At 38.8% G+C, this 121896-nt stretch overlaps 2 protein-coding genes and 1 long non-coding RNA gene across 8 annotated transcripts; 1 reads left to right on the top strand and 2 right to left on the bottom strand.

The window, feature by feature from the left end:
- Window positions 1-14933: 14933 nt before the first annotated feature.
- Window positions 14934-17046, bottom strand: LOC116959186. The gene is made up of 2 exons (XR_004405724.2): window positions 16222-17046; window positions 14934-15150 (listed from the first exon to the last, which is right to left on the bottom strand). It is a non-coding gene; the product is annotated as an uncharacterized LOC116959186 (long non-coding RNA).
- A 1120-nt stretch (window positions 17047-18166) lies between these two features.
- Window positions 18167-103744, bottom strand: AKAP7 (A-kinase anchoring protein 7). 6 transcript variants are annotated; one of them, XR_006165608.1, is made up of 9 exons: window positions 103434-103736; window positions 100473-100622; window positions 99277-99422; window positions 96538-96674; window positions 91315-91475; window positions 79348-79460; window positions 67805-67949; window positions 19795-20427; window positions 19352-19461 (listed from the first exon to the last, which is right to left on the bottom strand). XR_006165608.1 is itself a non-coding variant. In XM_042795984.1 (8 exons), exons 1-8 carry the CDS (start codon window positions 103594-103596, stop codon window positions 19298-19300), a joined length of 1179 nt encoding a protein of 392 aa, XP_042651918.1. In that variant the 5' UTR covers window positions 103597-103735; the 3' UTR covers window positions 18167-19297. The 6 variants fall into 6 exon arrangements, 4 of the variants coding, with proteins under 4 accessions (XP_042651918.1, XP_042651917.1, XP_042651919.1 ...); XR_006165607.1 differs by having other exon boundaries at window positions 19376-19461; window positions 19705-20427; XM_042795984.1 differs by lacking the exon at window positions 19795-20427 and having other exon boundaries at window positions 18167-19461; window positions 103434-103735.
- MSH5 (mutS homolog 5) lies at window positions 72497-74932 on the top strand. The gene has a single exon (XM_009974460.3). The coding sequence runs from the start codon at window positions 72497-72499 to the stop codon at window positions 74930-74932; it is 2436 nt and encodes an 811-aa protein (XP_009972762.3).
- Window positions 103745-121896: the final 18152 nt, after the last annotated feature.

A 121896-nucleotide genomic window follows, 5' to 3' on the forward strand; every position in this document is an offset into this window, starting at 1 on the left:
GGACAGCAACGTAAGCCTCATCTCCCAGAGGAATGTGGCTGTAAATGAGTTTTTCTCTTCCCTGAGCACACAGTGCTGACAGCCCTTAGGATCTCTCAGCTGCAGTAGCATCACTTCTGCTTGGTCTCCCATGTGCTCCATGATGCTCAAAGTATCACAAATCCCACTGATGGTGTTAATAAAATTAGAGATTTTAAGCTCTCTGTCTGCTTTTGAAATTTCCACCTAATACCAAAAAGTAGAGGAACTTATTAAGAAAAGTGGTTGCACTTGCCTGTGAATCCCATTGACAATTAATCAAACATTTTACTTCTATGACTAATTTAAAAATCCTGCATGTTGGATAAAGGTTTTGTTCTGTATTTGGAAATAGGTTAAGCTACCTGCAGCCTGTTAGGATGCCACTAGAAATTCCTAATGAGGTTAAGCAAATTCAGGCAGTAAGTTTGATACAGTAGATGTAACCAACCTATTCCCAACTCCTAAAAGATTTTGCTGAGAAGGCTTTTCCCTATTAACAGCACAGAAGTTCCAGATGATGTGGAAGAGTGATAATCTAGCGCAAATACTTTTTAAAAGAGTAAACAGTGAAATATACAGATATAGCAGCCTGACACAAACCCTAGGAAAAATAATGATGGAAAATAAAAATGGAGGATCACAACTGATAAAATTTGTTCAGTCCATTTCAGTTATCCGGTCATGAAAAATGGTCCCATCGCAGCATGTATGTATCTTTCTAGGTGGAGAATAAAAGATACAAAGAGTTTCTTTAGTCTATCAGATAAATATGAAGGTAAATCCAGAGGAATTCAATTAGCAATTAGGATCACTTTTTTACCAGTAAGAGCACTTAGTGGGACAAGTTGCTTACAGAAATGAAGGATTTGCTATCTCTTGATGTTTTCCAGAGAAAGCTGGATGCATTTGCAGGGAACAGATCTGGGACCCATGGTAGGTGCTGACCACATAAAATGAGCAAGGCTGCACGGGGCAGAGAGGCAATCTTGAATCCAGCAGCCCTGTCGCACCACACCGCCGGGCATGGGCAAGGTGCCCCTCTGCTCTTCACAGAATGTTTTAAAATCTGATCAGTTGCCTTTCACCTCAGATGTTTTAGTCCAGGCAGTGGCTGAAATGTTAATGCTTTTAGAGATCTGAAGGTGGGTATTTTGGTGAGCTGCACCTTACTTCAGGTAAACAGTTTCCCCTTTTTCAGGGGCTATGCACCCAGAGGCAGGACATGGACATTCTGGTACCCCTGGCAGTAGCAAATGCCCGTGCAGGATCACACTGGTTTATGTTTGTGTTTTGATCCTCGCTGTGTGCCAGTGTGCCAGGACTCTATGCACTGACTGTTCTGGGCTTGGTTCTCATTTTTCTCTTTGATATGTTCCATTTTCTGTGATTGTCCAAGAGTTTCATTTAATGTATTCCCTGCAGAAGTGAACCTGAAACATGGGCAATGCTTACAATCTCCTGCTCTCCCCTCCAGCACATTACACTGGCTGGGTTTGACCTTTTGCAGCAGATTTTAAATTTACTTCAAGGTATTGGAAGTGGCTTCAGTAAATGCCCTTTCTAGCCATACATTACCTATGCACAAGCTGATACCTTTCTGTTCAGTGTCCCTACAAAGCCAGTGCTTGAGCACAGGATCATGTTGTCACTGTTGTTTCAGCCTGTTAGAAAACAGTTTCCAAGCTGCCTTTCAGTGCTGCCTCCCAAAAGGCAATGATTTGGGTTCTTTGTTTGGTTTAGTTCTGGTTTTGTCATCTCACTTCCAACAGACAGTCCTGTGGACCAAACAGAAGTGGGAAAACATAACCTGCACCATATGTGGTCCCTGAGGGTCTAGTGACACCTCACCTCAGCGCTCAGGTGTTCACCCTGCACCAAATGAGCACTGGCAATTTCTTCTGTTCAGTTAGCTGCTTCCCAAACTAACTGTGCAACACTAAATGTTCACTGTGCTTAGCACCTGGTATCTGGCAGGCCACAAGCCCCGCTGCCTCAGCTAACCTTCGTCCGTGGGGGCTCTAAGCCCTTGTTTTGTGAAGTGAGAATGACAGAAACTAGAGGAGCCCCGAGCAGCCCTGCGATGTGGTGCATGCAGCCTGGCTCTGGACTGGGGGGCTGGGGGAAAGCGTCTGTGCTGCAAAAAAATGAGCTCTCACAGAGATAAAGGGCATGCCATCTTTTCTCTGGATGGCATTAAAACTTCCTAATTTGTGCAAGCTGCAGTAGAGAGAACTGTACTTATTTTAAGGATTGGAAATGCTGAGGACTGTGTGGCTGTAACCCATCCTGCTTGCAGCCGTCACCTGAAAACATGCATGTAAGTATGCCCAGGAGTATCCCCCCAAGGCCCCAGAGACCATCCAGCACTTGGTTTCTTGGGGATTACTGGCAACATCATTTTGAATGCACGGGATGGTGCTGAGGGGCTCAGCAGGGATGTTCAGCGATGGAGGTGATGGTTCTGCAACACGAAGCAGGGCTGGAGGGCCCTCAGCCAGCCCAGGAATGGCCATGGCTCACACAGGTCGCTCAGCTTCCCTGAAAGAAGATGAAGAATTTGTCCCAAGACAAGCTCAGTGACTTTATTTCTATGGGAAAGGGCTTTGCACCGAATGAGGCCATTTCTGGCAAAGCCCGGAGCTGAAATGGGGTGTCCTGGACAGGTGGGTGGCCTCCTGCCTCCGTGCAGCTCGCCGTCCCCCCGGCCTGGCAGCCACTGCCCTCCATGGCGGCTGCGAGACACCGTGTGCCGGCAGGGACAGGAGATGTCTGGTGGCACTGGGTCCAGGGCGAGGAGGTGCCCCGAGCACACCGGGCTGCTCCCTTGTGTCGCCGGGGCAAGGCTGAGCCCGAAGAGCCAGGCACCAAGGGCCCTTCCCTGAGGCTCCCGCTGTTTCTCACCCTCCTCTTTCCCTCACTAAGCACGCAGGCCTCGTTGCTGCCAGCGATGACCATTGCAAAACCAAGATGGAGCGGGGCTCTCTCCAGGCGTCTTCCGCCTGACTTGCACCAAGCAATGGTTTCGTCAGTAACGGCAGCAGGAAGAGCTGTTGTTTGTGTCGCGACAGGCGCTGTCGGGGGGTGGTGCTCAGTGCCCCAGCACACGATGGCGGGTTGGCAAAGCACAGCTCTGCCCGCCTGCCTCGTCCTGAACCGTGACTGGTTGGGGGGAGCAGAGGAAAGAGGAGAAATCTGTGGGGAGCAAACCTCGTGGACAAATGTGAGGTGCTGGGTAACGTGGGCAAGAGCCAGCAATAAAAAACAGATCAACAGGCTCCATATTGATGTTAAGTTCTCAGCGATATACCCACATGACACTTGGGATTTCCATGCTGGAATACGGGGCACTGGCAGGAGGATTTCTCTGCTGGACTGGTGTGGGAACTTGGCTGACATTTTCCACTAGCATCAGGAAAGGCCCTTGCAATGGAGAACTTCACCACCAGAGTTTTGCCACATCTGCCTTATTACTTTTCTGATAAAAAAGGTTTGTAACAACAACGTAAATTCCAGAATCTGATCTTTCATATCATAAATCATTGACAGTGCTTATTCATATTTTTTATTAAATAACTTCAGGCTGAAGTTGAGTCATTCTGGCAGAACAATTCAGTGCTGATGAAGTGGCATGTTGCCACTTCCAATGACTTTCAGTCCTGTTCTGTGCAGGCCCGGGGACATGAGAAAACACAGACGTGGCAGTTTAGCACAGTTTTTCTTTACTAGCAAGATCAACTGTCCTTTGTCCCTAAATCTTAGTATACCTTTCAAATTGTATGTTGTGAGTCCCAGTATTCCTTCTCACCTGAGAGAAATTTAAGGTCACTATGAGAATTATGGGCCTCAGTAACTCATTAAAACCAGTAAATTAATACATCTGTAAAACAACCCAAAGACCATGGCGATGTCAAACAACGGCAGCCCTTTTATTTGCTGGAAGTTACCATACAGTGACATTTTACAGCTGCCTGTTGTCTTGTGATGTATCTGTCATATTATACCGGGGCAACCACCATTGACCACTGGCCCCACAGTGGTGTCCCTGCAAACATGTGTCCATCTTGCAGTGGAGGCTGGCTGTGTCTGGCAGCAGCAGCAGCAGCTGCAGGACACATTGGCAACGTCCTGTTGGTACCAGCTCATTGCCATCTGCACTGCTTGGTGGTGAGCCACCAAACGGGGCATACTGTGCGTACCAAAACACATGGATGTATCTTTAGCTCTTTTAAGGTTGTTTGGTAGAACAAGTTGCCCTCTTTCCCCACTGTTCTTATTCTTTCAACACAGGGTCCAGCCTGTCTGGTCCTGGTGGGGCCCTTCCTGGGTCCCTTATCCAGAAGTGGAGTGGCCACAGGCACTGCCTCTTCCCGTGGAGCAAATCAGATCCCTCAGGGACATCTGAGAGAGGCCTCTGAGGCCACACTACCCCCAGAGCCCTCTGTCCCTTGCCACTAACACCAGAGAAAGTATGGGGAGAGAGGGGGACATGCATCTGAAATGTCCAGACTTTGGGGGACCAGCTGCTCTAAGGGAGCAAGTTGGTTCCTCAGTAGCTGGCTGGACTTTGGGACCATGTTCAGCTCCTGACTTACAGCTGGTCACTGCTCTAGTAACTCACCTAAAGACTCTTAAATCCAAGTATGAAAAATTTAAAACTAAAGCGTTTAAAAGACATAATATGAATTTGATGGGGTTTACTGTAAAAAAAGATGTGAAAGAGGCTCTTAATTTTTCACCTGTGCTAGTGAGTACCTGAACATGTTCTCCTAGACCTTTAGCTGTTTCAAAAGCTCAAAACCCAACTAAAACAAACCAAACGAAAACAAAATCAATTTCAGAAAAACTGTTGAAGTGAATGAGATGTTTAACCTGAAAACTGAAAACATCAACTCCTACTTTCAGAAGACGACAGAACTGGAGTGAAACACAAAACACGAAGCAGAGACATCCCACCATGAGTATGGGGAGCGGGGACCCTGGTGCAGCCCCAGCTGCAATGAGCATATGGTCTCCAAAGGTGCGGACTTTCTTCACTGAGCTGGAGGAGCCCTTTTCCCAGGGATCAGCAATTGTCCTAGAAATAGAGAGAAAGCACCAGCTGGACAAATGGACATACCTGGATGGGATTGATGTGGCTTTATGTGATGAAAGAAAGCAAGCTTAGGTCTGTATAAAAGACTATTTTAAATTAATGTATCATAGTGATCTTGTGTAATGCTGCCTGGCTGGAACAAGGCAGGACAGGGTTTTCCCACGGCTGCTCTCTCACCCAGCTCCGATGAGGACACAAGGCAAACGCAGACACTTCTCTCAGATCTGAGAGGCCCTGTCCCAGCTAATGACAGCCACAGTGTGCCAGGGTGCTGTACTTCCCAGCACATGCTGGAGAGTAGCCTTAGGGGGCACGCTACGATATTATTAGTTCATGAATGCCTTCAGCTATGTGAGGAAAGCCTCCCACTTCCCAGCCCAGTATTTAGTTTAATAGATGCTGGGAGGGAGGAAGGGAGGAGAAGTGATTTGCCACAGGTTCAGAGTAAAGAACTTGCAGGAACACGCAAAATTACTTAAAAGGTTGCTTTAAATAAAATGTTAAATAAAAAAGTTGCTTTAAGTACCACTAGGCAAGATTAGCATCAAATACCATCAAAATGCCAAAGAAAGGGTGAGGAGGTTTTATTAAATAACAAATAGCAAAAGGAAATGTAACTTTCTCTGCACAGCAGGGAGGAAAAGGAACAGATCAATAGCAGACTAATGAAAGTATTGGACAATTAAATTGCCTCTGGCATTGCAAAGGAGAGCTGTAGACAAGTGTACATATAAAACTCGATTTCCAGGGTCAGAAGAGGACTCATGCAGCATGCAAAGAAGTGGCATCAGATCATGCTTAAGAGATTAGGAATATTTTAACTGAACAAAGACCACCCAGCTGGAAAAACCTATGGAGAACCCATGCTTGTTTTCTGGTGTTTTCAGCATTTCTCTGTGGGAAGAGAGATTTTTCCAAGAAAAGATTTGATCAGCTTTTCCTCAAAGGAAGGTTTCCACTTCAGATTTTAATTTTAAAATGATAATTGATGCCAAACAAACTTTATGGGATTTTTAAGACTTCTGCTAATTTTTGCTTTTTAATGTTTTGTTCTCTGTTTCACAGACATTGCTAGGACTGGAACTGCTGCATAGTCATGTTAAACTGTTCCCAAAGTATTTTCAGCCCAAGCAGAAACAGGAAACCCCAGGAATCATAAGGAAAACTTCATTCTAATCCAGTCACAAGGTTTAGGTGTTCTTTTAGTTGCTTATCTAAACACCTGCTGTTAACTCTAAGTGGATTTTCCCAGATTACCTCTCCATGGCAGTTGTGATATCTGGAGGCAGGAGACTGTTGCATTTGTTTGAAATTTATTTAAAATATTAAGACAAAATGTCTTGTGAACCAAAGTTCAAATGTTTGTACCCTTGTAAATAAGGAGTTATACAGTGTGGACTGTGTCTAAATATGCAAGAAAATTTTTGTCTATATAGATCTGTTTCTCTGTCATTGTGTAAAACATAGTTCAAAAGGTACATTTTCAGGTAGGTTTGTCCTGACATAGGATAAACTCAAGTCAGTAAAACTACATTTACATATGCCAAAGATCTTCTCCAGTGCTGTGTTTTACATTTCTAAATGAAGACTTAAATTGGATTCTTGCATATGTTATTCTTGCCTCATCCCTCAGAAGGCTGATGGGACCTTGAGTCTTTCAAGTCTGTTTTCTGCAGTGCTAAAGTATCAGGCAGCATTGCCACTATACCTAGGAGGTTCAGGATCAAGCCATGGGGTGAACTCTGATCCTGTTTCTAGCACTAGCAGAAGGGAAAGAAAATGCTGTAACAGGCTCCTTTCAAGGATGTAACAACTTGCACATCAAAGAAATTGAATCTCTGAAGAGAAAATCAATCTAGGATTTGATGTTCAATATTTAGTCTAACATGCAATATTATTATTGTAACTGAGTTTTAGAGATCACTGCAACTAAGATACAAAGCTTACACAGGAAAGAAAATATTTCCTGCCTGAAACTGGAACAGAAGTCCAGATGGTGCAAAATGGCTTTAGTATGACAGAAAATTGGGAGCAGCTTTCTTTCTGAAGGCCAAAAATAAATTTTCTTGTGTGAAATATTAACTTCAGCATGCGGGGTTTTTCTTTTTGTTAAATTCTCTCTCTCTCTCTCTCTCAGATCCTTATTTCATGCCCCTCAAATTGCCTAAATCTAAATACAGTCAAGGGGAAATGAGTCTAGACCAATGCTGTTGTAAATACTTGGAACATCTCCCATCTTTCCTACAATGAACTGCTGTCTGAGTTTGTGCCCTAGCTTCACCTGCATGAGCCTTGGCAGAAGGATGAAAGGGGAGGACCATGAAATTTGACCTCCACCAGTACCTCCATTTTCTCTCCTGAGGTGAGCACGGGCTCACCTCGCTTGGGAGCTTTCCCTAGCCAAACTGTTCATCTGAAAGAGAAGAAGTACTCTTTTTCTTTTGGTTGCGAGGCCACATATGGTCCTAGGTTCTTCTGGTTATTGCTGAATTGAGAAGTAAGTAGTTGCACATGAGCTCAACTATTACAGTTTCTCATGCGGCAAAATTAAGTATTCAAGATAGCTTTATTAAATTTGTTTTTATAACGGATCTAACCCTGTTTTCACAGCATATTTTGACACAAGTACCACTAAAACTTTTCTGTTGGAAGTGCACTGTACACTCAATTAAGGCCACTGGAAACAGGTGCCTGTTCTTACTACTTGCCGTCGAGCCTTTATAAGCAGTCTAACAAATCCAAAAAGTCTTGGAGTTGAAAGCAACTGATACAGACGAATGATGTGCTCATCTGAAGGTGAATGAGGTGCTAAGCCTGCACTGTGGTGCTGCTTTTCCTCTGAAATTTCCCACAGCAATGCAACAAAACAGACATGGTAAAGTCTGGCAACCGGACCACACGTAATTTCTGCTTGGCTCAGTCTAGAATGGTTTGAAATTACCAAATTGTACCCCATTGCTTAAAATTACATCAGAGCTGAAAGATTGGAAAATGGTAAATGTGGCATCAATATTTAGTAAGATCCCTTGGGAAGTCTGGAGAATTACAGGGACATAAATCTGCTTTATACAGTCAGCAGATTAATGGAAAAAATATGAAAAGATAGATAAATTTGTTTTACAGGGAGTGAATCAACATGGCTTTTAGAGTAAACCCCCTGGAATTCTTTGAAGATATCAACAAACATACAATAAAGGATAAGATAATCACCAAATCATTTTAACAATGCTTCTCAAACTGCATTAAAGAAACTAAACAAGTGTGAGTATAAAATTAGTAGAGTAATAGGAAATTTAGAATTCCATAAATGTTTGTAAGTGATCGTGAAAATAATGTGAAGAATTAGGAGAGACATTTTGCTGATGATATTGAATTTTTCACAGTAGTCAAAGTTAAGTCTGTCAAGAGCTGTAAAAAGATTTTGTGAGAATATCAGTAAATAATGCAATGGCTGAAGAAATCCAATACTGATAAATACGAAGTAATGCAAAACCTACCCTAATTACACAATCACAATAATGGTCTCTACATTAGCTATTATTACCTAGGAAAATGATCTTGCAACCACTGTGAATATTTGTTTGAAAATTTCAGCTTAGTTCAGGGAAATGATCAAAAAGCTAAACTGAATGTTAGGAATTATTAGGGAAGAAATAGGGAATACAAAAGAAAACATCATCATGCCAGATTATATATGCCTCTAGAATGACAATGGTGTCTTTAGTTCTAGTCACATCAGCCCGGAGGGCCTGTCCTAGAGCTAGAGAGGTGTAACAATGGCCAACAAGGATAAAAATATAGAAAAAACGAATGGTTCCCAGATGAGAAGAACACACATTCACAAATAAAAGAGAAATAACAAGTAGGTTATTTGTGTTAGTAAGGAGCTCTAAATTGAACTAAGGGGCAAGGGATGAAGGAGGATAATTTTCTGTGCCAGCGGTGGGAAAGATACTGTTGAAGCATGAAAATCCCCTCATTCTATAAAAGAGTGATCTGCACATCATATAACCTCTAATAGGCTGTCCTGAATTTACCAAGACTACGTTTATATTTTTATCTATAATCTGATAGCAGCTTGGTAACAATATTTTTCCTGTATATGATCAAATGTATAGTACAGAAACTTTCCAAAGCCCAAGGAGTAAGGGTAACAAAGCTCACAGCTATTACAGACTAGCTGAATTTAAAAAATAAATAATTTAATATTTAAAAAGACAGAAATAGTTTTACAGTTGGGGTTTTCCTGAAGTGGATACGATTTCCATATCAATCCACAGTGGATTTCCCCTCCAAGTACTTATACATTTGTCCCCCTAAGCCATTTAAAGATTTTCCACTAATAAGATCCTTCTGCAATAGGCTCCACAGGTTATTTGCTGCATCTGTTTGTGTCCTGCCAGCTTCCTTTGATGCCCCTTACTGCAACACAGTATATTGAAAGAATCCAGGCTGTCAAAGCACCAAATAATAATATTATGCACCCAGCTTGCTACCATGTATTTGAGAAGGACCATAATTTAAAAGAACATAAATAGGAAAGGAGCACAATAGAAAAGAAATACGAATAATACTTTCTCTCCATTTAGCAGGCTTGGTGCATTAAGAAGAACCAGACTCTTCTGCTAACTGTGGCAATGCTATTTCATCCCCAAACCACGTGGAAAAACAAAAGTGTAATTTAAATTGTAATTATTACCCAGGCAACATTTCTCCTGACCTACTAGCACAGTAAGAACATTTTCTTTCAAAATATGTCTTTATTTTCTGCAGCCACAAATCTATCATACATTAGCTATTTTGGCTGATGTATTGCATTTGACCCTCTGGTCTAGCTGAAATACGTTTTCCCTGGGAGGGTGTAAATTACCGACATTGCTTACCTGTGAGAAGGAGATCTGGCTACCGGCACTACACCCGTGCCAGGCAGAACCCCATGAATGCTCCTGGGCTGCGGGCCATGGCCTCTGCGCCTCCGGGGCGGTGAGGGCCTCCAGTGTCCCTGCCCACCGACTTGTTGCTGGGAATATCCTCCTTATCACAACAGCCAAGTGTTTCTGATTCAGCATGGCAATAAAAGGACAGCTGTCAAGCTCAGTATTTAAGTGCTTTGGGCAAGGCTTGCTACAGGATGCTAAGAATTGGGGCGCTGTGTGTGCTTTGCCGTTCCCTGTGCACGCCATGGGTACAGAGTCACAGCCAGTAGCAGTGGGGCATATGAGCAACCCAAGCCACTCAGCGTTTTGCAGCCTACCTCTACAAGAGCTGGGACTATACCAAATAATACTCAATTCATTATTGTTAAATAGAACTGAGTTTCTCTTTAGCTCATTAATTCACTTGTGACTTCAACTGTCTTTTATTAATGTCTTCCTATGTCTCTTCTCTGCTCTTTGGAAATCATTTTCATTTTTGGTAATCAGGCTGGTAGTCAAAGCCTCCAGTTCCAGACACAAGCTCCCACTCACAAAATCCCTGAAGAGTTGATGGCTGGAAGCTGGGAGGATCTGCCAGGGAAAGAAACACTGAACTGCCCCTGTTCAAGCAGTCACTGCTGGCTGCTCTTACGAGCCGGCAACACGGATCTTTACTCTAACTCAGTTCTTACGTTCACAAGTAAAGTAGATGGGGAAAATTTATGGTTTGAAATAATACATTTAATCATGTAAACTATAGTTTGAGATGTGTAATATGTTTTAAGACAAGGGATAGATTTCCTATTCTTATTTGGCTCTGAAATGCTATAGGAAGGGAAACAGTCAAGAACAGACAAAAAAAGTTGAGTGTCTCTAATGTTTTGCTTGTTGAAAAATCTGGGCTCATTATTCTTGCATAATGTTATGCATAATGATTTTTTGAGCCCATAAAAAGCAATAATGTGGCTTGTGGAATGAATCTGTAAGTATATTCACAGGTTTACTCTGCCATTATTTAACCGTGTTTATCTCAGAGACTCAGAACAAGAGTTTCAAAAATATTCACTGTTGGCCTAAGGCTAGTTTAATTTCTGTTAATGTAAATGTCCCACCCTGTGTAAGTTCTTTCTGTAGGCTGTTGGATGAATTTACCTCAGTGGTGTAGCAATGGCATTTTCAGTTTTAAAAACACTCTAAAGTAGTCTGATTAAAAGTAGGACTACTTTACACATCATGCCAACAGCCTAATCTGTAAACAACTGCCTAATAAATATTTACTGGTTCAGATTTGGGATTCTACTTCTACATCTGTCCTCTCAAAACAGAAATGTGGGTGATGAAAGACCCTCCTGAAGGTTACCTTGGTTTGAAATCAGTTTGTCTAACTTTGGTGTCTCCCAGCCCAGGTTTGCTTAGCTGCTGGGTGTGCTGCCACTCTGAGCTTCCTTTTTCTCTCCAGCAAAGCACCTTATGGTCCTCACATGTACGGGCAAAACCCATCTTGTCATACAGGTAACTTATGTGCCAGGGGCTTCTGCAGCTGCAAGAGAAAGCGGAAGGAATACAAGTGATTATGTGAGCCTAGGCCCACGCATGACCATGCAGGAGCCTCAACTGTAGCCACCGGCTGAGACTCTTTGGCCTGTGCTTTGTGCATAACCTAGCGTGTCCATTTGTACAATTAATAAAATGACTGGATAGCAGCTAACCCATGGTAAGCTTCTCTCTCTCTGATTGGGTTTTTTTGAAGGCTTCTTAATTTATTTGTATGATTTTCAGTATAAGTGTTGGTAGGATACAAAGTTTCTTTAACATTGGGGAAGTGTAGCAGCTGCTGCAACATGTTCACACCAGACTGTGCTAGGTCTCTTGGGCTTGTGTTTATTTTTAAACTGGTTGTATACAAACATACAAATCTAGGTGACATGGATAGTGAAGGTTGAATTACACAAAACAGCCATACATGAGCATTTCCATGTGGCATAGCCCCAACCAGAGAAGCACTGCAAGAAGACTTCCATGCAAACCAGAGAAAGGAAAAGACTATGTGCAATATGGGGACTTTATCTGTGTGTTCAGTGTCCATCTCCCTAGGTTTCTTTTTGATTTTGGCCATATGCCTCCTGTGCCTGTGTGACTAACCCCCTGGGGCCAGCCATGGCTAAAGCAATCTTTGCTTTGGATTTCTCTGAAGTGAGAAAAGCAGACAGGGTAAGAAAATGCCAAGCATTTTGGCGGAGCTAAGTGCTATGGGATTTCTTTCAAAACTAATGATTAACAAATGTTAGCTAACACTTTTTGGAAACTTCTTTTCTCTAATTCTTGCAAGGATCAGTTTGAGTCTGGAATATTAATAGGAACATTAATCCACTCATGCATAAGCTAATGTAGTACCTGGATGGAAATGTCTGCTGGTATGGGGAACAACTCCCCTGGCGACTGTGGACATGGCCAGCCCTGCCCTTCCTCAGCGCTACCGCTCGCCCCGGCATCTCCAGGGAGGAGCGACACAGCTGTCCAGCCAGGACTTGGCTCTCCTGCCTGGTACAGGCCACCTCCAGCCACCTCTTCGCTCCCCTTCCCTTTCTGTCACTTCGCCTCTGCAAAGTGCGGAGGCCAGCCCCCCCCTGCGCAACTCCGATTCAGGCTGCTGAGAAAGATGTGAGACACTGTGGCGGGAGGTCAGCGATGCAAAACTACTGTGGGGGGCATGGCTGGGCCCCATGGTCGGCACACCAGCGTTGGGGGGGGGGTGGCAGGAGGCAGCTCAGCGCCTGGGAGGCTCTGGTCCAGGGGACTGTGGAGACCGACCCTTCTCCCCCTGTCTGCTGCCCACCTGGGCAGCAGAGGGACTCGGGGGGTGGGCAACGTGCTAATGCTTAGCTTAGTAGTTTGCCAGATCCCATTTTTAAATGTGTGTTATGTAATAAATGATCACTCTATGCTTTTGAGTCGTGCGGGTCCTGTTTGCAGAGTCTCTTTGTGCCTGGTTAAAGATGCCCAAACCAACTGACCCAAAGGAAAGGCCATAGCACATTTGAAACTAGGGCCTACTTGTGTTCACCTTCCCAGCCCAGGTTTTCTTGTGCTGGTGGGGCAGGTTGTTCACCCAGCTTGGTAAAGCACATTGCTCTTCTCCACAGACATGAGACTCCCCACAGCTGGTCTTTTAGTATCTCTGCATGACCCTGGTAACTTCACTGACTACAAAAGAAGATCCTTCTTCCCTTTGATCTCATACCTCCAGCCTCTGTTACTTCATCAGACTCTTTAGTGTAAATTATTAATGTATATAAATTATTAATTTGCATCGATGGTCCAGAAATGCTACACTAGTAAAAAACCCAGAAGCTTAATAAGTAATTATGAAGGAACAACTCTACAGTTATCCCAGACGAAAGTGGTCTTCCAATAGTCTGAAGTTATAGGATAGCAACAAGACAAAATGATGCAAATTGATCTGTGGCTTCTTTGTGCGTATCTTTTGTGTGACTCACTAAATCCAGTGATGTCCAGTAACATGTTTAGTCTGTGTTATTCTGAAAGTAATAAAACCTCATATACTGAAAATGCAAAAAATGTCTAGTATATAACTAATTCAGTTAATTTCCAGTCTCTCCAAAAAGTGCAGAACTTAATTTCCTTTTTTATTATCTTCTTTTAAGGTACAAATTAAGTGGGTGTCCTCTGTATTTCAGTGCCTTTCCTGTAGTTCTAGAAAAATTATTACTATATCTACACAGACAATTATAGAATACATACCTAATAAAAATGCCAGGTAATTTACAATAAATGTTAGCTTGATGAGCAATTAATCTATTTCTATACGTCTGATACATCTACCACTAAAAGCAGTTTCATGTGTTTCCTTGATTAACACATTTTCAGTGGTTTAAGTGTAATGGAGCTATACATATTAGAGACCTGTCCTGCACTTGAAGTTTTGCCAGGAAGGGTGAAGTTAATATCTGGATTTACTAAAAAATTCATCCATTTTTTCCTTGTTGCATCTTCACTTCTGAAACATCTTCCTTACCTTTGCAGTATTATTCACTTAGGCTGTTGGTTTAGCCATTCTCCACATATTCCCTTTGTTAGCAATCATTCTACAAATAAGGTTATCCACCCTGGTGCAGTGGTACATCTCATTTTAGATCATAATGGTAAATCTGCTTTTAATTTATGTAGTTACCATATTTACTTGATGATTCTGCCTGGTTTTGCATTGGATTTTTTTTATATAATTAACCTAAGTAAGTTTGCTGATGTTACCCATACAAAGAATAGACATTTCATTTCCTCTTACCCATGATTTGTATTCCAATTTCCTGTACTTTACAAGCATAAAGTAAGGCAGCCAGCAGCTCGGTGCTGCAGCCATCACATTCAGCCATTTGCAACATTCAGTCATCCATTCATTTCTGGAGGAGGGAGGTTTGTTTCCCACTCCGCTCCGCTGGCTGGCAGCATTCATACCCCAGAATTTAAGATTATTTAATTATTTATTTTCTGTAGTGCTCTGTGCACATTTAAGGATTTGACTATTTAGTCCACTTTGATTTCTAGACACAGAAGTTCAGCTGACCTACACAATGATAAAATGTATTAGTGACAGGAGCTTCAAATGCACACTTTGTTTCTTTGCTTCTTCCTGCTCCTCTACAGATCATCTCCCTGAGCTTTGCCTTGACATAAGCCTCTATCCTGCAATATTTCTTGTTGCCCTTTACTTCACTGCTGTGCCAGAGCAGTATTTCACAGCCACATGCACGTTCAGCCTTCCCTCTCAGATGTATTTGATTGGAAAACGTGACAGGGAAATGGGACGTTTGCATGTACAGTACGTCTGAGTGACCAACATGGGTGTGCAGCATTTGACTGACCAGATGCAGAGAACTCTATCATTTTGCTTAATTTAATCCTTTATTATTCTAAACATTTGGACTTATTACATCTTTTTTTTTACCCTGGCAACTACACTTGAATTTTATCAGTAGCTGTCGGCATTTCTTCTTGGTTTTGTTTTTCTGTTACGTTGTGGTTGTCTGAGTTATGACTGAAGTTAAATCATATCATGTTTTCTTCTTCTGACTGTTTCAGTGCCTAAAGTTTTCTGTATAGCTGGGGAAAAGAAGAATTAAAAAAAGGATTCTGAAAGTGCAATGCTTTTCCTTTTAATTCAAATTGTAATTTTGCTAAAAAAACCCACCAGAATCTCTAGAGTCATTCCTGACCTCAAAACATCTCTGCCTTTCTTATTTGAAAGAAAAACTCATTTTATTTCAAATAACCTTCTACTGAAATCCTCATGTGTCGTTTCTTAATCAACCCCTTTTAAATACCCTAATTCTGTACTTTTGATTGGTTTAATCCTTAATCACCAAGAGCAAAGGGGGAGTCTTTATTTTTCAGCAATGAGCAGAGTCCCTTGCAAGAAACAGTTCCATGTCCCAGTCTCTGCTAATGCATTCTGCGTACAAGAGTCACTAAACAAAGCACGTAAACAGCACTGGCAGCAGGGACCAGAACTCAGCAGTCAAACTCCAGCCTCTTGCTGAAGAAGTATTTGCTTATCAATGCCAGAGTGCCCTTTTTGCTATGCCAGGAATGGCAGGCATATCACTTTTTGTTTTCCTATGTGCTGTCCTAATTATTACTCCACTATGAGTGTGTTTTATTTCTCAGCCCAGCCATCTCTCAGGACTGATTTTCATTCAGTACAAATGTTCTCATTGTAAAGACTTAACATGAGGAGAATACAAATGAGAAAATGAGTGCACACTAAGAACTTGCTTATACAGAAACTGTACGATCAAAGGAACAGCAGAGTAAAACACATGTCAGCATTAATGTGCTCCTATTTCCAGGGTTCAGTTTCCTTTCCTGTAAGAATGGTGTGAGTCCTTGCCTCTGAAACCAGGCCAACATAGTCATTTTGTTTAACTGAAATAAAAAGTGCAAAGCATTTCTATAGAACATTTTAGTATGGCACTAATGAGCTCTTTGAAAGCAAATGCACCTTCATCAGTTTCAGAGATTACCCCTTATTACCATGTTAAAATTTATGAATCAAAACTCCAAAAGGTTTTCAGAAATTAAATTACATGACTATGACTTAGAACAATTTTCATAAAGCTAAAACAACACTTACTTTATCCAACTGCCTACTAATCATGCAGCTGACCCACTCACCGTCTCAGTCCTGGGAGAGTGCATCCCTCGGGAACTGCTTTTGTCTGGTGGCTTGGGCCATCTCCGCTGCCTCAGGATCAGAGAGTAGTCATTTCTAGATGAAGACTTCAGCAAACAGCCATGCAGGCCATCTCTGGCAATTCAAGACCAAGACCAGAAGTGTCTCTGCAAAGACATCAACCTCTTTGGGACTTCAGTGACAACTTCCCCCTTCCTCCAAAGGGATGGAAACAGCTGAAAGCTACAGCACTGATTCAGTCCCTCATTTTCTCAGGCCAAGACAATATGCCATTAACAGCTGAACAGAGGCAGAGGGCATTCACAGATAAAAGACTGGTTTGAAAAAAGATTATGCAAAACAAAGTCCCAGGCTAGAAGTAGAGTGAAGCAACCCTCAGGTGTCCAGCTGCCAGGCTCCACCTGAGGCAACCGGATTCCCTCCTGGCTTCCACGGGGCTGCAGCTGCTTCTGCAGGTAGTATTTCATCTGCAGTGAGAAAGTTTCAGTTTACACTTCATTTCACGAGCATGTTCTTGGATACAACTGAATTTAAAAAATAAATGTGTGTTTTTACAAAACTTCAAATTACAGGCTCTACTGAGAGCAGTGGCTTTGCTCTTCTATTTTTCCTGCTTGCTGACTACGTAAATGTGTAGAATATCTCTTAAGACTTCTATAAAATCAGAATTCTAACAAGAATATATGAGTCATGTCTAGACTGACATGAAAATGAAACAGCATCATTCTTGTCACCAGAATGAAGCATGACTGACACTCTTTGATCCATGACACACTCACATGGCCTTCAGGCTAAAATAGCACACACAAAAGCATGCAGTTATAATCAGAAACTTCTATAAATATAGAACATGAAGCCTCTTGAATACTAGCTTCCAGGTTATATAGCCTTGCCATGAAGTAGTATTTTACCACTCAAAGCATCATGCTTACCTCAGTAGGGCCATTAGTAGATACAGGGCACTATATAGTGTGGGTCCCAGTATCTGTATATCTGGATAGGGTGTCTGAATCTGACCTTCAGCTACCAATCCTTTTTAGATTTATATCACCTTCAGTCAACACAGAAACACTAGTTTCCTTTGCACAAAGATCTTGATGCACATTAATCTGCTGCATTACCATCTAGCTACCAGTCTGAGCATCCTTATGCCATCTTCCTGTATCGGAGAACTGGTGTCTGTTGGTCAGGACTTACATGGATTTACTGATCTCTCCGGTTACTCTGCCAACTCTTAGACACCTCCGATGCCCAGCTCAACAGTGCAGACAATTTATGGCAAGTGCAGCTCAGGTATCAAATGTACAGCTTCTGCGACCTTTGTGCTCTACTCCTAGACCAAGCGTAGTTGTCAGGAGCAGTTTCTCATTGGGTCAGGGGCAGTCCAAAGACTTTTCGCCAGACTAGTCCCGGAAGCTGAGCTACTGATTTTTTTTTTAAACCTGTTACAGACATCTCTACAATCAGCAGTGTAGAAATACTCTTGAGCGTGAGCAAGCTAGAAGGTAGAACTGAAAGAAAGCACGGTCAAACTCGCACCATCTGTTTGGAAATGCCAACACTTTCCCAGAATAACTTGCGCCTCACTACCTCACGACTCATTAAACTCAGTTTTTGATGTTGAAGAGTGGATATAGAGCTCTAGGAGGTTGTACCAGTACTTCCTTCTAAACCCATGCTGCCCAGAATATAAATTAATCCCTAGAGTTTCATATTTTTGCCAATTAAAACAGTGATGACTTGGGACTAGTTTATCACATGAATTTCTTCAGGTCATTTCAGCACCCAAGCTCTAGATCTTGGCACAGCACCCATAGTCAACTTAATGGTGTGATTCATATAAGCACTGTTTCTGCCAATCCTGTTACTTTCAAGTACTTAATTTTATTAAAGTTCATTTGGAGACGGGTGAAAATGTACATAGAGTGCAAAGGAAAAAAATACTTTATTGTGAACATGGCATGTATGAGACACCCTTCAGAATATACTGTTATATATCATATGAGGAAAAAAAAAGAAAGCACTGACGCATGAGATAAATGACCAGTGCTTGAGATCAATGAAAAATACACACACAGCTGTTCTGACAGCACAATTCTGGTATCAATCACAACATATATTACATAGCTTTTATGATCAGAGGCAATTTTAAACAATGTTCATAAAAAATGCAAATATTGGACCTACTCCTGCATTGTTGTACATCCAAAGCTTCTGTGAATCTTGCAGGTATGTGGAAGGAAAATAAGAGCAAACTGACACCCCACCTCAGGCAGCAGAAGGTAGAAATGGAGGAAACATCAAAAAGAAAATACAAAAACACCGTTCTAAAAAAGTAAAAATGCAAATATTATCTAAAGGAATATTATTATTTTCACAAGAAACCTTAATTGCAGCATCCTGACTCCATTAAAGCCAATGAGAGTCTGCCATTGAGACCAGTGGAGCCTGCATTTAATTCTGAAATTTAAAACATTCTTGAGTTAGTGTAAACATCAGCAGAAACAACATGTCAGCATCTATACAAGTATTCAAGTGCTGTTTTTAAAAAAAATAAAAACCAGACAGTGCTAACCCAAAATGCCAGTACATATACAAAAGGCAGATAATTAAAAGAGGGGTTTATTTCAAATACACATTTAAAAGTACTGAAAAGCATCCTTTTTTAATATTTGTATATCATTGCTAGGGAAGGGATCTATGAGAAAAATCTCAATTATTTGCAATGATAAAGGAAGGGCACAGTGTTTTCTCAGATTTACTTGAAACCAGTATTTTTCCACTTTGGAGTCATGACATATACCTGCACATTCAAGCATGTTTCGAAGCAGTGCTGAGGAGTGGCTGTACCTCATCATTATGAAACATAATCCCTCTGTGCAAGTATTTCTGCATGATTCCTCATAAGCCATTTACATCCATTCATATTTTCAGTAAAAAGAAACAGAAAGTAAAATTCCTGGAGGGAATTATTTTGTCTTTAAACAACTCGATGATATTTTACATCACGGCAATTTACAATCATGCATTCGGAGATCCAGAGTCAATACAACTTTTTCATTTACTGTTAGAGTTGTGCCTGTCTTCAAACAGTTCTTTGCTAATTTTAGTGCGGATCTCAGGACTGGATAAAAGCTCCTTTATCTGATTCAGTCTGGATAACAGGGCCTGTGTTTCTCTGTGCAAAGCCTCCTTTACAAAGTCTGCTTCATGGCTCTTTCCTAGAGGAAAAGAACAATATAATACATTTTATAACAACTACTGTCATTTAGAATCATTAACGTATGGAGGTAAAGAGATTGTATCTGGTTTGGACAGTATTAAGCACCCAGCCTTTTGCCCATATTGATATTTTATAAAAAGGTACTTTGTCAGAAAAATATAGTTTACATCAACAAATGCTACCAAAAAGTAAAGAACAGTACAGCGTCACATTTAAGAGAAACTCCTGCCATATTACATACTGTGTAACAGTATCTGCAATGAATATCTGTAGTGGTAATTTTTAGCTTGGGATTGACTGCTGTTGACTAGGAAACAGCATGTGCTCTCACATGGAGTAAGCAGCCCTGCGGCAGTGCCAAACCCTCAGGCAGAGGACATCGCTTCCACTTATGGCAAGGCCTCTTCCACGGCCACGTATGACAATCCAAAAGGCAAACGCAAAGGGTTCAGTTTCTCTTCAAAAAGCCAGGAAGGGACTCTTGGTCTCAAGAGCCAGTGAAGACTGGCACTGCCTGCTTCACCATTCTTGTCTTTTTTCCAACGTCTGTCCCTCCCAGCATTCAACAGATTTTCAGCAGTGCAAGCACTTTTTAATCCGGCAGACAGCGTCCTTCGATTCAGAACAAACTTTTGATAAGCGACTCACAAAGCAGAGTGCCTGTCACCCAGCATCACTTAGCAAATTTCAGCGGGGAGCTGGGACATGTTTTTGTGGTTATTCTTGGTGGGATATTTGCTCCCAGGCTTTTTGCACAGTGCTCACTTGCTGTTATCATTGTCACCCTCATTCTTACTGCCGCTCGCTGCTTCTTCAGTTTTCACAGGGCTTCCATCAGTCTGTCTGGTTTTGTTTTGAGTTTCTTCTAAATATTGCTGTACGGCCTTCAGCACTGCGTTCTCCACCAGCCTTTTGCTGAGGCTCACCAGCTCTGCATCATCTGGCTCTGCTGCATGTTTTTCACCTATGCGTCACAACAGACAAGAGAAGGAATTCATTGCCACAGAAAGATAGTAGCCGTAAATGTATCAGGAGCCTCTGTCTGAGCTGGATTTTAAGTTATTAGCTGTCTCTTCCTGATTGTAAAAAGTAATTTCCCTCTCCTCACACTCTGAATCAAAAGTGCTTCATGAAGATATATACACTATAAATATTTCACTGCTCATTTTTATTGTAACACTCCAGTAAAAGCCACTGGCTAACACTATGAGCACCCACTCAGCTTTGAAGAGTAAGCATGCAAATTTAATTTCTTCTGGCCAACAATCACCTGTGCCATCTGGGCAAAGACAAAGAACAAGGCACACAGTGAATTTACGTTTTAGCAGCATTCTTAAATTTAGCTGCCCCTGTTTTGTGATTTTGCTTAACAAATCTAAAATCTTCTACCTATTTATTCGTTGCTTGTAATTCAAGAGTTTCTCATGGGAAAAATGACTAAAATACTCTAAGTGCAGGTTAGAAACTTTTTTCTAAACAAGGAGTAAAACGTGGAAAAAAAACATATACACCCTCCCTGTCTCTCTTCTAACTTAAAACTCTGACACTGAAGAAATGCAAGTTCCAGCAGTCTATTCTTAGATATTTGCTGATAAAAGCAAGCTGCCGGCATTTCCCCAGTTTGTTAAGAGTTCACATGAATAAACATATACAACAAAACAGCCGTACACATAGTAAGGATTCTCATACATCGTCATATGTATTTTCAAACTGTACTTTTCCATCAATCATTTTCCTAATAAATTATATAGCATACTACAGCATCCTGCTTTTATGAAGGATGCAATCCAGGCAAAGCAGATTTTATTGTCCGATTTCTACTGGCCGAGTAATTTGCCACTTTACAATTTCTTGCACTAGGTAAATAACTGTTTCCCTCCATCTGTATTTAGAGGCCATACTTTTAATGTCCTTTTCTGCAATTAGCATTCTGCAACCAGTAATAAAAGGCTGCTTAGTCACACACATCTGGTGAAAGAGATACTATTGTATGCTCTCAGCACAAAGCTCTGTACCGTTCAATTATCTAAATTTGCTCTTTTTCATGTATGTAAATTTATTCAAGTTTGCTAGCACATATAGATTATATTTCTGAAATACTTTTATTAGTCTTTCTAGTGGATTGCACAACCTGGGAGTGATTTCACTAATATAATTCATATGGGAATTTGAGGTGGGAGAGGGAGAGGTAAACAAAACTCTGAATTTTCAGAGGCAGTGACTTTATTAGCTGTTAATATGAGCATCTTGCTCTAGAACAGCAAGACAGACCAAACTTTTCCAGTTCCGGGCCTCCACAGCACTGTTACTGTGGGGAAGGAAGAACTGTGCTCTCCAGCTGAAGAGCCATCGGACTAGATCTGGGTAAAACGTTTCATTACAGTTTGGAAAGAGTTTTGAAAAATACTCTAAAAACTATTTTAAAAGGTAGCTATGGGAATAGTTTTGGTTAAAACAAAATTTAAAAAATAAAAAAAAAAAAACATTGAAAATGGGTTTAGCATTTCCCAGAAGAAACATTTAATGTTAATATGCAAGTCTGAGGGAGGCACAGACACTACTCTCAACACCACTCAACCAGTTACATATGCCACGTTCCCTGGCCCACCACTCACCATGCTCCTTCGCTATGTCCAAAACCTGGGCTCATGCCTATTCTTTAGCTTACTTAGAGGAAGGACTTAATTCAGGCTCTTATCCCTCAGAAGACCTATGATATATATGAGCAGCATCTCCTACCAGCTTTTACTAATTGATCCCTGATGCTCCTTTAAATGTAGACCTTTGATTCCAAATTTCCTTTGCTTTTATAAATTATAAAGATGCTCGACAAAATGTTTTGGTTGTCCCAGTCTATTTATTCACTAGAAAAAAAAAAAAAAACAAAAAACAAACCACTGTGGTTTCCAGTTGGAGACTTTCTTATTTTTCAGAATTGCTAGTGAATCACATAAATTGTTACTCACACAGGTCTAATGACCTGTCCATGCAACTCTGAACAAAATCAATGGGAAACATGGTACTCGCCCACTCTGACACTTGACCCTCTACTACTTAATATGCAGAATATGACTAATCAGTCACAAAGACCTCCAGATACCATAGAACAGTAGTGATTATATTTATTCAGAATGTAATTTTACTTGTAGTACATTATGCATTACTCTTACAGCCTAAAAAAGGACAGAATTCTTCTCTCAAATACTTTCTGCAAAATAGTTCTCATGTATAAAATCCATATATCTACTACTGCATTTAAAACTTCAAATTATGTAGATAGCTCAATGTGTAAGTAATTTCTCAAGCATGAAAAAGGTCAGACTACTTAAAATGAGCCTTTTAAAAGTACAGTTTATATAACTACAGAAGAATTTGGGGGGGATTTGAGTTTTTTTTGTTATTGTTTGTTTTATTGTTATTGTTGCCATGGCTCACCAACAGTCTGGAGTTGAGTCTATAATACCTCCTAAATATGCTCTGCATTCCCACTGGGAAGACATACTCTGGATGTGACTGATGTGTGAATGCAACTGCATGCACACCCCTGTATGAAGAGCACCCTTGGATTTATCTGTCTGGCCACCTTGGTGGATTGGTACATGGGGCTATATGATTCACTTGTGCTCTGTTTATATTCTCAGACTCCCTAAATAGCAGTTGTGTGAATGTCTGTGCAATGCAGAGGTTCACTGGCAAGGTAGTTGCATACTATTGTCTCATTCCTATTCGTGACTGTTGACAAAAAGAAATAGGTCACGTAATAATAACAGGTATTGAACATCCATATCTACTTGAATATTTAACATGCATATATGTCCTGTTTATATCTCTCCCTCCATGCTGCATCTGGTGCTTGCTTGCTTCTTAGATGTATATGATTCCCTCGCAGCTGACAAATGTTTCTTTGTGTAGAATGTCTTACATTATAGGAATTATCAGAATATCAAAGAAAAGTCATTGTAGATATGGATGTTCCAGATTTAAAAGGGAGGCTTACAAATTCAGAACTGCTTTGTTCATAAACTCTGTTCTGAAAAGGGAACAGATATACCATGTGCACTGCATTTGCATCTATACTGTGCCTCTCAGTATTAATTGTGCCACTACTTATTTCTGTGCCTGTGAATAAAAAACTTCTACTGCCTTCTCCTGCATGTGGCTCAGCATAAAAATGACAAAAACCCTTTCAGTTTGTTTATCCCAGAATTCTCTTCTATAATTTTCTAAAGATGAAAACAAATTCATACTCTGTAAATGTATCTCAATGCATCCATGCTAAGCAGTGTTTTTTATTACTGAAACTGAAGCATACCTATTGACCTGAAATGACCACCATTTTTTACAAAAGGGAACTATCAACTGCACAGAATTAATCAAAAGGGACTTAATGATCCTACAGCATGCTCCTAGAAGTTATGGACATGAACCAGATTCCTGAAACCAAATCCAAGTTTGGATTCAAATTCACTGTTGTATCTCCCTACTGGACTAGGCTTACTCTCCCAAGCCTACACCCCCTTAACACTTTATAAGACTGTGATCTGGATTTTTAAACACTGCATTGGAACAAATCAGATTTCATGATCCTCGTACAGTATTTTCATGGTCCTGACACAGTCTGTCTTAGAGTCCATTTGGGTATCTCAGATTCGGAGAGAGGCAGGACAGTTACTTGGATCCCTCTTCTGTTTATTCTTCTAGTCCATTTTTGTGAGAGATTTAATTGAAAAAAACAACAGTGAATCCCTTTTACAGAAAAAGCCAGTTTTTACAAACTTTTACCAGCTACACTCCAAAACATAACATTCTGCAATCATTGCCTCATGGCCTCAACACACTTCTTTTTTTTTCCTTACAACAACCTTTGATCACAACAAAATAATGCCAATATAGAGCAAAGTATAAACGAGACCCTTAATAATTTGAATAGGTGACTGAGACCAGCAGGGAAGTCTGTACTCTGGCAGTAGTGGTTACAGTTTGCATGCTGGGGAGGGCTGTGGTAGATGGAGCCATGTCTGTTACTTTTTGGTTCATCAGTACTCTAATACAGTTTTTACAAACTCTAGAAACAAAAAAACAGCACCACAAGGGACTCAGGCAATAATGTTAAGAAATTTCTTCTGAATGCTGCAAAACTTAGTTTTTCTACTTACCCTGTGCCCCTTACTGACACCAGGAGGGTGAGCCAAGTTGCTGTTGCATACATGCAAAGATGTTACCACAAGACTCACTTTCTGTGGCGATTCCTCAGTGGCTCCAACTCATAATAATCCCTCACCATAAAGTAATTGATTATTAACCCCTCCACACAGGGTTAGAAGCTTTGCTGCTGTGCAGCATAGTGGAACTAGAAGGAAAGAGACAACTACTCTAACTACTGATGGACTAAGAAACCTTCAGCAGATGACTGTCAAGTATTTCTGCAGATGGTGGGGTTGGGGAAAACAAGGAAGGCCAATAAAACCAATGTCAGACAGATTTCAGTAAGTGAATTCATACAGTTTGCAATGGCAGTGGTTGTGTCTTTATCATGGTTCACTATCTATACGTTAGCAGGAAAAGACCTAAGAGTGAAGACATCATATATACTCACAACGCCCAGGCAGATGCAGACTATTGCAAGGCCGCTGTGCCAGGCTGAAGCCTGTGGAAACATCTAGTTTTTGCTACACTAGCCTTTTGTGTCTACAGAATATGATTCAAAATTAAATTAAATCTCTGATTTACGTGGCAAACAGATGAGGTTCCCACATCTACTTACTGAACTGCAATGTCCTATTCATCAGACCAATGTGCTGAACATTTTCTTTACTGAGGACTTTCAGATAAATTTGGTAGGCCATATATATTAACAGAACTATACCATTAGAGAAACACCATGCCCTTTCGTCCTGCAAAGACAGTGAGTCCACAGCCCCTAATAAATTAAATAACAAGCTATAACCAGGCACCAGACCATATGCTTCCCAGCCTTACAACAGACTGTGAATGAGCCAGCTTGTTCAAGATCATGGTTTTGAAGTAATGAACACAAACATGAGCATGTGCCCCTATGTAATCAACACAATAAGCATAGACAGGAAAGTCCCAACTCTGAACATTTCCTAGTTAATTAGGAAGGACTTCCATGAAATGTCTCCTGAGTGGTCACTTAAGGATTTGGCACAAATAAGTCACTGAGAGGAAGGGTGAAATTATCATGTCATTATGATGTGATGGTGATGACATTTATGCTGCTGGATGTTTCCATTTGATGTTTAGCAGCATATATCGTTTAGCTCTCCTCTTGGAAATTTAACAAACTTCTTTAGTTTTACATATATTGCTCTGTAAATACAGGATTGTCAAACAAGGCAATACAGGCAACACAAATCTGTCCTTCAGGCTGAATACATGGGTTTCTAGTTTGCTGGAAAGTTTTTTTTTTAAATTTGATTTGGCCCATCATGGAATAAACCCAACAAAATTAGGAATTTCTAGTAAAGAGGAAATTAAGGGTGTTGCAGCTATTCGGGGAAAATGGAGGCTTGGCAAAGGTGGCAAAAGTTTGCTTTGTTTCAGACAAAACTTTTTGAAGCTCGGTGATCTAAAATTTCTGACCATCTCTAACTGTAAGTGGAGAAACAGGATGTGCTCTGTTAAACCTACTCTTCCCTCTGTGAGCACTGAAGGATGCAATGCCACAGGCATGAGCCTTCAAAACAAACAAAAGGTAACTAAGACTCTGCTAATGGCATACTGGAAGTTCTGTTAAATATCTTGGCTTTATTTTCCTATTAAAAGAGATCTGCTGACAGAGAAATTTCCTGACTCCCTTAATGTAGTTTAATGCTAAACCCCATGAATTTATAAGAACCTAGTGTAACAGGAAACAAAGATAACATAATGGCTGAAGGAAAGAAGAGGGCTTAAAAGGCTGTGGGTTTTACTCTGTTTTCTCACTGATACTCAGGTAGAAAAAACAGCCCAAGTTACAAAAGTAGTTTTACATAACCACAGAACATCCACTGTGCACGCTGATAATGTGAGAATCAAAACATGCACGCAGATTGCAACAGCAAATATCCAGGCAGAATTACTCACCCCTTTTCATGATCCACAGCGCTGCCCGTTGCTAGCAGCTCCAGGGTGAAGAGGAGCCGCCTGGGCGGCAGGGCTAGGGGGGAGAGCAGGAGAGTGCCTCCTCCCTCCGGGATGCAGCTAAGGGGCAGCCTCCTGCTGTTTTCAGAGCTGGAGACCAGGCTTCCCAACCTCCCAGTGAAAAGCTGAATTCTGGAACAGGACAGACCTGGCAGCCCCTCATCTTCAGTGGCTCTCCAGAAATAATACTGAGAATGTCACGCACTATGGGAGACAACATAGGTTGTTTCCCCATCAGTCTTGGTCACCAGTGACCACAGACAGAGCTGGATGGTTTTGAGGGCAGAAAATCACCCTGCTAGGTCACTAAGCTGAGGGAAGTATAGGCCCAAGAAATGCAGCAGCTAACCAAAATAGGATATACACAGACTTTAATCACCAAAGTCCAAATGTGATGCCAAATCCTAAGTCCCTGCTTATGGACCCCCTCAACCACAAAAATCAAATGTTCACTCCCAAGTGTGATGAGGGAAGTCATTTAACAGACAATTCACCTCTTGTTACTGTTTCCTATCCTTATATTCTCTGTGAACTTCAATTTAATTTCTTTAGGATTCATCTATTATACAGCTTCCAATGGGACATTATTTTGGCTGAGACTTCTTCATGCTACTGTCATGTAGACTAAAAAAATCAACTTTTTTTGGACTAAGACAGATGTTAAACAAGTGTTAATATGTGAATCTTAACAAGCTGATCCTGTGTTGTTCCTCCCGGGCTCAGGAAGAGACTCCATACAAACTCATGCTATCAAATAGCCTCTCACGTAGTACATGTTTTTCATCAGGGAAAGAAATTTTGAATATATTTATAAATTATGGAAAGAAAAGTAAAATTTTAATCAACATGCATTTTCATTTACTTATTTCAATTGCAGTAACATGAGTTGTGAAACAGCTGCATACAGCTTGAACTGCAAAAGGAAGATGAAATCTTGTCCAAAAAAGATTAAGATGTTAAGTATGATCACAATCCAAGAGGTGTCCAACAGTGACCATAAAATACTGTAATAAGGTCCAATTTTATGGAAGAATGTCATTTACAAGGTGTTTTTCACATCTGTGTAATCACACTTAATTAGACCCTAAATCTAATGTTTGAAGGGTAGTGCCACCTCTTTTGGTAGGAGCATCCTACACAGGTTTGAACTGGTAATGCAACTACATCCTAAGGTTGTCAAAATAGATGGGTCTAATCCTTTTCCCCTAGGATCTTGAATGAAGGAACCTAATCCACTTCATCAGCTTCCTGGGCAAACCATGAAGTCATATACTTTTGAACATAAGAACATTGTTGCTGTCTCTCATTTCATGGATCAAGCCTACAGAATCTGACCAAATCCATTAATAGGTATGGGAAAACTAACATAACAACCTTAAGTCAATTTGATTGTAATTAAAAAAAAAAAAAAAAAGAGTACTTATGGCATTTCCTATCTTAATCCTCTTTATTATATATTTTGTCTTAAGTATTTAGCTTTATTCTTTCTTCCCTCCTTTTTGTTTGCCACATAACCTCCACTGTAAATGTTTGCCACATAACCTCCACTTTTTTTTTAAGGCTAAAATTTGATGCAAGTTTTGACTCTGATTTTGTGAGGTGTAGATCTGCTGTACCACATATAGGTTTATGAAAGATCTGTAAGTTTATTTTTGGCACTTGGAAAGATTAGTTCATAGAAGTTTAGACCTCCCTTTAAATGCTCTGGCTCTGAACCCATAAAACTACTGCTTAGGACCTTCTTCAGGACACGTTCTTACTCAACTTCAATTTCTCTCTAAAAACCCAAATATACTCACTTGCAAGAACAATGAATCTTGATGTCCAAAGAAAGTATTCAGGTAAGATAAGCATCAAATTCACACGTTTAGTCATAATTAATTACTCTGTGCCATGGGATTTTTGGTCACCTCAGCCATATGAAATCAGAATAGTTTAAGAATTAAGAATGCTGAAGGTATGACTACAGTTCACTTAATCTAACTCACAGTAATCTAAAAATTGTTGCTGGAGTATAGCATAAAGAGAGATCACTTAATGAAATCTGTGGATGAAAAAAAACGAAACATTGCCATGTCATAAAACTAAATCTAATGCAATCAATCCTTCACATAAAATAAGCAGACTTTATAGTCTATGACAAGAAAAAAATTAAAGAATAACAATATTAGAGGAAAAAACTAATTTTTTTTCCATACTGTTTTCTTTACAAATAGTGCATGTATCCTAAATTGATGAACAAGCACCTAGAAATCAAAATTAACGTTATTCTTGAGTCTGCTTCACTATTAGAAGTTAAGAATAATTGAGTCCTGATTATTTGTTTAAACCAGTGGGCCTTACTTTCACATCCTTCCTATCAAATAGTTGTAAAAGCATTTCCTTTGTGAAACAACATAAAACTCCTTAAGAACATAAGCAACATGTCCCTAGCTAACAGCAACACTTCTTTCATGAGAGTAATTTCCTACAGCTCTTACACTGCACTCTATCAAAAGAAAAACTAACTCTCTCTCTTCCCCCATATTTCTACTTCCTCAAACCCAGTGAGTCAAAGACGATTCTAGCAGCACTTCAATGAAATCAATCCAGAAAAATACATCTGCTATTCCAAAAAATGAACTAATCCTCATGACTTCTACCAACTTACACTCTGTACCATAATGAATTGCTCATTATCATACCTTAAAATTGATGGTTCTCTTCTCTTTCCACTCCTTTTACCATTTGCAAATTGTATGCCCATCTACACAACTCCATCCTTTCCTCTTCAGCATCCCAATAATTCCAATTCTGTCCTCTTATCATCAATGGACAACTGCTTATTTATGCCAGCTGGTCTTCTGGTCCTTTATTTCTATCAGGCTAAACAGTTTTAATTTGGAGTTTCATCTTTGCTTCTTCATCCTCTCTTATTTTAAAGTAAATTTTTTCTCAGTCTTTCTCCAACTCATAGTAAAAGAATAAAGGTTGGATATTCATGCCAAAACCAGTTTTTGCATTTCTCTTCACTACATACAGAACCAACCGTGTAATCAAAAGCAGGTATTTTTTCTTCACTCCAGCTAAACAGCAATGCATTTGATTCCATACTGCCCTTTGCCTTTATGTTATCCACATAGAAAATTCTCCCACTTCTACGTTTGGCCACAGGGGCCAAGAAAAGTTTATTAAGGATGAGGAGAAGGAAAGAGATGAGAAATGGTTCCCCTCAAGAGCAAATTGTATCATTCATGATTTTAAGATTTCCTGAGATAGATAAACACATAAAATAGCTGCACGGCACAATGCAATGTGGTTTTAACTCAAAAAATGCAGGTACAGCAATACTTCAGAGGGTTATGCACTGTTACCATGCTGGGCACCAGAAGCAGCAACCTAGAGCATTTGAGAATCAGCCTGTCCTCACAGCCTGGGTGCAGCACCATGTCGATCCAGATATTCTGCTGCTGATGTAGGAGTTTGTACTTGGACACATCTTACCACATAACGTGTTTTTATCCAAAGTCTAAGCCTGTCATCTCTTCTTATTGCGTGTCTTCTATAGAGATTACGGCTAAAAAGGATCAGGGGAATGAAATTAATCTTTCAAAGCAAAACAATGCACAATAATAACTGGAGTTATTATTATTATTCAGTTGCACTGAAGCAGGCATTACAGGCAATGCTTCCAAGATCTGGGCTGTTACTCCAAGCCCTCTGTCCTTATTACACCTGGCCCTTCTTCCAAATGTTTCAGTCTAATTATAACAGAGAACACACATCCCGTGTAGATAGGTCACACAGGTGAGATCAACAGAAAATATCATTTATTTCATTAAATTGGAGGATCAACAGTGTTTCAAAACATGCAAACACTACACCAGATTTAATTTTAACAAGAGAAAGGTAATTCCAGACTTTATGAGGATGTTCAATCACTAGAACTCACCTCTGTCACAGGTTGTATTTTGCAGAACTACAAGAACAAACTTTTCATTTAGTGCTGGAAAAACTTCTCACATTCTACTAACAAAGTGTATGTGAAAAATAAAAGAGAGTACGAGAGAAGAGAGGAAGAAAGGAAAACCGTTTTGATTGCATTAGGCTACACTGGATGGTAATGGATTTTTAAGACAGCAAAAAGTGTTACTCATTTGCTGATTCTCCTCAGCCACAGTAAGTGCTGCAGAAAACATGCCTGATACTTAATATGGTTTTGTTCAATTCTCGTACTTTGTACTAATGTGGAAAATTGAATAAAATGCCATTTAAAAAATTATTGCTATGATGTGAAACCAAATGAGTAACACAATAACAGACCATGGCATTAGACATTTCTCCTCTTAGCAAAAGGATACAAGTTCTCTAGTGAGAGAAAACGTAGTGAGAGTAAAATCCATGCCTGAGGATTTTAACTTGCAGGAAACTCAGCAAGTGCCTAGATGAAGTTCACCTGAGACAGGCAGATATTCAAAGGGATTAAGTCATCAGCAGAAAAGATAAAGTTAATAGTTAATTCTGAGATTTGGGGGATTGGGATCTAGAGGAGATATCTAATAAAGATTGAATTTTCTCTATATCAATTTAGGACAGCAATTCCTAAGGTTCATAAGAGTTACAGGCAGGGTCAAGAGCCTGATGAAAGTGCAGGTGTGTATGCTAATATCAGAATTGCAAGTCTAAAAGCACCAACTATTGTAAAAATTTGGCAGTGCCAAATCTATCACTAGTACAGTATACTTTTAGCTACTTAAGGTCCAAGTATTTAGTCTGTAGACAAATGCTTAAAAATTGAAGGTATCTCATGAGACCCCACCTGGAGTACGGTGTCCAGCTCTGAGGCTCTCACCGTAAGAAGGACACGGACCTGCTTGAGTGAGTCCAGAGGAGGCCAGGAAGATGATCAGGGGGCTGAAGCATCTCCCTTATGAGGACAGGCTGAGAGTGTTGGGGTTGTTCAGCCTGGAGAAGAGAAGGCTCCGGGGAGACCTTGTAGTGGCCTGCCAGTACTTAAATGGGGGTACAGGAAAGGTGGGGAGGGACTCTTTGTCAGGGAGTGCAGGGATAGGACAAGGAGTAACAGTTATAAACTGAAAGAGAGTAGATTTAGATTAGATATAAGGAAGAAATTCTCTACTGTGAGGGTGGTGAGGCACTGGCACAGGGTGTCCAGAGAAGCTGTGGCTGCCCCCTCCCTGGAAGGGTTCAAGGCCAGGTTGGACGGGGCTTTGAGCAACCTGATCTAGCGGAAGGTGTCCCTGCCCATGGCAAGGGGGTTGGAACTAGATGATCTTTTAAGGTCTCTTCCCACCCAAACCATTCTATGATTCTATTATTTAAATTTTAAACAATGCTTGTGGCATCCAGTCCATTTTCCTTTGTTAAGGCAGAATAATTTCCTAGCCCTTTCTCCACGCTAACTTCTATAGCATGTACAACCCTATACCCCAAATTCCTTTAAATCCCAGTCTCTTCTGTCAATTCTACACTTCAAGCTTATCAAAATAGGGTCACTCAAATTTTACAAATCATAAGAATGATTAGGCATGAAACATTACTAAAGGGGGAATAATTGGTTGCTGAACAAGGTGCCAGTATGCCTTACTAAGATACTTTTCAAGATACCTTATTCTCCACTTTAATAACTCCACAAACAGTAACAGACCAGCGTCATCTAAAGGAAAACCGCTCACTGGACTAAGGACCTTTATTTGCTTTGTTTTCTTTGTTTGTCTGCATTAATCTGAAAATCTTGGTCACAACACTGCAAACTGTAGAGACTTTCTGCAGTCCAGCATCTGTCACTGACAGGAAGCTTTTCCTGAAATATATACAGAATGTTCTCTCTTCTTTTTTTGCATGATGCAATAGAAGTAATCCCGTGCTATCTTAACAGTTGCTTAATCTTGTTAACCAGTTCCTCCTCCTGCCTTCTGGCTTTTCAGCTTTTTTCCCTAACACTAGCTAGCTCCTACTCTCAGAGCACACGGGCTGTCACCAAGATGGAACATTATCTTCTTTTGAAAATGCAACCCTTCTTCTAAACTTCTTCCTCCTCTGCTCCACAACTGTGCCTCTTGAGCTTCTGGGACAACAGTTACACTGATCTTCCCAGTGCAGATTTAGCTTGCACTGCACACATTCCATTTCTGCTAAAAGGTTGTAGGTGTGGTGGCACATGATCTTGCTGGAGGGGAGAAAGAGAAAGGGCTTGTTTTTTTTTTTTTTCCTTCCCAGAGGTGAATCTTTTCTATAGATGAAACCTATTTTCCCCCCTTTTTCAAAGAGGACTGAGTAGAGCCTCCTGATAATTCCAGGTTGGTATAGAAAAGTCAAATTTGAGAGTCTGACTACTTGTCCAGATTTTGGTTTCTAGATACCTTTAATGAAACAAAGTAAAAAAAGCCTTATTTTCTCTTTCTTAATTTTATAGTGTATTTAAGAGAGGCTGTGCAGATCAATGTTATAATTTTTAAAAATTTTAATATTTTAATGGTTTCTGGAATAAAGGTTAAAACATGGCTGCCTGCTTCCAGGAATATCACTCTCCATTAGAAAACAAAGCACTCAATCAGCTATCATTAAGCATCACAAATAACAGTGTAAGAGGAAAAAAAAGCACATTTAAAACATCAGGCTAAGAAAAAGTAGACAACTACATGTCAGTTGTATAACACTTTCCCACACCCGAGTGTGGCTATTCTATTTCTGTAATAGATGGGTTTTTTCCATATGTTACAATTTTTACACTGTGAGTGGCTCCACTCTAAACTCACAGGGATGAGGTTACAGTAGGACTTCTCATACAGCAATACAATACGTCAAAGCAAATGAGTATCTGAAGTGGGGTAGCTGTTCGTATATAGTAACAGAGAACGGTATTTCATGTTTAGCATGTCACACTTCTTATTTGGCTGTAATACCACACATCACGTTTGAGCAGAGGAGGAAAATTCAACTTAGGTTCTAGATTAGAAAATACCTGTCCTCACAGTGACACAAAAAGCATCTCTGAAACCCAGTGTTTCATTCAGATGTACTTGGCTATGTTTACACAGGTGAGTTCCCACAATGCCAGTACTTGTTACTTGGCTATGAGGCCAATTGCACAGAGCAGCTCAGGACCATCCCATCCAGCTCCGCTAGCCTCTGAACTGCTTGCTGGGAACGGACTTGGGATGGTGCTAACTCCTAACCAATGCCCAGGAATTGCTGCAGAAGGTGCCCTTTTGCCAGGGTCATAGCATGGGCAAGGCAGCCCCAGTGCCCAGGTGCACCCCCAGACATCTCATGATGCAGTACACATGAGTCCAAGACACGTAGAGTGATCTGCAGAGCTGGGGTGTGCCTGTAGGTAGCAAAGCTCAGAAGGACATCGAGCCAAATTCTGCATTCATGAAACAGTTACTTCTGTGGATTCCTACTGGCAGAGGTATTGATTCATAACTGCAAAGCAGCCCAGCACCAATGAACACAGAAATATTAACTAAGAACAGTTTCAGAGAGTAATGCAGTAGTAGTTAGAGTAACACAGGATTTGGCTCATAACTCCCATAAAGCAGTGAGAACACCACAATTTCCATTTCCTCTTCCACTACAATGAAAACCTCCTGCTGTAGTGCTGATTTAATCTCCAGGAGTAAAGCAAGGGAAAGGCAAAATTCATAACTCTAAATATTTAGACTTTCTGATGCTTTCTACTTTTCAGGCCGGGTCTTAAAGCACTTCAGAAAACCATGCTGCTCCTTCTACTGTTTGGTGAGTAACAAGTGGCGCAATTTGTATAGTGAGTTGGGAGGCACTGTGCCAGAGTATATGTAAAACTCAGTAAACTGAGAAAGGACTATATAGTAATGAATATGAGAAACAGTACTAAGAGGATATCCATTATATAGAATAAGGTATTTGGATGCTGTTCAATGGGAATATAGGGCAGCTTTTAATATTATCTGATAGCAACAAACTGTAATTTAGCCTTTGGAAATCAATAAAATAATGTTGCAGCCTTTGCCCTTATTCAATAGTATGCCAGGGTAAAGCAAGCAGAGTTCCTCCGAGAACACAGTCTTCCTTTTGCTGTGGCAATGGTGTTACTAAAATAATCTTTAAATCATTTTAACAGCTTAAAAGACAGAATGTCTCATATTTAAGTGTATATGGGGTGAATACAAAACATTTTCCACCAATAAGCAATAATGTTTAGCCTGTATACATCTAATACAACACTTCCTCTTCTTAAGTGGAACATCTGCATAGAGAACAATCAGTGAAGTTACTCTCTCTTCAGTTCATCAAAGACATGTTTATGTATGTTTGTCTTTTGCCCTTTATTCTCCCTTTCAAACCCAAAAGGACATGGGATAGCAGCAGATACACTGCTTAAGCAAACTAGTGTAAATACAGAAAATTTAAAAGTGATCTTATTTTCCCTTCAGGCTCACTCTCATTTTAAGAAAACACGTTGGAAGTCTCCTGTGAGAGCCATGGGAGCAGACTACCCAGCTGATTTTTAATGCCCAGGGCTGCAAGAACAGTATTTTACCTGGGCTCCTTCCCTTGCTTTGTACATACTTACAAAGAGGATTCCAGATGGAATTGGCAATTTGCTGGCTTGCCATCTGAACCAATCTCCCCGATATTATTTATAGAAGGTCTGCTTTCAAATGGGCTAGCTGGTATTCTCATCCATCTCGCTGCAGCCCTTGACTCTGGGGACTGCCAGCGGACTGTCACAGCCATGACACTTGGCAGGCTGGGTCCTCGGTTGGTATAAATCAGAACTATTCTTGTTCACTGCTGCTAAGGGTTTCACTTGACATTTTCACTACCACTTGATGCATGCCCCGGATAATCTGTCTCACTTTCGTGGTTTTACTTGTACATTTAGCAAAAATCCTAAAAACTATTAGCTTGAATATTCCAACTGAAGTGTCCATTTAGACAGTTTCCAAGCGCGGCAATACTACATGGTAAATTATTATTGAAATTATTATTTTTAATGCATATAACCATTATTAGAATTCCCAGTTCAGTTACTATGCAATGGAAACTTTTCTAAGATTTTATCACTACCAGAAAAGTATAATTTTTATTATCCAGAAATAAATTTGTGGACAAAAGCAACATGTATTCTTGTTTTTGTTATGTTACAAATTGATAAACAATAGTTAACTGTCAATTATTTCCCCGTTACACTAGATGAAAAGCTATTACCCACTATAGTATATTTAAAAACAGTTACTGACATCTATTTAAGTTTTTGTTCTAACTTTATGCTGGAGATTTACAAAACAAACTAATTGCATCTGAAAGATTTGGCCTCATGAGAAATGGTATTCACCATTCTTTGGTCTATACAACTGTTTGGTTTTCTGAACCCAGAAGCAGCACAATTTGGAATATTAAACACAATTTTCAGCTGTAATCTGCCACAGCAGCTAGTGGGCCACAGAAATGCCCAGAGCTATCTGAATGATATTGCAGCAGAACTCACTCATATTCCAAATCATTGTAAAGCCTCCTTTTTCCTGGGCTGCTACATGGAGTGTTTCAGATATATTCTTAGTCCTTTTTTGCCCCATAACAGGGCAAGGAAATGACCTATGGTAGACAATAAACTGGTATTTATGTATCTATATAGATATGGTTAAACTGATATCTATATAACTTCAGAAGTACAGGGCTCAATTCTGTATCTACTGAAACTTCCTGTCTCCCCAAACATTTGCTGATCAATTTAACTGAAGAATCATTTCTGTGCTTAGTAAGGAGATCAGGAAAATACTGCTTTTCCTTTGGAATCTGTTTTTTTTTATCCATGAGGTTCTTTGAATGAAATACCATCCAGAAACAACGAATAAAATGTCTGGCTAATGTCACAGTTAGAAACTTCTCCACATAAGCAAGTTTTCAGTGCATTACTTCTCCATGTGGGCTGCCTCACCTTGTAGCAAAACATACTAAAAAGTTACTTGGCCATACATTTTAAAATAAAGAGCTAAAGCAAGAAAACAAATGATGGAAATAATTCATTGTACCAGCATGCAGTAAACCAAATATTTTAAGGAAGGTTCCTCTCCTTGACAGAGGATTATTTTTTTTCTTTCTTTTACAGTGCTATACATAGAATAACAGCAATACTGCATGGTACTAATCATCATCCCTTACTGTGTTTTATTTTTACCCAGAAAGAATTGCATAACCATAGTATAACTTAATAGTGTATGTTCACAACTGCCTCAACCAGCAGTCTCTGTTAGTCTGACAAGCGTGCTGACTAGTTCCAGCAGTGGTGACTTTTGTACGGGCTCACTGAGATCACAGGCTCAGTTCCCATAATCTGCAAAAAAGCCTTCAGCTGTAAACAAAACAATTTTAATGTTGTCTCTCATCTTCGCTCAATGAAAAATCCCATAATGGAATTATCCACCGCAGTACTTACATGACTAAACATGAAGAATCTGTTCTGGTATAATTAAATAGATTATTTTACCTAAAAATCCACAAATAGCTCATATAATGCCCTTCATAGCAAAAATGAGGTATAAACTTGCATCAGTTGTTTCATTTTCTTCCGTGGCTCTTAACATACCCAGACTGGCATTAAATAACTACCACTTATTTGTCATAGAATCATAGAATGGTTTGGGTTGGAAGGGACCTTAAAGATCATCTAATTCCATCCCCACTGTTATGGGCAATAAACTCATTTCTGGAATTCTCAGAGAATTATGGTTTTGCAGAGCAGAAGAGGATGGGGAAGCATACAAGTATGCAATTATGAAAGTATTTCACTTCTTGTGAAATATAAGCATGATAAATGCTACAGCACCTTGGAAGTTAGCCAACCAATGAGAAGTACAGCACTTTATCCTGTGGGACAGCAGCCATATGATGCAATACAACCGGGAGGGATGGCAAAAGGGAGATACATAGTCCATACACCTCTCAGAGATTTGGCCTTCCAACTATTGTTGATGCAGTTCCCGAAAAGCATTAGGCTACACCCAGGCAGGTGCTCCTTGTTTTCTCCATCTGAGTCCAGGGTAGGTACAGAAACACCATTTCACTGTCCTGAGAACAATGAACTTAGTGGGAAGGCTGACCCATCTGATATCTACATGATTTGATGTTTGATCCACAAGTATCAGTGGATCAATCCGGAGAGAAACAGAGCTTATTACATACATCAGATGCAATAAAATTCCTTTCATTGCACCAAGGGAGTAGTACAGTTTTACTTTATCTCAATATAAATGGTATTAACAGAGTCTGTTGAGAAAGACACTGTAATCAACCTGTTCTGGTCACTGCTTCCTCCCTGCACACTGCTAATCCTTCCCACATGCAAGGAAAGGTTCAGCTCCTTGCCAGTCCAGCATCCTCTGCTGGCACCACAAAGGAATATGTTCACAAGGTATCGAGGCTGCTGAGCACTTTGCAAGACTGAACCTGTGTATTTCTGAAGCAACAGATATTCTTTACCAGATCTAGTCTACAGTGGAAGAAATTACTGTGGCTAGGTGATGCTTACCATCATCTACCCCAGGGTTTTTGAGGATTACTTAACTCACTTCAAGCAAAATTAGCCAGGTTAGCCAGCCAATGATGGAGGTGTTTAACCTCACTGGGGTGATTTTGCCTTAAAGGAGTGCTCACATAACCTGCTTTGCTACAGATCAGTGTACACAGCGTACATTACCAGTGCACGGTGTACATGACTGGGGCTGGTGGCAGCAATGACTACATGGGATCCGCAACCTCTTCTGTCAGCACTTCTGCATCTAGAAGAGGATGGGGTTTTATGGCCGTAGAGCAATTGTTTTGCTTATATAACAACTGCCAGCACAGTAACTTTGTTTCTACCAATATTTATCTGTTACAAGTGAGGTTAATTAGTACTGTGTATGATCACTTTTACCCTGCTAGAACTCACTATGAAAGATGGCAGCTTGTAGCAAACTATCACAAAGTACAGACAGGGTTATCAAAAGTTGTGTGCCAAAGATCACACAACTCCCACATAGGGGATAAAGAGGACTGTGATCATAGTGAAGGTGAAAGCAAAAGACAAGAGTTATCCTATGCCCCCTTTCACAGTCATTTAAATGGATATTATATATATATATATATATATATAAAATATTCTCTCTCTCCCAATGTGTTTGGGACTTAATGCAGTTGCAGAGGTACTGACAGTAAAGTAATAGTAGCATGCAAATAGAGGATGGCACATTTGGCCTCTATGGAAAATAAACGCAATTTCAACAATATAGAAGGAATCTATGCAAATACTTCTGCAAAATATTATGTGTCATCTGATAGCCGAAAAGGTCCTTATTTTTTCCACCTATGCAAAGTGATGGTTTGGCAATTATGCTGACCATAATATGGACATCAAGCTATTTACCCTTGAATACTTCAGCTAATTGACAGTCTAGATACAACAGACAGGAACAAACTGCCCACAAAAATATCCAGGAGGGAAGTTTTAAGAGCGTCTTAACCATCAGTGCAGACATTTTCTGCAACCAGCTCCCTGTGGCATCAGTGGAAGACAGAAAACAAGCAACACGTTGCAGTAACATCAGGCTGTGCTCGGGGACCTGGGCAATTCTCACCTTGCTACACTATCACAAATCACTGGAAGCTGGTTCTCTGCCAACATACTTTTGAGTAGTGATCATTAAGTTCATTAAAGTTTTAACTCCATCAACATGGAGTCAATTTTAGTAACCTTATCTCCATTTCAAAGTTTCTCACCAGGGTCTTCTGAACTTTTTTATTACTCTTCTTTCTTACTGCAATCTAGAAGTGGTCCCATCATGAAACTAGTCACCTATATCAATTAGCTAGCCCTGGTCTGCTTGCTACAGCTGAAATGAAATGAAGTGTCTTCCTAACTCCCATGGGTAATTCTTCAAGTCCTTTAATATAAGCAGGTTTGGTTAATAGCTTTGCTCAGGTTTATCAGTGTACAGTAGTTACAGATCGATGTGGTCCAAAGTACTCCCAAAAAGGCCTTCAGCCCCACATATGTCTTCATTTCATACATAAGTGTATGTTACAATGATTGAACGTTTCACCAAATTTACAGTTTTTACTGTTTTAGAACAGTTACAAATTAACCTGGACATTTTTTGATTATGAACTCATGTTTCCTTTCAGGAAAAAAGCAGTTCTGCCATGCCTCTAAATAAATTATATAATAAACACTGCTGCTTTCCCCCCACTATGAGTAACATAACTTAACAGCAAGGCAATCACTTGATTCATCTTGAGAACATCTAGTTGCAGTTCATTTTACACAAAACATCCTGCCAGGAAGGTGGAAGGGAACCTAATATCTGCAATCTAATGGATTATAGAGAAAGACAGTCAGCTGCATACTCGCGAAATAGTAAAATGTAACCTAGTTTGAAAAGTCGTATAATTCTGGGCTTTAGAATTCATTATACCCAAATAAAAACTGGTCCAAAAATTAAATTCAATAAGCTAATTTAATTTGTTTCCACAGGCCATATATGCTGATATATTTTAAATTTGAACTTACTTATGTTTGTATTAAAGGGAGAAAGAATATTGCATTTTACTATTCAGTTAAAAGTCAAATACCACCTGAAATGATTATAAATCAGACACTGGAGGAAATTCAGCAATGTGTATTCATACCATGTAGGACTATTTTCTAAAAGCAGTTATTAATACAAAACCAAACAAACAAAAAAAAAACACTCCAAAAATGTAGAGACATTTTCATTTCAAGGAGGATTGCCTAAGGCATGTGGATACATCTAACATAATTTTAAAAACTTCCCAATTTCATAGTCACCATTATTTTTATGTTCTTTACTTCAAGATGACTCTATTCTCCATTTTTTGAGGCCACAAATAGGCATCCTTTGCTGAAGGCTATTCAAAAATCTCCTTCCTATTTAAAAGCCTGCTTCTGTCATCACCCCTGGATACCTTGCAATGAAGTTGAACTTAACAGTTCATCTAAACCCCCTATTTTCTCTCCCACATTTTCCATAAGTCTCTTTGTCTTCACTGGTGTGTACAAATCTTCTAGCAATCTAGCTTCATTACTGAGGGATTATTTTTGACAGCCAATGTCAGTCTCAAGAATGGATATACAAGTAGAGATACTCATGATTCACAAACACTAAGGACAGTATTGGCTGTCATCAGGCCTTGGTTAGGCTTATTATCTTGGTCATCAAACCTAACGTTGTTGGTTGCAGAAGACAGACTTGTGTAACTTTCAATTTTGACATGGTAAGTACTGAAGATTTAGTTTTGGTTGGGACCACTAAATTTTCTTTCTTTTCTTCCAATATAGAATGGAAGCAATCTTAGCAACCTAATCAGGGGCACTCTGAAGTTCTATGAAGGAAAAGGACAAATAACACCTAGTTGTTATTCAAAATGTCATTTTGAGGAATGCAGCTTTCCTTCAAACTATTTGTCTTTTCATCCTCTTTGCCTGTGCATAGCATGTATGAGTGAATGGAAGCGTAGGAGTGAAGAAACAACACTACACAGGGAGATTGGCAAGACAGAAATGAATATAAACACTGGAGAATGAAGTGTATATAGGACTCACCAAGCTCAGTTGACAAGCGTGTTTCCACATTTAGGGAAGAAGGGAAAAGGATAGTGTCTTTATAGTACCAGAGAAGCTATCACTTTGAGCAATTAAGAGTTAAAACCTCCCAAAACAGAAGTGAAAAGGACACAGAACCTACAGGACAGAGAGGTAGCACTATTGGAAACTAGTTAGACAGCCTGGCAAATGTACGAGGGCTGTTTAACAACAGGGATTGACTTACTATCTATGGAAAGCAAACCTGTCCTGTCTCTCATGACAGAAAGCCAGACAATGCATCTTTTGTGCTTTAGCCACATAAACGCAAAATAATTCGTAACTTACAGCAAATCACAGATTTGACCAAGTCATTGATTTACAAATGTAACTTTCAAGATTTTCAAAATCAGCTTAAGAACTAAATAAAATAGTTGAATTTCATTCACTGAACTTTCCTTTACCCTCAAAAACCAATCCCTAGTTTGATACAGTTGGGCAATTTTTGGTCAGGCCCAAAAGAGCAAGATCTGGGCTGAATGCTGATGGTCTGGCTGTGTTTTGGAGCTTGCCTGGCACAGGATATGTAGACCCTGGCCCTGTGTTCATTTACGTATTTCCACAACTATCTGCATGTTACATTCCATATGCACCGTAAGTAAAAGTGTATAATAGCTATCACACAACAAATTAAGTGCTTAATCTCATTAAATCAAAACATGTAAAAGCGCTCACATTGCTACGCTCTGCCCTCTGAAGTTGTGAATTGCATCTTTTAGAATGCAAATAAGTTTCATGTTCTATTCTGATGTGACCAGCCTTATTTTACATCAGTAATTGTCTGACACGGGAATTTTGTATGCATTCAATATTTAACACCCTTTTTAAATAATATCTGGCTAGACTCTAATCCTTGGTATCATTTGCTATCAGGTAGAAAATGGGCTATCACATATACAGCTAGAACGAAGTGTAACAATGCTTATTTTGTACAACGCTTTCTTTTATGCCACAGTAAAAAATGTCACACTATGAAGTTAAATAAACAAACAAAATAACTTTAGATCAGAAATAAGCTTCCAATGAGATTAGTTCAAAAAGCAGTTAATTTGAGATAATTTCCAAAATGAAAAAGCACTTATTTAGCTTATTGACATAAGCAAATCAATACAAGGTCTAATGCCAGGGTTATCATACAGGGAATTCCTTCATGCTCTGAGAAACATGAAGAATTGTTAGACCATACACTAGTCTTTTTTTGGAATATACACTCTTTCAAAAGCCACTCCTTAAACATAGCAAGCCAAATTTTGCAACCCTTTCCAACTTCACTAGAACTTAATATTATTGAATGAGAAAAGAAATAAAGTTAGTTTTCTTGTTTGTTTTGTGCTTGCGTGTTTGTGGGTTTTGGTTTGGTTTTTTTTTGTTGTTTGTTTTCTTTTTTGTTGTTGTGGGGTTTTTTTTTTAACAGATTTCCCCTCTGACTTTTAATTTTAAAAAGGTCTTCATAATTTATCAAAATTTATGTAACCTCTAAAAGTATTATTTCCATCCACATGCATAACTTCCTTCAAATTTATAGGAACATGAGGGATCTCTTGCACAAGAACTGGATAATACTATCAATATGGTTTCATTTTATGTGCCTACAAACAAAGAAAAAAATGGTTAAGTCTCGTAAAGGATTTAACATAGGATGCATAGATGAACATACATAAAGGCAGCACTGGGAGATGCTGAATCAGGTGTCTGCAATCCCGTAGAAAGCTCCTCAGCCTTGGAGTGGTTACATGACTGTTCGCTGAGACAACTGAAAGAATAGCTTAAGAAGGTCCTAAATGCCTAAGTTATAGCAGCTTCTACTAACACTTTACTTGTATCTCTGTGCCACAACCAGTGGTAAGGACAGATATTTCTTTCCTTCTCTTCTCTGCAGAATACCCAAGCTCCCCAGAGTACATTCTGGGAATTGATTTCTATCAAGTGTGGCCAAAAAACTGTTTATGTAGATAGTACTTAGTAAAGCAAATTGTATTTGTCGGCATGGCTAATAAGGTTCTTCACAAAATAGGTATTTAAGCTGTAAAACTCCTTGCCAAGAGACAGTGCAGATACTAAAAGTTTATGTGGATTCAAGGGGTGACTGGAAAAATAATTGGAAGAAAAATTTATTAAAGACTTTTCATTATCAAGGATGCCATGCCACTTCATGAAGTCCACAAGCCTTGAACTGCTGCAGCATTGGAGCTGTATTTTTGAGCAAACACCTTCTTACGCCTGTCCTTTTCTAATGATTTTATTAGGCACCCTGTGTCTACGATGCTGAGGAGAGCGATCTTAAATTTGGTTCAGAACAACTACTCTTATGATCTTACCGTTACCATATAACTTGGCTAAAGGCTATACCTGTATTTGAAGAGACTAGAGAGTGATGTGAAATGCATACTGTGTGTGGATACAAGGTGTAAGCAAGTGGTTATTCAAGCTTAATAACATGATTCAGCTTTCACTTGTCAGTACTCTGGTGCATTTCACTCACAGGCATCTCTTAATTTTGGAGGTTAAATTTAATATCTTTTTTTTTTTTTTTTTTTTAAACAATGCAGATTAGGCAATGAGTTGAAGCTAAATTCTATTCAGACTTGATGTGAAATAGACCTAAACTCAAATTTTAAAAAGCAGGCCATGAAAGCAGTGAGCTTTCACCTCTCTCAACACAAATACATACCATGTAACAGCAGGACCAGATAATACAGTCTACAGCACCTTTTGAAGCGACTCTATACATGAAATGGAAACATTTCCTTACTGTCTAAGTAAAGGACTCCCAGCAATTCATTAATTGGCATTTGTCAGCTATGTTTAACTTGAGGCACCTCAGCTGAAACAAAACTTATAAGAAGACCATAATGAAGTTTGGACATTTTCATCATCACTGTGACTGAAGCAAGTCACACAGCACGGTGAGCTGCTATTTACTACAAATGCTTGCCTTGATTTAACGTACTTTTTTTTTTTCTCATATACAACAATCGTATGATTGTGATTTGCACCTGCATGTTTGCTAACCAGGATAATTTAGTGGCAATAAAAAGCCCAGGTTAATTTCCCAACACAATTAGTTTAAAGGCCATCATGATAATAGGATAGGAAGATGAAAAATGGATGTGAAAGTCATTCCCTTCTGCCCGTCCCGTGTGCCCAGCTTCAGGCTGCCCGTCCAGCTGCGGCACGGCTCCCTCCCACCGCCCAGAGGAGGCCCAGGCAGGGAGGGAGCCCCAGGGACCAGCTGAAAGGCAAGCCCTTGCTCTTCTCTCTCTTTTCTCAGGCTGTCCTGGACTGTGGGAAAAGCCAATCATATCCACCGTGCTCGTGGTATATTTCCTCTGTCTTTCCCTTTTTAAGATGTCTCAGTCTGACTCCCCCACAAACACTGGTAAAACAGTGCCACTTCTATTTTTTCCTCCTTGCTTCAGACACCGCCCTCTTACCTCATCCATAGCCAGACCTTCTTCCTTCAGATTCTCGTCATACTGTAACTACCCTTTTTGTCCCTTCTTCATTCTCGGGGGTTTGTGCCACACCTTTCAGTTGCTACATGCTAAAAGCTCACCTCTTTCAAAAGCCTTTGTGAATTTGCACACAATGGCATCTCCTGAATGTTTTTTTTTTCAACTACAAGCAGTTTGAGGTCATGCTACACTAAATGTTATATTCCATGTATGTTCCATTCACTCACAGGAGCACATACAAAGAAAGCTGGTGTGTGACAGGTAATGCCAGAAGAAAAGTCAAAAAGCAGTGACGTGAGGGGACCAAGGGAAGCAGGACACAGAAGAATCTATCGCTTTTTTGTATCTTTTGATCTGTCTCAAAAGAACAATCTTAAAACCAATTTGTACCTGCTGTCTGTCTTCATCTATTCTGCATATTAGAAGTGATACACACTAGTGACATGATTTTCACATAAAGACATTCTATATTGGCTATATGATAAAGTTTTGAAATATAAAATATTCCTAGCCATTTTTCATCATGCAAAATTTACAACATTTACCCTCTTACCATGACCCGTGAAGGAAAAACATTTTAAGACAGCCAACTCATTTCCTTGAGGCTGTCTTCTAGATTTCTTGCACTAATAGTGGACACTTTTTTTTTTTTTTTTAATTAATGGTATAAACTCTCATTTTATTTATGCCTGGACAGCTTCCTGAGTAACAACAATAAAATATAAACCAGATCAGATAACTGGATTTTCTAGCCTACAGCTAATGAATTATGTGAACATAGTCAAAACTGATTTCAGACACAATGTGACAGAAATTTGGCTGCCTCTTCTAGAAGAAGGTTGAAAATATTTCACTGAGCAAAAAGTCAAGAGTAAATATTTTATTGTGTAACCAAACTTAGGACAAACATTATTTTCAGCACATAATTTAACAGAAACAACATTCCAATCAAATTAGCTAGCTTGATTCAGTGCACCAAAGGATAAGGCAATCAGAACTGCTTCCTCTAATTCAACTTGTATTTACTCAACTAAAAGCAAAACCAGAGATATACACTTGATAGTCACTCCAGACACTACCAGATGAATACATAAAGTGCAACTATTCCCTCACTCAGTCAGCTTAAAACTACATGTCCAACCAACACCCAAGTGAAAAATGAACTGATGATTTCCTTCATCGTCTGTCAACATTGCCATCAACATTACCATCAACAAAATCTCCATTCTTTCTATCTGTTGCTAATGAGCATTACCATCAACATGTGTATGCTATCAACATCAAAACCTTGTCATCTCTTACTCTAAATTGCCCTTGTTAAAATCGCACTTGCTTCTCATCCTTTTTCATCTCTTACTCTAAATCACACCTGCTAAAAAGGAAATTTAAAATACTTTAGCTACGTTTGCATATACAAATGGACTGCTAGAATGCTCATAAACAAAATCAGACATAACTACTTACCTCTATTACAAAGAAATCTTGATCTATTCAGTGGAAATATTGCTGAATTTGTCTCCACCTACCCCCATCCTTTCTCTAAAAAGCAATCAGTTAATTTTCTAAAAGGAAAAATAAAAAAAAAACCCCAAGGAATGCCCGTCAGCTTCCCCCCCGCCCCGCCCCGAGGCGGCAGCAGGCAGCCCTGCACACCACTGCCCACTTACTGATTTTTTCCTCCCCTCTGGAGAAAGGAAAGCAGCAGAGCTGGCCCATGGCATCTACGGCTTTATTCTCTTCCTCGTCCCCTCTGCGTGCACCTCAAGCGAAAACCGCAGACCAGGCTGTAGTCCCTGAAGAAATTGCTTATTCTGCTCTGGGAGCGAGCGGGAGACCGGGAGTGAGCGGCAGGGCAGGACCCGCCTCCGCCCCGCCCCGCCCCGCCCGGGCTCCGGCCCACGGGGGACGCGGAACCACGCGGAACCACTCGCACCCTGCGCTTGCCTCCCTGCCGTGCGCGCTGCCTTGAAGACAGCTGCCCGCGCTTCCCTTTCTCGTCCTTATCTTAAAGAAGGGATGAGCACTTAAAAAAAAAAAAAAAAAAAAACAAAAAAACCAAAAAACCCCAAAACAAACAAACAAACAAAAAAAAAACCCACCCCGAGGCACCTTTTGGCCACCTTAAATAAGGCGCCCGGACGTTTATAAAGTGCCAGTGTGGCTGTGTGCCCTCTGCCACCTCCCCCTCCACTTCACCAAAGTGCACTCACAAAGGGGAGAATATAGGGTTAAATATATAATTATATTAAGTATATATTAAATATATGTTTATATTCAGTATATATCTCTATCAAGTAGATAGTTAATAAACGGTCTCTCCTTCTTTCCTCCAGAAGTGAAAATGAGGTTATAAGCCTCAGCAAGGAAAAAGCTGGTCGACCTGCTGGGGGAGTGGCAGCCCCAGCAAGAAGTCGTGAGGAACAAACTGGGGTTACTGCCCTCAATTCAGTGGGGGTTCACTACTGACTTCAGTCGGAATGGAGCCGGTCACCTTCACTCGGGTTACTGGCCTTCCTTCTCAAGGGGTTAGGCACTACAAGTGTGGGTGATGGAGGTCATCTGGTGGATGTAATAAAAGTAGACTTTTCTAAGATAATAAACTAATGAGATGCAACATCAGTAAAGGGCAAATTAGTGATTAAAGATGCACAATAATCAAAAGGCAGTCCTACCGGGATTAGTACTAGTCCCAACATTACTCCACACAGTCATTAATTACCTGAAAGTAAATAAGTAATAAAACACCTGAGAATGGAAGTTTGGCACACACAGTGAGACAGGACAGTAAATGAGCACAGCCTGTACGGTGCTGGCAAACTGCGCCTATTAATTCAAAGTACATAAATAAAACCAAATGGAAAGGCATATAGTTTGTTTAAGAATTCTTGTGTTCACCAGAACCAAAAACGCCCACCTTCCTACCTATTTTTTCCTGTGGTTCACTGAATTTTTAAAGGAGTTAGACAAACACGACAGGGGTGCTCGCACGCTGTTAGCTATCAAAGCATCTTTGCAGACTAAGTATATTGTGAATATCCCAGCGTTTGCTACAAATAGGTGTCATCACAAACTGTTCTGCTAGCCAACAAAGAATGTACGTGAGATATGTGGCTGAGAAGTAAGTAGCTCTTTGGTGGCCAATGAACTCATATTGAAGGCCAACCCTTTGTAAGCCATTCATAATGACAACAGTCCCTGGATGCCCCGTGGCTCTTCAAAGTTGAGCTCATACTGCAATTTTTCCTTCACTGTGGGAATTAATAAAATCTCTCTCTTCTATCCGGATGTGTGTTTCTGCTAATATGGAGATATTTAGTATTTTGAGACTTCTACATCTGTTTAATTTACCAGAAATTTGCCAAAAGCTTTTAAAGTTATTGTTGTAATGGACAGATAACACATGCACATATACACACACAGAGCCTGATCCCAAGAGCCTTCTATCATTAGGCTAATAATGAAGGAACGCAGATATACTTAGAAATTGTGGAGTTACAGTCTAGAAAGTCTGCACACAATTTCCTGTCTAGTATATCCAGAAAAACCACAGTGTTTCACTGAAAGACCATCTGTGTGCACTGGAAAATGGTGCACCGTTCATGGTTGCAGTCACTTTTCTTTTGAAAGTAATTTTTTTGCATTTAGAATGTAAAAAAAAAAAAATCAAAAGAAACCAAATCCACAAATATGTCCATTAAAAGACCTAATCTTGCACGCCATCTCTGGTAATACCTGTAGTCACTGATACATTTTAAGCACCCACTGAATAAACCAGAAAGCCTGTGATAGCAATGCCTCTTAACATTTAATAGTAATATGAAGGATGGATAAAACATGCACTTGTTTTCCTTATCACAGCAGTAAAATAAATGATAAGGCTTATATTCTTGTTTATATTCTAAAGACTAGTATTTACAGTTGAAAATATAATCAATTTTCCACAAAATGAGTGTATGAATTCTGTTGCTATTAACCTGCATTTTTTAAGTGTTCTAGTTCATATGACATGCTTTCCAGAAAACCAATAATTCAATCAGTGGCAGAAATTCTCCACAAAAATGTCTAGTGCTTCATATTCAAACTACTATTTGATTCAAGAAATTATGTTTGTTTTCGGAGATGTAAGAATCTAAGACTAGAAGATCCTATAAATATTTCATATTTCTTACAGAGATAAGTCATATTATCTGAGAAGAACAGGTGTAATATATTTAACATATTTGTAAGGCATGGTTCCTTATGAAAACAGAATTGTCCTTAAGCTAAGTACTATTCCAAAACTAAAATGCATTAAAATAAGGTTGCCAGGTTGTATTTTTTTTTTATTATTTTCCACCACTACTCTGTTGTTAACAATAACTAAAGCATCTACTGTTTTAAGAATTATTACCTTGCAGTAGCAGAAACAAAAAATCAGGATGGTATACAAGTTTTTAAAATAACTGTAACAGTTATTAACTTCTATATTCATAGAAATTCATTTCAACTGTGCAGTTGCCTCACTTGAGGAGATGCTCTCAGCCTAACCAAGAGCAAAAAGAAAAGAACATGACCCATATTCTACAACGTAAGTGAATTAAAGATGAATACAAGGCATAAGTGAAGCCAGTCATCAAAGCACAGATATACTATTTCTAAGAGTGAGCAGCATCTTCCACTCTGCTCAGGATTGAAACAAGACCACAGGCAACATTTTAGGCAAGAAAACAAATATTCTCCACCAGAAAAAGTTAAAAAAAAAATCAGAAATGTTCAAGTAGTCCACCAAACAATAACATATATTTTTCAGTTTTATGTAGGCATAAGCTCCTTCTATACAGACAGATCACATCTATGTAGTACCTAAATGAATAAAAAACTCCCAGTGCTGTTGCTGTCATCTTTTGACACGAATGTTTAACAAAGCAGCATATGAAGCACAAAGTCCTCTTCTACTTAAAACCAAGCATCCTTCTGTTAAAACATGCAATAACCATAGCTCTTACTGATCGCTTTCTAAGCAGTCCTGGCAATCCATGGGTGTCAGGCTGACAATACTCTATCAGGCAATTCTGGAATAATCACAACCAGTGACAGACCTCTTTCATCTATCTACCAGCCACCTTTTAGCCAAACCTAACAGAGCACATAAGCACAAATGTGGATACAGAGAAGAAACAGAGGATTCAAGAAGGGCCCTGGCCTTTGAGCATTGGCCAGATCAGTGTACGTGCTCTAACTTGCAAGATGAGGGGAGGGACCATAAAGTCAATTGAAACCTCCAGAGCTGGATGTGTTCCATCTTAAGTATTTGGGCATGTATACAGTAAAAAAAGTGGGCCTGATCACATTTTCAGTGCTTTGCTAGCCCAAGGTCTGTAGTTCGTTCTGTTTTGACATCTCTTGAAATTTTGGTGAGATATACAAAGTATATCTTGACAGAAGTTACAGCACAGCAGCAAAGCTTTCAACTGTTTCAGGCACATAAGTGTGACTGGATATAAGATTATACTAACTCTAGCCATATGAGGCCTAAACAGTCAAAGTACCATTAAAAACGAACTAGTGCTAAGAGACTGGTACGTGTTCTGTTGGGAGGTGGAGAAGCTGGAGATTCATTGGGATTGAAACTGAAGGGTAGAGTTTTTCCAGGTAAGGAATGGCAAGGTGCCATCCTTTACCAAGGATGGTTCCCTAGACTAGCCAAGACAAACTGTGCAAAACCAGCAAACAGAACTACTGGCTTTCACCAAGCAGAAATTACAATTTTGAATGTTGGAAAGTGTCTCTCTTCAGAGCAGATAAAGACTAAGAGAAACAAAAAGGTATTAATTCTAAGCAGAGGCAATTTCAGCCTTCTTAATGCTCCTGAATACTGTTCAGCTGATCCAGAAGGAAGCCAGCAAAGCTTTTTTTAGATGACGCTTGTGGTGCAAATTATGTAAAAAGTGGGTGAGGAAGAAAAACTGATCTGCATTTCAACTTAAAAGCATTTCTGCACTCAGATCCTAAGCTGTTCCCAAGCCTATGTATATAAACACATACACACACACACACAAAGTGCAGAAGACAGTATACCACTGTAAGTGTTGTTCTGGGAGCACCTACCAAATCAGAATTACAATCCCCATCTAGAAGAAGAACAACCAGGGATAAACAAATCATCTGTTGGACTTCCTAAAATGCAAACATTTTCCTACTCTTGTTTCACAGTGCAGACTATGCTCTCATTTCTTTTTGGTACTTGGTTTGTAATGCAATGTAATCCTATCGAATTTTTAACTGTGTCCTTCTGAAACCACTTGCAATTAATTTTTTCTGAAGAAAAACCTTAAATGACTAAATTAATTTTAAAGTATTTGATTTTATTATTCTTCAATGGCTTAAGAATATTTCTAGAAACATGTACTATAAAGAAAAAAAATTATACTGAGTTGGCATTTGCATTCTAAACCAGAAGTGCCTATTTTAGCTATGCTTTTTAAAATCACATTAGAATAGTTCCAGGGAAATCTCACCACTAATATGTGTTTTACAACACTGCCTTCTAGAGAGAGAATCTTGCTCCTACTCACTGCAAATCACTATTTCAGTGAGTTACATTTGCTGAATTCACTGTACCTTTTCAGCAAAGGCTGAGACGCCAGCCACTGATACGTCTGCCTTCTATTTTAAGTGCAACCTCAGGGCGAGGCTCAAGAATAAATCTGCCAACTGTCCAGATTGTTTACCCTCAGGAATGCATTCAGAGCCATGTTTAGAATAAGCCACACAGCACCTCTGGGTGAAAACTCCAAATGTACTGAAGCTTTGCAGAGTATTCATGGCACCCTTCTTTGCAGAGTGGACGTGTCCAGCTGTGGTGTGTACATCCTCAGGTATCCCACCTATTCCTGCAGTTTACCTGAGTGAGAGCAGGTGTACAAGATGGACTTCATAGTGGATACCAGTGTACAAGAATATGGCCCCCTTGACATGTGAGACTTGTAGATAAGCCCCAAGACAATGACAATGTGAAAAGCTGGAGCAAGGTATAGCTCACGCTTCAAGCCTAAGCCTCTGAGACCTATCAAGTATTCGTTTAATTCAATATTCAGCTAATTCCTGCTGCTGTGGAAAAGAAAGATTAAGGAATATATAGAAGCAGGGGGACCAGAAACTGAAAGATACGTTAGTTATTGTGGGGGAACCCCCCTCCAAAATCACAAAAGGAAACTGAATCTCTTAGCTTAATAGAAATTATTAAATGCCATGTGTGAAAAAATAGTGCAATTTAAGTCAAGGAAAAAAATTTGGTACTTTATATACTTTTTACTTCTACAATTTCAAAGGCCAGCTGAAATAATGAGGTTTGAAAAGTTATGTTCATAGTCTGGCAGTCTCTCAATGATTCTGCCAAGCAGTAAGTACCTAGAGACAGCTGTCATTGTCCAGTGATGGTCTGCTGAAAGTTAACCTGTCTGTGAAGACACCATAGAAGTTTTAAGGAGAATATAAAAATAGTCCCCTACTTTCAATGTATTTACTATAGTAAAATAATGACATTTTTTTCTTATGTGTATAAAAATTAAATGAGAAAAATGTGGCAATGGCAAGGCTCTAATGACTTTGTTCTGTTATTTAAATTGGTAAACCTTAATTTCCAACAAATTATGACTACAGTGTTTGCCTTTTTTTAAAAGGACTTCTACTTTTTGACCAAATGCTGTTTTGAATATTCTCTTTATTTTCCTGATTACATTTAGCATTTTTAAATGCTTATTTTGAACAACAAGAAAACCTGGCTACTAAGAAAAAGAAGAGGTCTGTTCTTGTACTTCCTTCCCTTGTTCTCCATTTAAACATGACAAATTTTTACATTTAAAATAAAATGCAATATGAACACAGCACAGTGAGATTTTTTTTTTTTGCCATGTACTTGTATTATTGATCACATTACGTTAAAACTTGCTTTCTGGAACACTGAGTGTTGTACATAGCCTAGAAGAAAACTCTTGTTAAAAAAAATCAAAATGAATTTTCCACTAGAACAAGTAAATTGCATAAACTTTTAAAAAGGCAAAAAAAGAAAAATGGTGACTACTAATATTCTTTCCCTTCTAAGTTTGTCAAGACAGTCAGTGAAATGCAGTGGCACTGTACCACAGTTTTGTGTGTCAGATCTGCTAATGCCACTGACCCCAGTCAGTACTTTATGGCTGACCTATTGCTCTTCATTATCATTCTATACCAGAGTTCTTCAGGGACTTGGAACACTTATGTAAATAGGCTCAGTGAACGTGCCCAAAAGTTAGCTGGCATAAGGTTGCACAGGGAGCCCCTGATTACAGCCCCCTTTCCATTCCTGTTGCAACACTCCTCAGTATTGCAACTTTTCCCTGATCTCCTACATTTGGAGCTCCAGAGCCCAGAATTTTTTAACTTTCTGAGAATATTACAAAGTTCCTTTTCTCCTTCTTGTTAAAGCTGCTGGTAAGAACGCAAGTCAGGACAGAGATGAGATTTAAGGTAGTCCTTTCTGTAAAATTTTAATTTATTTAAGAGGTGCTTGACAGAACAACAGCAGAAGGCTCCTTAAATATGTATTTTTACAGTTTGAAGAAAATATATTCTTATTCTGGTATGCCAGTGGAAATGTGGTATTTGGTGCTGTGCAAATAAATACTTAGCATTAAAGAACCAAAATTAAGGGATCAGTGCTAGTTACTGTGCATTACAGCTATGTTTTTAAGACTGTATCAAAGGTTTTTAATGAGTCATGGGAGAAAAAAAGGAAAGTAGCATGAAGTCAGCAAAGGAATCCATGTAAAACTTACATTTAAAACCCCACAATTAATAAGGTTTTGATGTTGCCAGCTGGTAACACTTGCTAGATATCTGCACCTTAATATGGTTCACTGAAATCTGCCTGTGTGCTGTCATTTGCTTTAATAAACTGTACAGCTAACCAAGGAACACATCCTAACCGATCTGTTTGTTCAGATTATAAAGAAAAAAAATATATTCTGAAAGAAAAGGATTTACCCTTGACTCCCTTTCCTTTGAAATAACACATTTCACCTCAAAGCCTTCCAGAAAAGGAATCTCTAGATTTGAATATATCCTTAAATATGTCCTTTTCTTTCACAGCCAACAGTCCTTTGAAAAGACCAGCCACAGTAGGAAGAAGGGCTGTAAAGGGAGCAGGAGAGAAGAACTATACTCTGACCAGTGACCATGTTCCGTACAAAGAATCCTGAATCTGAAGTGCTTGACTGGCGCGCACATATGAAACGTGCAGGAAGCCAGACCGATGGCCAAGATTGATGCCCAGAGGAATTCTGACTTCCTCCACACCAATGAGATGAGAAATCAGCTTCGTCTTCCAAGCAGTTAATTCTCTACCATTGCCAGGTCTTTGACCACTGGCAGTGGGCAAAACGATCTTGTTCCACGGCTGTACCACACACCTGCAAGACTCCACAGGAGCATCATCTCTTCAGCCTACCTAAAGCCATTCAGCTCAGCGAAGGGCCAGGCGGGCTGGCAGCCCACGCTATAGCAGAGGTCAGGCTGGATTATGGAACCATCTTTGGCTTTGTGCCTCATGCAGCTTCAGCAGGTGGTTTTTAGAAATTCAGCAGCTTCTACTTTGAGTTTCAAACCGAAGTCAAGTATGGACGCTTCAGGCTGCCCTCCTGTTTGAAATGTTTTATCTGATTTACGTGCAGCACTATGGCTTTCATCTGAGATGCACGATATAATTTGAAGCTGTATGTACAAGATTAAGCCCGTATCTACGCCAGGTAAAACTGATATATGGTGTACAATCTTTTGCAGACAGCAAATGCACTAAACTGTTAAGCTCTGCTTTGAGTATACCAGTTAAAACAAGCTTATTTCAGGAACAACTTTCCTCTCAGTCTTTCCTAAAAAGACAGAAAAAAAGACAGAAATGGGGAAATGGAAAATATTTCAGGATCTAGCCCACACAGTCTGGAATACTGTAAACATTTAGTCTAGCAATCACTTATTGACTGTAATTTTAAAGAGCTGCTTCTTTCCTTTTACAATGTTTTTCTTGCTGTTTTAATTTACACTGTAAAAAAGAAGGGGAAAACAGCATGGAATTTGAAATGTTCATTCTCACAAACAGGCACAAAAAATGCATTCCTTATCAATGTATCTTTCCAGCAAGTGGACTAAATAGTCTGCATTTATCACTTGCAGGTACCCCTTAGCACATGGTTTATCAAAATACCACAAACACACTACCAAAGGATTCAAAGTTGGATAACTGTTGGTGCAATTTTAACTAATAGGTATTACACAGCCACGGCTGCCTGTGTGTGAATCTATTGGAATCATCCCCGTGAAGAGAAGTGTGAGATGGTCTCTGCTAAAAGATTAGGGCAGGCAGTAACACTGACTCATTTCTTATGATAATCTGCTCCAAGGATTTCTTGAGACCAAAGCAGAAAACTCATTCTAAATGGAAAGTAGAGGAGAACTGGGAATGCCAGCCAGCTTTTGTTTTCTCAGATGACTGTGAACTAAACTCCTTTTGGTTAGTCATGCACAGTTTCTTGTTATTCCCCTTCATATATTCTTCTCAGGAAAACTTAAGTAACGCAAAAATCACATCCTGCCCCAAAGTTAACAGAAACTTCTGATGGAACCTAGCCATTCTTTTGCTACAGATCAACAGTCCCCTAATTTTAATACTGATTTAAGCAAATATTTCTGCCAGTTTTCCATTGGTGTCCAGTTGCAGATGAGACAAAATATCAGAGTTCCTTAAAATAATGTAAACCTAATTATACTACTTACCCAAGAGACTCAAACATTAACAGAACATAATTACAGATTTAAAATATAAATAAACACATTTTCAAATAAACTCAATAAGTTATTCTGTAGGGCATTATGTGTAAGAATATTGACAACAGTTAATCTGAATGTTATGTATACCAGGAAGAAATAAAAAGTATAGCAAGAACAAGTAAAGAAAAGTTTGTGTGTTATAATTTTCTATCAGATCTCTATAAAAAGATGTAGAATTGATATCTACTTAATCTGAAAGTTCTCCTACAAATACGTGGAGTCAAAAGCAAGCCTAACAGCTAGGAGTGCTTTACTGGAAGGTTCTTAAAAAAAAACAGCCAGCACTACACCTAGAAGTATTCCTTGAATCTTCATCTAGAAACACGATTATTATTTTTCAATCTCAGTTTTTAAGTTTTCTAACTACAAGGGATGTATATGCTGGAGTTTATTCTATTTGTACAAAAAATATATCATTTTGAAAAAAATATTATCATTCTTAAAAAGGAATTCAAGAATTGGGAGCTTTGACTGAGATACCTATATTAAGCAAGTACAACATAAGTAACTGAGTGGGCATTCCTACATATTTCTTTACTCCAAGGACACAGTGATATTTATAAAGGTCAAAAAAAAAAAAAAGAGGAATGTGATTCTGCATTTGCTGTCAGAACAAGGAAAGGATACAATATCTACTAAGTGAAATAACAAACTCTTTCTACCTCCCTCAATGTATTGAAAAATATTTCTTAACAAAATATACTCACATATAAACAGGCTTTCAAAGAAGTAAAATGGTTTCCTTTGTTTGCTCTGGATTCTGTTTATTTCCATAAAATTCCTGTGTACTGTATAAACTACAACTGTGTTTCCCTCACAGAGAAGGGAAAAAGACATTTGTTTTTATCCTTAGCAATGATAATTATGTTTTGGAGATAGGAGAAATCACTGGTTACACCTCCAGCATCTGCTCTTGCTGTTTTATACTAATTGATAAAATAGGATTTATCTATTTTAATTACACTGCTAAACATGAACTTTTTGAGTGTTAATGAAGCTTTTATATAAGAATGCAAAAGATAGAGTAGCTTGAAAAATAAGCCCACATACAAAAGATAACAACATGTAACAATCAAAAAAGATGCTCCTTTAAATGGACATTCATGAACATGTCAGTGTATCAGACTCTCCGAACTGTTTCCAAAGAAAAGGAACATTTCAATGAATCATGTACTAACAATACATGAGAAAACGAACATCTGGGCTGTCCTCAGTCCAGAGCCTATCATGGGGAATCTACTGTGCAATTACAGATTTAGGTTTACCTTGAAATATATGTTTGTTATAGAAAGAATTGTACTGTATTATTTTAAACTCCCTTTGGAGAAACAGTATGCCTTCAAGTATTTTGTGTTCTTCAAAATTAAGAAAAGATGTCCACAAGAATATAAATAACCAATAAGTACATTCAAACCAATCCAGGTAATGAATTATGAAGAAAGATGAACCAGATGTTCTATATATTTCTGAAAAGAAAAAATATATATGAGAAGCTCTGATAACTGCAAGACAACTGAAAGATGTAAATGACTGAGGTAACAACTAATCTGGATTATGGATAGTAGGTGAGATATTTAGAGATTAGCATCTCTGCATCTTGGGTAATGTCAGGAAATGAAACTACAATGTAGAGAAAACAGAATTCACCAATAATAAAGATCACAAAGAATTCAACATATGTTTCTAAAAGAGTACATCCATAAGTAGATATATTTGCCATGTAAAATAATGATTGCTTTTACTTGCTTCCCTGTGAAAATAACATTTCTAACATTAAAGATACACTAGCAAGTCTCCTCTTCTGCCAAAGGCTGCATAACTTCCTAATGAAGAAATGCAAATTTTTAATATCCAATGTGTTTTGTGTTTTCAATATAATATATAGGAATGGGGAGGCAAACTATAGGGTTTGCCTCCATTTGAAAGAAAGATTAACAGTGGGAATTTTGAAGTAAGAGCTGTTTCTGAATAATTACATATATGAATGCTCTTATTTTGCAGTAAGAGTGCTTTGTTCCTGTTCAGCTTGACCCACTTTCCAAGTGTATTTAATTAGGAACAGTTTTATGTGTAAGAAAGCCTTCTGTTTGTTCTCTTGATTAAAGCAATAAAGTTCAGTATCCTGAGTTTCTGATTCAGAACACCTTAAACATTTAAAAAAAATAAACAAGCTATGGAAACAGTGCTTAGATATTAAAATGCAACTGTGGCATTTTCACTGTTTTCCTAAATAAGTTATTTCAAAGGTAAAAGGTTTTTTAAACAGTCTGCAGTCAGCAATTACTTTCTGCTGTAATCCGTAGGCTGTGGATGGTTACTTAGAATTCTTTAAGACAAATCTGCTCTTTGCAAAACAACAAGTTACAGCAGATGTTTTTAAAAGTATATGCCAAAGAGTCAACTGTAGTTCAGCACTTCAGAAATCAAGCTATTTACCTGAAGTAAAACCATGCAGTCTAGAGAGGACAACAGGAGCTCACTCTTCCCATATTCATAGCTGACCCAAATCCAGGTGAACAGAATTTGTGGTGCCAGCTCAAGCTATTGAGCTCAGCACTGTGCCAACCACACGCACCCAGATACCTGCTCAGAATGCAAGTGATGTGAATCCACACTGACTCAGAAAATACATTGTAGACATGTTCAGAAACTTAAAAAAATTGGAAGCCTAACTTCAGGTGTCTGTAAGTATGTCTAATAAGTATGAGTATGTATATATGTTTGACCTGGGCCTGGTACCATAGCTTTGGCCATGCAGAAATTAGTACATGGCTAAGCACTATAGCATCAGCCTAGCACTTGAGAAGCAGGAAGGACAGCTCCATGAAGCACTGTCATCTTCCCCTGATCCCGAGTGCTCCTTGTCAGTTCCACAGCACAAGCGAGTGGGGTACCTTAACCACTAAAGTAGTATCAGACAGTTTATGTCATGAGTGGTTAACACATTTAATCTTGCAGTGGAACAGATGAGGCATGTTCACACAGCATGAAAGGCAGTGTAAAACAGTAATTTCTTACACATTGCTCAGCCATTTATCACTGGCTGTGAATGGCAAGGATTGGCACTGTTCTGCCTACAGTGGTTCTATTCTAACCCACGTCCCCTGGTAAATTTTCAGGCTGTGGGGCAGGGGGATCAAGCCCAATGTTGGACTATCCACAGATGGATGGCTGACAAATAAGGGCCCACATGCAGACTTAGACACACTTCACTAAGAAGAAATGAAAACTCTTCACCTGTGTAATAATGCAATATGGTTATGAACTATATGTTGCACCCTCCCAGAAAGTTCTCTATCCTGCATGAGTGATACCCTCCAACCGCTCATACCCAACAGATCTGTGTAACTGTCCTATAAACAGAAAGGTGGTTCAGATTTCCCTCCTGTCATTAAATCTTAATTCAGATCTTAAATGTTTGATTTTCATCTGAAAAACAGAAGATCACATACTATGCATTCAGCAGGTACTGCGATGGCTCTTTTTGTTGTGTTCAAGAACAGATTAAAACTTCAAATAATTTGGCAGGCTACAGTTAAAACAATAATGTAATGTTTTAGCTTGTGGTTGATGTAGTTTTACTCTTACATTCTACTGCCTCCACGAAAAACTGCATGTTGCTGCTTTCTAGGAAACAAGAAATGACACTATATGCCACATTAATAATGCTCCTTTAAAATCTGTCACATTTTACCTTGAAATTATTTCCACTGGAAAAGTACTTTTACAAATACTACGGGCTTCAAAATTATTTTATGGGCAGTCTAGAATAAGAAAACTACTAGAAGTTAAACTATCACCTGTTTCTATTCATTGCTGAGAACTGATCTGAAAGAGAAATGTAAACTGTGGTTTTAAGGAGAACAAGCCCTGTCCTCAACAACTACATTTTTATTTCAGTGTTTGTATTACCCCTGAAGTGCAGATCTCTATTTACATGCAACCATATCTTATTTTAGAATACCTCACAGGGATTAGGTAGGAAGCATAGTAGACTCTGTGTAACCATGCAGCACACTGGATAAGCTCTTCAGATCTTCTCTAACCATCAACAATTGAAAAATGGTGACATCTGAAGAATGGAAAACTGGTTATTCTTTCACTCCACATCCTTTGAACTACTGAAAAACACTTCTCACAGGAACTGCAGAAGAGTTTAATTCAATTATGGTAAATCAAACATATCTGCTGTTTGATGTTAAGACTATACAGTAAATACGTATCAACAAAAGCAACATCCTAGCTAGGAATATTTTAAGAATAAAAAGTAATTATCTTTTACTGATCTATTCAATTAAAGAATAGTACATATTTAATTTATTCCTCACCTCCTAGGTGGTCTGTTTACTTTTTGTAATTAACTTATCTTGAAATTAATGTTTTACATATTTTCAATGTATTTTTAATATATTAAATCTAGGACTAAATTAGGTGTTTGGACAGCAAAGTCTGCCTGAGGAAAACTGTCTTTAAAGCATAAATACTTAAGATACAAAAAAACCTGCTGGACATTATTATATTGTATTTTATAGCATACTATGTTATGTTGTGAAAAATCAATTCTGTCTTTTTTATATACTCAAATTTTTATATACTCAAATGATTCAGATTCTTATTGATGTCAAATATGCTTTTGTGCTTTCCTGTCAGATTTACTTCATCAGTTTTATCCCACTGTGTGCACCTATTTTTGAAAGTAATTTGTAGAAAATCTTATTTTCACTTATTTTCAACTACTGATAACAGCTCTGGTATGAAAACACTCTACCTCAAACACCTTTCTGTTGAAAAATAAAAGGACAATAGCCTTTTGAATAGAATTACATTATGCTATTTTTTAAAGAAAATTGCAAACGTTACCCTGTACAATAAAGCCAATACTACATACCTCATAATCCCATAATCACAAATCACAGAAGGTGATAAGAAGATCTTACCTACTTTCATAATTAGGAGATGAATGATTGAATTCTAAATATCACGTTCCTGTCTTTAAAGCTCCTTGTCACTTTGTAATGAAAAGTTTGTTACACATTTGCCAACATTAAATCTCAAAGTCAGGGACATTTGAATTTGCCCTCAAAACACTGAGATGTTATTCTGAAATTAAAATGTCTACTTTCAAAACATATTTACATTGGTTATTTCCCTCTCAATCACCTTGTTCTCCTCCTTATCCATACACAGAATGTATTACTATAGCTTTTAAGTTATAACTGGTATTACAAAAATTAATATAGAAATGCTATCTCATGAAAAATGGTATACTAATGGTCAATGTTTCAATAGCAGAAAATTACCAAATACAGAAGAAACTGCTCAATGTAGTGATATAAGATGACTGCTAGACCTAAAGAGAACATCCACCAAGTTTTAATGTAAGACTAGTGAAAAGGAATCAACAGGGGACCACTCTGTTCTCAGTAGCGAATGGAAAATATTTGATGTGTCTGAGAAACCACTGCATCACCATTTTCTAGTCACTAACCATAAAGAGCCTGGCTTCTAGGTTAATAACTAAAATGTGAGAGTTTCTCTGACATGTTTAAAAGAATAATTTTTGTAAGTCAATATTCTACCACATGACTCTGCTAAGAAATAGTGCTTTAGAGAAAGACTTTACTGATTAGCACACAATACCTGTTTCTTTTTATGTAGGCCAAGAGTTATTAAGCATGCTGCATGCACAAAATTGCAGCAGCTATGGATAAACTCAACACAAATAGTGAACTAAATACTAATTTGAATGTGAAGAAATAGCCCCTGGGAAGCTGCCCAAGACATTTTTATCCAAAAGCAGTATGACTGCCATATTATTAATTAAATTTTGGGAAGAGTGCCATAGATACGCAAGATCAGTTACAACCTAAAAGAGTGGAGAAAGTAGAAGTTAGCCTACAAATAGATTATCAAGGAAAGAAAAATTAAGAAATGAAAGGAAGAGACCTAGGGGTATTTTGAAATTAGAAAAAAAGAAGAAAGGAGGATAGGTAACAGATAAAATCAAAGAATGGTTCATTATTTTAGAAGTGAATCACTGTCATGCAAGTAAGAAGGAGAGTAGCAAAAGGAACCGACACACAGTATGTGTAATTTTGCAGGACGTAGAATCTGGACAACTAAACCAGCGTTTACTTGGTTACCATTGCTTTTCTCAATGTGAGAAAATGTTTAATTGATATATGTATAAAGTCAATCACATTTAGGTCAAACCATCCGTAGACTGAAGCAGGAGAGTATCTAAAGGAGACAAACGCCGGGCTTTCTCTTCATTTAAGGCAGTGCCACTTTAAAAAGATTACAGTCTTGATATTGCAGACTGTATTTGAATCCTCTTTGTCCTTGATGATGAAGGCAAAATACTACTGTATTTTTTGCTTGACACTGTAAGTGCATTTTTTAAAAACTGCAAACCAAGGGATGTTGATAATCTATCCAACTATCAGTTGTTTTCCAATTCTTTTATTTTCAGTTCTCTATTTCTTCTCAGCATTATTCCGAGTTCATAGAGTGACGTTATATCTATTTTCTGTTTTGGGTACTGATGAGTCTTTTCTTCTGTTCTTCTTTCTTCTGTAATTCTTTCTTCTTTGTGGGTATCCCCCAAACCTATTGCCGACAAACTTATTTTCAGTCTGGAGAGCTCTTACACGAGGTACCACCAGGAGCATCCTGTACTTTGTTTGAGACATGGGTGTTGAGCAGCTGCCTGGCTAACATTGTAAAGTGTAATGTGGAAGCATAAATTGCACCACTAAATCCTAACTCAAGGTTATTAAAATTTAAGTAACTAGAAAGTTACTTAAATGATTCAAATAGCCTAAGAGCAGCAATCTGCTAGAATAAGCTTTGTTTGCAACATATTCCATTCATAATGTTATCTCCCTCAGAAACATGAAGCTTGCAAATAGAAGGCATCTTTTTGTCATTTAGTTGAAAATTTGTATCTTTATATATATATATATATATATAAAATTAGCAAGTAAACTAATTAACAAATAGTAACAACTGTTCAAGTCCCATCTTTACTAATGTAGACACCTCTTAGATCATGCCTGTCTTGCACACACATTTTAGTAAGGGATGAATGACTTTCTGTGGGTCTCTCCCATTTCAGAGAGACTGCAGAAAGTACCTTGATGACAAGGTCAGACTGGACACCGAACTTTTACATACTTCCACTGAAATGTAAATTGACCCAATAATGTTGTGCTACTTTAAAAAGCATCTGTTTACTATTTGAGCAGCAAGAAGCATTACCTTTTACCATATTATTATGCTTTTATCCAGATAAAATAGATGTTTGTAGTTTGATATTCCAATTTCTATATACTGCTAGATTGCCAGAGTTAAGAGGAACTGTAATAGCACTTTAACTCCAACTTGGTACACATTCCAGATGTACAAGTTCTGGCTGCGCAGAAAGTAAGAGCAACCTGCTGGATGGTTTCCACCAAGAAACAGACTTGAAGTTTTTCTACCTCAGGGATAGCACAGGGGAAATCTGGTATATAAACTTCTCCTTACTAGCCACTCAGGATAATCTTATCACAGTTTACAGGCTGAATACAGCTTGGCATGTGATAACTTTCTTTAGTATGTATATAATGTCATTTAACATTATATTGCCATTAACAAATTTTCTTTGAAACAAGTCTATAAAAACCTTTAAGAATGGATCTTGAAAATATTTAAGTGAGATACTTAATGCTAAAGGCATATTTAACATAAGAAGATTTACATAATGATCCCTTTGATGGTCAGAGGGTCTACTGAACATCTTCACCATGATACAAATAACTGACCAACCACTCAGGTGAAGGAGTATATATTGAAAAGCTCAACTCATTACAACATCCACTGGTCTTCTTTGGGGTTTGAGGTGACATATAACAGTTGCCATGAGGTGGGTGGTCTGAAGAAGGACACTGTTGGCTTGCTGTTTCATTTGCTTTAAAGAATAAACTGAACTGTACTTTGAGGACGAAGCTTCAACATTATTGTCACTGTCATGTCAAATTTTAACTCCTGAATACATACTCTGTAGGGCTGGCATGCAGATGCAGAGAAATCTTCTGGTGCAGACATCTATAGGCTCTGCTGAAGATGGTGGATGCTGCTCTGTAACCTATTGTCAAAGCCCTGCTGTGCATGCTGATGCAGCTCAGCAGGTATTTCACCTTTACCTTTACTCATATCAATCCTTTATGCTTCCCATATTTTAAAACATGCTTTTACCGACCTGATATGTGTTGTAGCACTCATTAGCCATGGTTGTGTGCCATTCTTTGTTGTGTATGGATTTCTGTTTCTAATATTAGTTCTGATCCCTTTTTAGATCTTTTCATCTTATCAGATGTATAACACTCAAGTCTGGCCCAAACTCTAGGTAACAAAAAATAAATACTGTTTTTGTATATTCTGTGCGCTTTAAGGGAAGAAAATAACTGCTTGAGTACACGTACACATATAAAGAACTAGAGCTGGATACAGTGTTTTGTCTGTATTAAGTAATTTTCAAATTTCACTATTTCTGATGTATTAATAGAACTGCATTAACTCCCTCCTGTGTTTATTTTAATGTCCTAGCTACCTATAGTTACTAAAAACTCTACTCAAATCACATTTTAAAACATTTTAAAATTACTTTTCCAAAATTCATTAAAATATAGTTTCTTCTCTGAAATTAAAAAATAAGTCATTTAAACGCTGTTCCAACAGAGCTGTTTTCCTTCTCCTATTGGCTTTAGATAAGTATATATTAACATGTACAAAACCAGAAAATTAAATGCATGTATTTGGGCAAGATGCATCTATGTCCATATAGGATTGAGAAAAGTAAGGATAATAATACTACACTTTCTTAATGTGGTATCAGTGAAGCACATGCAATCAAACACTATGGCTACAGAAAACCAGATGTAAACTCATGTAAAAATAATTCAGAGGAGAATTCTTTTCGTATTGTGAAAATGACAATTCCCGTAAATTCTTTATGCATTGTCACACCAGGATTGAGTTAAAGCCAAACAAGCATCTGGTTCTTGCTTTGAATACCAGTTGATTGACTGCTGTTATAAACTGTTTAATGGGACTCATATTCAAAAGACACTTGAAACACTGACTGTCTCGTTTTAGCATTCTGAGATTTCAGTAACAAGACTAGTTCTAGAAAAAAGACTTAAACAAATGGTTTGAAAAAACGTTGTCTATATCTACCACATATATTACTAAGCAGCTTTTATTTGTAATAAGTTATTTACCAAACTCCATAATCAGATATATATTAAAAAATATTCTGAATTATATTTGTGAATAGTGGATCCTCAATTTCACACAAATGAAAAATTGTATGCTGTATTAAATAATCTTGTAATTTCTCTTTCTCTAATCATTTGGATGCATATAAATAATATTTGAATGTACAAACATGTACAGAAGACATTAAATATAGTTACATACACAGATATAAGACATTCATAACACAAGGTAATAAATATGAAAATATATTGTGATAGATAGGTAGATAGATATGTATAAATATATCTCACTTCTGGATTTTGCAATAGTGTTGTCACTAATTTAAATAGACACCCTACACTTTTTTCCTCTCTACTGCTTTTGATTTGTTTTGTAACAGTGTACCTATGCTAAATAAAGGTGGCCTTAAGTGCAAACAAAAACATTAACAGCAATTATCATTTTCAAAGTGCCTGACATGTTTAAAGTATTGTGTAAGTATTTAATCATAAGTCTTCAAAAAAGTCCTCAAGACTGGTGAGCACTTCCACCAGCAATGCTGCAGCACAGGGAAGCAAGTTACCACAAGGCAGAAACCAAGTCATCACCAAAGCCCTACACGGAGTCCTGGAACCAGCACTAATTTTGAATAGCAGTATTTATGTAAAGCTAGTCCAAACAACAGGAATTTAGAAGTAGTACTAACTGTTCATGAACACCCTTTGTCTCCAACACAGTGTAAGCTTTATAGTACGAAGAATGAAACAATCCAGAGCTTGAAAAGCAGCTGAAAAACAGCAGATGAGGCATCAGGTATAACCTGCCTATTAACCAGGTATAGTTTTTACCATTATGAAAAAAACAATATGTGCTTAGGAAAAATGGAGTATAATGTATTATTCACGTGTATTCCTGTCAATTTGATATCCTGCCTTTGAAAGTTAGATCTATCCATCAAAATTAGCTCAACTAGAAGAGCTGCCTGGATCTGAAGTTTTCCTTTTATTTTATGCTCATCATACCTTTAAAGGTTTTGCAGGATTTGAGGATGGACATGGTACCTTCATAAAGTCTTCATATTCTTGAGATTTCTTAGTCCTTAACAATGTACCTTCATAACAAACACAAGTTTTCATATTTTCAAAATTTCTTAGTTCTTAAGGATGTATCTTCATAAAAAATAGAAGTTTTCATCTTTTTGAGTTTCCTTAATAGTTAAGCACGAAGACAAGGCTTTCCTTTAAAACTGTCCACGTGAAAAAAGATTCTAGTGAAGAAGTTTCTATTCAGTTAGTTGGGATGGCAGCAGTCTTGGAAGATTTCCCTGATGTTGGGGAATGTTCTGTTCTTTTTTTCTGAGGATATGATCATTCCTTCATGATGAATATTTTCATTACTAAGGCTAGTATGCTTTGGGGTGGGAAATGTTAGATCCACTAAATAATTTGCTTGTTGGAATGATTTCTGGTCAAAGTTTTTTGTTTTATACGTCTGCTTCTTAACAGAAATCTGGAAAGCATTGCAAGGTACATGAGAACAAATTAACCATTGCCTTTAAGTAAGCATTTTATTGTTGAAGCTCCTTGTAAAATATTTTTCACATTTCTTTCCTATTATTAGAGGATCCATAAAGGAACAGATGTTCTCTTTTCCTCAGGTAGGTCAAAGTTAAGACTTTGCTTTATTAAGATTTATGAAGACTGTCCATATTCTTGTAGAGATGGAACTATTGCTCACTGACAACATGCCAAATAGAGTTTTGCTCTATTTCTAAGTTTCTATTTCTAAAGAAAAAAGACAAAGTTAAGTCTTCACATGAACTTTTAGTAAGAATTTCAATATCCCATGTCTTCTAACACCACTACATTCAATCTTTGACATGATTGCAGCAAAAAAAATAAAAACCCCCAAAACATAAAAACCAAGCTGTACCAGTACAAAGAAGAAAAAATATAAACTGACCTCCAAAGACCATGACCTGTTCCGTGCTATAAACCTGTCTTTTGAGACTCAACTCTAATATGATGTATATAAAGAATCAGCCTAGTTAGGACAGGTGAAAAAAGCAATTAATAGAAAAAACTTTGCCATTTGCTGTATTACTACTTGACCATATTCCCATGACATCTGATTTCTTAAAGATTCGCAGGTGCAGGAATTGTAATTTTAAAGATATTCCCAACACATCACAGAATACATTCCCAGATTTAAAGAGGTGACTGAATTTAAGAAAAAATTCTCAACATTCTCCAGTTATTCCACTTGGAGTGTTTTAACTCATCTTCTTAATATGACTAATAGCCCCAGGATCTACTATCAGCTTTTAATCTATCAGACCTAACCATCACAAAGAAGTTTATTGTACAAACCATTATCTCTTAGTGTCTCAGTCCACAGACCTTCCATGTACGCCAAATGAAGTTCCAGATATACACTACTTGTGGCAGAAATGAGAAGACAAGCCTAGAATACTAATCATAGGATCTGAAGTTTCTGTTCAGGTAAAGCAGGAGGACACAACTGTGATTTCTAGCATTATAATGATCTAGGCAAGGTGTCCATACAATGTTTAAAGTCTTCATGGTATTCTCAACAGTAACTATGAAATCTGTTATACCACTGGAATTTTCTCTCTACATGAATATAGTCAAACTAAAGTCACATCTCTGCCAAGCCAGAGACATTTCACTTAGCTTTAATCATCTATAATTACCACGTCTAATCTAACTTAGTCACACAGGCTGTCTTTATAGTCAACAAAGAGATGAGCAGCTCCGGAGCGATACATCTCACCTATCTGAAACAGTCATTTTAGGATGAGAAATGGAACTGGATTCTGGGGACACGTACTTGAACATAAACTTCAGTTGTCACCAAGAAGCACTGCACAGTGTTCCTGAAGAGACAGGGTTGAAGGACAGACTCCTTGGATATTTTTACAAGAATTGCCTACCATACCCTCCAGAAAAAAAGGATTTTATGGCATATAACTTGTAGACACAGTTGATATAAGAGGGAAATGAAGATGTACTTACCAAAAACAATAGAGGACTCACAGTAGTAGTAACCACTAGGTTGCTTTTTTTTCAACATGGAGCAAAGATCTAGGCGACGCAGGATTTCATCTCCAAAATAATGGCTTTTAAAATCTTCATACAGGCTTGAGTCAATTTTTTTCACCTTTAAATAGCAACATAAAATTTAATTAGGCGTTCTACTAGAAGACTGAATTTTCATATTTAATTCCTATAGTTTTCATTTTAACCAGAGGCTATAGTTAGGATGAAAAACTACTTCAAGGTGCAAAAAGAATACTGAAACAATAATGTGCCAAATCTTCTGTTTTAGTTAAGCACTGTCTGCTGTAGAACTTAAACAAGGAAATAAAAGTGTCATTACACCTCCTTTCTACCCCTCCCTCTCCAGTCCTGTAAGAAACAAACTGACATACACAATGGTACAACTGCTTTAACCTCTAAGGATCTGCAACAGTCTTCATGGAACATGTAACTGGAGATTATTCTTGCTGTCATCACTGGGCATGCTACCACAAGGAAGAATCTCTAACGTTTGTCAAGGGCAGTTTTCTGTGTCTTTATCATCAAAGAGGAAGATGTGGTTGTATTTAACTAGCACTAGACCTTTTTTCTCAGTAAATTTAAAAACTTACAGTGATTTATAATATCAGTATCATTATGTAGTTTTGCATAAATGAAGTGGAACATAAATACTCTATTAGGCTGTTTTCAGAAAATCTCATTTCAGTAGTTATTTTAAGAGTTTAGGTCTCCTCATTACATCATATTCTCAATAAAAATAGATGATCTCCATAGAAATTCAGTATTTTCTCCTTCAATTGACCTCCCAATACTGCTGTTTGCTTTTTAAAAATTGTTACTATATGCTAAGGGGTGTTAGGTGCGACTGCTGCCTCCTGCAGCTCCAGCCTAGGGCTCCCTACTACCCAGCTGCTGGAGCCCAGCCCCGTGCCCTGGGGACACAGAGTCTCTGAAGGATATATCTGCTCCTTTCACACCCCAGAGACACATACACCTGCTCAGAGGACACGGACACAGCTGGCTACACAAACTGCCACAGACAAGGCGCTGCCTTCAGCAGCACCCACCCACACGATTCACATGAGACGTGTGGACAGCCTCCAGCAGAGACAGAAGGTCACTAGTGCAGGCACACACATGACTCTCAGGTTCACAAGCGCACTCACATCTGTGCATCCCCCCAAGCACCGTCACAGCCCCTCTGTCCACCTGGCACCCCTGCGCAGATCCCAAGCCCCCTTACCCACCCCACAGGTCCCCACTTGCTGGTTGGTCCACCTTGGGATTTGGTAGTGAACACCCACACTCCTCACACACACACACACACACACACGCAGTTTGGGGAAGATCCAGACATTTGAGCCCAGCAGCCAGCATCCAGCACAGCGGCTGGGTCAGACAAGCACACCTACCAGCACCATTTTACATAGGACCTGCCCCTTTTACACCCCATTCTATCTGCTCCTCCTTTGTTCCTCCCCATCCTCTCCCCCTGCACGTTCCCCATCCGTTTGCACAGTCCCACCACCCCGGGTGCCCTCAGCTTTACATCCCCAACAGCTGCAAAGTCCCGGTTTGCCTGTGGTTTCTTGACAGCCCATCAATTAGTGTGACTGATAAGGTTTCTTTCTTGGTTTTGTGTGTTATGTTTGACAGGTCTGTGTATATTTTGTTTATGGTTTCCCTCTTCCCCTTACTGTCCCACTGATAAGGTCCTCAACCAGGCAGTCCTACCGAAATAAACATCCCCACACTCCACATTCCCTTATCAGGCTGTGTGGTTGACCAGCTTTGGCTCTTGTTACTGCCTCCCTTATCGTATGTTGGTCAGGTTTGTGTCTCTATACGTTGTTTAGGGCTTCCTGCTTTCCTTATTATTTCCTTCTGCACTAAAAAGGTCCTTCACTAGACACCCTAAAGGGGACAGATGCTGTCTTCTTCTTCACACCTTACACTATATCTGTTCATCTGAACATCACATTTACCCACTTCTTGCGGTGCTTCATTTACAATTACTCATATGTGAGATGGGCGCAGTGTTGGTATGTCTACTGAGCTTTTACTTAGGTACAAAATTACTGACTTTAGAAGCACTTTGCTTGAGTAAGCCCTTGAACATTTGGTTCTCTAAAGTCTAACTGAGAGACTTTTGGTCCCCTTTACTAAATTCGACTTTTGGTCTTGTGTAAGGTCAGAAATGTCTTTCCAGTTCCTTAATCTCTGAAACTATGACATCTAGTGGTGGATGCTTTTCATTTCAGGTACACAATCTCCTTGGAAGTCTACAGTTATGCCATCTTCACTGTCATTTAAAATTTTATATTCTGTGGCTAGATTAATCCTTATGTACTAAGGTTATTCTGAAATTAAATTATTTGCTTTTCGGCTGGCAATTCTTTGAAATACATTTAGACATCAACCAGTAATAAAAAAAGACCTTTTCAGCCAGGAGAACACTTGTCAAAATGTGAAGCCTTGAGTACTCATGGAATGAAATGAGGAAAAGATCAAAATCACCACTTCATGCTCCAGTAAAAAAATACCTTTTACAAGAGGTTGGGATGTTTCTTGTCAAAAAAAGATTGGTAAGGTGTGAATCAAAATGCTCAGAAATTGAGTTACGCTTGCGATGCACTACTGAAAAATATTTTGAAAAGCAGCCATGGGAAAACTGTGGTATTTTTAGTAACTTGGAGCAATTTCTGAAGCGCCGTTTGTAATGAGATTGAAAGGACGAAACAATGCAGGTGCATGGGAAGGTCATGGTTCATTTCTTAATTGAAAACGTCTGGAGCAGCAGAGATGAAAGAGCGGAGTTGTTATCACATGGGAAAGTTATAGATGCTGATTACAGAGCTATGCTATAACTGGGGAAGGGTGAGAAACAAGAGTGCTTGAGAGGCCATTTTGAAGCACCTGGTGCTGGAAGGGGAGGAGGAACACACCTGCCTCTTGAGGAAGCACTGTAATGAATGGATGCCTGTAAAGGGACATGGCTGTGTGACGTGGGCCTGGAGAGGCACTGCATGTGGAGCTCTTGCAAGACTGGCAGGGCACCAAGGAAACAGCATTTGGTAGCCCTGTTATGTCTGTTAACTCTCTGCACCGCCTCTGCTTGCAGGTGGGGAAGGTGCAGCCTGCTGTCCTCAGCCTGCAGTTAAACCCTTGAGCTGCATGGAGTCCCTGTGTCTGCTGTCAGCAGGCAGGGTTTGCCCCTTCACAGCACCAGGAGCAGGAAGGCTCAAGTGGTGACAGGCCTTAACACAGCTGCAAAGCGAGGTGCTCAACGCCCCCAGCAAGCAGCTTCAGTTTCCATGTACCAGATCCCACAGGCAAAATACCCAACTCCCAGCACCACACGTCTAGCTCTCCAATCACAAGGGCTGTGCATGAAGATTCATATACAGTTGCTCAAAGTAGCTCGTGAAGTGAACTTAATGTTCAGAAGCTGCAATGGGTGAAAGAGGCAGGCAGTGGGGAGCCTGGTAGTGGGTAGGGACAACCATGGGAGCTGCTGGAGCACTGGCAGGCAGTGCAGAGGCAAGTCATGGAGATGTAAAGCGGGCGTCGAAGGCTGGCATCCCTTGCCAGCCAGTGGGCTGGGCTGCTCTGGGGGCGTCTTCCAACTGCCTCCTCTACCTCCCCTCAGCACGGGGCTCCGAGGAGGCCAGGGAGGGAGGTAGCGAGCTGCTCCCAGGGACAGGGCAGGGCGCCCAAGGAGGGGGGCGCTTCCGCTCAGCGGGGAGGCCGCCAAGGAGGCCAAGGCTCCATCCCCCGCACAACGGCAGGGCCTTGCTGCCTGCAGAGGGTTCTGTGGGCCCCTGGCAGCGGCCCAGGGCGACCAGTGGTTAAGGGCAGCGCGGCAGGGGCAGGATAGCGGCCGCGACCTGGCTGAGGAGACAGGGTTCAGGCCCACAGTGCAGCACCTTCCTGACGGGACCCAGCAGTGAGGAGGCCTGAGGGCAGGGAGCACCACGCACATGCTCGGAGAGCGAGGGGAAGGGGACCAAGATAAAACTTCTGGGCTGCAAGGAGACGCATCAGCCAAGACAAGCTGCCCACCTGTGGTGAGGAAGGTGAGTAGAGGGGGGAAGAAGTGGGAGACGGTTGAAAGTGGGCTGCTGACAGTGACTGTGGTCTCTGGAGGAGAAGCCGTTTGGTATGATTGATCCCTCCAGGAGCACATTATATATTGTATAGAAACTGGTACTGTGTGATGGTGCTGCATAAATACCAGGGTAGGACCTTGCAACAATGACCAGTTTCTGTGGCTATACTGTTGTGAGGATCTGGGGTCAGTGCACGTGCGTGTCCCCTACCTCTGAGGGAGGATGATTTTGTTCATGTATATACATGTGTACATACATTACTGTATTTATGGGTATTTGGGCATACATATATACTTACTAAAATAAAGGATACAAATTAAAACTAAAACTATTTAAACGTTGCTGGTTGTTACCTCAGGTACACCTTGTTTGGAACCAAGATCACAGCTGTAATTATTGGCTGCATCTTTTCAACGGAAGAGGTAACAAGGGTCTTTAATTCCTGGTAGCATCTTCGTTTCTCTAGGGCTGGAAGAATGTTAACCTGCTGTTGTCAATTACAGTTACTTCTCAGGACTATTTGGAAGAGATGTGAATAACAATTTCTTTTTCCAGAAGAATGAGTGCCACATCAGCCACGAGTTGTGCCTTGCCACCACCACTTGGGCCCGAACAAGAAGACCAAGAGTGCGCTGAGACACACATGTCTGTTTTGTGGTATGCAGGGCAGCTTGCAATTACTTACTACGATACAGAAGATTGCTCAGTCTATTTCATGCCTGACATACCTGATAACGAAGACCTCAAGCTACTGCGTAAAGTGATTGGGGAAGTCAATCCTCAGTGCATAGTGACCAGTGCAAAACAGGACCAGAATATATCCAAATTCCTGACCAACCTAACAGCTACTGCTGGTGATAAAGATATAGGAAAACCAGAAATTGTCCTGTTTCCTAACATAGATTTTGGCCTAGAAGTCAGCAAGCAACGGATTCTATCTAGGCAATTTCCATTTATCCCATCTCATATGACTACAACGGAGAAAATTCTCTACTTGTCCTCAATCATACCTTTTGAGAGCCCACTCATGATACGAGCCCTAGGGGGACTCCTTAAGTTCCTAGACAGGAGAAGGGTTGGAGTTCAGCTCGAAGAAAGCACTATTGCAGTTCCTATTCTGGCCTTTAAAAAGTTTGTGCTGTCAGATATTGTGAACATGGATCAAGACACTTACTGTGTCCTGCAGATATTTAAAAGTGATATCCATCCTTCTGTGTACAAGCTGTCTAGTGGATTAAAAGAAGGATTCAGTTTATATGGAATTTTAAACCGTTGCAGGTGCAAATGGGGAGAAAAACTGCTGAGGCTGTGGCTCACACGACCTACTCGGAACTTGACAGAGCTGAACAAACGACTAGATGTTATCCACTTCTTCCTGCTGGCTCAGAACCATGAAACAGTCGTCACTCTTCAAGGTTGCCTCAAGAATATTAAAAATGTGCCTCTTATTCTAAAAAGAATGACTCTTTCCCACACAAAAGTTAGTGACTGGCAAGCACTCTATAAGACAGTGTACAGTGCAGTGTGCCTTAGAGACACATGTCGTTCTCTGCCCCATACTATTGAACTATTCCAGACTATTTCACGTGTCTTCACTGACGATCTGCACTACATTGCTAGCCTAATCATCAAAGTGGTGGACTTCGAAGGCAGCATCTCAGAGAATCGCTTTACTGTTAGACCCAATGTGGACCCCACCATCGATGAGAAGAAACGAAAGCTGATGGGACTGTCAGACTTCCTTACAGAAGTGGCACGAAAAGAACTGGAGACCTTGGACAATCATATTCCCTCCTGTTGTGTGATCTATATTCCTTTAATTGGGTTCCTTCTCTCCATTCCACGGCTACCAACTATGGTGGATAAGAGTGACTTCGAAATAGAAGGCTTGGACTTCATGTTCTTGTCAGAGGATAAACTGCACTACAGAAGTGCTAGGACTAAGGAGCTAGACAGGCTACTGGGTGACTTGCACTGTGAGATCAGAGACCAGGAAACACTCATTATGCACCAGCTGCAGACAAAGATCTTGGAGAAATCTGAAGTGCTTAACAGTGTGATTGAGTATACTGCATACCTAGATGTGCTACTAGCTTTGGCAGTGATGGCCCGGGAGAATGCCTACTGCCGGCCACGCTTTACTCAACGCCATGGCTTCCACATCAAGGATGGAAGACATCCACTCATGGAACTATGTGCAAAGACTTTTGTGGCCAATCCTGTGAACAGTGGCGAGGCTACTAGACGAATAAAGATCATCACAGGGCCCAATTCATCTGGAAAGAGCATCTACTTAAAGCAAGTAGGTCTTATAGTCTTCATGGCTCTAATCGGCAGTTATGTTCCTGCAGCAGAAGCTGAAATCGGAGTAATTGATGGGATTTACACTAGAATCCACAGTAGGGAATCAGTTTCTGTAGGGCTCTCCACTTTCATGATTGACCTTAACCAGGTTGCCAAGGCAGTAAACAATGCCACAGAGAGGTCCTTGGTACTTATTGATGAGTTTGGTAAAGGGACCAACACACTCAATGGTTTGTCCCTCCTGGCTGCAGTCCTGAGGTATTGGATCAATCAAGGAACACAGTGTCCACAGGTCTTTGTCTCCACTAATTTTCACAGTTTAATGCAGCTAGAACTTCTGCCTGACACACCTCTGCTGGAGTACCTGACCATGGAGACACACCAAGATGGAGATGAGTTGATATTTTTCTATCAGATCAAACAGGGCATGTCCACCATTAGTCATGCTGCTAACATTGCTGCATTAGCAGGAATGCCAGCCAAAATTATTGAAAGAGGAGTGGAAGTGTCAGAACTGATTCGCAATGGAAAAGCTATCAAACGTATTGATCATCCTTCAAAAGGAGATCGGATGGAAAAATGCAAGTCTGTTGTGGAAAAGTTTCTTTGTCTAGACCTTGATGATCCCCATGTGGACTTAGAAGAGTTCATGCGTAAAGAGGTGCTGCCTTCTGCAGCCTCAGTCCTGTAACAGGGGTATGTGTAAAAGCATCGTCCCTACCATGTTCAGTAGAAGAATTTGGTAATTTAAAAGAATGTCCACTATGACTAACACCTCACACCACATTTAGCTTGTAACAAACTGTCTACAGTTATGTCCTTTCTTCTTCTTGTTTAAAACAAGTACTATAGTTATATATCTCTGCAATATGGTGTATGGTATGAAAGCAGAAAGACTGAAAGAAGAGAATTTAAGGACGTCTTCCAGCTGTTGGGTCGCCCCATTTGTCCATTTTCTGCCTCTGTTGTTAGATCTTCAGATTAAAAAAATACTGTAGAAAAATCACAGAACATTTCTGCTGGTCTCATAAGACTGTGAAAGCAAAGTGTTTATTGTTTTGTATCGTGCCAAAGTGATTGCTTCAGCCATTTTAGGATCAGCATCAAAGATTCCAAGTAAGTATGTGCCTCAGACTCCCATATCAGCAAGTTACAGTTGTCACAATACAAACCACTGACATAGGGGCTGATAAATGGAAATACAGAGGGATTTAATGAGCTCTTTGGCTTGTCTTATACCAGCTTTTCTGTCCAAAATGCCAGAGGTCCGTCCCAGGAGTTATTATAAAAAGAATGCTGGAGATCACAATCAGTGGGGACTGATAAACAGAAGTGCTTCGGTTTTACTGAGAATCCCTCTCTCTCATAAGGTCCTGTTTGATATGGTTATGTATCTATGCCATACATAAAATAAAAGCAAAATTAGAAATGTGGGAAACTGAAAAACTATACTAAGGATGTAAGACAGACATTCACATTTTATATTCTATTTTCAAGTACTGAGTAAAACTTAACTCTAAAGGAATAATACCAGAAGGGGAAGATTCCTTTTCACTTCTCTTGTCACATAGAGGATCTTTACTGAACACAGTATTTGATGTATGCATATGTAACAAAAATTCATTAACAAATTAATGAAGCAAGAGACATGATATCTAAGTACTACAGAAGTAATAACCTTTCCTGCAATAAGTGCCAGAGATTCCTTATCAGAAGACAGAAGAGACATTTAGATAGCTTATTTTCTGACTGCCAAAACTTGCTGTAACTACTTACACTATGGCTAATAAAAGACATCAGCAGATATACTACATCTCTCTTGAGCTATCTTTGATTTCAGGAAGCCAAAAATATTATTACATAAATTGAGGAAAATTTACATGAGAAAAAAGTAATTACCTTCATAATTATCAGTATTAAACATATGTCTACCTGAAGATAGCAAAAAGATGAATGTGAGTGCACATCAAAAAGATCTGAATTTGGAAACACTGCTTGGGTTTGATTCAGTGTGAAATTTCCTCTTCTATGACAAAGGAATTATTACTGCAAAATAAATACCTTATGTTATCTCTATATGAAACTAGGATAAGGGAAAAAGTTTAACATAATTTACATTAAAAATTATAAGAGGAAATTACCAAATCATGCAATTACTGCTATTTCCAGTGCAATCATAGTAATACCATCTGCAAAATAGTATCTAGCATCTTGACGACGTTACCATTGAAGTTGAATGGTAACAGTGAATCGGGCATTGTACAACCCTTCCAAGTGTTGTAAATACAAACGGATTTTTCTCACTAATATATTCTCTTTTACTAATTATATACAGCATTCTAAAGATACACTGTATGGAAGAATATAGTAATTAAATATTCATAAATCATATTGTTGGCATTTTTTCTTGTCAACCACTGTCTAGGTTAAGGATATACTCCTTACTAATTGAGCAGATGCCATCAGAGCAATTTAGCTGTCAGTCATCATCTACTTATGAAATCCATTTCACAGTATTTGCAGTTCTGTCAGCACTAGGTATCAAAGGATCTCCAAATGTCATGCCGCATTTATCAAGTGTGCCTCACAACACACCCTGAAATAAACAGCAGTCTGTATGAATGACAAACAGAGCAGTTGTGACTGACGTGTGGCAATGTAGCAGGCTACTGAGGGAAGCATGAATAGAGATGTTATCTTCAAGTGCAAAACCTCAGTTGCTTCTTTCATTGTGTTTCATTAGGTTCTCTGTATAGAAGATAATGATACTAACCCAAGATTCTCATTCAAACAATCGTGGAAATAGCTAAACATGTGCAAGTACACTATCTCCCTCTATCTCCTTCTACAAGGACACCTAGAGGTACACGGTATCTCCTTATTTGGGGTTCATTTCCAGTGGGCCATTTGATCTTGGAATTGTCCAACTAAGCATGAAGAATGAGTTGCTCTCACTTCTGAGTAGGTAGGTAAGTTCTTTAACCTGAGAAGCTGACGGGGGTACAGTGACCCAGATAGCTCTTTTCTAACCCACTTTATCTCACATTTTTATCCTTTATTAATGTCTGTTTCCAAGTTTTTTGCATTCACCATTCTTATCTTAATGCTGTGCCTTCAAAGTGGAAAGCAAATTTCTTGAGATCTTTATTAATCTTGAATTCTCAGACTCTTTGCTTTGTAATTATCAGCAACAATTTGGGAAAGGTAAAATCTTTTCAGAATATTTAAAAAATGCCTGCAGCTATATTAAGGTTTGAAAAACAGATTTTTTTCCTAAAAGATAACTTCAGTGGAATTTAGATGTCATTATGAGGCTTAACAGAGTACTGATTCAAATAAGGAAACTTAGATTTAAAAAAAAAAGTATTAATATAGTTATAAAGCTATAGCTGTGAACTATACTCAACAACTATAGTTCTATTTGCTCTTTTATATGCTTTCTCATGTAATCTTCATCCACTCCTCCCTTCTTGTTTTTCATACTGTTGTATGATCTGAAAATGCAATCAGACATTATATTAAAATGTACTACAACACAGTTATTCCTTTTATGTTTCATGTTTTTATTGTTCTCAGTAAATGCATGAAACTAACTCACTAAATGCATGGATGTAATGGAACAAAAAATTATAGCAAAGACCAATGCTTATGGCTGACAGTGGATTGACAGAGAAAAATTTACAGATTTTTAATACACAGTATCTTTCTATGCAGTGTATCTTTAAAATACCATATGCATTATCCAGCATTATGGAGGACTAAGGAAGATGATTTGGAATGACACTGACCTGGTTCTGTCAGCAGCAGTGAGTATCACCACACAGAAAGTATGCATCCTTGCTAATAGCTCATGCAAGGTAGATAAATGTAAACAAAACAATTAACCAGGAAAAACAAACAAACAAACAAACAAACAAACAAAAAACAGAATGGCAAAAAACCCACCCTGATTGTCTCAGATATTTTAACCAGAGTTAAACTGCCAAACAGCTGATATTCTATTAGAGCTGTGGATTTTTAAAATGAGTGGTTTAAAAACAACTGTTAATATAAGCAAAAGCTTATGTGAGGTTACAAATTTAACATCTATAGTATATCACCGACAACCTGTGGACAAGTCCTCACTTCTGTTTCAGAGCAAGCATGTGTGCCCTTGAAGTTTCTTGATGTATCTCTAATCTCACTGCCTTCTTCCAATTGATTTCACAGTACTACTTAATTAAAATATGCACCCTCAGCATTTTTGGAGTTATTTTTAATGAAACTTTAAAGTATTTTTCTTTAATGCTTACTATTAAGGAAAAAAGCAACTTAAAGTATTTATATTATGTACTTTAATTCTTATTTAGAAATATATTTTTTTCTGAAAATTTTCCTGGTCAATGTTAAAAGATCACGTAAAGCATTCTATATAATATCAGCAAAAAAAATTTATGGAAATATACCTTATGTTAAATAATACAATATTACTGTTAAATTAGTATGAAATAAAAAACTAGATACACTAGTATTGCTTCTATATATTTATCATCACAGTTATAACCTACTCTTATGTATTTGTGTATTTTGTCAAAAAAGCTAGTAAATAGGCAAGAAATAACTGCTTGCAAGAGAGAATACAGAAGATGTGTTTCATGGCTACTCTGAAATTCACTAAAGCATATTCAATAGAGGGAACTGAGTCTGCCTATTATGCATAATCCAAATATAAATCCCACTGTTTACTTGCTTATTTTCTCCTACACAGTAACAAAACAAAACTATTTAAACAAACTGCATGCATATAATCTACAACTAGTAATAATTCTGTAATTTTGAACAACTACTTTCATCTTTTGGTCTCGCCTCGTTTCAGAAAAGAGAATAGACCATTATATTGCTGTACTGAGAATATCAAGACTGGTAACTTAAAGTACAGTACAGGACTACTGTTAATATGGTAGAAGCACTAATTATTTTTTCTTAAACAAGTCAGTATTTTAAAGTCTTACCTCTTCAGCTGGTTCCAGAGTAGAAAGTCTGATGCTATAGCATAAGCAACTCCTTTGTTTGTCTCCAAATAAAACTTTCTAGATTGCTGCTGAGCTACGTGAAATGTGAGCTCACCTGCTTACGTAGCTGTGTTGATTTTGACAACTTCATGAAGGTCAGATGTGGTTTAAAAGCTCTTTCTTCTCCTGTCAAGATGCCCTTTTCTTGAAATATCTTCTTCATAGTCTCTGAGGGGGGGAAAAATGTAGAGGTACAAAGATATTACATGATAGAATGCTGAAAAATGTGCTTTCAACAGTAATATGAGTCACAGCTGCTCCACATGGGAAAAAACAAGCTGATGAGTATTAAAGGCAGAGATATTTCTAGTTAACTTCAATGGTACCTATTATTTCATGTGAAAATAGTCTTAAATTTGCTGTTAATATGGGTCACAAATTTGGCTTTACTAAAACAATGGCAATTTGAAAGCTGACCATGCTGCCTGCTTTTGCTATCAAAATAGGAAACTGACATTAGAATTGTTCAGGAGTTACTCTCACTGGAAGTTTTGATTATCTCAGGAAACCTCTGAACATGTAACAGAATTGTCTCCCTTCAAACACACTATTCTGTGGAGAGTTCTATTATCTGTATTTGGGTAATCTCCCACTCAGACCAAAGAAAATCTGAAATTGAAAGCTCTAAATTCTGTCACTGGCTATACATGGCAGAATTAGGGAACATACCAGGTATGCTGCTGATTTTTGTTTGTTTTTTTAAGCTTCACTGTTGCCTTCCAAGCTAATGTATCATTTTTAATGTATACTTTTATCCATCTACAGTCTAGGCCAAAGCAACTCTAATATACTGACCTAGTTTACTATTTCCCAACTCACCTGCCCAATGTAATGTTTAATTTCTCAGGAATAAATTTCAGTATAACTTTAGAATTATGTTCTGTATTTCTTTTAGCTAAAATACATGAAAAATTTCTGTTCTTATTTTGAAAAAGTTTAGATAAAATTTATAAAACCTGTGGCAAAAATAATGCCAGTAAGTACAATATTTCTATTAGTAAAAACCAGAAAAGCTACAGGAACATTTTTTTTTTTCCTTAGCAAATACAACTTCCAATTTTTCACTAGCTGTAGATGAATTAAAATCAAAATAGGGAAAAAAAAAACCAATCCTATCACATGAATTTAATCAACCGTTACCATAACAATGTATTTACATTTAAGTGTGTTATTTTTTGGCTTGATAGTTCAATTATAACAGAAAGATCCAGTGCTTTATTCTTCCACCTGGAAGAAAATGCATCGCATCAGGAAACAAACAGCATAGCTGGCTGAAAAAAAAAATAGGGAATGTCTAAGGAAGAGGAATATTGGCATATAAAGCTGGTTAGCATAAGTCTGACAGCTCACACTACTGTCACATGTCACTCCAGAGTCTCTACTCTTACCATTTTTTGTTTTCTATAGTAACTATTTAAATGAGCTACTTTGAAATCACATTTGAGAAGACATTTTACAAGTTTATGCATTACTTTGCAACAGAAAAGTTCTAGAAGCTGAGAGTATTCATTCAGGACCTGGTGATCAAAATTCACTTCTCTCTCTCTGCTGCACATCATTTATAACCTTAGGCTCCACAGTCTATGCAAAAGTTGGGATTTTGAAAGAAGCCAAGGAAATCAAAGACCCAAAGCCCATCTCTTAAATAGGCCCACTTGAAAATTCTTGTTCAACCTTCACTCCCCACTTACAAGATGCTGATGCATTTTATAAAAAAAGAATTAGCCCAACCTTTTATTCTAACTCACAGGATACTGAAAGGACAAGCAAATTAAAACTTGTGAAGCATTTACACAATAGTAGTAGGGGTCATATTACTATGGCAGATGCTGAAAATAACCTACCACAATGGTTGAGGTTGGAAGGGACCTCCAGAGGTCATCTGGTTCAACTGCCCTGCTCGAGCAGGGCCACCTAGGCCTGGCTGCCCAGGACTGTGTCTGGATGGGGTTTGCGCATCTCCAGGGAGGGAAACTCCACAACCTCCCTGGGCAGCCTGTGCCAGTGCTCGGTCATCCTCACAGTGAAAAAGGGTGTCTTCATGTTCAGAGGGCACCTCGTGTCTCCCAGTTTGTGCCCAGGCTCACTGTCTCTCTCTCCCTCACTCCACATATGTATAAATGTATACACAAGCATAACTGCTATATAGGTCTATAGATCTATGTATCTAAACCTATACAGCTATGTATCTACATCTAGAAACCTACCCTATAGCTATAGCTATGTATCTGTACACCAGTACAGCTTACCTACTTGTACTATTTTAAATTGTGTCTGCAGGAAACATCTACACTGAATCCCCACTGAGCTATTGTGCAGCTGTGGACACAAATGCTGATGAACAACGGATTAACATATCAAAACAGAAGACCACAAATAAATGTTTGCTGCTTCTTCAAGCTAAGATATGGAAGTTCAAATTAAGTCATTTAGTTATGGTGTGCATGTATTTTCATGTATGCAACGGCTCGCTTGTTTTCTGATGTTAATAAACTAATAAAATGTTACATTTATTTAAAACTGAAATTATCTGTAACAAAGCCATTTTCTGGTTCCTGTGTTTGGTTCTCTGAGCTGCATCATTTGGGGACTCATCAACTTTGATGTTCCAGCAAAGGTTTAGTCTTCTCAAAATCAGGTTTAAGCTACGCTGTGATATTCTGACTCAGTCTTGTGGATGGTATTCTTTTTCTCCCCTAAAAGTTCAAATTCTTTCTGCCATCATGTCTTATGCCAAGCAGTGTCTTATTTCCCACTTCTGCAATTAAGATCTGCACTGGTGAAGATTTACACCTTTAAAGTAAGAGCTTAGTGTCAGACCAGTGGTTTGACAATGTGAATCTGACCACAGAATTTTAAAGCCAGTATTTTCAACAGAGTAGACTGATCATATGGCACTATAAATGTGTGTTACAGTTGGGCAATAGTGCACCTGCCCTTTACACTGATGAACAGCAACCACATGGCCTTTATGTCTTCATTTTGTGCTAAATACCTTTGTTCAATGTCTGCTTCTATTTCTCTTTCTAAATTAGTCTTTTTTTCCATACCTGGCAATTCCAGTCAAGAAAAAATACAATGAAAAACTGGCTCAGAGGGAAGAAAGCATAACTTCAGAGAGAAATTGCAGTTTTAAATTTAATAGATTTATGTGTGTGTATGTGCTTGTGTCCACACATCTTCTCATGGTGATCAGACTTCTTTGTCATGGCATAGACTTATTAAACATCACAGGCTCAAGAAATTGGCCACACTTGCTGGTACTGCAGATAGCTGAAGTTTTGCCGTATTTGACAGTTCGGGAAAATGTGACATTTTACTGGTTAAGGTGACTTATGAACATAACTAGCACAATGTCTCCTTCTTCAAAGATAATGAAAACAGAAAGAAATCTGAGTAGATGGAGGGGGGAAAAAGAAACAAAGGGAAATATTTTCCTGAGAGCACAGGACAGTTAGAAGATAATGTAATACTATTAATATCCATGCAGCTCTTTGAAGAAGTGGCATGAGAAGGGTTTTATGAGAAGTGGGGAAGGAAGCATGGATGCTGTGGGCAAGAAAGTTCCAAGCTTACAGGACAGCATGAAAGTGGATTTAAAGACTGAGCAAATACACAAATGTTAAAAGTTTATGATGGGGGTTGCCTGAACTGAAAGAAATTAGAGGCCAGTGACAGGAATCGTAGACAAATGATGCCCATGAGTCTTAAATGAAGATCTGTCATCTTTCCCAAAGATATCAACATTACTAGCTAGACTGAAAAAAAATCAAAGAAGATCTGTGTTTTCTCTTATTAGTCTCAGGCTGATCAAAGTAGAAGTAGCAGCTTCGAAGTAGACCCTAGAAAAGTTAAGGCTATTTTTACAAGCTCAGTGACTTCCTGGAACAAACTTTTGGACAGCTTTCAGACCATCTTTAATGCAATTTGAAGTACTCTGCAATACCATTTTGTACCCTATTTTCATAATGTCAAACTTACTGAATGTCATTACCTCTCTTACATTGGATGTGGGTGAATCCATTAGACAACTGTTTCCCTATAATTAGACTTGAAATGTGATATATGAAACTTATTCAGAACCACTATATACTGCAAAGACTCAAAAATTCAACAGCTAGATCAATACAGAATGATTCATGGAAAAACTGCACATTGAGCCATATTCCATAATACAAGGGGCCATCCTTTTTTCCAAGATTTCATGAGATACAAAAAGCTGCTATGTATGTACGTTTTCTTCCAGTCTATTCACTTCTGCTTGTCTCTAAAACAGGTTCCCTCAATCAAAAAGTCTAGAAGTTAGGAACAGTATTCTGTCTCTTTATTATTTTTTTTTTTTTACTTTATACTTGGAGCTGAAGAAAAACTAAGCAAAGATAACTTACAGTTATAACTATCATGTTAAGCCACGTTAAAGTTTTTAAGTTCTTAGTTGTTTTTTAAGAGTGTTCTGTTGGCTATCAGTTAGCAGAAGTTTGGGGTTCACAAAGCAGCTCTTCGGTCATCCTTCCTTTCATAATAGCACTGAGAACAGTGCTCTTTCAAAGCCTTACAAGACTAATTTCCAAGGTAATTAAGAACTCAAAGTCATCGATTTCAGATGCTAATATTTATCATGACCTCAACTGTATGTCAGCAGAGGTAAGCATTATGGATTTAAAAAAAGTTTCTGTATTATGTTACACTTGGGATATATAATAAAAGGCTGCATCAAGCATCAAACTCTACCGTCATACCATTAAGACCATTCTGAAGGATGGCATCAGCCTGAGCAATGTCCCTCGCTGCTGCCTGACAAAAACTACCGACTCCTAAACGTCTCAGCAATCCCCAAGCTCCGATGAAAAAAGTGGTGGCTAAACCAGGGTCAGTCACTGCCTCACGTGCTGGTGATTTTTATCTCCAGGATGTAAGAAAAGGAAAGGCCTTGCTTCTCATCTCTCCATATAAAGAGAGGCTATTTTTTCTCCCCATCAGTATTAGCGTGTCTCTGCAAACAGTTTTAAACTGTGCCAAAAGGTAAACCAGAGTCAAGCTGATTTCCCAATGGTTCTTCCACTGCTACATGGTTATGTATTACTTAGGTTTTCCTCCAGTGACTTGTCTCTGTACCACACCACTATAGTCTACCAGTGAGCTGTATGGTTATTTCAAACACATATCAGCAGACTGCGTGTGTTGCTCTGTTTCTCTCTGACACCATACATGCATATAGAAGAAAGATACGCTCATTTATAAAGTAGGATCCAAGAAGCAGTTGGATCAAGCAATCCCCACTTTGTGCACAAATGCCAATATGTAAGGTAAGCCTTACAAGACAAACAATGATAATGTGAAGACTCAAAGTGCTAGACTGAAATAGAAACTTAGGTAGGACTTCTTGATGAAACTCAGCTCTTTTACTGGCTTTAATCAATTCCAACACTTCCTAGAAGTTTGTCACAATCACAAAAAGAAGTGGGTGAGCGTACCTTCCATTAAACCACAAAAACCATATCTTATTGCTTCATTTTAATGAGGTGTTTGGCAGCACAATATTAAGAAGAACGTAAATGAAAATCTGAAAGTATTTCTGTCCTTGCTTTCAGAAAAGCATACTTTACACTTTTAGCATTAAAGAACAAATGCGGGGATCACTACTGGTTGCTTTAGAGGAACAAAGGCAATTAACATAGTGAACAGCACATCCAGTTTCATTAAATAACACAGCAGTGCTCTGTGGCCTATAACCAGATGTATGTGTCCTGTACAGAGGGATGATGTTAACAAAAACATCTCATAATAAACAATCAAGGAGAAATTAAAAGACAGATTCAGAGCTAGGCATGCACATGGTTAGTGTGTTTTATATATTTCACATGCACAACAGTGAGAATAATAAACATCAAGGTGAAAAGATAAAATACTGTGACAAACTGAAGATCTTTCAATCTCCCTACTAATTGAATAGATTCCTTGCAACAATTTAAAACTTTGCTTCCAGTTCCACCTGACTACATAACAGCAAATTAGAGATTACCTGGTCTGTAAATATCAAAATCCTATCGTAACATTTACTTTCTCCTTGCCATACAAACAGATCCTCTACTTACTCCTGCTACCCCAACTTCCTTTCTATTAAACCCTTATTCTTCCCCTTGTATCTGCCCTCTCTGTACCTTGAGGAAATTGCATTATACAGCCAAATCACAGTTTTCTCAGCAAATTGAAAAGATTCTTTCTGACTCCTTCCACACAGCTGATCAACATTTTAATACCCTGTGTGAAGAGTAGTAGTCAAAGGGCAGGAGAGGTAATGCAAAACAGTGCCACCAAGCCAGGCCCCCATCCCAGCCTAATGCTCTTGCATATTTACTTTAGCCTCTTCTACTTGCCACACACAGAAAAGGTGAGATAAGAGATCTGGCAATAGCTTAGCATTTATTATTCCCATGCAACTAATAAAATGTTGAGCTCCAGAGCAAATTAAATACAATAACTATTACCTGTTGGAAGCACAAACTCATAAAACTAACTGGTGTTATACTAGGCCGTAATAGGGCCTGTTCATTTTCACGATAATGTTTGCCCCTGTTGTCACCATTTGTCTACTCAAGGGGCTGAAACCAAAGAAAACTGTCATGTAGTACAAAGCTGAATTTGAAAAGGTCACATGCAGAAAACTGCAATATGAAAAGGCATGAACAATGCTCAGGTCTGTGGGAATCAGCCTTTCACATAAGCACTATCAGCAAGTAGGTGCCTTGGCTCTTGTGATGAAAACAACAAAAGAATCATTGGAGCTCTTTTCAGTTGGTTATATTCATCACACAATACAGAACATATAAATTTGCTGACAGATAATTATATTCTTGAGACAGCAGAACATTGCCACTTTCAACTTTAGAGCATGCTTCTCTTCTTCTTGTAGATGAGCCACGTTTCTAGACAGCCTGGTAAAGTTCTGCTACACACATTAGCAGGAATTATAACTAATGTCACATGGACTAGAAGAAAATCTAACATGTCACAGCAGTACATTTTCAGTGCAACTGTTATGCATTTGGACTAGCAGCTTTTTGTTCACCCTGTACAAATCAGTTGTTTGAATGGAAAATAACAACAGTTTGGAGTTCTCAATTTTTCCATCATGTGAAATGACTTAAGAATAACTGACAAGAGGCAAAATTCGTTTATCTTAGCTTCAGCCATCTGGAACTTAAGTGAACTAAATTAACTGAATTAAACTATTTCACTAGGCTCTCTGAAGTCAGAGCAATGTAACTCACCCTAAAACATATGCTAAATGTGTAGTTTCATAATCCTTAAAGAAGCTCATAAACCACCATCCTTGCCAGCCTGTCCCTCCTCTCCAGCCCCATGCCTGCCACTGCTGCTATCTTTTGTGCTGTCATGTAGCTATACAGTAAACTGCCCTAGCAAACTGGAATGGATAAAAATTAGCTGGCAAAGGTAAAAACATTATTGTAACCACAGCTGAATTCACCATGTGGCTGCACGAATCTCCAGCACAGCACAAGGGGCCGGACTGCTTTGGCGCGGTGGCAATGCCAGCTTATGCTTGAGTAACGGTGTAAAGTACCTAGAGAAGAAAATGGGCTGTATGACTTGCTTTCCATTTCTTCCTCTCTAGTACGGATTGTTAGGAAAATCAATTTAGTAAGATTAGACTAAATGTCATTCATATAAAACTAAAGTTATAGGAAATTACTAGTTAGGTGTACAGGTCTGTCTAGTGCAGTCCTAACTGTATTAAAATATTTAACACAACAAATCAACATTTCTTAAAAACAAAGGACCAAAAGCAAATTAGTTATCTGTGTAAGAAGAGTAACTTTTTTGTTCATGAAATAAAAGCTCCCCCTCATGGTCAGACCATAATGTGCATCATCCATCCATAAAATCAAAATCTGCCATTCCTGCAGGCAAAAAAGAATTCACTTACTTTTATCAGTTTCAAATAGCATTTACAGCATAATAGTCAAAATGACAATCAAAGCCACACAATTCATTACTTTTTCCAAATTCAGTTAGTACTTCAAACACTGTAGTGTAGCAAAGCACAAGAAATTAAGAGTTTATTACAAATCACTATAAGTGTATACATCACTTTTAGCTCAGAATTTCTGAAAAGACTTGGACAAAGAGTGATTAAAATACTCCTCAAACTTCTGTCCTAACAGTTTAGCACTATTCCTGGAAGATAACTGTATCATGGTAATGTCTTTTAGCAGATTGTTGGGAAAGAACTAGCAAAGCACAACAAACAGAAAATCCATATTAGCTCTGCTTTTCCTGAACTTTTATCTCTGGCAAACTTACATTTACATTGGTATTAGCAGATATGCACTTACCATTATAATACTGTCCCACATTCAGACATTACTGGTATCAAACAGATTTCCATATAATTTATGGAACTAAATGGGCTCTTACAAGAAGCTAATTTAACTTCTGGTATTTCTTATCTCTCTCTACTGTTCCATGGACGACAACAATAATATCCTGCAGGCAATGCTGTATATTTTTTTTGCCACCTTCAGTTTTAAAATTGCAGTTTTCTAGGGACGCAAATTATTTCATAGGCAAGGGCACTAGGAGCCAGTATAAACTTGTGACAGTTAATTTCTGTCAAACATATATAAACTCACAGCAGTATACATGAAGACCTGATAGCAATCTTCACACAGATGCTGACAACAGCAGCCCAGAACAAAAGAGCTTCCTATATTTTATCTTGCAGGTGTCTCTCAAAAATTGTGTATTCAGGATACTACCCACAGAACAGGAATACTAGGCATAATTTTCACATGCAGCCTGTTTTGAGTTAATATATTAAAAGTATTACAGAAAATAATGGCACACTTCTGCTAACACAATTCTTTACATTAGAAGGTATATTTATTGTGTCAAATACAGCCCAGAAAGTACTACATGGTCTTTTCCCCAAAATGCAACACCTTCAGTAGGAGGTCTGGCCCTTAGAGGACTGTCTGCGAATGTTCTGTAAAAACTGCATGCAAACAAAACTGTGTTGCAATAAACTCTATAAGTGTACTCTTACATTAAAGGAATTATACATGTGATACACCTGGGGGAAGGGGGAGAATCCTAACAACTCTCTTGTTTATCTCATCAGTTCTGTAGAGTTCACATGGATTCTTTTTATTTTTTATTATTTAATATTATTTCATATTCCAAATTGCACTGCCCTGAAGGACATCTGTATAATAAGAAATTACCTATTTTTATCAAGTTACTTATATTAAATTCTTTGCAATTTAATCTAATAAAGACATATGTAGAAACTATTTAGTGTATTTATTTTCTTGCTACTCATACCTGGCCTTGCATATGAAAATAGTGGAAACCAAGCTAACTTTTGAAACACACTTGTATAACGTTCAGTGTTATGTGATTACAGACCTAAAATCTTTATTTCTGGCACAAGCATCAATACAAAAACTGTATTTGATTTCATGAATTATTGGTTACCTGTTATGAAATAATATTAGCTCTTCCAAGAAGGCACAAAAAGATACTCTGAAATCAGCACCAGTTCAGAAGTTACAGTTATGACAGTCACTAAGAAATGTTAAGATAGAATATGCTGAAGCCTTACCCATTAACCGTTTTCAGTCATTTTACCATTTTCTTCTGGTAATGTTCAGCTCCCTACCCTGTTTCAGAACTAAATCCAGATGAAACAAACATCACTGTATAAGTCTAGAGACTGAACAACAGGCCTAAGGCCAAGAAATGATCCACTGGGTTGGCAAAAGTAAGCACTGAAATAAGAAACATTTTTACTAAACAGCAGTGTTAAGTGAAAATAATAATACACAGCTGCAGTTCTAAGATAGGCAACAAATGCTCACCAGTGAGTATCAGTAGTCATGCTTTATAAAGAAAACAGATTTGATTGTTTGCTAAATTTGACTGCACAGTAAGTTTGTCTACTAGGAAGGACTATCAAACTGAAAAACAAAGGTAGAAATCTGACCACATCTTGTTTAATTTTGATCAAAATCTGGTTCACTAGTCTAATATGTGTAGAAAATCACCCATAATAAACTCCTTTATTTCCTGTAGTTAAAAAATATTTGACTCTCCATGTCTAGAAACTGCAATTATTTTTGAATTCTTAACTATAAACTTCTCAAAATCAAAAGTTACTGCCACTAACAGAAACCATTCATCTCCTTTCACAAGAGATATGGAAAGGGAACACATTTTATGAATTATGTCACTGTTTATAAAACAACATACATAGAATATTCTGTCACCTTTAAAAGAAACCTAAAGACAGACTCAGAGGCAAGGATGAAGAAACATATTCTCCAAAGGACCAAAGAAATACTTGGTAGATTCAATCTTTGATATAATTATAGGATTATTTGTCAACTGAAGCCTCTCTGGAACTGTAACAACGGTTCAATTCCTACCACACTGAATATCAGAAGTACTTCCCTATTAAGTGCCCCTTAAAATAATAAAGCATTGCCCAATAACAGCATAGCAATTTGGTAAGCTGAAAAGTTCAGTCTCCTATTCCACCTTTCTTTAAAATGTAAGTTAAAAAAAATACTAAACATTTTCTAAAGGCACTTCAGAAATATAAACTAATGGATTGCTAGAGAAAGCACTGTATTAATAAAGACTTATTCTAATTTTTTTCCTATACAGGACTGCAAAGAAGTAGCGTGACAGCAGCAGTCTTTGCTACTCAGCAAAATGTCCTCCATGGGTTATGGCACTATTAAAAAATGATGTGACCTCACATTCCTCAGAGCACAAAAGATAATTCATCAATACTGAAAAATTCGTTTTTCCAAGGAATAGTTGGAATTGCCGGGATAGTTTTAAAGGACACCAATGAACTACAGACAGTACTGTACTCCTGAGAATTTTTATTTAATATCTGTAAACAACATAGTTTAATTATAGACTCATAGATGAAAACTCCACTCTATCTTGCTTTGGTCTAGGTACGGACCGTTGTTTCTCAGCTGATATTTATACTCCTTTTAATTTATATATTCCTACTGACTTGAACTGTACCTTTGGATGTGTTTTATCTGACTGGCAAAGGCAGTGACCTTAGCTCCACCTGTAGGACAGAACTGAGAGTTTTGCTTTTGAAGTGTACATGTGGGTGCACATGCAAAGTAGCATGAACTTGCCACATGTTTCAACAACTTCCTAATTGCTAAAGGAAGGCAATTAACATGGAACAAGCCACAGACTGGTTCCATAACTGCTCAAAAAAAAAAAAAAAAAAAAGTCTGAGGCTAAACCAGCATGGAATCCAACACCATTACTCTGGCAGATGAGTCACGTCCTTCTCCCAAATTTCCCTTATCCTCTAGGGGTGCAGAGAAAGTCTAGACTTTACTCTATACATCTACAGAAGTGCACGTATAAAGTACATATATACATATATATGAATGTGGGTATATATGCACTTACACACGTGCAAGTGGCAAGTTACAGTTAATTCACTGAGATTTAAAAGCGATAATGTGTAACATACAGGAAACACAAAACTTAAAGTCTCCCCAGACCATGGAAGAGGAAAGAACATCCCTGTCTCTCAGTGCTCTACTCAGCATGAACACAAAGGAGAGAATTATGTAGCTTTGCAAGTCATGGAAAATGCATCAAAGATACAGTTCTTAAAGTTAGTAAATATGAATATACAAATTGAAAGGGGATAAATATCAGCTGAGAAACAGCAGACAGTATCTGGACCAAAACAAGGTAGAACGGAGTCTTTATATCCATCTACAAATCTGCACTACATTTTTCACATATACTAAATAAAAAGATAACAGAGAACAGTACTGCCCGTAATTCATTAATATACTTTTGAACTGTGCTGGAAAATTCGTTATGTAGCCTTTTCAATTGTTAAAGGTATATTAATGTTAACTAAATTAGCACCAACTTACCGTGCTCCATTCTCATCTAGGTTGTCAAAAAGTCTTTAAAAGATTTAAACTAGATTGACAAGTTGTACCTGCTATTTTCGTAAGTATAGTTGTATGATCATTTTCTGCCAACTTCACAAATCCAACTTCATTTCTGAAGTGATCAATTCCTTGAAAAGACAAATCCACAATTTTTCCTTTCAGGAGATCTTCTACAAAATCTTTGCTGTCTGAAAGAGCACCAACTGCTCTGTCAAGAAGAAAGAAAGTATCTATGTGAAAGTCAAATATATTAATACTGTTTACAGTGCTATTAATCATTACATGCAAAAATCTCAAAGTTTTATTACTATCAATTTATTATCTACTTAGGTACTTTTACACTACTTCCTATTAATGCAGTCAGTATTATTAGTACAATTTTATAAAGGTAAATTGGTTCATACACCCTGCTGTAAAACCACAAAAATAATAAGGCAGACCTAGCAGCAGGTGTAATTCATCAAATGACTTTATCCCAGTCCTCAAAGTGACCAGCTATTAAAATCATAGCATCTCTATTACTTCTGTGCATCCTATTTACACAAGGCTTACTCGGAAGCATTTGGGTTTTGATTCTTTAATTATCTTTTTTCATCTCCTGATAGCTTAACTGAACATTCTAAGATTCTGCTTCATTCAGAGTTGCTACAGTGTTACTTAATATTATAAACAGAAGTTAGTCACTATATATATATATAAACGATAAAATTATATGGCAATTACTATTAAGCTCATTGAGAACTGTTATTAAAAGAAGTACTATCTAAATTGATGCTTACTTTCTTTAAGAGATAAATAGCACGCACACATAATCTACATGTAACTTAAGAAACAGCAAGCCTGGTAACCTTTTATTAAACATTTTAATTAGCTGCATTAAGTCTATGTACGATTACACGAACTATTTGTTTTCACCCGTACTTGAAGTGATTTACATGCTAAACAAAGACTATATAAACAGTCCTCGTGTCTTCTAAAAGATCTCTCACATCCTCATAGCTTTTAACTTTATTGAACGAAATTGAATTTCAACTTTTCACTAAACCGATGCTGACTTTACAAACGCTAGATGGCAGTAACTGGTTAAAAACTCTCAAGAGTTTATTTTACTTTTTCTGTCCTAGCTGGATGAAAGCCACTACCATGATTTCTAAAGTAGGCTAAATTATACTCTTTAAGCCTGTAAAATTACAAACAACTTTACGCACATTTCCAATCTGTTTAACAAGATGGCCTCTTGATAAGAACTATGCATTTAATTGAAACCTAGGTCAGGTTAAGAAAGACGTTAAGGTTAATTATATGACAAAATATCATTGATTCATATAGTCCTCCTGTGTTTTTTCTATAGGGTTTTATTCTACAGCCTAGAGGTACTTTAGCTCCTATATAACCACTTTAAACAACAATGCCTTTACTTGTTCTTTGGCAAAGATATTTTTCGTTGAGCATAGTCTCTGACACTTATCTACCTTTTTATCAGCATTAGGCAAACCTGTTCCTGTGTCTTCTGTATGGGCTGTACTTCAAGACCTTTCAAAAACACCATCTAATACTCATGATACCAGTCAGATTCCTTTACAGGTAATCATATGTAGATTTATCTACTGACATGAACCTGAAAATTGTTCCAAAACAAGTACAGATATTTTAAATACAGTGACAAATATTGCAGTTGAGCTTTCAAGTAGTGAATCATGCACATGCAAAAAATCCAGAGATGGGTTTTAGGCATCTGAGAACTGGTACACAAAGAGTAATGGAAAGCTCTGTTCCGCAGCTGAACAAAGATTTTTATTTCCATACTGTAGGGTATGCTGCAGAATTCACTGACCAGCTCAACTCTACTGGATGAAATCTATGAAAGGTCAATTCAAACAGTGCAGTGTGTCTTCGGTTTAGCACTGCGTTACTGAAGATTTACTTCTATTTTTTCTTTCATATATGATCTTGTAAACACTAAACTATAGTCAAAAAATAGTCGTCATCTCATCTCTAGCATATTTTGTACTTTCATATTATATCAATCACTTCATAACATCTAACAGTTGTTTTGTAAGAATAATGCACGAGGACAAACATTTCCACTGAAGTCAACAGCAAAAAACACAACAGTGGTATTGTCTTGTTATTCCATACCAAATAGTATTTACGATGTCAAATAGTAGGTATACTCAGTGCAATTAACCCACAGGGATAACAAAAAAGTTTACTATCATTTTACTCCAAAGTGGAGAAAGGAAGTAAAAAAAAGTATTAAGCAGCATATTCTAAGTGAATACAAAGTAGGATTATAAAAGCAATGCCTAGGGGTTTTTTATATTGTTGTAATGTAAGTATTACATTACATTACTACAGCACGTAGTTTCTTTTTAGAAATTTCTGATTTGCTAATTCTGATTAATTGTTAGAAAAAAAACAATCTTGCAAAAAAAAAAAAAAAAAGCCAAACTGAATCCTTTCAGCTCTCATATTTATAACAAGGTGGTTAGATTCACAGTCTTTGACAGATAACAAGTAAGAAGAACTTGACACTGTAGTCTGGTAATGAAGGCATTTACTGCAAAGGCACGCATCCCGATTTCTAGTACGTGATCCCATGACTATGCATACAGTTAGCACAGACTAGGAGTCCTTTGCTTGAAGGGAGTGCTGTCATGTCTCTTGCTTGCTTGCCTTATGTTTTTTAAAATCTCACATTCCTGATTTCATATAGCCCTACAGAAAGAGATGTGAAGTGCATTCATGAAGGCTAGACCACAGCCAATCAGTTAGGAAACTCACACGGGAATTACAGGTCTGGATTCCCTTAGGAAGAGTGGCCTAGAATACAGATCTTCCATTTTCAGGGTGAAAGCTCTATGTACTAAAATACTACACAAAGGCCTTTGTGCTGAATTGAATGTTATGTTTAGCACATTCTTATCACGCATTTTGACTTCAAATAGTGTTCAACACGTTTCATTTCTGTATAGACAGAGGCACTATTGTGCAAACACAGTAAAAAAACTGTAGATATCTAAGTAACTTAAGGGATCCAAACCTAAGGATCACTGAACTCTAAGATGCTCACCTGACTAACTGCACTTCGCTTGAGGGATAACTCTCACCCTATGTTACACACAGGTTCTTTTGCCAGCCTGGACCTTGGTTGTGGTTTTTTTTTTTTTTTCATTAACCTGGTATTAAAAATTGATGAAGCAAAGAAAGGAAAATTCAACTTTTTACTCAAGTTCTCCCAAAAGATTAAACAGAAAACATCTGTTATGAAGAAAAAAAAAAAAAAAAAAATTCCAGAAAATAGAAAATACAATCTAGAATACCTGAGGATAGCTGAGCTAGATACCTGTAGGAGGCATCTGGCCAGGGAAGGGGTGAATCACTGGGGAAGCTGCTGCTGACTAGAGGACAGCTCCTGCATGCCTGGACTGTGGAGTTCTGCTGGGAGAGGCAGAGAACAACTCCGTAAGTGTTTGGGTGGCAGCTGGACAGTGAAGAGCTGAGAAGCTGCTCAAGGATTAGCAGAAGATACTGATTTTGAGAAAATTTGTTTTGATATAGTTTAGGACTCTAAAAAATATTCATGAGGAGGCATACTTGGCTTTGAGATATCCTCTCACATTGCCTTTTTTTAAAGTTCATATTTCAAACCCTTTTTAAAGATATTGCACACACAGCCGGTGGTTGATCTCACCAATTTTCAGTCTGCTCATCAACCAGGGCAGAAGAAGCTGGTGTGCCCACTCCAGGAGACAAAAGGCACATGGAGAAGAGAGGGAGTCCAGCAGGTCTAGTATCCTTTGCTTTTCCTTCTATTCCCTGCTCCTAGCTATCTGCTTCTCTCCCTTTAGATCAGACCATTAGAGATGAGGATGCTGACAGACTCACATCCTCACAGGAGAGGTAAGAGCGTAGAAGCCTCAAGACTATACCATTCAAGGAAACAAGTGTGAAAAACATGCAGGGCAATTGATTTAGATATACTGGTATCTCATTATTTTTAGGTGTGCTAAATGTTTCTAGTCAAAATACTTCTACCTATTAGAGGCATTACCTTGACTACCAAATGGTTCCTACATTCTATCCTGGATTCTTGCTTTCTTATGAGTAGTCTGCACTCTAACAGCCAAACCTTCTGGGGGAAAAATTATTCAACACTCACTTATTAGACACATTATTTTGTAACTGTATTACCATAACCAAAGCTATGTCTCACTGCACTTACTCATTATTTGATCTAGTTAATTCAGTATGTGGACCACATGCCTGGTAACACTGCAGAGAAAACTAGTAAGATATACAAAATAGATACATATATAAAGAGATATACATAAACATATATATGACAGAAGGCCCCTGAAAGAACTCATCTGGGGGAGATGAATTTGAGAGGCTTCTCTTTCACAGAATTATAAGGATCTGATGAATTTTGATTGATCAGCAATTCACTACAAAACGGACACATAAGCAATGGAGGATTCCCAGATGTTCATTATAATGCCAGCAGGCCATTTATCAGCATTTTACATAATACTCTGTTACAGTTACCAAAGTGTTTGCAATCTCAATTTTGCAATTATAATGTGCAAATATAGACATATCACATATGCAGGCCATTGGGTACCACATCTAAACAGACACTGTCACGAAAGTCTGTGTAAAGCAGGACTATAAAATACAATGTATGTCTTCATTTCAAGTCAAAATTATAGGTAGACATAAAAATTATTATTCTGAACGTTCATAAATTACAGCTGTATAGACAGACTTAAAAGTCTGAACATTGTATTAACCATTGAACTTACACATTAGAGTAGGCTTGTCAGATAGCAGTACAGCATGTGATAAACAGTAAAAAACACCAATGAATTGCATTTTTATAAAGCAAGTAGTCACATCTAACACTTAGACATTAAACTATGAAATTCTGAAAACACCCCTGTTAATCTGTCCAGTGTCCCCTATATCAAAATATTGTTTTAAAATAATTACTTCAGAAAACGAGATTTGTGCATGCAAGTTCAGCACACAGTAAGAAAAACGCAAGAGCAAAAAGCATATTTTGTTCAGAGGTCATGACATACCATGTTATAAAAATGGATAATATTAAGATTAGCATTTTAAGAACAGCATGAATTAAATGTCCAGTAACCCTAGTAATATAGGGCTGTGTATGGCAAAAAATAAGCATCAGTTACCCCTTATAGTCCTTTTATAAACTCATCCAGAAAAAATACTTGTATATACTTAATTTAACACCAAATACCTACATGCTAATTTCTTCTTCACTGGATAAATGCATCACTAACATGGTGATATGCAATGAGCCAGAGCGAACCATTGCTTTGGAAAGCCTTTGATCCTTTTGTATTATTGCATCTTGGACAGCCTGAATACTGCCAGTAATCTGGGAAGACAGACACAGAAACAACAGTTAGCCATTACAATTACTGTATCCCATCATGCAAGTGAACAAGAAAGCACACAAACTGAAATCAAACGTTTATGTAAAAACCATTCTAGCAGAAGAAAGTTTTATCCTCTGACAAAGCTGTGCTAATTGACCCGAGTAAACCCAAAGTGGGTACGAATGGAGTGATTAATAAATCACTGGACAGTCCCCATCACATCTGAACAGGAGTTTGCTTCCATAAGTATGATAAATTCCTGAAGCAGATTAAGATCATCCAGTTTTACACTGCCAGTAATCCAAATAAAAGGCTTCTTCAAGGACTTTCTCTGCCCGCTTTGCTAAACTTGCATGTTGCTATGTGCAGACAAGTGTCTGGAAAAAGAAAGAGATCTTTGCAGCCTTGGGCACATATAAAATCAGAATATTCAGTAAATAATTTGTAGAGATATCCAATTTACACTTCTGATTATACTGTCCAATACACATTTAAATACTCTTCAAAGATATTTCAATTAATTTCCATATAACATGTATATAGTTCTAATTTCATCAGTCTTTTTCTTTAAAATCATTAGAACTACATTTTCTTCATTGAAAATTATTTGTATGGTTATACATGCTTTATAAATTGTACTCAAAACATTTTCTGTGCTTGTCATTATGATACTTGCAGTGATTTTGAGAAAAAACAAACAAAAACGAATACAAACAAAAAACCCCAAACAAACAAACAAAAAAAACCAAAACTCAAACAAAACCAAAAAAACAACAGCAACAATTCTTGAATATGTTAGTGGAAATTAAATCAAATCCAATAACCTTGACCATCTGACAAAATGAGTTATTTCTTAAAGCACAGTAAGCAAAGATAGCACAGACAAATCAGCTTTGGTGTATAAAGTCTAAAAGAAGCATGTAAAAAAAAAAAAAATCAGACTGAAGTTTTCTATTTGAAATTCTGTGGTGAATGCTTCACAAATATACTCTACATACTGACTTTTTTAACATAAGCACAAGTAGCTTTCAGGTCAATTAAAAAAAAAAAAAAAGGCCTTGATATATGTTGGTAGCTCTGTTAATCATAAGGAACACATCAATTTCCTGAAAAAACACATTCTAATGGGAATGGTCAGTATTTTTCTGAACAAATTTCTTAAAACAAGTTTTGCCATTCAGGACGTTAAGCTAATGTGCAATAGATATCTAGTAAAAATCAGATCTGCAAAAATTAAAAGGTCTCTCATTACGAACTGAAATACTATCAGTAATTACCAGACACCCTCTGGCTATCATGAAACCAGGTGTCTTAACTCTAAATTCTGGCTAATGTTGCCTATACAAATTCCAACGTGTATTTTTCGGAACAACTCTACATCTAAGGCAAGTATAAACAAAACTTTTTAGCAAAGTCCTGGAATTCCCAAACGCTCTGAGATTTAATATAGTTGTCTGCAAATGATGTAAGACTAAATACATGACATATAAAAAAGCATGCATAGTTAAGACTTTTCCACTCAACCAGCCATTCATCATAGTAACGATTATGAGCAGGAATTCTCAATTTTCAGATTATATAACCCCTCATTACTCTTGCACTTGTTAAATCATGGAACAGATAGGAAGAAAAGTTACTTCAGAGTAAGATGGCACAAAAGATCTCCCACGATATTTGTGTCAGGCTATCCTGGATCTTATAAAACAGTCTCTACAATCTTCTTCACATAGTATGTTCTGAAGAATCAAAGACTGCACTGTCAAACCTACTTTGGTTTATTTTCATTTCAGATTCTCTTAATCTTTGACTCTCTCAGAGAACAGACAGTACAGATGTAGGATGAGATAAAATTCACCTGAGATAGCTCCTGGTATTAAAAAATAAATGGAAGTTTGCAAACGGCAGTAAAGTGTTGTGTTTAACTTTTTAAACATAACGCGCCTGCTTTCCTTGTTTGCAGACACAAAAGATATCAAAGCCCTACCAGAGACAATCCACAGCATGTAACACATTATTCTCATTCACTCTCTAAATGAGACAACACGTGCTAATTACAAAAAAATGCATTTTCTTAAAGAGCTCTTTGTACTTCTTGAATTCATTTGAACAACAACTCACTAAAACAATAGGTTGCTTGAATTTTAAATAAGATGATCAGTTTTACTGGAAAATGTTAAACTACAAACTGCCTAGCTAAAACAGCAACAGATCCAAATTTAAATTCCTATCTATAAGGAGAGCTAAAAATATTGCTAGGGATTTTCTTATTAAATTGAATAGGAACGTTTCTCCTCCTTATTCTAAGTAAATGACAAAAGAAGCAATACTGGAACAGTACAGAGGGAAAATTTAAACTAGCTTAAATTAATGTGAAATCCATTAAGACTGACAAACTGAATAAAAAGATAAATATTTTTCCTCTAGTCTTTTCCAAATAAGCAATTTTATTCACAAAAATGTTATATAAAATAATGTTTCTCTTTGAATAGACTGCTAATGTTCCTTTAAAAGTACCTGAAAAAAATTGTTTTGCTCAAGACCAAACACCATTCTTATAAACACATACAGCTGTTGAAGTATTAGTATAATAAAGAATATCACCTCTGGATTAGTAATTGGAAGAGAAATAAAATAATTGGGCCGATACTGTTTATTCTTTTTCTTCTTTCTCTCACTGCCTTCTTCAATTTCTCTTCCAGTAGTCCTCTTTCTTTTCTTTTTTATATTTATTTCAGAGGTTGCACGCACTGAAGAAAAAAAGAATTTCTTTCAGCATACAGACAAATCAAAACAAAGATACACTTAGTATCATGCCAACAGGAGCTGGACTTCAGTCAGCCAACTAGAGCATGTCTTCCCAGTCATCTGATATGCCCACGCTCTGAACAGTCTGACTGGGATCCTACCCCAACCTGAATTAACATAGTCATACAAGTGGAGTACCATACGTGAGCTAACAGCCTACATCTCTAAGCAGGGCTTACAGACTGCTAACATAGACACACAGCTTCCAAACTACTGTGTTTCATTCATGTGCCAACTGACACGGCACTGTAATATGCCTACAAATTGTCTACACTTGAACATGGACATGACTTTAGAGCAAAAGGGCCAATATTAAGTTTCAAATATACCATGCATGCTGTATTTTGAAATACAAAACACAGTAATACATAGGATTATTAAAGGAAAAAGGTTGTATTAGACTAGGACTGGCCAATCTATAATTCAAGGACCAAAGCTAACCCAGAAGAAAATTTAATTCAAGCCTTATCTACTCTCTACCTTCTCCTTTCCCAAAGACACCTTCCAACACAGTGAAAGAAAAGTGCATGTCCTCAATTCTTCCTTTACACCATTTATTATTTTTCTTCCAACTTATTTCCTCAAGACCCTCTCCCTCCATGTGGCCTGATACATACCCATAGGCTGACCAGGCTGCAGACATCCACTGTCCAATTAGAGGTGCACTTCCAGCCCCGTGCTGGGAATACCCATATTGGTAGATAGCTCATAAAAGCCACCATGTGAGAAGTGCATATACAGTAATGTGAATTGACATACAAGATGTCTTTATTCTGCAGCTCATTGCTGCAATGGATCACAGAATGGTAAATTTTTAATATGCTCAAGTATTTGCACAACTGAGTACTAATAAGAGGCTCTGGACTGGATCCTGTTCGCCCGGGGCCTCTGCTCCATTTGCACAGCTCACTTCTACATGCCAACAGGTAGGTCCAAGAACTGAGTGTGTGATGTGTCTGTGCTTCCACACTACTTCTGTTTAATACACTTACTAATAAATTCATCTTCAATATCTGTGTCGATGAACGGCATTTCTGCCATCAGAGATTCTACCGAATCAGCAGAACATGACTCTTTGCTCTGTTGTGTCCTTTTCTCACTCTCTTTAAAGATCTTCTTTTGCTGTACATCTTCCAGCTCATCTGTAATATATTTAAAATAACACACTGGGTCTTAGTTTTTCATATAAACAGCTAAGAGACATTATACACAACCAACATATCAAGTACACATTTCTCTAATGATCAGCAAATGAATATTGACATACAACCCCCTCAAGAATGCTGCTCTTCTTCCTTGTCAATATATCAGCAAAAATACTTCAATGCTTTATGTGAAAGAGTGAAAAAAAAGGAAGTTCAGGCTTCTGTATTTAGTAACTTATGGTCTTGTTTGGTTCTAAGTAAATGTAATTATGTGCAAAAAAAAATAAAAAAAGATACTTATAACCGAGCATGACAAAATAAAGTCTTGAGACATCACATAAAGTTTACTTTAGGTAACAGTAATGGCATATGAAATTCATTGCAAACAAACATTGGCAAATAATTCCAATATAAACACACTGAAAATGAGGCACAAAGGAGGAGGAAGGGAATCCTACCATCCCACATATAACAGAGTTGCCATCTGACTATATCATTCAGGAATTAGATGATTATTCTACTCCTGCATCTCCCACACAGCAGAGCACATAATAGACAGCAATGATCTAAACTTCTCATTCTAAAAACTGACCCTTAGTATTTAAACTAAAGGAGTCATAAATTAAAACTCATCTTGCATGTATAAAGATATACATGAAGTTCTACCTCAGACTAATACCACAATGACAAAATAATCTCCACTAACAAGTTTTTTAAAATGTCTTTTTCCCCAAGAATACGAAGTATGAACCATTTCTTTAAGTCTGCTTCATGTTTCTGCATCAGTAAACTCTAATATTGGTATATTAAGTTATACTTTAAAAAATTAAAGAGTAAAATCTTCTCTAGCAGAAAAAATGTGCACATAACCCGGCGTCCAGCAATATTCTTTTGGGGCAACTCCACAATGGGATTACTGTAGTGGAAGAAGCTTTATGTCAGAATTGCAGTTTATCCCAGGACAGTTCATTACTACAGACAACAGTCTTTCAAAGCTCCTCTTGTGAACAGTGCAGATAGTCCAAATCTGGCCCAAGGGAAAAATCTGGCAGCAAAAGTGCATATTATGTTCTTGTGGCATGCAAAGCTACACTGAACGTATAAAAATCAATATTACAGACTCAATCTCGATTATTATGACCCTGTGGTGTTTCTCACATATATCAATTTATGCTAGGGAAGACAAGTAAAAGAACAACCTGATTAAATGCCAATTCACTCCAGCCTAAAGTAGGGAGGCATAAATCACTCTGTGGTGGGTGGTCTGACACCTAACTTTATCCTGGAGGCTATTAAAAGGAAACAAAGTACTCAGATTTGTTGCTTCTTCCCCTTGTAGACACTTAAGAACCATGTACAACAAACAGATGTTAAAGCAACATTTGCTCTGTCTGCTCAACAAGCAATATACTTCTGCCACTTTGAAAAATTCTGTCTGCTCACAGTAACAGATTGGCATAGCAAAAGCACAGCTATTGATTAACAATGCCCTTCTCAAATCAATTAGCTGAACTGAACAGGCACTGCTTCTAAGTTCCACAGGTTGTGCCCCTAGCAAAAAATTCCACCCCTCACCTTTTCTGAAATATTTATTAAGGAAATCAGCAACAAAATTCAATAACTCTGTTCTAGTTACTAAACCAATGTGAAAACAAGCTTCTTCAAACTGCTTGACATAGTGCTGATAATCCGAGACCTAACAAAACCAGCTTCCATAGGAACTCCTTGACCACCAAGCTATTATAGGATAAACTCTTTTTTCCTAATTACATGCTTAATTATATTAGCCTGAATTTCATATATGAACAGGTGTATACATAATTCCCATATTTGTGTTTAAGTGGCTGCTGATCTCCACCAGTATTCAAATCTGTTGCAGCTAAAAAAAAAAAAATTATACACCTAGCTCATAAAGGAGAGAACACAAAAATTAGGAGCAATAAAACATATTTGATTGCACTCTGCTCCCAGCCCTCTTCTCTCCATACTCAGATTATAGTTTCAGATAATCTTTTATTATTTGACACCTACAGATCACAGTGAGATTAGGTCTTCAGGCACTGCTCCCTGTTTAATACGTTTATGTTCCTACGTGCAATAACAAATGAATCCTTTGGAGACAATTTAACTGCAAGCTACTGTAGATGGTCTTACTCTTGAGGCATTTTCAACCTCTGGTGCTGGCACTAGTGTTTATAGTCAGAAAACTCAAAAAGCTTACAAAAGACCGAAACTTTGAGGGAGAAAACAAACAACAACAACGGAACAAAAAAGCAGCTTTAGTCTTCACAGCCAGGTCAAATGCTTACACTGACTGCAAGCCTGGGGACAGAGCGGGGCAGGAGGCAAAATCAAGGCAGAAGGTTTTTAGCAACAGCCCACGATTAGGTTGAATCATTTCCCCCTGCGATCTCTACGGCGCCTGCTGCGAAACCCGCCTCCTTCCACCCGGGACCTGACTACGTGCGCACAACCCGCCGTGTTTACCGCCGCTCTGCCCAACGGCGCCGTGGAACGCCTGACGGACACCGGCACCGCCGGGCCCCGCCGCCGCCGCCCCTCCTCTCCCTCCCTCCCTTCCCTCCCTCCCTCCTCCTCCTCGCCGCACATCCCACACGCGGCCCAGCGCAGAGGCCCCGCGGCAGCGGAGGGCGCCCGCACCGCGCCGAGCGAGGCCCCGCGGCCAACACCCGCCCCCGCCGGCTCCTCAGGCGCCCGCAGCCGGCGGGGGGAGGCGGCCGCGGGGCCTCGCAGGCGCCGGCCCTCTCCTCCCCCCCACGTCGCAACACCGCCCTGCCGCCTCCTCACCGCGCTCCGGGGAGGTATCCCCGCCGCCACCGAGCCCCGCCGCCGGCCGCAGCGCCATCGGGCGCGGAAGCGCGGGCACGGCCCGCTGCGGGAGGAGGGCGCGGGCCGGCGCCTGCCGCGCCGAGTAAAGCGCCGGGAGAAGCCGCCGCAGCAGGCGGTGCATGCCCGGTTAGGGCGAGCAAGGCCGCCCGGCGGGAAGTCGCGGGCCGGAGGGGATGGGGCGCAACCGCCGCGCCCCCCCCCGGGAGAGCTGGCGGCGGGAGGGGGAACTACAGTTCCCAGCGTGCTCCGCGCCGGGCATGGCGGGAGGGGGCCCCTCCTTCCGCCTCGTGCGCCGGGTGATGGCGGTCTGTGGCGGAGGCCGCGCGTTGGCGGTGGAGGCGCCTGGAGGGTGTCCCGACCCCCGAGAGTCGGGGTCGCGTGCGTTGCTTTCACTCAGCGTTTTAACGAAACGTGGCTGCCGGAGTGCTTGTCCCACAGAAGGGCTGCAACCAACCCGGAGCGGCTTGGGCTGGCGTCTCCCCAAAACGACCAGTTGTAGCTTAGGGCTGCAGTCCTGCTCTAAATTTGCTCTAAACTCCTGCCTTCATGCAGCCCTCTTCCGCAGGCCCAGGCCCCCCTGACCGCCAGCACTAACACCCCAGCTCTGGCTGTAGAGTCTCCTGTTGGGCATCAGCCCCTGGGGTGTACACGGGAGAGGCAGCTCCTCGGAGGCATGGAATGGGGGACGCTCTTTTCCTGCTTAAATAAAGACTTGGTGCTGCTTGGAAGCCAAATCTTCTAGCCACGTTCTGTGGGAGAAGCCAAGCCAAATGTCACCTGGTGCTTTTGCGCATAGGTCTGTGTGTATAGACCAGATCGGAGGGAGTTGTTTGTTCATACAAAGATTCCTACTTTCATTTTTAAAGAGAGTAGGGATGGCAAAAGCAAATAAATAGGACGGCTGTGATAGGGAGGAAGCTGCATGGCTGCTGGATATTGGAAGCTGAGAGATGAATGAAAAATGAGAGCAGTTTCTATATTTGGCTTCTCTGTGTCTTCTCTTTCTGGGAGACAAAGTCTGTTTGGAAATACTTTACCACTGTTTTGACCAATTTCATGCTGTGGTTGCTTTCACTGTCTTTCACACAGTATTTTCATCTGTGTAGACTTGTGGATATCAGACCAAAGGCTGCATGTGACACTGAAGTCCAAGTTCTGCAGGACCCAAGGGGAACTTTAGGGTGAGGCTGCTGAAAGTTTTTCTTACTATACACATTTCATCTGAATATCAGTTATCGTTTGGAGACTAAATCCCTCTCTTCCTGTAGTACTGTGTCCAACTGTGGGGCCCTCAACATAAGAAATACATGGACCTGTTCAAGTGAGTCCAGAGGCCATGAAGATGATCAGGGGGCTGGAGCACCTCCCTTATGAGGCCAGGCTGAGAGAGTTGGGGTTGTTCAGCCTGGAGAAGAGGAGGCTCTGGGGAGACCTTATAGCGGCCTTCCAGTACTTTAAAGGGGGCTCCAGAAAAGATGAGGAGGGACTCTTCATCAGAGAATGTAGAGATAGGATGAGGGATTAATTATAAGGAAGAATTATTTCCAGTGAGGGTGGTGAAGCTCTGGCACAGGTTTCCCAGAGAAGTTGTGGCTGCCCCCTCCCTGGGAGTGTTCAAGGTCAGGTTGGATGGGGCTTTGAGCGACCTGGTCTGGTGGAAGGTGTCCCTGCCCATGGCAGTGGGGTTGGAACTAGGTGATCTTTAAGGTCTCTTCCAACCCAAACTGTTCTATGATTCCTAGCCTGTAAGGCTTGGCAAGTAAGATACTTCCATAAAAAAAAAAATGATTCCAAGGAGTTCTAGATCAAATACTGGGAGAAAATTTTTTGGTTCAAGTGTATTTTTAAATATATGAATTTAAAACACAGTTTTAGGTCTGAAACTGCTCCAATCAATTAAGTAGGTGTTTTGCAGAAATCTTCAACAAGAAAATGCTAGAAAAAACAGCTCTGTCTGTACAGTTGACAGAGGAGTCCAATGCAATGTTTAGATAAATTAGCATTTAATAGTCCTCTTAACAATTGAAAACAATGCATTTTTAGTGGAGCTAAAATTGTATCTAACCAATACCCACTAGCCTAGCACTAACATGTAGATGTATTCTTTGGGTTCATGATGTGCCTGACTGAATATACTATCTCCAGGATGTGGGGAAGTGAGAAATTAAAAGCACCTTAGCTGGAGTGGGTTACAGTTACCATGAACTCTCCCTACAAGTCACAAAAGTGGTGTTGGAGGAAAATGTTCAGTTGAGGACTAGAAAGCTGAAGTAACAAGATGTGATTTTTCTGCCTGCCCAAATACTGCACAAGTTTCATAGAGGTCACTGACCTGGTGCTTGGCAGAAACTGGTTTTCACTACTGCTTAGGTTTGGGCTAAAGCCAGCGCTTTATCAATTTTCTGTGGCCGTGCCTTTATTAAAGGGAGTTTCTGATTAATCTCTCAGTGGTACAGTTGTCCCTTTGAGGAAAAAAAAATCACATAATGACAGCTGTGTGACGCTGACAGAACAAGGAAGCAGAGTCAGCTCTACAAATTTATATGCTTACACAACTGCACTGCCCATGCCTGTTAGCTTTTCACCCACCTTACTGTCTCTTAATCCGCCTTCTAAATTCAATCAAATTTAGTAGAGAGTGAGAGGATTCAGAAGTATGATATTCCCACACCGTTCCTGAAAATGAGTGGTTTGGGAGAAAAGAGAGACTCATTTAGCTCTCAGGTGAAGGAGAGAAGAAACAATGCTGTGCGTATGTTTTTCCATGAAACTGTGGTTGGCCATGAGTGCTGGTCAGTTCATTACACGATAGGTCATGGTATATATTATCAATACATATTAAGTCTTATCTTAGTCAAGCAAGAGATATGGGGGAGCTGTGGGTATTTGGGACATGACTCACTGTGGGAGGTTAGGAAATAAAGGGGCAGGAACGAGATGTGTTACAGGGAGGCCTAAATATCAGAAGGGGATATTGGGATATTGTGTAGAATGTGGGAGGGAGTTGAAGGTATTGTAATGGGAGGGCATGGAGACTATAAGGGAAGCTTGGGTTACTGTGATAAGAAGGGAGGACATACCTGATACAAAACCAGGCTTCATTACTGATACTTCTGATACAGCAACTTGTTTTCTGATGAGTGAAGAAGAATGGACTGTGATCTGGTAGTACTAGGAGATTTGCTAGAGGAACAAAAAATGTGAGTTGCAGAACTACAGATAATGGAATATGAGAGGTAGAGGAGTGCCTGGGATAAAGTAATTTAATGCAAAGATCAAAAAGCAAATAGGCTAGAGTTTCTACAATAACTAGTATAAAAGGAAAAAGTTCATGACGATGCTATCAGTTGTATTCAATGAATGGAAACTACATTTGATTGGCATGTAACATTAGTATGAAGATTAATGTGAAAAGCAATAATGTAAATGGATATTTTCATGGTCTGATGATCACAGGCAGTTCATTTAAATTGCAGAAGGAGGGAAGAGAACAGTGAGAATCAGCTGAAGAATTAACTAATTACCCAGAGCATCAGTTATTTGCTTGCTACGCTCTGAATAGCAATCTGTTCCGAGAGACATTGGCTAAAGATCCGCATAGACACTCAAATGCTATTAATGTCAAGGTTTTGTTTCAGACACTTCCAGGTTCCTCCAGGAGTTTTGAGGAATGATGACTGTTGGGTAGAGAGAGGATTCACCTAACAAAGTGGGGCATGAATATCTTTGCCAACAGGCTTGCCAGCCTCATAAGGAGGGCTTTAATATAGGTTATTGAAGGATGGAGAAGCAGTCCCATCAGAACCTAAGCTGGAAGAGATCTGGAAGAGATAGAAGAGATGTGCTGACAGAGAGGTAGTGGTAGGTAATGGGAAACCAGATGCAAGATAGCATGATGGCATGGGCTGTCCCCCTCTCCCTGAGCAAGCAGCAGGCCTGGAGACCCACCCCATGTTCCTGCACACAGACTAGCGTTTAGGAGGACCTCAACAGGCTGGAGAAGTGGAACAGCAGATGCTTGCTACATGAAATACAACAAAGACAAATGTAAAATCTTGCATCTAGGACAGATGGTTTTTGGCAAAAGTGTCTGGAAGCACATCTGCACTAAGTTACAGTCCATGACATTTTTTACTAACTTGGACTCTGCACTGGGTGTTATTATTAGGGTGTAATCTCTAGCTTGAACTCCTACAGCCATTACTCCCCGAAAAACGCAATTGTTAAAGCTAGTTCCTTTACCCATTTGCCCTGCAAATTGTATCTCATTGGCTAGTTTTAATATTTCTTCTTAAATACTTGAAGCAGCAGGGGTAGAATATGCTTTCCTGATCTAATTTTTCCTTTCACTTGTCAGCACAGAAGATCCACCAGAAGTTATCTAAGTAAATCTTCATTCTCCAGCAAAGTTACATCATCCTTCTATAGTCAACAAAACCAGTCTTCCTTATGTTGCTCCACCATCAGGTTAAAAGACGCTATTAATTTCTTTACCTTTGTCTCAGAAGCACAAATTCCATCAAATAATGCGATATACATCACTCCAGTTTCCAAATTGTAAGGAAACTAGAATACAGATAATATTATAGAATACTTCTACTACTTGATTTTTTGCAATGTGAGTAGACGGCTTTCTTTCTACTAAATGTTTATACGCACACAAACAAAACTGTAAAATAAATAATAACTTTAAGTGATTTTAATTACTACAATCTTGTTTCTCATATTCTTTATATGTGCAATTTGGATTTAAGCAAAAAGTTGCATCTTCTGGAGAGCATTAAGCACGGCAGTCTTCACAGTGAAGACACCATTCAGGTTGATAGGAAACTTTCACAGATCTGCAATCTGAGAGACTGTACACTGAAGTAAAAGCACATTTCTCTTTTATGAACTTTACTAAACCCACTGGACTTTTTCGATCCAGAGGTCAAGTTAGGTTTGATCTGGAATCTCCAACTTCCTGGAGCTGTTCTTATTTTCTGACTGAAATAGAGAGTCTTTAAAAAGTATGTGCAGGGGAAAAGTGGAGAGAAAGAGTTTTACTTAAAAAGACGACACTGCCTGCAATTAAAAAACAGACTGATTTTCAATGCATTGAAGATTGCCAACTACAGGCGGAAGTCATACAGCTGAGACACTAGATCCTGCATTCCTTGAGTGAAAGACACTTTACTGGGAGTCTTAGGCAAGTAAAGAATGCAGTTCTGAATCCAAAATTCATATTATTCCAGATGTGGGTGGGGGAAATACGTATGTACTGACTGAAATGAAAAATCTTGATTCTCAGCTGCCTATCTGTTGTGTTTCTTGCTCTCCTCTCCCCTCTTGCTCTTCTGTCTGTCTGTCCCTTCAGCCACAAGCTTGTTTCAGCTCTGGCTTCCTTCTCAAGCTCCAGGTATTGCACAAACACGCTCTTTTTTATCTATGCACTTTTTGTAAAGTTAGGATGTCTGTGGAATGGGGCAATATCTTTCATGCATGTTTGCAGAGCACAAAGTCCAATTAAAAAGAAACACAGCTAAGCTCCTTAATGCCAGAACATAGTACAGTCCTTCCTGAAGTTCAGATCATCACTCTTACCTCTGCACGCATTGCTGGTGCGTGCTTGCCATTCTTCCCAAGAGTAGCTGAGATACTAGTTCTGGTAGCTGAAGCACTACCAAAGCTTCAGCCAGTTGCTCATTTAGCCTAAGATGTGAATGTACCTGCCCTGGGACTCTTCAGGAGTCAATAAAAACAGAGGCTTCTCCAGAGGGAAATTGTAATTCACGTAATAAGAGTTGTTCTAGAGATACTTTTCTCTCTCCATGGACAATAGAGATGGCCAGAACAACTGTGCTTGTGTTCTGCTTAGGCATGTTGGTTAGAAGGCTCAAATTGAGTGAGATGAATCAAGGCCTGAATTTTGTGATCACCTGGTTCAGAATGAGGAAAAAAGCTTTATGCTTTGGCCCAATATTTCAGGCTCTGCTAAGCCTCTTAGAGCCCAGATAGATTCATCATCTACTCCCTAACTGGAAACACTTGTGTCAAAACAACCTTTCTCAAATGTTACACTAACCCTCATCCAGTTGGAAGAACCTGATGATGACTGTGGCTAACACTTCAAAGTTCAAATTCAAGCAGTGTAGGTTCTGGGACTCTGCCAAGTTAGAGCCTACCTAGGAAGAAATAATTAAGCAGTGTTGTTTTATGTTTCACATGAATTTTGAAATTGATTTACCCCTGGTGTTGCTGGGCCTAACTGTGCAAAAAAATCCCACCCACTGCTTTCACATCAGCAGTCTCTTAAGATGACTGTTTATATTTAACCAGAAGTATAAAACAAAAAACCAGTGATGTTCAAAATACCTTTCCTACGAACTATTCAGAGAAACAGTAACTTATTGTTTGAAGGAGAAGAGGGTCCCTGACCTAAACAGAAATGAGAGATCTCGGTTCTAGTGCTGTTTTAGCCGCCATTCACACCTAGAGCAATGTGATCTGGCATCCAGTTTCTGTCACTGAAATCTCTTAACAGTTATTGGATCAGTCTGTATGTACTGCTCAGAGGGTATTCACCATCTCTTTGCTGACAGTGGAGTTTCCTGATCCTCTTCTTGAGGCTCAAGGTTTTAATGTATCAAGTCACAAGGACAAACCAATTTAAAGCTCTCTTATTTACAATCATTATTTTAACTTGTGTCCACATTCTATTATGTTGACAAAGCATGAAAAAGGAAAGAAATACAATTAAACAAAAACACATAAACACATTCTGGCTAATGGAGAGAGAGACAGGTTTTAATTCTCCAGCTTAGCACATTGCTGTCTTTAATAGTTGATCTTTTACAGTTCTTATTCAATCCTGCAGCTTTTGCTGATCCACATTCAATTCACATTCATTCATACAGTAAATGTGCTGCAATAACTGAAAGGGAGGAAACCATTTACATTTCTGCTGGTAAAACTGACTTTCAGTCCAGGGTAGAACAGTGTTTTCAGCACCCTTATTGAAAGGACCGGATTTGGATCATTTTGTCAGGCATCCAGTCTGTCTCCGTAAGCCAGCATGTGCCCATTACAACGTATCTGTGAAAGTGGACTAACAGCTGTTTAAATACAGTTAGTATAAAGTGAAAAGAGGGTGGGGAAAATAATCTCCCCAGGGCTTCAGAAGAACTAGTTTATTGGATCTGATCACAACAGCTATTTGGTCTTACTGCAAGAACTTGTACCTATGTAGGAGAGAAGAAAAGTCTTATTTTTAATCTAGTTTTGAAGTTTCTGAGTGATTTTCATTTTAAGAGTAGAATTTGCCAACTTTTTTCTATGTAAGAAAATCAATCTACAGCTTAAAAGTCATGAAAGTGGCTTACGCATGTTTTGAAACACTAAAAGGAAGGAGCTCATGCATACAGTAAAATGTGCTCTGTTGGGAACTCTACTTTTGGTGGGCAGCCAGAGAATCAATTAATTTTTCTGACACATAATTCATACTCAGTTCAAAATATTTCAGTATCAGATATGCTTGCATTCAGTTTTGACCAAATGATCTGATAACTTCTCATGTAACATAGCATTGAGACATGACTGCTCTCTTTCTTTCTAATTTGCACTGGGTCCTAAAAACTTCATCATCATTATTTTGAGCAAAACAGATAAACATCAAAACTGCAAATAATAGGCAAATTGAAAAGAGGAGATGAACAATACTATGGGACATGTAGTTGTCTTTCTGATGTGTCTTGGCACAATGGCATCTACAATCCTAAGAACAGACTTCCTCATAGTGTGGCTGGCTGAGACAGGTAAGCTGCATGGAGACTTTCAAAAAGGGTGAAATCATACCCAGAAAAAGCTTGCTTTATGGTTTTGGGATAGTTAGGAAGGCAATAATAGGATCCCTCACTTGAGAGGCATTCAGTGAAAGAAGTCATGTTTTCCTGCAGTGGTGTGATATGTCCAGGACCTGTTCCCTTAACTGAAGAGGAGCAGGGCCTGCAGAAGAACAAGGGGAAAAGAAGGAAACTGAGTTGCCAAAGGAAATGTTGAGCTGCACTTTTGTCAAATCTATGTGTGGATATACAGCAGACGTTACCAATTATGTACTGTATTTGGAGGACTCTAGAAGACTCATGGGAAGTACCACTAATGACAGTTAATTTGTCATATCCATGCATTAGAATAACAATTAGGGAGGTTTCAGAGCAAGAGAGAATGATTAGACGGAGCCCACTGACTTCCCATGACAACTGGCAACCTAAGGGGCCTTTGTACCTTTGATAAGAAGTCTGTATGTGTTTGCTTTTCTAGATGTTACATGTCTTACCCATTCAGCTCCAGGCTCAGTCAGTATGCTGTTTACATTTGCCATCTAAATTTTTCTAAAACTGCATGTTCTACAGTCCAGTTTCTGCTGAAACTGTTTTCACCCAAGTGTCAAATGACCCAAGTCCCATAAACAAGACTCCATCATTATTCTTAGTGGCTAGTTAACATCTTTCAAATCAAGTGGTCAGATTTCTCTCACTGAAATCTTGTTTCCCTTGCTTTTTTATGACAACATTGACTCATGATTCTCCCATTTTTCAGCATTACCTTTGGAAGATTTCTTACTCCTTCATCCCGTTCTGGATACCCTTCACTTCTTACCCTCTTTCATCTAAAGCACAAATTATCATCTTTACCAAAATCACTCTCAGGTTTTCCTCTCCTTCATATGTATTTCCTTCTTTTCAAATTAAGACCTCAGCCTGTCTTTGACTGTCAATCTGCCTATGAGTATCTTGTGTTCAGCCCACGTATAACATCATTAAACACAGTTCGTCCTCCCTCTCCATACTCCTTCAGTCACCAGGAGCCACAGCTTCCTGCCCATCATTGAGTACCTACCCCATAGACATTATGTTTGTCTCAAACCTCTCAAGGCTTTTCTCTCAATCTGGTGTAAGATATGTCATGCAGAAGTTAACATTTTATCTAAGATAGAGTCTTGTCAATGTAACCTGTAATGCTTTCTGCTGAAATCCTCGTGCAGATCTTTACCTTACATCTCAAGTACTGAAACATCCCTTTTTGTGGCCTTGTCAAATACAATTTTATTACTCTATGCAGTAATTTAGAGAGTCTTTGGACTTTCTAATTTTCTAGAATTCCAACTTTGGCAATATCACCTGTCTTTAAATTCCTCCACAGCTTCTGTATTTTAGCAAGCAGCTTAGGTGTCATGACTTTCATTCTTTATGGCTGATGCATGTCTGCCTTAATTATCTTTTGTTTAATGCTGAGAGGGTTGATTCTTTTTCTGAAAGGTTTGTAACTTAATTTCTAAACAGGAGCTATCAGTTGTGCCTGCACAGCTCACGAGAAACATAGTCCAGATTTTAACAACTGGTCTTGGGTACTGGAAGCTGGACTGCTGTGTTACTGTGGCTGTACCTCTGGATGAATATATTGTGCTTCTTAGCTGGGTAAACAGCCGAAAGAGAATACTGCACTAATGAATTTGTTCTGCTTCCAGTGCCATGTTAACTCATTCAGAAGCAGCTCAAATATCTGTGCACATCATTACATTAGTACTGTGCAGACATAGAATCCATGTTTCTTCCTATGCTCCTTCTTTTTGGAAAAAAAAATCAGTCAGCAACGGCAAAACTACTTTGTTGTTCTCCTTTAAACTGTTATTTGCTGTGATATTGTGAGAAGAAAAATCCCAAACAACAACAATAATCCTTACAACTGCTGAGGTAGTAATGCACTAAGACAATCTTCTAAGCTGTTTAATGCTGGTCTTACAGCTCTCTTGTATATATCCCTGTCTTTCTATCTCAGATGGAGTTTTCCTGCTTTAAAACTAAATAACCAACCAACAACAAAATCTGTCTAATGAAAACGAGTCAAGAAAACTTCTTGTTTGTGTGATAAGTACCATCAGTTCAAGCCTTGACAAAAGAGCTGATATCCCTTCATAAACCTTTAAAATCTTATTTTAAATTACTAGTGGATCACTTCAAATAGAACCCATAAGAATTCCAGTAAATCATGTGTCATAAAATACACATCTTCCTGCAAACACATATTCCTGAATCTTTTAAAGTATTTTCCTCCAAGTATATTTCCTATTGTTGACTTCTGAGTGACTCATTGCACCCAGTACTGTTGAAAATGATCCAGTTTAACTACATGAGATGACATCTATGTTGGTGGAAATCCAGGATGTAAAGCTGTAATAAAATCTGTACCAGAAGGAATTATCTAAATAATGATAAAGTCCTTTATATTTTATTTAATTCTGCTTTTTTGAAAGGGGCATTTTTATATTATTTCCCTGATTTACAACACAAAAAAGAAGTGTGTATGTTGGCTCTCTACAGTGAGGACTCTAGAATATTTAACAAGTCCTTTCCAGACAAAAGGGGTATATGCTTACTGTGATCATGCTGGACACAAATGGGTTTTTTTGTGATTCTCCTCTTGCTGGCAAAGGGTGGTTAAATCTCTCTGCTTCTTGCTAAACAGTTACTACGAGACTACTACTGAAAAGAGACAGTAGTTTTTGGAATACCAGGGCAATTTCTGCCAAAAATACTGTCCCCTTATGATCAGAAAAAAACACTGTTGCTGTTGTGTTCCTGCTTTCACTCATAGACTGTACATGCCTAACAATGAGTAAAAGTTGAGCACAAATACATTTAACTGTGTTAGCTTATTACAGTTTCTTGACTATGTTGAAATATCTGGGTATAAACCAGAAGATAAAGTATCTAAATAAGTTGTTTGGAAAATGTATTTAATGTATTTTTCCTTACCAAAAACTATCTTGTGCTAGTTTTTACATGCCTTGCTACTGAGTGTTTATTGTGAGAGTTGCTCTACTCTCCTTACCGAGGGAAGAGGTATTTTTGCCAGAATTAGGACTTCATGAACAGGTCCTGTACATCGTGAACCAGCACATGAAAGGTCATTAGGAGCTGACTGAACATCGTGCACAGAGGCTGACAATTCTTTTTCTCTCTCTTTGTGTATCCTGCCTGCACCTGATTTTTCTCTTGTGTATGTGAAAATTGTATTTTTGATACTGCCAAGTTGTTTACATTTCTGGTTATCACATCTCTGGCTGCACTGTTAATGCCAATTTTATGGAAAATGGGTCACGATCTATATTAATTGACACTGGTGTAAAAAAAAAAAAATCACACCAGCAAGGTTTAAATACTTATATAAAATACTTGCCTAAACAATGAATGTAAATGTAGGCACAGTAGAATTAGAAGTTTTTTGTATCCTAACAAATTTCTGAAAAGATTGGTCCAGTTAAATCTGGAGCAACATTAATTTCATCTTTTGGTCCTTTAATAATTCTTTTTCCATAATTATGATTGGAATTTGTAGTGGCAAGGGAGATTCTACCCACAGATAATGTTTCACAGGTTTTACTGCTATCCTAGCACAGTCACAACTACTGGAGTTTATTCAGTGCCAAGATGTTGAATTCATGGGATATTTTACTCCTGATGTCTGTAGGGCCTGGATTCTTGCCCTTGCGCTCTGGCTGCACTAGATGAAATTCTATCCACTCTGCAGTAAAAGACAAACTTTCTAGTATCTTCAGTCAGGACAGAATTTCACACTTCAGGGGTAACTCAAAATTAATTCCCCTTTGGTAGCCGATCCACTTTAAGACTCCTTTTCTAGCTCCTTTCCACACTGCAGCTGTGCAAATTTGTCCCTGCACCACTGAAGTGGAATGTTGGGAAAACTTGGATTAACAATACCTTTAAAAAATTTAATTTGGGGGTTTTATTAGTCCCAATCATTTTAGCGAGCCACCTTACCCTAGGGTCCACAGGCAGCTCTGTTCACACAACCGATGCGTATGCAAAGCACAATGCAGATTTGATTGGGAGCAGCAGAACTGAGCCCATCGACTCCACTTGACTTGAACTGGCTTTGCTGCCAACAGGAATGCTACATGGATACGCAGCCTTCATGTGTAAAGTAGCTTGTACACAATGGGAAAAGGTGCCATGTTCTTTTCATGATACATGGAGAAGAAAACAAAGTTGAAATTTTGGGTAAGAAGACGGTGCTTGTTGGGCTTTTACTTATTACACTACTTACTATTTTACTTATTACACTGCTGTCATGAACAACATAACCAATGATCAGAGAACTGTGGTCAGAAGTACTGAGAATATAAAATATAAAAAACCATACTGGAAGCAGTTTGGTAGACTAGTTTCCTAAGGCATATGTGACTGCTGTCAGCCATTGCCCTGTAGCTTTTGAGGTCAGTGACCAATTATTTCAGCCATATGTGCAAGAGGATAGTGATCTTAAAGACAAATAACATCTTATAAGCTTTGTAAAAAAACCCCACAGTTGGCTAGAAGACAAAAGAAAATAATTCTTTAGTAGAGGGAAAGGTAGGCTCAGCTCTGCTACTGTCCTTTCTCCAGATTAGCCGCAGTCCCCACTCTCTTTTTTCTAGGGCAGGTACCACAGAAGACAGAGGAGGACCTGAGACCAATGCAGTGGGGAGGGAGATTGCAGGACCAAATGACACAGATTTTTACCAAACCAAACTCTATTAGCTGTGCTGCTCAGCAAAACATTTGTTGTTTTCTCATTAATGGCTACTGGACTTTTCTGACATGAGCACAGTTGAAAGCTCACTAGCTCAGGATTCTCTGGCAATGCAAATAAGTTGCTTGATTTTCCTTATGAGGTAAAAATAAAACCATTTAAAAAGAAGTAAAGAAATAACTTCCTAAACAGCTTGAAGGAAACAGGAGAAAAGACCTCCCTTTTTTCTGCTTTCTTCCTTACCGGATACAGGGCTCCCAATACCCGGGAGCATAACACCTATGAATGAGTGGAGCCTGATAGCCCATTTTTAATTACTGCCTTTATCTGCACTTCTGCAAAACAAACAAATGAATTTAAAAGCCTAAAGTTGGGCTTGCACAGGGAAAACCTAGGTGTTTGTAGGACTGAATTCATCACACTTCTCTCTGCACTGTTGTCTCTTTTCTTCATTCTGACTTTTGAATCTGCCCTGATGCCCTCATCTGACACAGCAACTACATCAGGGAGAGAGAAAACAGGATAGGCTTTCACTTTTGTCTGGCAGCACAAGCTTGCATTCTGTGCTTTGGAGGTTTTCAGAGGCTCTTTATTCCATGTAATGTTCCTGGAGTGGAGAAGCGTATCTTTTGTTCTTCCTTATAAAGGGATATTTTTATACACAAAGATATACAGTACACTGAATTACAAGAGTTTTTATGTATTGGATTGTGAGGCTTTAACACAGAAATTTCTGATGATTCTTTAATTCCGCTTTATCCAAAGCATTTAACTTCAAAACCTTTAAAGCATAGATGAATCAAAGCCTCAGAATCCATCCAACACATCAACTAATTGTAGTGACATCAAAACCAGAATGAGACTCTTAATTTAAACAGATTTCACTCCTAGCATGCTAAACATGCAGCCTGCGTGTATGTGCTAAGCTGTATTATCCCAGTATACATATGTATAGCTTTATATACTTTCAAGTAACTAAAATGAGAGTGGACAGATGTATATCTTCTCCACAAATAAAAATAATTCTTTTATGTTTAAGCATATCTCTTGTTGTTTTAAATGCAGCTTCCACATTTTTGCTGTGAAACGCTGTATGTCCAAAGTGTCGAAGCCTGTATAGACCTGATTCCTTTGATATCGTTTCCATATTAGATAGCCAGATGGTGGAGGGCGATAATGCTCTGTACTAATCACTTAGGAAGTCTACAGAGTGGTGCTTTGAGATTTAGACCCACAGCTACTGCCATCACTCTTTTGATGGGAAGCTGCCGATACTGTTCCAACCAATTGAATGTTTTTAAATATATCAACACTGAACAAATTATCTAAACAGGAAAAAGACTGATAAATACCATTCAGCAGTAATGAACAGAGAGTTTTGTCCAAAGGAAATAATTGCTTTTATAACGATCAGAGATCAACATGACATTATGCAATAGTATTTATACATATCTAAAAAATATTTTTGTTTCTTTATAGCCATCACAAATAGGAGAGAGATGTGCAGTGCTAAGTTACTTTACAAAGCAAAAAAAAAAAAAAAAAAAAAGGTTAAGAAGCAGAATAATTATCTCAATGAGTTCCTTAGGGTTTGATTTTTAATTCCACACTGATCATCTGTTCTGCCAATTTTAAGATTTTGTAATTCCAACAGATTAATCAGCAGAAACCTTTTTTCCTACAGCAATATCCATTTATGTAGAGGAATACTTTTTTGGATTGTGTTTATACCTTGAAAATACTTGGTTTCCTTTCTAAATGATGCATTGTTAATCTGTGGGCACATTTTATAGGAATGAAATGTCAGATGTGCCCATTCCTAGTGTCCTAGGTTTTTTCACATGCTTTATTGCTATAATATCTACATCAAAAAAAAGGAAAATATTTATCTGTGAATTTTACCTCTATCGTTAAGCCTTTTATAAAAACCCACACTGCAGGCTCCACTCCAGGCTAGCAACCAGAGGCTCTGGAAAAAGAGACTGGAGCAGCACTAATCAGCACTCAAATATGATAAGCAAGCAGACTAAACATGTAAACAAGTCCTGTGTTGAGTACTTTGTTTTGGTAGCACCGATTGTCATTTCAGTAGAGGAACAAACAACCCACTTCAGCCTATCTGGCTTATTAATTGTAGGACACTTTATTTAAATAGTAAAGAGAAAACACAAAACAATGTCAGGCAAAAAGGTTTGTAAGCCACTTCTCAGAACTGGTCTGCTCTAGCAACAATTTTCAAACATCAGAAATGTTTTACTCCATCCTTAGGGTAAAATGAGCATCTTTATTGTCCTAATATTTGTACAGCATTGTACCAATATTGCAAAGATGGTAGACTTCACAGAATCTACCTATTCAGCGTTATTTTGTCAGCACTACTGAAAAAATATTTGCTCAGAATTTCTGAAAATCAGGCTGTTTAACATCTGAGAACAGAAAACTAAAGAAAAATTATTTAAAAAATAATAATGTATCTTCTTAAGTCGATGTGTATTTTTCCTCTGATTATGTTTAGTAAAAATATATTAATGTGTTGAATGCCACTATTACATTGTTAATTAGATTCTTTTCTCCTATCCTAAATCCCTTACTTTGTATCATACTATGTATCATTGTAGACTTGTTAATTATATTACCATGCAATGTGGTATTTCATGATGCTGCCGAGTCAGCCTGAAGCCAGAAAGCCTGATTTTAACCTTGAATGACTTCATGGAGTTATTCTTAATGTACACTAATATATTAAAAAACAAACACTGGGTCATAAATTGTATAAAACCAGCCCTCAACGTATACTACTGTTGCAGCATGCTGTTGTGAAATGTAAGTGCGAAGTAAACAAAGCATTAAGGAATGTCTTTAAAATGAGGATGGTGCAGGCACATGGAGAGGAAGAACATGTAAACAAGTGTTGGAAAAGAGCAGATGTGTGCTGTTTAGACGCACAGGCAACTTGCCCAAGGGAAGTTTGGATTATTGAACTAACATGGCAAAGATACATAGTCTGTTCACATTTAAATCATAAGAGATTCTGTGCCTGTTGTGTTAAGAGTGTTCCTGCTACTTCTCTGAAGAAGTATGTGATTTCTTAGAGTATGCCATAGTCATGTATATGGGCAATTTACAGTTCAATTTGCCTAGAAATTTCCTCAGAAATGTTGGCAAATGCTGCGTCTAGTAAAAAATTCAACGGAATCAGGTTACAGAAGCCTCTCCAAGATTGCTTCAAGTCAACAGAAAAAAATGCTTCAAAAAAGACAACTTCAGTAGGTGTTACTGAATTTGCTTCCACAGATACAGCATCCCAAATACTAAACCTTTAGGTTTTTCTGAAAGCAGGGAAAGTTCGGTGCTGTCTTTACTGTATGCAGGTGGTCCTGGATATATTTTTTATTTGTGAGGTCAGCTTCCTATGACAGTTGTGCACCATAAACCAAACAACTGATGAAGTGGGGAGGGGAGAAAAGAGAGACAGGTAAAATCTCCAGACACTGGAGGAAGCAGTCCAGAGATTCACCGAACATGAAACTCACGTGACAACTTTCCTGACTTCACAATAGTTGTGATCCTAGTAACAAAATGGAATGGACTGAAGAGGAAACTTAGAATTTCATTCACATTAGGAGAAAAGAAAGATGTATTTATTTTGTTTCTATTTTAAGTCGATTTGTAAAAGACGATACATAAATTATGACAAGCCACCAGAGTATCTAGAGAAGGAGAAAATATATAGGAATAGAAGCAATTTGTCCATAGTGAAATTAGTGTTAGAGCTGAAGACTGTACAGCTATAATCAGCAGTTCATTGTCACAGAAGCTACTTTTCCATACGACTCAGGTTTGCCCCTTCTTACCACCGTCAGAATCTTCCCCACACCTTGTCTCTGCCACCTGGCGCACATATCATCACCCTGCTGAAGCTTTAACAGAGAGTAGGGGTTGAATACGGGGTCTTGCAGACAGTCAGGCAGGGAAAGGAAAAGAGGGAGTAGTCTGCAGATGGGATAGGTGGTGCAGAATGTGTTTTGGTTTGGTTTTTTTGTTTTGTTTTTTTTTTTTTTAAAAGGAGAAGTGTTTCATGTGGGGTGCCCTGGCTGGGCCCTGAAGGAGTGGATGGAGATGACTTTCCCCAGCAACGCCAGCTATAGTATTTTCTCCTCTTAAAGAAGGAGAACTTAAGAGGATTTGTAATGTAAGTGTTTGCGAGGTGTGCAGAACTGTTTGTGTGCACCTCCACGTGCCGCTAGCAGGCTCTTAGGAAGGCATTTGGTTACCCTTTGTCCCTGCATGGCCACCCCCCTTTCCTTCCCCATCACCTCACTGCTTCTCTCTGGGTCTTGCACTTCACACCCCACTGCTTGGCTCCAGCCCTTCTTGCTGAACTAGCGAAAACAGTTCAGTGCTGCCATCCTATGCACAGTGTGCCTTCTATGCACAGTGAGACTGCGGGCTGATGGAGTGGAGGGGAGAGGAGAGGGCCCACCACCCCCCTGGGTGCCAGGCAGCTTGCACGGTAAGACCAGAAGATGCTCAAGGAGCCTGGCAGAGGACTTTCCCAGTTCTCCTGATCTTGCCTGCAACAACTTGCCCTCTGGTTCATCACAGAAAAGTGGAGGAAAAGAGACAATATGATGGTGATGGGGAGGGAAGAGAGCCAACAAACAGTGAGATTAAAGGAACTCAGTGGGTCCTCTAAATTGCTCCTTTTGAATTAGTCAGGACCACTTTTCAACAGAGTCATGCTTGCCAGTAGACTACTAGTAGGCCTTACAAAAACAGGGTGACTGAAGCCTGCAAGAGCAGGGAGGCTAAGACTGTCAGGCTGCCTGTAGGATAGAGGCTTACTGATTTTATTTGAGAGACGGAGAATAAGTAATGCTGCTAGGCTGGAAGCCAAGCCACTAGAAAAGGGCTGTAGAGTAAAGGGGAATCCAGGCAAAGTCCCTGAACACCACCGCCTCCTGACAGATTTGTGAGAGGCTGCCATTGTGCGAAGAACGGCTGAATGTGCTGAGAGATATTTAACCTCCCTTTGCCAGGCTGTGAAAAACTGTTTGGCTATAAAGTATACATGCAGTATGCTGTATAAAACTGTACTATAAAGTAAGCACAACTTTATTTATACCTATTTTTTTATACCTGTACTAAGCAAAGTTGACAGTACATGAGATTACAGACCAAAGCTTGCCACGAGTTAAATTGCACCGGCTCTGCAAACAGTACATAAATATGCTATATGATACAGCAGAACGTCACTAATCCACAATAATGCAGGGAAGCCCCAGTGCAGATTAGTGGGGTTTGTGGATTACAGACTGGGAGGGCATTCGAGGGTAAATCAGCCACGTCTCACCCCAGAGTCCCCGTCCCTCTGCAGCCCCGGGGAGTCAGCGGGAGGAGCTGCGAGGGCCACCACAGATCTGCTCGGCTCCACGGGACGTCCCCAGCAACGTTCACGCTGCTGTCGCTTCTTTTTCAAGAGCTGGAGGGGGCCTGCTCTGAACAGAGAATTGCACTCCTGGTTTCCCTTGAATCAGTTTAAACACTTGGCACACACCTGCTGTGCAGACACATTAAATCAATTTAAAGGGAGGTTACTTTGTGCCTATGGAATTGGCAAGAAACTCTAACCTCCCCGGAGCACAGCTCGCATGGATACACCTTACTCTGTGTGTGCAAGTCAGACCCTGGATGCAGAAGTTAGTTTGAGACTTTCTGGGCAAAAGGGTAGTGACATAAACAAGTATGTTTTGTGACTATTAGTCTTTGGTTTTATATATGTAATGGCTATTTCCACTCACCCAAACGCCAACAGCGCTGCCTAATTCACATGAATCTAAAATTACATATA

Source organism: Tyto alba, unplaced genomic scaffold (assembly GCF_018691265.1).
Source record: "Tyto alba isolate M040663 unplaced genomic scaffold, T.alba_DEE_v4.0 Super-Scaffold_22, whole genome shotgun sequence".
Taxonomy (NCBI): Eukaryota; Metazoa; Chordata; class Aves; order Strigiformes; family Tytonidae; genus Tyto; species Tyto alba.

Coding starts and splice junctions, on each gene's coding strand:
- AKAP7 (XM_042795983.1), bottom strand. CDS start 103,596: ATGCACCGCCTGCTGCGGCGGCTTCTCCCGGCGCTTTACTCGGCGCGG. Junction 100,623..103,433: donor GGATACCTCCCCGGAGCGCG/GTGAGGAGGCGG, acceptor AATATATTACAG/ATGAGCTGGAAGATGTACAG. Junction 91,476..96,537: donor AGTGAAGAAGAAATTAGCAT/GTAGGTATTTGG, acceptor TCTTCTTGACAG/AGCAGTTGGTGCTCTTTCAG.
- MSH5 (XM_009974460.3), top strand. CDS start 72,497: ATGAGTGCCACATCAGCCACGAGTTGTGCCTTGCCACCACCACTTGGG.